Below are 124580 nucleotides of genomic sequence, written 5' to 3' on the forward strand. Positions count from 1 at the left end.
TGGATGCAGGTCCTAGGGTGTCAACAATTAGAAAAATAAGTAACTTTGAAGCTTCTGGGTATCTCATGATAATCTTGTGACTCATTACAGAAAGTCCTACAGGAAATCAAGAAAATTTCCTGTTCCCCAATTTTTGCATTTAATATTTAAACTGACCTCTGACCTCAGCTCTCTAGAGCTTAAGGTGGATTCGCTTTTATATTTCTCAGTTCATAGTGTGCTGCGCCCTGGTGGCGTAGTAGTTACACGGGCTGTGATCCTAAGTCAGCAGTTGGAAACCACCACCGCTCAGTGGGAGAAAGCCTGGCTTTCTACTTAAGCGGAACAGTTCTTTCTGTCCGACAGGGTCGCTACGAGTCGGCATCCACTTAAGGAGGTTAACAGTTCTTGTTGTATACACTTCCTGACTTCATTCCTGAGAGTATCGTAGCCTCTATCATCATTTTTGTTGCGTTCAATCGTTTCCTCTTACGATGAAATTGTCTTAAGTTAAAGATGCGTATTGGGTAAGAAATTAGGCAACAATTGCGAAGATGGTGCGTGTGCGACCTAGGGACATGCTTAGGGGTTAAAAGCCAGTACTCCAGAATTACATCACCTACTTTCAAATCCCGACTGTCTCTAAAATGTTGTGCTTAATGGGTTCATCAAGATATTTGTGACCTCTTTGCCACTCCGTTTCTGTGACTTTAAAATAGTGCCACTCGGCAAATTTGTGGTCGGAACGGATGGGATGTGCGGGGCGGCGCTTACCCAGCGTGTGGCACAGCCTTTCGTGACTACCACCCCGCCTCCTGGTCTCCCGACGCGGCTTGCAGCTCCAGGTGCGCGGCGCAGGGACAGACAGCGCAGCCCGCACGTGCAGACCCGGCGCGGCTTTGTGCGCGTGCTCCGTTCTCCAGGACCGAGTTCAAACGCCCGCCCCTTGCGCGGAGGGGCGGGGACCGCCGGGCTCCACTTCCGTTTCCGGGGTAGTGTAGCAGCTTCCTTCCGGCAGCGTGATCCGGGTGCGCTGGGTCCGAGGCTGCGGGGCTGGAATGATCGGCTGCGCAGCGGGTAACCGGGCGGCGGGTCTGCGCCCTCCGGCCTCGGGAGGCGGCAGGGGTGGGCTTGGGCGTCCCGGGCGGGGCGGGCTCTACCTCGCAGCCAGTTTTAGGGCCACAGCGTTGTTACGAAGTCCGGACGCCGGCCCTGGGCCACACCAAGTGTCTTGCGGGCCCTCTGGCTGCGCCCACGGCCATCACCCTTCCCCAGAGGTTGGGGCTGGGGGCGGAAGTCAGGAGACGGGTCCTATTCCATTCTGGCCGCTGATGCCTTTAAAAGGCACATCCTTTCCCTGTGCAGCTGCCTGATGGGAGGATGGAGATGGTAGTCACAGCAGCTCCGAGCGCCTTCAGCACAGCATCGGGTTTTATTCGTGATAAACATCGTGGCTTTTCCCGAGCACAAAACTGCACACGTAGGGCCGACTCTTCTGCCTAGGTTATTGCGCATCGCACTCTTGCAAATCTGGTGAGAGTTACCGATTACCCCCTCAAGGGTTCGGATACATTTAAGTTGACTTGCAGTTTCTGGGTAGTGGAGTGGGTAAACGTTTTGCTGGTAGGTCATTCATTTTTAAGTGCGTGAATCTCGCCCCATATCAGAGGACGAGCGATTCCACGTTCAAACTCTCTGCCAGCAAGTCGATGTCGACTCAGCAACCCCGTAGGAGGGAGTAGAACTGCCCCCTGCGGTTTTCCTGCACTGCACATCTTCCCGGGAGTAGAAAGCGAGACCTTTCTGGGAAGGAGGCTGGTGATTTGGAACTGCCGGCCTAGAGTTGCCCAACTCCCAGGGCTCCTATACCTCGGATAGTCTCGGTAACGTTTCCCAACCATGCCATTGGGGAGGTGTGACTTACTTCCCATTTTACAGTAAGGAACGTGAGGATTAGGAGAATTAACTTGATTTCAGTCATTCAACCCTTGTATGGTGGTGAAGAATTCAAATCCTCTATCTACGACAACTCAAAACCACCCTGTGTTCTTAAGGATAGACAAGAAGACTAGATGCAGAAATGTATGTGAATGTGCTTAATTAGCTTCTATATTTAGATTGTGAACTGTTGTAGTTATGAGTTTGTCGATTAACAACATACATGACCCGCAGTTAAACTTTGCATGCTGTGGGAATACTTTTGTTTATTTTCCCATGGTATCTTCAAGTTTAATAATATTATTGCATTATACCTTCCTCTCTGCCCATATTTCATTCAATCTTTTTACTACTGAGTGCTTCATCAGGCGTCTTGACTGAATAGGGCTACATCAGTTATGTTTCCTTGTTCTTCCTGCCCCTCAAAGCAAAGCAAGTGTACTGTCGTTGGTAGTATGGTCGTGAGGTGATATGATTGGGCTGTATTTTTTGTTACTGCCCTTCCAGGGGATATTAGAAGTACATCAGCATGTCTGACATTCAAGAAGACACTAACCAACTCTTGGATATAAATCCTCTTGAGAACCAGAGGTTTATACAAGTGGCAGAACGTCACCACAGAAATGAGACTGAGCACCTCCAAGTCACTATTGGAGCCACCGTACCAACTGGCTTTGAGCAAACAGCTGCAGATGAAGTGAGAGAGAAACTGAGGTCATCATGCAAAATAAGCAAAGACCGGGGCAAGATATATTTCGACATTTCAGTGGAAAGTCTGGCTCAGGTTTGCATGTAACTTGATTTTAATAATTTTCTAAGTGGGTCCAATTTCCAATTCCTTGCTAGTTACAGAGTCCTTTCGGATGCCTGTGCTTTTCATTGCGTCAAATCAGGCAACTTAAAAATGGCGATTTATTTCATTTTCTGTTAGACACTAGTTTATAAGTTTGGCTAGTACTGATTTGGAGATTTGCTCTAGTTTCAGAAAGAATTCTGGAATTTCCCTGAGGATGAATTCACTAGAATCTTCCTGTGTGACTTCAGAAGAAATTCCAACTATCTGCCACACAGTTTTCAGTTGCGTGCTCTAGATCATAGGTTCCCAAAATGACTTGGCCTACCACCCCCTTTTAAAAAAAATGGGAAGGGGTAAAAATGAGGTGATACCAAGGGCTCAAGTAGAAAGAAAATGTTTTTAAAATGATGGCAACATATCTACAAATGTGCTTGATACAACGGATGTATGTATAGATCCTGATAAGAGCTGTCAAAAACCCCAATAAAATGATGGGGGGGGGGGAAGTATTCACCACCCCCTGGCAATGAACTGCATTTGTGTTACAGCCCACAGTCCAGGATAAAGTGTAGGTATCTGCTTTTGTAGTTACCCTCCATCTCCCACTTGGAAAACATGTTCTAGATTTTGGTGATAAAGCACAGTAGGAGAGTTTTGTTGTTTTCCATTGGTGTCAGAGAAATTCCTGCACGGAAGTCATGAAGCACCAAAGGTGAGGTGAAGTTTAGCCAACTGCCGTCCCATAATGAAAGCTGAAGTATCTCATTACCACATTAGCAATATGAGGGTAAGGACTGTGGAGAGTTTTTTTGTTATATATTTTTCACTTTTTACTATCATAGCTCTAGCTAAGGTATAGCAAGCACCCAGTAAATATTTGACATACACTGGTAAACAGTATTTTTCATTATTTTGTTACAAGTCCTTACCAGACCTGTGGAGATAGGCACTAACGGTGTTGTTATTCTCCGTAATTACCAGGCTTTAGGAAGAAGGAGCAAACTGTCGCTCGCTAGTCAGAAAGCTGGCCCTCGGCCCTGTTCTCTGAACCACGGCCAAAGGCGGTGTGCTCCATAGGACTGGGAGGGAAGCACGATGAAGCCCCCCCCTGCAACCCTCCTTGCCCCTGTGTTCAAGCTCCTCCCTGGCCTCCCCCATTCTGTGGGGAAAGCAGTTGGGTAGTCAAAGAGATGCAGACTGGCAGGGTTTTGTTTAAGTATCTTTTAGCTGCCTTATAACGTACTTCATTTGTAGATTTAAATGTTGAAAGTTGGTGCTTCTCAAAACTCAGAAATTTGATTTTTTTTTTTTCCTTTCTCAGGTTCATTGCTTGAGATCAGTTGATAACTTATTTGTGGTTGTTCAGGAGTTTAAAGATTACCAGTTCAAAGAAACGAAGGTGAGCGATCCCAAACCTGTCATCTTTCCCCAAAGAGATGATTTCCAGTTTTTAAATTCTGTCGTCAGCATTGTCCCTGCTTTGTCAGGGTACACAGTGCTGGGAAGCACTTACCATAAGATGCAGAGATTTGCTGACAATCCGTTCCAAGAGACATTTTTACAGATCATATTGAAAATCATCAAAACTTACACTAACACAAACTGTTGGATTTACTTTATGAAAGATTTAAACTTTAGATTAAAACTCTGCTGACGTATATAGTTCCAAAATAGAATTTCTTCCAGACTGTGAACCAAAGAGCAAGTGACAGTTTATGTCACCTACATATCACACTTTCAGCATTCCGCTTTTACCCCGCTTTCTTTTCCAATTTCAGTTTTTGAAATAAAGCCAAAGTCATAACGCAATACTCCTTCAATTAGAATGACAGCTTTGTCCCCAGCTTGCACTTAGCTTCTGATTCCCAGATACTCAGCTGCTGCCTCAGCTGAAGATTTAAGATAAATTGCAGTAAGATCTTCCTATTTTTTCCACAGTGCTTTTTTTGGTCAGGTTTTTCAGAGTCAAATGCTTAAACATGTTTTTGTATCTATTATATGACCTATTTTGGAAGTCACCTCTTCTTAAAAATCATAATGTAGTACCTAATTCTCAGTTGTTATTTATAGCCAACAGGTGACTTTCCAACCAAAACATTCATCAATCAGTCAGATAAACTGATAAGAGCCCATAGTCTAGAAAAGTACAACCATACCTCAAAGAATTCAGACTGAAAATGATTAAGACTCTTACTAACTAGAATTGCAGCACAGAACCCTTCTGACTGGATATTGGTGGTGTGAAGGGGCCCTGGTGGCATAGCTATGCGACGGGCTGCTCACCGCAAGGTCAGTAGTTCGAAACCACAAGCCATTCTGTGGGAGAAAGACGGCTGTCACTCCTATACAGAGTTTTAGTCACGGAAACTCACGGGGGCAGGTCTACCCTGTCCTATTGGGTCACTACAAGTCAGCAGTGACTCCGTGACAGTGAGTTTGCTTTATTAGTTGTGTGTGTACCTGGTGTTACTCTTTGCTTTAAAGACCTATCTGTTTAGCTAAAATTGACCATAGGGATAAAGTAATATTCATGAGAATACTGTGTGTTCCAAAACTCAAACCAAGCTTGCTGTTCTTCAGTTGAATTTCACTCATAGTAACTCTACAGGTCAGAGTAGAACTGCTCAGTAGGGTTGCTGAGACCCTTTCTTTACAAAGGAAGCAGACTGCCTCATCTTCCAAGGAGCAGCTGGTGGGCTCAGACAAACTTCTCAACAGTGCTCAACCCACTGTGCCAGTCTGCAATCTTACGAGCTGCTTAAGGCAGATGTTCAAATCTGAGCAAGGGAAAATAATCTATAGTCTTACCATAAGGAATCATCTAAGCTATGTTGCAGGTGAGACTCACTGACAGGGCAGGGTGGAACTGCCCTGGGAGTTTCCAAGACTGACTCTACAAGAGGAGCAGCTGGTGGTTTCAAACTGCCAACCTTGCAATTAGCCCAGTGTGTAACCTCTGCCAGTGCCTCTAATGACTGGACTTTGGTTGAATTTTCATTTGAATGGCTGTTGTGGCTACCGACAACTCGATTGGACAGTGTAGCTCTGGACACTTAGTGGTAGACTACTCTCCTTTAGTAGTGATCAACACAAAAGCCTCTGCCATGCACTTACCTTCTGGGAGGAGACGAAGCAGGAAAACCTACTTCAGTACGTGCCGGTGAAGGTGGACAAGCTGCCCTCTGGTTTCCCTGTTGTCACAAGGTAGGGGTCAGGGTCAGATAAAGCCTCGATGGTCCATCCTTCTTTACCTATTCAGACACAATCTATTTCTCCCACACACCCATGCTGGCTTCAATAATATGTTACAGTGATCACCCAGAATGTGCAAATAGTGCTCACAATTAAGGAGGTTATTAGAGAGATTAATAGTTTAGCACAGGGTAGAATCAGCCAAAAGTAAGGGTATTGTTCTGAGTCAGCAGCCATGACTCTTCCGCCGTTCTTGGGCCAAGTGGTCTCTTGGCCTTAACCCTCGTGGGCCAGGAAGCCAGCCTGCCTGTCACTGTCCCAACATCCCATAGGCTTGGACTAGATAAGAAGGTACCGTATCATCTTGGCCCTGCTCCTCTGGGTTTCCATTGCAATGGTCTGATGCAACTGGTCTCAGTGGCCTCTGCCACTCCAGAGGTCTTGAACATTCTCTTCCAAGGCCCTCTGGGTTTCTCTCCTCGGCTGCTGATTCCAAGCTGGCTCGTCCTTTCAGCCAGGGGCAGGGGTGCTAGAAACTGACCCAGCCTTTCTATTAGTGTCACGCGTGCCTTGTTTGCATGGTTCCACCCAGTCATTTGAACTCAGTCATTTGGTGGGTGGGATTTCCAGAACCTGAGTAGACAGACATATTAAGATATCTCATTCCACCACACCTAACTTCAAATTCAGAACAAAGCAACCCCCACCCCACCCTGCAGCCAAGACTGCTGCAGTCCAGTTTATTCCCACTGATGGGGCACCCCTGTGTGCACAGAACTGTGTGGGATTTTCAAGGCTATGAGTTTGGGGAAATAGATGATTAGACTTTTCGTCCAAGGTGTTTCTCAGTGGATTTGAACTCCCAAGTTAGTAGTTGAGCGCCTAACCATTTGTGCCACCCAGGGACTGCCTAACTTCAGGTCATGCTCCAGCAATAAGGCTTAGGAAGCCGCCTTTCAAAAAGCAGATACTCAGAGGAAGAGGATATGCCCTTTAAAATGCAAGTAAATGATGAGATAGGAGTGAGCAGCACAGAAATACTAAGTAACAAATGTGTTTCCGAGCAGAGGAAGAGAATGGAGAAAGGAAATTAGAAAGACGCAAGATTTTGATTGTGTTGCTCTTTAAAGAATTTGGATTTCTGTGTGCAGTGAAAAGCTATTGGAAGCGGGGCGTGGGGATGGAGGGGGAAAATGAGGACCTGGTGACAAGGGCTTAAGTGAAGAGCAAATGTTTTGAGAATGACAAGGGCAATCAATGTACAGATGTCTTTACACAATTGATGTATGTATGGATTGTGATAGGAGTTGTATGAGCCCCTAATAAAATGATTTAAAAAAAAGAAAATATATTGATTTGTGAAAATAGAAATATTGGCATAGGTATATATATTTATCTAGCAATAAATTGAACAAGTGAAGGGGACAGGAAAGAAAAGCTACTTGAAGGTTTTAAGCCATGTAGGGGCATGGTTGGATATATATTTTTTTTAAATCACGATACTATTCAGAAATGGAATGAGTAGATTTGCTGATCCTTTATAACATTTTTAGTTTTAAATAACAGTTCATTTTATACTCAGCACAAAATTTCAAAAATACAAAAATAAACTTAGTCAGTGAGAAGTAAACCTTCATCCTCCATCCATCCATCATCTCCTTCCCACTCTGCTAATGGTTTCTTTCTGCTTGAATTTTTTTGGTCTGCCATTTTTAGGTCATCCTTTGGTCTACCATTCTGTTGGTTTTTCAGCGGCTTAATTTGTAATCCCCCCTTAATTGTGAGTCTTATTTGTGTGTTCTGTGTGGCCACTGTAACAAATTACTGTAGCTCCCTAATCTGTGTTTTGTCTTAATTAGTATTTTCTTCTTGATCTCTAGGTTCTAATATTCATTGGAATGGCTACACAGAACTCGGGGGTGGGGAGGAGGGAGTGATCCTTTAAAGCAGCAGTTCTCAACCTGTGGGTCGTGACCCTTTGTGGGGCGTCAAACTACCCTTACACAGGGGTTGCCCAATTCATAACAGTAGCAAAATTACAGTGATGAAGTAGCAACGAAAGTAATTTGACGGTTGAGGGGGTCACCACAACATGCAGAACTGTATGAAAGGGTCGCAGCATTAGGAAGGTTGAGAACCACTGCTTTAAAGGGTTTATTAAGGAAATTAACAGGTTATAATGCCATTGAGAAATGCGTAAAGTTGATTTGTTTCTCAGGACCTGTTACAGAGTTCTTACAGGTCCAGTAATAAATGCCCCAAAGGGCATATGACTCCACTGTGAAGCCCAGCCCTAAGTCGTCCAGCTCTGTTGGTCGGCAAACTCAGTGCCCTGCATGAAGTGCCCAGAGGCACCTCACTCCACAAGCCTCAGCCTGAAGCACTCGGCTCAACTTCCCCTATTAAGTGCCTAGAGACACCCCACTCCACAAGCCAGTCTCCTGCACAAAAGAACTCAATTTTACTTGCTCAGTGGGTTGGGAAACTCACCGCTCTTGCATGCTCCAGCTCCTGGCTCTGCTGCTCCTCGGATGGTAGAGCTGTCTCTGGACCCAGGAGGTTCGCTGCGCAGGGATCTAAGGTCCAGAGAACATGCTTCACTCCAGCTCTTTTTCCTAGTGATGAGATTTCTCCCTTCCTGCTTCTCTGAGGGCTCATCGTATGCACAGCAGGATGGCACGCCAAGGAATCCTGTTTGTAATCACGCACATGTGAATCCTATCAGTCTCTTCCCCCACTGTCAGACTCGACCCACGCAGGTAGAGGTCATTTAGGGAGCTTGAAGAGTGCCTAGAAAAACCAAGATCAATAATCCATTGCCCTTGTAAGTGAGGTCCTCAGTTCCTAGTGTGTAGGTGTTACGTCATTTACTCATTTGCGCTGCATTCTCACCACGCCCACCATGATGATTCTGTTCTTTATAGGAAGAAGTGCTAAAGGATTTTGAAGAATTGGCTCAGAACCTCCCATGGTCAGACCCCATGAAAGTATGGAAGATGAACACCAGTTTCAAGAAGAAAAAAACAAAGTGCAAAAAAATAAATCCAAATTCAAGTAAAGATAAGATTAATAAAGAACAAGGAGGAAAAAGAGCTGAGAGAGATGTTAAAAAAGAATTCATGAGTAATTCGTGGGATTCAAATATTTTAGACTATTATGAAAATCCAGCTATTAAGGAGGAGATATCAACATTAGTAGGTGACGATTTGGCATCTTCCAAAGAAGATGAGACTGAAGACAGCTGCAAAGGAGAAACTGACCTTCAGGTGCTCAAGTTTAGAGTCACGTGCAACAGGGCAGGGGAGAAACACTGCTTCACCTCGAATGAGGCTGCGAGAGACTTTGGAGGCGCTGTCCAAGAGTATTTTAAGTGGAAGGCTGACATGACCAAGTTCGATGTGGAGGTAGGTTCAGACTGCTGTGGTCTCAGCTGAAATGAGGTAAGGAATGCATTTACAATCTTTGGGACGCCACCTGGTATAGTAAAACCAGGGCGAGCTAGAGCCCACTGTACCTGGTGCCGGCTTTCTGGGTCAGTGGAGAACGTTTGTCCCTACTCTGGTTGGTTGTGTTGCACACAGCTGCTGGATTTCGATGGCTTTACAGTGGACGGAGGGGAGGCTATAAGGACTCAGTGTTCAAATGTTGAGCCTAGTCCCATTTACCGCATTGCAAGGACACTTACATTGTAAACTTGGAGATTTTTCAAAGTTACTTTGTAATTTTATGTTTTTGGTTGTAGAATGATAAAGTAGAGAATTTTAAAAATATACGTTGCCCTCAGGTCAGGACGTCAGTGCAGATGTTCCCGAGGCTAGCTGGCCCCTTCCTTCAGTGCTAGTTGATTTCAAAGCCCAGACTCTAGCTCCCAGTGCCCGATTCACGTGTTTACTCTCCTTGGTCTCAGCGCTATGCTCCACAGGTGATTCACCGATGGGCAGGATGAACCAGAATCTCCATCCCTGATAGAAGGCCCCTAGCAGATGGCATTTTGACCAAGAAGTGATTTTCTGTTGCTTTGAGGACTCTTGCATCTGGAGCAAGTCCCTTATTGGTGCCCCCCACACTGATACTAGCTTTTCTCATTGCTGCTGAGAGAATGAGCAGACTAACTGGGTAACTGGAATAGGGGCTTGGAGCACAGAGTCTGGAGCGGTCCTCCTGGTTCTGAGCCCAGCTGTCCCACATAAGACCTGTATGACACTGGATAATTGCTTCATCTACCCAGAGGGGATGATCAGAGGCCCTGGCTCCGAGGTGTGACTGAAATGAGGCCACAAATGCCGAGTGTGGAACAGATCCTGGCACTCGGGAAGACGTATCATCATCAGCTGCTGTGAGCATGAAGAGGAGGAAACGGAAGTGGTTTTATTTTAAATAGAAGATTGAGGAACATATTTGAACTCGAATAGCTTAAATTCAGTATTCTGTGCGTCGGGGGCTAAGAAACTCGGATTCCACAGGCTGGACGAGTGGAACAAAGCCACAGCGCAAGCGTGGCGCCGCGCTGGTGGATGTAGGAGCGCATCCTTGGAAGTTACTGTGCCGGTAGTGTCTGGCTGCAGTTTCCTATTTGAAATGCTTTCCGAGAGTGCATGTGAAACCCCAGCCTTTGCATTTGAAGATCTTTGAGAAAGCTAGTTACGGCTAACTTAAAAACAGTGAATGAAACATTCAAATCAATATCAGGGCTTGGGAGGTTGCAAATCTTTTAGTATAAACTGCGTGGATCATTTAGATCAATCAAGTTTGAAAAATGGCCAACCTAACTGATGGTACTATGACATTAATGATTACACGTGGGGTGGGGAGGCGTGACCGGGGAGGGCCATAGAAGGCCCTGAGTGGGTGTTTGGAATGTTCTTCAGTTTGGATGGTGGTTCCACAAGTACATATACTGTATGTACTCGAGTATCAGCCGACCCAAATATCAGCCGAGGCACCTAATTTTACCACGAAAATGGCATGAAAAATGTGCTGGAAAATGGCTTATACACGAGTACTTATGGGTGTGTGTGTGTGTGTGTGTGTGTCTGTGTAAACTTACCTAGGTGTACACTTAAGATTTGTATACATTTCTCTATGCAAAGTATAACCTCAATAAGTCAAAATATGAAGGGGTTTCAAAATTGGTGGGAAAACCCATCTTGTAATTCCATTTTTCCACAAACCTTTTGAAGCTCCCTCATAAACATGCCTCTCGTTTGAAAATGTTTAAGTGCTATTTGAATAACCCTGAAGTCATTTTTTGTCTGTCTTGTGTAACCCTATGGAAGGTCCTTTTGAATATTCACGATAATGAGGTTATTGTGGGCATTGCATTGACAGAAGAGAGTCTCCACCGAAGAAATATTACCCATTTTGGACCCACAACTCTTAGATCTACTCTTGCACATGGCATGCTCAGGTACGAAGATGGACTTGTCGCTCAGGTTGAACCGTGGCTTGAACATTCTCTTCAAGATGCGGGCTTTTTAATGAGGTTCCGTGTGGAAACTGGGGGCTCTGCTGGGGTAGTGGCTAGGCAAACGTGGCAGCACCTGAGTGCCTAAGCATTGCTCCTTACGTTCCATCATAAAGACTAAAACCCATGGCCATGAGTTGATTCCACAAATAGTCGTACAGCACCTCTGATCCTGGCTCTTAGTGTGTATTCATTCACGAGTCATTTCATGTTTTCTTCTCAGCTTCCTAACCTGTAAAAGAAGAATCTAAGCTCCCTATGTGGATTTAATTGTGTCTCCACAAATAAGTGGTTTAAGTACTAACCTCTATAACTGGGGTTAAGTCCTAACCCCTATAATTCTATTTGGGCATGGGTTTTCTTTATTTAATGAGACTATATTACTATATCTGGAGCCAGACTCTTGAAATATAAAAGAGATTAAACAATCAAGCAAAAAAAGCAAAAACTTGGCCAGAGACAGCAAGTCACAAGATCTCAAGGTAGAAGCTAACAGAAACAGACTTTCCTTTAGGGCAAAAGAGGGAGAGGGCCAGAGCCCTCGAACCAGCATCCTGGATTTAGACTAATAGCTTTCCAATTTGTGAGAAAATAAAAATTTGTTATTTAAAGACATGGACTGGTGGTAGTCCTGTGTAGGAGCACTAGGTGAGGTAAAACTCTCTCAGTAATAATTCCCACAAAGAGCGTAAATCAAGGCCAAGCAGATGCTAAGAAACTCCAGCAGTTACTATTAATACATGAAGAAGTTTATTTATTCTTGAAAAAGATTTTATTGAGGGCTCTTGCAACTCTTGTAACAATCCATACATCAATTGAATCAGGCATGTTTGTACATATGTTGCCATCATTATTTTCTAGATATTTACTTTCTATTGAGCCCTTGGTGTCAGTTTTTCCCCACCCCTCAAGAAATTTATTTTGAAAATTAATCATGGATACTTAATTGACAGTAAGCTTATATTGCTGTCTTATTTGCGGCACGTTTGAGCTTTCTCTTGTAACCAAACCAAACTGCCGTCAAGGCTTGTCCCTTAGCTGGGACCGTGTGGGGTAGAACTCCCCTAGTGGCTTTCTGAGACTGTCAGTTTCACAGGAGTGCAAAGCCTCGTACTTCTCCTGCGGCGTGGCCAGTGGTTTTGACTTTGTGGCTAGAAGCCCAGTGCTTAACCCACGGCACCACCAGGGCTCCCTCACTTTTCATGTAACAAACAATACAGGTTAATGTACAAGAAAAAACTGTTTTCTAAAGACATGTTTGTAAGTGCACTTTAAAAGGTCTAGAATAATGTAAGCTAAAATCCTATCTAGGGAGTGGGATTTCAGAACACGTCTGGAAGATACTGCTTTTGGTCATATGAGTGACTTTTTCCCCCCAAATACTAGAATATAGCATTAACAATCAGGTAGAAGTCCCTTAAAAATAAATGTAGATTTGGTTTCCTTCTTGCTAGCCTGAGAGGGCCTTGCTCTTGCTGCTGCAGGCTCGGTCTTCACACTGGCGCTGGCGCTCGGTCTTCACACTGTTCTTTCCTTCTCTCCCAGGCTCTGTGCTCCTCGGCCTGCTGATGTAGTAGTGGATCCAATGTGTGGGACAGGGGCAATACCAATAGAGGTAATAAGTGATCTTTGATTTTTAGATAGCAAGTGATGTATCAGGAACTGTCTAAATCTAATGTGCACATAAAGCATAATGAAATTACAAAGATTGAATCAATGACCCAAGAGTTTTGAAAAAATTAATAATAGTAAACGATAACATTCTGTAAACGAAGTAAATACTTATTATAAAATAGCCAAGTGGCAAAGAACTAGATTGTTAGTACTATCTATCTATTCATTAATAACAGAGGAGACAGAATTACAAAGTGGTGACTCCTTATCCATCACAAGCAAGCTGGTAGACTTACCTGGAAGGGAAACAGTTAAAGACATATGTATAAGCTGGAAGAAAGCCAATTCATAACATGAAATCATGCTTAATCCACTTAGATTCTTAGAGGAGTTAAGTAAAAAGGGAAAACCCCTAGACATTATGTAGTAGTAATACTATAGGGAAATCTAACAAAGTTACATACTAAATGCTCTTCAAAACTAACAGTGACATTGAAAGGACTCATAAAAGATGCCTAAACACAAAGCCAGAAAAGGAAAGACAGTTTCTAAGCTAAAAACATGTAGCACCTACCAGATGACAACATCTGTGCATTGATAAACGAGCTGGAAAAGGGGATCCCCAGTAAAAATTCCTTAAGTTTGTAAAAACGTGTTCAGTTCTCCCATATAATGTACTTAAAGCCATGGAAATAAATTGCAGAGAGATTCCGTAAGTGGATAGGAACTGGAAAGATGCAAGCCATGAAAGGGAAAGTAACCCGAAATGTGATTTGGCAACGACACCCATGATCCGGAGTTACCACCCAAGAAGGAAGTGATAGCAGACCGCAAGACTACTGGTCCCTGCTAAATCAGTTACTCTGGCTAAAGAAATCCACGTGTTGTGATAAAAAAGAATTATAAGATAAAAGCAGATTGTTTGTTTGTTCTATTCACAAAGGAAAAGCTCCAGTCCATCTTTTAATTTTTTTTAAAGTTCCTGACATTACAGAACTAGAATGAAATGTATTAATAGTGCACTCTTACATATCCATAACAAACAGGAAAAAAAAATTCATGAGCCAAAAAACAGGAGAAGCTTCTACAACTAAGTATGGGTTTCAGCATTAACAGCTGAATAGAGAAAGGAATTAAAATGCTTTAATTAAAATATCACAAGTGGATGATAAAGTATAGAAACTGAAAATTTACAGACTATTTAAAATCTGGAATTGCTGACTGTTGAGAAAGTACACAGATGGATCCTGGGTGGTGGATGAGTCTGCATGGTTCTAGCTGCTCCCCATGCCACCTGTCTCCAAGGAACGCCTGGCATTGATTAGACATTGAGTCAGGCTAATGCTGGCAGTAGATCCAGTGATGGTAGCCTGCCTATCAGTAGATCCTTCCACTGGGTGTGCAATTTTGATCTGCGCCCCAGACATCTGACGGATCTCATTGATTTTGTCGCCTTGATGCCCAATTTTGTAGCCATCAAATCATTTGGAATGGTGAGTGCATGAGAAGTTGCCTGAGCAGACGCATCCAAACCTGCCCAAAAACCTTTCTCCTCTGGAGAGCTGGATTCAATGCCACTGAATCCGGCGTTGCCAGGCGTCATAGGAAAGTCAGACTGTTGCATTGCCAACTGGTGCAGCTTGGTCAAATCTGGCTGGGGAATGGCATACTGTCCCCGAATGGTAAGACCTCTAGAGGTGGTCCCTCCAGGTCAGGGTTGAGGCACATGGACGGGATGGTGTGGGGAAAGCTCGCACTGTGCTGCCTGTGCTGTACCTGTCCTGACCACCTGCAAGGATGACTGGCCACCTGGATGGCTTGGGCCAGTACAGGATGATCACGACCTCCAGGGGCGACTCCAACATGACCACACACTCCATGATGGATGGCGGACAGCTAGCAATAGTGATGGCCTGCTCAGTTGAGTTGGGAAGCATATCTCCAGCCACCTGGACCTCAGTCCCTGAACTCTCAAATTTCTTCGATTTTGCAACCACCTTTCCCAATGAGAGCCACACTGACTAGCAGGGACCACCAGTCTCAGGGTGCCTGGGGAGTCCACTTTTCATAGAGTTGCTGATACCCTCCTTCTAGTTTGGCAATGATCACAGCAAAGGCTTTAAAGATGTCATTAGTGGGTACAGCCAAAGTGATAATTCTCTCAGGACAATTTTCTTTAGATGTTGATACGTGCACAACTCTTTGCGCATCTTAACCGATTCTCCTTTCCTTCTGATGATACTGCCACTTCCTTTCCATGTACAAGTAGCCAGATGATGAAAGTGACATTATGCACCTTCATTCACACCGGTCTCCATGTCGAGCAGTGTTCTGGGGAGCTGGACTTTGAGTGGTCACATCTTTGGTCACTGGTTGTGGTGAAAGCCAAAGACTGCAGGCGAGAGGCAACTGCAGATTATTTTCCTAGTCTAGCTTTGAACCATGTCTGAAATAGCAAATAATGACACGACCTGTCAAGAAAGACTCAACAGAGCTAGAATGAGGTCAGAAACAGGCTCCAGAAATGACAGTTTGAAACGGTTCCATATAAGGATAGGTATGAAGATGCCAATGTGGAAAACCCTAAGTGATGGATGATCAAAATGAGAGGTATTCAGAGTGCATATTACAAATTTGATCACCCAAGCATAAAATATATGATCTAGAATAGTCCCTTAAAATGTGGACATAGTTTAAAACTCATTACTTCCCAAGGCTGAAAATCAAGAACATGTTTTTTTTTTTTTAAAAGTTGGAAACTCAGTATCTCTTGAGAGGCTTTCATTAAATTCTTCCTCCCTTTTCCAGACCTCCTCTCCCTTAGTGCTGGATAATTCAACATCCCTTTTGTTTGAAAGTCACTTCTGTAAGATTATTAGTAAATACAAAGTACTGTATTCATAGATTAGCAGTGTGGTACTGTTTGCTGTTCACTACTTAGCCTGAAGCAGAAGCTGGAACCTTTTTCTGCTCTTTGTAAGAAACCTGTTAATCTGCTTAGAACATTGTTCTGGCCTAGGAAGCTATGTTACCCCACTTTGTGAGCAGTTGCCAAAACATTTTTAATTTAAAATTGCAAAATCCTATCAGGGATATGGTAATTAGCATTCCAGAGTTTATACAACTACCCAAAGTAAATTGCTTTTTATTTTAAAATTGTCCACGATTTCATATATCAGAATAAATACATTTGCTGATAACTTCAAAGGGTGTAGGTTTGGACGATTGGAGTTGATGTTTTTCCAAACCACACATATTCTGCAACTAAATGAATGTGCCAAACACGGCTGGGTGAGAGACTCAGTGGAACACACCAGCCTTGATTCCCCAGCCTTGCAAGAGGGCAGGAAAGCATGGAAAGAACAGATGCAGTAGTTGACATAGGAACAGGGAGCTTTGGGAGGGTAAATGGGAGAAGGCGTAAATAAGCATTTGGGGTTGATGTCAGAGGGTGTGATATTTGAGCTGGGCCTTAAAGGATGAATAAGAGTTTGGCAAGCAAATGACATTTCAAGAAATGTTCTGCCACTTCTGAAAGCATTGAATTATCTTGTCTATTGATAATTAACTGAAATGAACCACCCTTAATCATTGTTTGCAACTTTTGTTGTAATATGCACTTCTTATCTTTCAGGGAGCTACTGAGTGGTCTAACTGTCATCATATTGCTGGTGACAATAATCCATTGGCTGTGAATAGAACAGCAAATAACATCGAGTCTCTACTGAACAAAAACCAAATTCAAGAAAGGTAAAAATCTCAAGAGACTGGCCCATCTCTTAGAATCCCTTTTTTTTTTTTTACAGAATTCCTTTTAATGTTGAGTTTATCACTAGTGCCAAATGCACCGTGGCTTCTTTTTTAACCTAAATGAAAATATTAAGTTTCCACTTAAATTTTACACAGCTTAAACTTCCACTTATGAATTAGGTGCAGGTTTGTAGAGCAAATCGTTTTCCATTCAATGTTTCATACATTTTGTTTCATGTCATTGTTTATAGTCCCCATAACAGAATATCACTCCCACCTCCTCCCCTTCCTCTTTCCCATTTCTATCCCTTCTCCTTTCCCAACCCATCTGAATTTTTATCTTTGGATAAATGTCCCCCTTTTGATCTCAGAAGGTTCCTATTCAAAATGTGTATTCTGAAGAACGCGTGCCTCCCTGTCACTAATGGTCTTCTTAGAAATCTGGCATGGGGTGTAGCATTGGGCTGCTAACCACAGCTTGGCAGCTAGGCCAGGGGAGAAAGCTCAGGCTGTCTGCTCTGGCTAAGATTTACAGTCTTGGAAACCTTATGGAACAGTCTAGGATGGGTTAGAATTGGTAGGGGGGCGTTGGCCAGAACATCGAGCCTGGAAGATTGGTTCATATCCCAGCCTCCAGAGTGACTGGGACCATTGTCAGGGGCTTCCACCAGTCTGCACTTGCTTCAAGCCTTGTCCGTTTTATGTTGTTTTGCTCCACATTCTTAGATCTCTCCAGAACATGCTAATGGGATCCCTTTCAAAGGAGTTCTCACTTGTAGCCTGCCACCTTCTAGTTCTAATCGCTAGGGCCTTTGAGGCTAATGTTTGCCTAACTTCATTTTTTTTCCCCTATGACCTTGATTTCTTCATTCTTTTTCATCCAGTTACACTTTAGATGGCCACTCATGAGCTTTTGAGACTCCACTATCCATTACAGTAGGGTATGTAGATTGTCCTGTCACTTGACCTTGGTGTCCCAACTGGTCCTGGGCCCCAGGACTCATTCCCTCAAGGTGTCTGGTCATGTCTAAGAAGTCTTCATGCTTTGTAGCCTGTATGTTCCACTACATTCAGGAATCTATTTGCAGCAAAGGGAAATATACTTGTAGAAAGTCTTTCCGTGTACATTTTCAGCTTGTCCTCTCATACCTCCTGTTTCTGTCTGTGTGTGCTTTCTGAACACTGCTAAGAGGACCATGGGTGTGCAGTTTTACTCTTGTCAGGGCTTATTTTTTGAGGATACATACCAAGCAGGATTGCTGGGTCATGAGTTGATTTCCAATTGCTGGGTCATGAGTTGATTTCCAACTTTTGGAGGACGCACCATACACTTTCCACCTTGCTTGCATCAGTTCAGTCATGAGAGCTCCGATCTCTGTACCCTCACCAGGGCTTGCTGTTTTTCTCACCTTGACTTGATTCGTATCTCTAATGATTATTTTTGGTGGGGGTGGGGGGTGATGGGGGGGTTTCTAGGTTTGTTTGCTGCTTGCATGTCTTCCTTGGTGAAGTGTCTTATTTTTGGCTCTGCCCATGTTTAATTGGATGGTTTGTCTTTCTTGTTGGTGTGTTGAAATACATAACTTTTAGAGATTAGCCCCATTTTTTATGTCTGCCTTTGCTTTTTTTAAACTCCAGCTGTGGGCTATCATTTTGCTCTTTTTTGAAATCTTTTGATGAATTTCTAATTTTTGTAGGCGGTCTTAGTCATCTAGTTTGTCTTCTGCTGTTTTAAGGCCAGAGCTTAGACACCTGGAAACTCTGATAATGTGGGGTACCACCCCCCACAATCAAAGGGGTCCAAGGGACGGTTGTGTAATTGAGGGGTAAAATGAAAGAGACATCAGACAAGAATACAATTCCTTCCCTCTGGGATGGCCAAGTAGGTGCAGCTAGAGCAAAGAGCAAATATATTTCCATTCACGGCTTATGCACACTTAGGGACGTGAGATAGGAGGGGAATGAGCTAGAGGTGTACACGCAGTAGGTAGGGGAGGCACTAGGGGCATACATGTGACAAGATGAGTGGAGTGAAGATGGCGCCCTAACCTTGATTTTCCTTGACCTTGTCTTTGGACTCTCCAATCCACTATCCTTATCAAAAGGGAGTGGGTCCACCTAGGCTAGGACAGTCTGATTGCCCTAGATGGCTGATAACCCTCAGGCAGATAACCTTTAAACCCTTGACATCTAAGTGTACAGCCACTTACCTTGTATTAGCAAGCAGTGTTTTAGGTTTGGCCTGTTATATGGGGGATATCCTGGGAAATAACCTTTCTGTACCCCACGTCTTCTAATTCACTAGGTTGGGTTGGACCCAAGAAGGTATTTCTAGCAAGCTCCTAGGTGAGGCTTATGCTATGGGACTGTGGATCGCATACTGAGTGAGGGAATTCTTTTTTTAGACACAAGCGGTTGGAACGGTTTGGTTTGTAATTTTGTATTACACTGTGATGAAATGAATCTTTATAAGTTTTATTTACCTAAGCTGCTCTCTGAGGCTTATTATACGGTCTTTTTTCTTGTGTTCCCTTTGAAATTTGGTAAACATTTTTAGAGTATTTCATTTGTTCACAGCCTCTGTGAACCTTTTGTCTATTCAGCCTGTATTCAGTGAAAATTTCCTTTGAGTTTTGAACATTTTGTGGCTTACATAATTTGTTGTGTTGCAGTTATTGGTACTTAACAGTGGCAATGTTAATGTGTGCTTTTAAAAGCAACTGTAATGTTTAAGGAACTCTGTTCAGCACCTAGGGTGCCACCAGCATGTCGGAGGGGAAAGGTGAAACTTTCCGCTCCCACAAATATGTACAGCTTTGGAAACCTTTGGGAGCAATTCAGCCCTGTCCCACAGCGTCACCCTGAGTCAGAATCGACTCCATGGCAGTTGGTTGGTTTTGGTTTGGCCCTTTATTGCATCATCTGGATTCCTTATTAAATACGTACTTAACATTTAATTTCTGCGCCTTTTGTGTTCTAATCTCAAAATAAGTCCTCGTCTATTTGCTAGTTGTACATTTCTGTAGACTTGCTGCTTTCAAGTGTGTCATCTTGCAGTCTTCTCAGTGTTCATTCTTATTTGCCCCAAGAAGCTTTCACTGGTAATGTCTTACCTCTCAGAGATATAATTTACTGCTTCCTTTGGAGCCGATAATCTCATTTATCCAGCTGTGAAACCTACAGCCCTCTGGAGCAGTGGGGCTTGAACACAGATCTTGTGAGTCAGCAGTCCCACATTTATCCCACAGCACCACCAGGGCCCGTTTGAGCTTCAGGAATCCTATGCATTACAATTGACTCAGCAATAGCAGGGTTTATGTTGTTGCTGTGTTCATGTGTATTGTGAGACACGTCATTGATGAAAATCAATCTTCGCCTTTGTTTAAATGTGTCACTCTTAAAGTTTTCCCATGTCAGCCATTACCAGTTTTATCTTTTAGAATTGTTCCTATTCATGTTATTGAAGTTGTCACTGGTTTTTACTGTATAAATATCTTCAGGAAGCCCGCCCCCCCCCCCACCATTTCATACTCCTGAAGACACTGAAGCACTTTGCTCTGTTCCCACAGTAAACCATCCTGGGGTCTGCCCATAGATGCTCTTCAATGGGATGTTTGCAATCTGCCACTAAGAACGGGCTCTGTGGATATTATTGTAACTGACATGCCATTTGGAAAAAGGTAGTAATTGATTTTAAAACTAAGTTTTACTCTTAACTGTTATACCGATTTGTATTTTGAATCTCAACATTGTCATTTTTCAGACTTCTTTGGGCATGCTTTTCACTTATGAATTTAAACAGTATGATTCACCCATTTTGTTTCTTCTTTTCATAACTCACGAATATCTTATATAACTACATTTTAAGGATAACTAAGAGTTTCATTTTAAAATTATGAATCTGTAATTCACTTTCTAACCTTGGCTTAGTAAAATTTGCTTTTCATTCTAGTTCCCAAGATTAATGATTTTTGAGAATATGTTTATACAACTTGCATACATTCACTAAGAAAATGAGGTTGCAAACTATTATGGTTGTGGTTACATGTTGGGCTGCTAGTCAGCAGTTCAAAACCATCAGCTGCTCCTCAGAAGATGGAGCTTTCTACTTCCATGCAAGGTTACAAGATGGGGCTTTCTACTGCCATAGAAAATTAGTCTTGGAAACCCACAGGGGCAGTTCTATCCTGTCCTGTAGGGTCGCCATGAATTGTGCTCTTGATGGCATGATTTTTTTTAATCCGTAATTGAAAAATACCAAGCAATGTACGATCACTCAGTTCATTGACATGTAATCATCAAAACCTATAGCTTCTATAGCTATTTTCATGCCTCAGGATACATAAGATAACTTATTGCAATGAAAAAATTAATGAAAAAAATTATTGCAATGAAAAAATTAATTTCGTATTTCTCTTCAACAATTAAGTGCTGGAATCATGCCTTTTTATAGGATGGGCTCCAAGAGGAGAAACTGGAACCTTTATCCTGCTGGTCTACGAGAGATGGGCCGAGTGTGTAGACCTGGGACGGGACGAGCTGTACTACTCACTCAGGACAAGAAATGCTTCACGAAGGTGCTGTACAGTAGCTCAAGTTTAGCCAGTGGCAACTTCAGGTTGTTCCGAAGGAGAAATTGGGATCTTGGATTGCCGTTTCCTTTTCTATTAATGTTTCTTCAGGGGGCCCTGGGGGCATAGTGGTTACAAGTTGGGCTGCGAGAAAAAGAGGCTTTCTACTGTGGTAGTTTCGGGAACCCACGGGGGCAGGTCCACCCTGTCAAAGAGGATTTCTATGAGTTGGCATTGACTTGATGGCAGTGAATGAGAGGTTCTGCTGAATGTTTCTACCTGGTCGGTTTAATAGATTGTTACCCTAATTACCTTGTTCTTTTTGTGTGCACACAGGCCTTATCTGGACTGGGACACATGTGGCGCAAGGTGCATACTGTCTGGGTGAACATAGGGGGTCTTCATGCTGCAGTTTATCTTCTCAAGCGTACCCAGCAGGCTTTTGATCATCCTTCAGGACAAGATGAATAAAGGGAACCCCTTGGTAAAGCAAAGAGTAGAGATGACAAATGACACCCATCCTTCCCAACCCTGGAAACGGTGACAAGGGGCCAGGTGTGCGCGGGAGCAGTGACTAGTAGTAACAAATGCAGTTCATGATGAGGTTATTTCATTTAAAGCTCTTCGCCCTGCTTAGCAAAAATTACACGTGTAATGTGATAGAACTGGAAATAGTCTTAAGAGAAAGCAGAGCTTGTTTTTCAAAGAGTAGCTGAGCAATTAATGTTTTTTAAAGCCCAGTGAAAAGGCTTTGGGATTTGGATTTAGAACTGCACACACGCACATGCAGGATGGTGCTGCACCCTGTCTGTGTGTAATAAAGCTACTTTGGCTTACAGGCAGAGATCACGCCAGACAGGGTCATTGATATGGCTTTGCTTTTCACGGTTATCATTACATGAGCCTCAAACAATGAAATTGGTGACCAGTATTTCCCCTATGACAAGATCAACACTCAAGACTTTTAGGAACTTTTACCATCGGCCTTAAAAATTAAAATATGCATGATATTCATATCAATACATGGAACTGAAATATAGATTACCAAGGAAATTACAAAGATTGCTGAGTAGTTGAATAGAACAGTCCTTTTTGTACATAGAGGTGTGGGACCAACAAGCCAAATTTAAAATAAACTTTTTTTTCTGTACACAAAGGTGTTATTTCAAAGTATTTTTATCCGTTTCTTAAAAAGCACGAGAATAGATGTGCGTGATGAGAAGCCTAAATTTGGGGTCATGTACTGTTCACATTTGCTAGTCCTGGCACGGCCCAACCTGAAAGCCCTTGCTCAGTGTGGTGTGGAACATGCAATGACCTGTAATAGGGGCTCCCTGGGCTAACCGGTTGGGTTGGGTTTAGTTTCATGTATTGTCTGTGTTGAATTCTTTGGCATTCCATTTATTTTGGAGTTCTTGATTACAAAGCTTACATTCCATGTTGTGTTAGTAATTATAAAGTATTACTACTCACATTACCCTTTGATACCTTACATTTAGAATTTCCTTTAAAAGAAGATTCAGAAACCTAGGATAATCCATACACCCTAAAAAAATAATTTTTTTAAAAGAGTTCTCCTGGATAACTTAACCAGTAGGCGTGGCATGGTTTCTGGTACTACCATGCTTATACCGCGTATCCTGGACTGGAGCTTTCCTTTCGGACCACATGGCTACATTTATGGGCTAGACAAGAAACCTCATTTCTGGTGCAAAAACCTCAAACCTCGTGCCAAGGGCAGGGCATCCACGACTGTACAAAACAACAAAATGTGAGGATCACTCTCACACCCGTTTTACCAAGTACCTGCCAGAATGGGCATTTAAAAAAATATTTTTAAAGAAAGTATTTTTTCCCTATCAACTTATGGCCTCAAAAATTTAATTTAAATACTAAAGCAAAAAATATGACCAGACTAAATTCAGATGATGCGAGTATCAAAAGGGTACTGTCTTTAGTGTGACATGCGTTTTCCTAGTGTAGTGTTTTACAATCAGGAGACAGGAACAGAAAGAAAAGTAAATGGGCTGGTAGTAGAGTTCAGGGCTGCATACTAGCTCATAAGGAAGAGCAGGGCAAAGATAACAAATTGGAGAAGAACATTAAATCCAGAAGAGCTGGTGGTCGATCCATGTAAAGTGGTTTCCAGGAAGCAGCAGCAGCAGCAATGCCGTGTAGTAGTCTAGGAGTATCATCTAAGAAATCAAAAGATCAGGGAATGAGTTATATATATACTGCTACCTACTAGTTTTCAGACTTTGTACAGTCTCATGGTTTATGGATATGTGAAAAGATTGATAAAAAAATTAAGTAATCTGAACTGAGTTTAGAGACCAGGCATTGTTATTTGGAATAAGAGTCATATATAATCTCCATTATACGTAAACCGTTTTATTGACATAATTAATTCAAAATTCACTTAAAGTCAGTTATTTTTTAGAGGAAAAAAAAAAGAAAGATTGTATACATTTAATCATAAGTACTACCTTGATTTATGGTAAATTGCTAGCAGTCTTACCACCATTGCTTTTGAACTACCAGTGCAAATACAGATGCTTCTGGATAAACAATGACATTAAAACATTATTACGACATTCACTCTCTCACACTCACTCTCATTAATTCACTCACTCAACTCTAATTCACTCACCCACTCTGTCTCTCTCTCACTCACTCACTAATTCAACCTCTCTCTCTCTCTCTCACTAATTCACTCAAAAAAAAAAAAAAAAGAAGGGTATCTGTAAGGCTTTCTCCCGGTCCAGAAAAAAACCAAAACTATTATTACATACATTTGACTATTATAAGTGTACTTGTCCAAGGTATGTCTGATGACTAGATGCTGGTATCGATAAATACGAGTAAATCAGTTCAAGCACATTTGCAGATTCATCCACTTGTTTGGCATCAAATAGTTTGTTAATTTCATGTCTACACATGACAAATATATCATTAAAAAGTGACAGTGTTAGTGATACTGACTTTTCATCCATGCATGTCAACTATGACGGCTTCTTTACGTTTCCCAGGTATGTATTTCTCCAGTCAATGTAACACAACCATTTGCCCTTTAAGGCACTTAAGTTTTCATTTCCATTGAATATCTTTGTTGTTGTTTTTTAAGATTTGAAGGAGCATGTCACATTATTAAACACACAATTGATGTCAAATAATGCCACAATATAGCTTGCATCAAAACTACTCAAAATTAGTATCTTTCATTAAGACAATGAAGTAAAATTATTGCTGTCAAATACCTTTGAGTCAGTTCTGACTCATAATGATCCATTGCTCAACAAAACACTGCCCAGGCCTGTACCATCCTTCACTGCTGCCATGTTTGAGCTCCTGCCTGTATCAACCCATCTTGCTAACGGTCTTCTCCCTTTTGCTGACCATGATGATCTCCATTGAGTGGCCCCTCCTATTTACATGTACAAAGTATATAAAACAAAGCCTTGCCATCCTACTTTCTAAGCATCCTGGTTAGAAAGTACAAACCAACACAAAAATTCAAAAGCATCAATTCTTTCAGCTTTCATTAATTGACCAGCTTTCACACGTAAATGAAGCAACTGAAAATATCATGGCTTAGGTCAAGCACAAGTCTTCAAAGTAACATTTTTGCTGTTTCGTTCTTTCAAAAGACCTTTTGCATCTAGTTTGCCCAATTCAATAGGCCGTTTGATTTCACTATTTCCAAGGGCATTTAATTGTGGATCCAAGTAAAATGAAATCCTTGATAGCCTTGATCTTAGAGAAAAAAAGCTGACGGCCATCAAGCCGATGTTGGCTCAGCAGACTTCTAGGACAGGAAGGGAACTGCCCCTGTAGCATTCCGAGACCAATTCTTCAACAGGGCTAGAAAGATCTGCCTAGTGATTCCAAACTGCAGACTTTGAAGTTAGCAGCCCAACACATAAGCACGGTGCCACCAGAGCTCCTGTTATTAACGCTGCTTATTACGGTAATAATTATAATCTCAAAGGATATTTCCCAAAATTTTAAAGGTATAGTGTAAAACTGTAAAAACATTTGAATATACCATAAACCCACCATACTAGAAAATTCAGGACTATCCATCAGGATCCATTCGCATGGACATGGACCCTGGTGGCACACTGGTTAAGCTCCTGTGATTGGCTCCCATAAAGACTGCAGGATGGGGAATGCTGAGGTCTGCCTCACTAGCATGCACGGCAAACCGCATCCCTGTCACGTGCCACGCAGCCCCTGCACCTGAGAATGGGGGAAGACCAGGCAGTCTTATTACTACGATGAAAACAGCGCTGACCCAATGGACTCTGTTGAATAGTCATAAAAATGAAGTCTCTTGCCCTCAAGGAGCAATCTGAAAAAATATAGAGAAAATTACTCAATTACAATGGGAAGAAATGAGACATTCAGAATGTTAAAACAATGTTCAAGTGGTGGGCATCAGTTAAGGCTAGTGATTTTTCTAAAGTCCCCATCTGATTTATTGTGGATTGTGGTCGTGCATGTTAAAAGTCCCTTTTTAGCCTTCCTTTCTCCATCCAAGCCCTTGTTAACCACTGGTCCAGTTTTATCTTGATGGACTTGCCTAGTCCAGATGTCAAACGTGGTGGAATTGTGCAGTGGTGCTTTGAGAGGTACGTTCCTCTCAATGACCGACATTCTGTCAGTTGTAGAACCTTCTGATTGCAAACGCTTTGCTACTAATTGGTATAAAACTTTCTCAAGTGGTCTCGCTGCCTTCAAATTGCTCCTGTCCCTACAATCTGTAACATATATGCTGCAGCTACATCAAGTTTCTTAAGGAATTTTTCCATGAGAGAAGCACACTGATTTAGTAACACAACTAAGCACAGCAGACTGGAGTTTATGGAAAGTTGCTCGACCTCACTGAGTTTTACTTTCCTGTTTTATAAAACAGGTTTACAAATTAGGATCACACCAAACACTAGTGAAGAGGTAACTCACTACCTAGGTACACAATAGGCAGTCCATCATGATAGTTCACTTTTCTTATGCCCATGTTTCCATTAGCCTATTGTATATACTAGAATATATTGCTCTATTTATGACAGTAAACAATACCTTGAAGTCTTGGATGAGATTGTCACCAAAGGTTAAGATCGAAGAACTGGGCCAGCAGGGAGGGAGGGAAAAATGAGCTGATACCAAGGGCTCAGCTAGAAAGCAATGTTTTGAGAATGATGATGGCAACAAATGTGCTTGACATGATGGATGTATGGATTGTGGTAAGAGTTGTATGAGCCCCGAATAAAATGATTTGGAGAGGAAAAAAAAGATCCAAGAATTAAGATTGAAGGCAAACTCGATGGAATCCAGATCCTGGAAGTGGGATTATGTTACAAAGGAGATGAAGTGCCAGTATAATCTGAGTCAGAACTGACTGATAGCAGTGGGTTTGCTTTTGGTTTTAATCATGACTCTGCAAGTAAAATCAGAGGCATCAACAGCCTTCAGTCACAAAGATGTCATGCTCCATAGTAAGAGTTAAAATAACTCACCAGGCACAACCCTGGCCCCGTACAATAACCAGAATATCTGATTTTATACTTATGAAACAGTACTTTAATAGGGAGGCCTAGATAAAGGAAGGTAATAAAGGTTCCAGAGAAGCGTGTCCTCCCTCCAATATAAACTAGCAAACAATCAAGGAATCTTCTACTTGCAAAGCAGACTCCTGGGCTTGAGATCTCAGGCCTTACAAAATTAGCACAAGCTGGTCTATCCCTCAAGGCCGATCACTTTCTTATTCAGGATTAACAGCTGAAATAATCCACTATTTTCAAATTACCCCATGCAGGTACATACATGTTCAATATACTCAATACATTTGTGCCCTAGAAGCATAGAAAACCATCTAGCCCCCAGTGGTTCTCAACCTTCCTAATGCCGTGACCCTTTAAATACAGTTCCTCATGTTGTGGTGACCCCCAGCCATAAAATTATTTTGTTGCTATTTCAAAATTATAATTTTGCTACTTTTATGAATCGGGAGATCCTTGTGAAAGGATCGTTCAACCCCGAGGGGTTGCAACCCACAGGTTGAGACCGCTGATGTAGCCTATTTTACAAGGAGATAAGCAGCCGGTTCACTTCTAATGAAGCACAGGAGGGGTCACTGAAATGGCTGGAAGAGGAAATCCAAGGAAGGGCTCACTGGGAGGCAGCTGCTTTTGGAGACCACCAGGCATTGTGTTCCTTCCAGGGGTGATTCTACAGATCCTCTGTAAGGAGCCTTCAGCTATTAATTTTACTTAAATTGATATAAAATCGACATTAAAAATACCACTACTATTGTTGACCTTGTTGGGTTCCATGAGTCAGTTCCAACTCATTGGCTAACCTAAGTACAGCGGAATCAAACACTGTCTGGTCCTGTGCCATCTTCACAATTGTTCTTGTTAGAGCCCATTGTAGCCACTGCTAGTCTTGGAGGGAAAATTGAGAGACCAAGAGGAGACCTAAAAGCATCACTGAGAAGTATTTCTTTGAGACTATAACTTTAGAAATACTCTTTTGGTCTGCTAAGTATCTCCTCTACGCCCAACTTCACTGGATTCGGCATCTCCTGGTATGGGATCTAGCAATCTGCATTAAAGAACTTAACTCTGCACACTGAAGGTCTCTGTGCTACAACCAACAGCTTGCTAGCTCAAGCCTACCCACATGGGGCAAATGTGGAGCCACGCTGAGTCAGAACCAATTTGAAAGAAGTCAAATTTTTTAAATACAATTTACCCCTAACATGCCACCATGTGTATCATATAACCAAAATTTATTAAAATACTTTTAGCCATATCATCAAAACACTTGGCATTAAAATGTAAGGTATCAGTGTATATATATATATATATATACACATACATACACACACACACACACACACACACTCGAGTATAAGCCGAGTTTCCCTGCACATTTTAATGCAGTTTTTGTGGTAAAATTAGGGGCATTGGCTGATATTTGGGTCAGCTTATACTCGAGTATATGGTTTCTTACATTCAAATGATATTTACCCCAAAAATGAAAAATATGCAAAACTGAAACTTAGTGCTGGGTTTAATATTAGGTACAATCTTTTTACACATTAAACATGTCACCTTTCATTTATTCCACACTGTTCATCATAATGAAATCCCACATTCCAGAAACAGGTTTTTTCAAACCAAAATGTTCCAAACACTTGTTTTCTCAAAATACTGTTTTGGCACTTAGGTAATATGGACTCAATACTATAGAATGATAAATTGCTTTAAGGTTTGTAAGAGACACACACCCCCAATAAAATGATAAAAAATAAAAAGCCAGAATGCTCCTAAAAAGTAAAATAAATAAATTCAAGTTTAATCTAGATGCTATATATTTCAGGAGTGTCTCAAATGGTCTCATATGAATTGTAAATACAAAACTAAAATGATGGCAACTTTAACCATCTCTATTTATCTCTAGGAAAAAGGTTTCAGAAGGTAGTCTTGCTCCATAAAATCAGTCCCATCATCTTTATATTCCACAGTGATTCCAGCTCAGATCCACAATAACCAAAGAGAAATTGGGTTTGCTCTTAAAAGTCATTGATGCCTGTCAGAGACAAAAAGTTCGTACTCTAAGCACAAAATTTAACAGCAAACAGCGACTCACATGGGCTCACAAAGTGAAAGTATGTGGTGCCCTATCAATCTGGAAAAGGCAGTTTTTATACACAGTTCAGTATGACTAGTACCACATACGTTTATTAGCAATTCTTCGGATTAGTTAACATATATTCTGATGAACAGTTTGGGTAAACAGCTATCAATAACATTTTTGTTACATGGGGGTTTTTTGGTACACATTTAAAAACGTTTTGTTACATGCTGCTTCGTACATATTTCCTTCAAAGACCCACTTCCACATCCCCTCCAGTGTTTGCTCAAGAGTTCACGTACACCGTTTTTTAAAATAAGAACCTATTCCCAATACTTCCATGTTGGAATTTTTGCCAGTGCATTCCTCTTTTGATCAAACCCCCACTAGAGTGCAAATCAACAATGCAGGATGATTCCTTCCACTATGTTTGTCTTTTTTTTCAAAATCTTTAGTCAATAAAAATTATTTTCTTCACACTGCAGAGGTATTGCGACCTGTCTTTTAGGGTTATGGCAGCAGGCAGAGCCAAAGAGTGAGTCCAGAGTGAACTCAACAACAGAAGGTTAGCACACAACACCAAGGAAAATAAGGTGGGTCCCTCCAGATGTCACCACATTTACTTAGCCTACAGCCCCACTTTCTGAACGAGTGAATGAGTGAATACTACTCAACATGACTGCTCCCACTCCATCACTAGAGATCTACCATCTTTACATGTGCAATAGAAAGATGCTGTGACAAATTTGCATTTACATTTTGAACTACATGTTACAACACAGTAAAGAAAGGTAAATAAGCTTATCTTAAAGTGTTAAATTATATATATATATAATAAATGACTGCAATTAGCTATATGCAGTTGGTTTTCTTTGTTTAAAGATTTGTGACCACAATGAACCCACTTTCACTTAAGTATGATGAAGACAATGCAATTTAAAACTTCTGTGCTGTAGTTGGAGCTCAGCATCCAGGACAAACTATAGTTGCCTGCTTTTACATCAGACCTGTTGGTCGTGGTCTTTGTATTCAAATGTCAATTCCTAGGAGTGTTAGAAATAACTGATGGAAATATCAGTTTTACTTGCAATTGTGGAGATTCTTTGTGTTTTATACTAGAAAATGGCTACCCCCCCCCTCAGGTATCTTCATTAAGAGTATCTTCAAACTCCCAACTCCAGTCAAAATGATGAGGTATTGACAAAGGGAAAGTAAGCAAGTCTTTGTCATGTTTTCTTACTGCTGATAAATTTTGTTTATATATCAACATGTAAATAACAGTTTTCGTTTTGAATTTCAGTGCATCACCTTAGATTTATTTTATTACAATTAAACAAGCCTGCCAAATAAGCTGTCACTTTTAAAATCAAGTTACAGCTCACAATGCAGGAACTCTAGCACTAAGTTAAGGCACCTTCTACAAGCCAATGATCTTTTGTATACATTTTAACAAGCGACTAAATTCTTTGTTTTCAGTACAAAATTGTCCAATCTGTTAATGAATTGTTTCTGATTTTTTTGATTGCTTTAACAATATTTGCTGCTTTAGTTATTTTCTGCCTCAGCCTGTGTGCTGTACTACCTGTGAGTCAAGCCAGCCTGTGGAGCCTGTTGCTAGAGCATGAGGCTCCTTAGAAACCTGCTTCAAGTTACACAGCTTGAGCTTGAGGCTGATGGATCCTGTGGCTATGCTTGAATTCAAGATCCCATGAGGACCTGCTTCCCTAAGCTTCCCAGCAACAGACTGTAGTTGACTATTGCTGACCCACACTGCAGTCTGCTGCCTGAGGGCAAACGCTGCCTGCCTTGCCAGAGGGAAGACTTCACTGTATGCTTCCTTCACTGGATGCTCGGCAAGCAGCAGCCCATGTTGAAGGGCTTCCAGTATAGTAACTGTTCCAACAAAGTGAGTTGAACGGAAGCCTCTGTACTGTTTTCTGGACTAAATTAGCTGTTATATTCCTTCTTGCTGTATAAACCAATCTATCTAATATCATAAGTGTCCTGGTTTTGTTTCTCTAGAGAACCCTACCTAACACAGCATTTTGCCCCTTCTTTCATGAATTACACATTTACTAAATGTAAGCTTTCGTTGCCTGGCAAAGTTGACTTATCAAGCTGTGTAGAGAATCCAAGCTGTTTTAAAATACATAAACTTACATAATGAGTCTTCAAATCTTGAGTTATTGGAAATATATTGCTTGTAAGCAAATAAATAAGCCTGTAATTCAAATACTCAATACCATGTTGTCTAAATTTTTTTCTTAGGTTCAGCCACGAAATTATCTGTAAAAAATAAAATTTGTTTATTTACCAAAATACAACCATGGAACCAATTCACTGCCATCAAGTCACTGCTGATTCATAGTGACCGTAATGACAACAGAACTGTCACTGAGTTTCTGAACTTCGCATTCTTTAACAGAGTAAAAGAAAGCCCACTCTTTTTGCCATGGAGGGCCTTGTTTCAAACTGTGAGCACGGCAGTTATCGTAACCACTACATCAACAGGGTCCCTAAGAGTCACTTGAGTTTTTCTCTCTTTCTTTTGTGGGCCTTCAATTTGTTAGCCCTTTTTGTCCCTTTCAAATTCAAGAATCTGGGCAAATTTGTAAAACACATTAGTGAATTAAACAATGGGGGTGCTATTTTTGATTCAACAGAGCAAAGATGAGATCTTGGGTTCCAAGCTAGCCATGAAAACATCAGTAAAAGCTCCATATGTGCCAGTAACAGATAAGGTAAGACCAGAGTGTCTGGAAATCTTTTGAAGCAATCTGGTTTCATAATCACAAACAACCTCATCTTTATTCTATGTAAACGAACAAATTTTTGGTGAATTATTAAATAATAACAATCTATAATCTATCAAGGGGCCAAGAGGGATAAAGGTGTGGAGGGAAGGGGAAAAAAAGGGGATCTGATTCCAAGGACTCAATAGAAAGTAAATGTTTAAAAAAGAATGGCAATATATGTACAAGTATGTCTGACACAAGTGATGTATGGATTGTACAAGTTTTAAGAGCCCCTAACTAAATCTTTTATAAAAAAAATAAAATAAATTTTTGTTCAACCATTATTGGATGAAAGGCTTTGGGAACATCTTGAAGTAATCGATTGCCCATTGCTTGTGCATCCTTAGGCAGGCTGTCTTACTTATGTTTAAAGCTAAAGTATTTTGGGGACCATTCAAGTCTTCTTACTGCAGGGCAGTGACTTATTTAATGTGGCTCTTCTGCCCAAATCTCGTAACTCCCAGCAAACAACCTGGGTCTGGTAAGGTGAGGGAGATACTGATATGACTCACCTGTTAACTGAACAGGATTCCCTGATGCTATCCTGCTGCATAAAAGTGAGCTCTTTAGGAGGGATCTCATTACTAGCAAGAGCTGGAGTGGAACGTTCCTCTGGACCCATGATTTCTGCGCTATAGAATCCATAGCCAGAGAACGGAAGAGGTGTGTACTTCCCAATGAATGAAACAAGTACAGCCAAGTGCTTTCTCTGTAACTGGCTTGTACAGTGAAGTGCCTCTGGGTACTTAATTGGGGAAGTTGGGCTTATTGACTCACAGAAGTGAGTTACATGCCTTTCGGTTGAGGCTTAAAAGGTATGCCCCTTTGGGCGTTTATTAGCTGAACTGAAAGAACTTTGTAACAGGTCCTGATAAACAACTACCCTAGGCATTTCTCATGGGCATTGCAACCTGCCAACTTCCTTAATAAACCCATTAATTATGAATTTTGTCGGTGGGTTCTGTGTAGTTGCAATGGACTTTAGATCCTAAAAGAGTAAAATAGAGAACTCTAATCAAGCAACACTGCCTACAGCTGAGCCTCTCCAGGTTATAATAACAGAATCCATGGCCTAGGTCTGGGGTCAGCAAACCAACTCTCAAGTCATACAGGGCTCTTCTGGTATGTACTTGTGACTCTGAAGTAAAACTGAAACATTTTAAGTGATATTAAACAGATAATAGTGATTTCATTTGAAAATATATTTATGGCTCTCAAGTAATTTTTAAACTGTTGTGAGGGGCAGGATTGGCTCTTCCATTTCAAACATTTGCCAACTTATGGCCTAGTTGAAACAAATCTGGGAGCCTACCTAAGTTGTAAACTTCCAATAACAATTTAAACTTCCTTAACAAACTTAATAGGCTCTTCATGTAATTTTGGAAATTCTTCATACAATGAAGCTATGTAACTCAGAGAATAAAGGAATATTGGGAGACTCAGCAGTACCCACATGGTGCATCTTCCTGGGTAAAGTTTTGTGTTAGTTGGTTTCTCAGGCAAAAGAAGAATATGTAGAAACAGTAATATAAGAAGTGTAGAAGGGCAAAGGGTATAAAGAGACTGCCAGCAATGGATCAGAAGGAATTAGGTGCCAATCAAAATAGGCAGCCCCCCACCAAAACAAAAAAGGCCACTGCCATAGTTAATTTCAATTCACAGTTTTCTTTCTGTGACTGTTTATCTGTATAAAAGCAATCGCATTGCTTTCCTGTGTTGTAGCCAGAGGGTTTGAACCACTGACCTTGTGATTAGCAGTTATGACCCCACAAGCGTTCCTTCCAAAACCCATTTCCATGGAGCCAATAGGGGGTTTGAAATGACAGTACAATTAGCAGCTAAATGGGTAACCACTCACTACAGCACCAGAGGTACTTAGGCAATGACTAAAAAATAATAAACCCACTCTCATCAATTAAATTCACTACCACTGAGTGGATTCCAACTCAGTCGCCCAACAGGACAGAGAACTGCCCCTGTCGGTTTCCAAGACTGTAATTTGTTTGTTTTTTAAGTTTTCTTGACACATAATCTACATACCACACAATTCAATCATTCACTCACATCAAGGAACTGTTCATCTTTACAGCAGTAAAAAACTCCATCTTTCTCCTGAGGAGGAGCTGGTGGCTTCCAACTGCTAACCTTGAGGTTAGTAGTGGGACACATAATCTACTCTTATGAGGAGTTTCAGAAGCTGTAAATCTTGAATGGAGTAGGTAGCTTCATCTTTCTCCCAGAGTGGGTGGTGAATCTGAACTGCTGATTTGCTATTAGCAGTCCAAAGCTTACCTGACAGTGACTCTAGGGTTGTTTCACCCAGCAGCTTTTATTTTCTAATATAATGTGCAGAAAAACTAATTTGGATAATTGAATAAACCCACAAGATGGCCACAGATTTTCCAGATTGCATTGAATTAGGTTTTCCCAAGCAGGCAAAATTGTGCCCGCTGAAGGACCAAAGTGCATGTTCTTTGTGGGCAACGTCCCATACAGGACTGCAATTTTACCTGATTTTTCCATTCTAATTGCCAAGGACAGTAAAAGGTTACTAGCAAGCACAAAAACAACTCCTTAAAGAAAACTTAAAGAGCTAAAATGCAAAGAGGTAGAGTGGAGACTTGAGAGGTTATTTACCTTGAGACAGCTAGCCAGAGTGTGTAGAGGGGCCAGCCCATATGGCACAGCTGTTCCCAAAGCCCAAGTCCTTAGAAATTGTTAAGATGTGGAAGGTAGTACACTTCTAACAATAAATTAAAGAAAATGTTAAAATGTTAGTAACAAGAACCAAGAGTTTATCTTGAATAGGAACTGGAGTTGGACTACAAAGTGAGTATACAAAAGGCTGAGCATGACCAATAAAACAATTTTTAATTAAAAATTATAGAGGAAAAATACTGTACAATATAAAAAGAAATAGAGAACTGTGTGATAATAGTAAGGGATTACAACATTATATTTTCAATTACAGACACAACATCTCCGAAAGTCACTAAGAACACTGAGAAACAAAACCATAATAAGCTAATTGACTGTTATAAACTTATGCAGTAACAAAAAAGTTTGTGGAAATTATCCTTTGATCTCCACAAACTTTTTGAAGCCCCTTTATATAGAGAGCATTCTACCCAACCCCAGAAGACAGTCTTCTCCAGCAAATAAGGGTGACCTAAGAGTAGACAACCCAAGACACACAAACCACCAAATATTTAAGACTGAAACCATGAGAAGCTTCTTCTCTTTCTGTATTGTTACTAAGTAGCAACACAAGACAAATAATAAATATATACAAACTACAATATCATAATAAAAACTATTACTCATAGAAAAATCCCTAGAATCAACTGAAAATACAGCAAAACTTCTGGAACACAGCGAAAGAAATACACAGATGGATATTTAAAGTAAAGCCACTAGCTGGACAGATTTTAAAAAAGGGAAATGTCATATATACTCAAGTATAAGCCAAGTTTTTCAGCACATTACTAATACCATTTTTTGGTGGTAAAATTAAATGCCTCAGCTGATGGTTGGGTCGACTTATACTTGAGTATATACAGGAACTGAGAGGTAAAAACGGAGACATGGAACAAAGAATTCAGATAGGAATGTGAACATAAGAACTCCCGGGCAGATTCCACGACCAAAGGAGCTAGGTCAGGGAAGTCACACCTGGCAGGGAGGCGGTGGGACATATACAGGGTTTGAATCAATGATGTATGTGCTGATACGAGGGAGGGGGGGGTTAGTGTTACGGTTGCAGGGTCTGAATTAGGATGTAGCCTGTGAGAAATCATCTTGTTTTTCCGCAGACCTGCTTCCAGGAATACTGGGGGAAGGGGCTGCACAGACCAGCAAGTCATCCACCTTCCTAAGAGGCTTGGGGAAGGAGCTGCAGTCCAGACCTGACCCAAACATTCCAGATTCTTAGTGATAATGGGTATTGAGTTTTGTCTTTTACTACTACCTGCTGATGTGGGGCAACAAGGGGAGGAGTTAAGAGTTAGAAGGTTCAGGGCCTGTACCGGCCAGCAGTGAACAACAGGGATGAAGTAAAAGCAGGTTGATGGTCAGGTTGGAGATGTCTCGTATTTGTTTCTGCAAAAATTTAAACACACAGGGAGCTAGAATAATGTAGACTATTATCAGGGGGAGGGGCATATTTTGGGCCATGACAGGGTTTTGAAACCACGAGGTAGAGTTAATGCCTTTTAATTTCATCGGCCATGGTGTGGAGCACTTTGACATTTTGTTCAACTATGCCTGATTCATTATTATAGTAACAGCATTCTTGATTTAAGAACATAAATGTTCCTCCTTTATCTGCTCTAAGTCAAGGGCTAGGCGGTTTTGCAGGGTGACTTGTGCTAAGGACATTAGCTGTCATTGGAGGGAGGGGAATTAGAAGTGGAATCCATAATAAATTGTATTTTGTCAATAAAGGTCTGAGTTTGAAAAATAGATTGTCCCATTGTTAATCTAGGCATCCTGGGTGAAGCCAAGGAGGAAGCAAAGCTAAGTCCTACCAGCAATGGTAGTAATACTGCTCACTTGATTCAAGTGAGCTGGGGAACTACAGTGACTGGGAGGCAAGAGGAGTGGCTGGAGGCCTTGAGGCAGTTTGTCAGAGTTCCACTGCATCAGAAGGAGTTTCCTGGGAGAGCTTTAAAAGAGCCTGTAATCTTTTTTGGTGTAGTTGCAGGGTAGGTTCTGGCTTTGGGCTGTGGATGGTAAATAGCACAGGGGGTAGCAAACGGTAATGTTTCCTGGGACAAATAATGGCAATATTAGAAAAATGTTGCTGGCAGTACCAGAGAGGAGGAAATTTATTGGGGCAGACGCTAGCAATGGGCACTGGAGGGAGACACAGAAAGAACACAATGAGTTTTTTATCCCGAAGTATTGAGTTGCTGGTCAGCATTCTAGATCAGTTTTACCCACTGGAAAGGATGAGGACTGCTGTTCTTGTTATGTTAATTGGGTTAATAACTGAAGTTTATTTGTCCCATATTTCCTTAGCAACTTCACCTAGCTTCAGTGTCTTGGTCTTCCCAAGTGAAGGCAAAAAGAAACTGACAAGCAGCTTAAAGTGGAATTGTAATGGGTCTTTTAAATCAAGTCTAGAAAAATGGATCGTACTAAGTGAAATACAGGACAAAAGCGTGTAGGGGTTAGGGACTACAGTGTGGATGGGGGCTATGGCTTCACTGCTAAGACGCAAGTCCTGTACTAGACAATAGGAACCATCCGCTCTCTTGATGAGCAAAATAGGAGTGTTGCAGGGGAGTGGGCAGGCACAATAACCTAGTTAATTAGGAAGCATTGAATGACAGGTTTTAGACCTTTACGGTGTATGAGATTGGAAACTGGGGACAAGATGGGTAGGTGGAGGGATCTTTAAGGTAGATAAAAACAGGCAGATGATGCCTTGATACAACAGGTTGGGAAGTATTCCACACTTCCGGATTTACACAGTTCAGCAGTGGAGGAGTGGAGGAGGGTATAGATGGAGGTTCGGTGGCAGAAAGTGTTAACAAAAAGGAAGTTAGGGAAGGCAAAGTGGGTAGCACACAGTTCTACTGGAGACTAACTCCTAGCTTAAAAAGGAGATCTCTACCTAGTAACGGTAAAGGACACGAAGGCATTATTAAAAAGGAGTGAGGAAGAGGGGAGTTTTCTTTATCTTCTATATCTATATCTAGAAACTCCTGTATCTATCTAGAAACAAAGGTTTTGAGGGTTTACTGTCTATGCTCACAACCATGCCTAGGGAAAAAATTGGGCCCGAGCAAGGGAGGACCAAGAAGGTAGCTCCCATGCCTATCAAAAAAGGAGATTGGCTTACCCACTACCTTCATTGTTACCTGAGGCACAGCGAGCATCACCTGGGTTGTTAAGTCCAACACCTTTAGTCGTCAGTGGGCACACCCAATGGTGCCAATAGCAGGTCAGGATTTGGATGGATGATCCCTCCACGGCTTGGCACCAAGAGACAGTCGTTTCTCCAGGGACCTTGTAGACGGCACAACGGGAAAGGCTTACTGGGTGGCCAGGGCTGCAGGCAATGTTTAATCCAGTGGCCACATTTGAAGCAAAGTCCTAGGGCTGGACGGTTAAAGGTGTGGCTAGAGTTGTTACTACCTGAAGTCTCCTGACCCCATCCCTCCAGTCAGTCTCAGGGTAGCAACCAAAACTTGGGTTTGCAAACTCGCCTTTTGGCGGGCTTGGGATTTGTCCGCTGCCTCAGCAGCCTGTTCCTCTCATGCATTAAAAACTTTAAATGCCACGTTTACCAGATCATGGATGAGGGTCTGTGAGCCATCCTCAGGTTTTCTAAGTTTCTTTTTAATATCAGTGGTTGGGTTATAAAATGGGTGGCTAAAACAGTAGCTCCTGTCGGAGAGGCAGGGTCTAACTTAGTATACTGGGTCAAGGCTTGTTAGGCGCAAAAGAAAAGCTGCCGGGTTCTCACTCAGTGTTGGGTAATTTCTAGCAGCTTGTCAAAATGTACTGCCTCATGAGAAAATGGCTTGAGTCGGCCAGCAAGCATCGTTTCATGCGGTCTCAGTTAGCTCTACCTTTTCATTCAGCCTGGGCACTTGTCTGATTAAGTCTAAGCTGGCTCTTCTCTAGGAACTGCCTGAGGGGCTACGGGCATGGTGGCATCTGAGAGATGGACCTGGTCTGCATGCTTCTGGGCAGCTGTAAAAACTTGCTCTCACTAATCATGGGTGAGGGTAGAAGTGAGGACTATATAGACTACTCCAGGTTAAGTAATAAGCTTGGGTAAGGTATCGGAACTCTTTAATATAGGTAGTGGAGTCATTAGAAATGGTCCCTAAGCGTTTTCCTATCAGAGATCTGAGGGAGAATGGTGCATGTACCCTGACAGGGCCATCTGGCCCAGCTACTTCAGAGGGGACAAACGTGATGTGAACTGGTGTGGGAAGCAACAGGGGAAGGTAGGAGTAGAAGTGGGCCCAGAGGGTTGTGTTTGAGGAGGTTGGGAGCTGCCTGACTAGGTTCAGGGTTTGCAGGAGGTGGTATGGAGTACGGTAGAGGATGGGTAGGTGGGAAGGACATTTACAGGGAATTAGAAGGGGTGAGATCAGTTTGTGCAGCAGTAATATGTAACGGGAGTTTGGTAGGAGCCATAAAGGGTGATTGGGCAAACAGAACCTGGGCTGGGGGACGAGATCGGAGGGAAACAACCCTGAGCATACGGAACCTCAGACCATTTTTCAGTCTGGTTACAGAATTGTCAAGGTCACAGAGAATATTGAAAATGAAATTATCATATACTGGCCAGCATGACCTGTTGTCTAATTGGTATTGTGGCCACACTTGATTAAAGAAAAAGACTAGACACTCAGGACAAATGTCGAGCCTGGCCCAGCTTGATGAGTTTGGCCAAGAAGTACCCCAAAGAACTGTTATTAAGGGGATTAGACACAGTGATTCCCAGGGTGTCTCGAACTGCAGGAGGTATGAGCAGAGGAGGGTGTCTCCAAGTCCCCGTCCACACCTGTCAGTCAGGAGGTAGCTCCGTAACCCTGAGCAACATCCCAATCAGAATTAGGGACCCAGGAGTCCTGGACTTGGATCTTAGATCAGTGAGCCACTATGGGGAGCTAAGGAGAGGGAGTGGCCTGGCTTCCTGGACGGTAAAAATAGAGGGCAGTCAGAGGCTTTTAAGAATGAGAAAAAGAGGAAGTAGATTTTAGAGCAGTTCTGGGGGCAGGCACCATAGAGCTGCAAACACACAAACAGATAGAAAAAGCTCAGACACACTTTGTGTTCTAGTCCAGTCAGAAGGTGCAGTGACCGCTAAGCCCAGTGCTAGGAGTCCTGTTAATGGCAGGAGTCCTAGGAAGTAAACACAGTGACAAAAGGCTGGAGGCCACATGAGAGAAGATAAGACACCAAGAAAAGGATGGACACAAAAAACTCTCCGGATTTTAGCACCACCACCCCCTTTTCAGGAAAAGGCAGTTATTTCCAGCTCCTCTATGTTCCCATAGGTGCTTACTGGTCCTCAATGCCCAGAATGACAATCAAGACAGAACACACACAGAGAGATACTAACCAGCAGTCGCTTGTTCAGACAGGCTTCAAAGGTTGGGGAAGCAGAGGATGGGGCTGCACTCTGACCAGAGGGAGTTTGGGGCAGCACAGAGCCACTTTTCTGACCACTTCCGAGTTTGGGCACCAAGATGAGAGGTGAAAAACGGAGATGCAGAACGAAGATGGAATTCAGACAGGAATGTGAACTTAATGAAGGTTTTATTAAGGCATGGAAAGAAGTCCCAGGCAGATTCCACGACCTAACAAGCTAGGTCAGGGAAGTCGCTCCTGGCAGTGAGTATGTACTGATAAGAGGAAAAGGGGGATTTGGTGCTGCAGCTGCAAGGTCTGAGTCAGGATGTGGTCTGTAAGAAATCTTGTTTTTCCACAAACCTGCTTTCTGGAATGCTGGGGGAAGGGGCTGCACAGAGCTGACATGAAGAAATAAGCTCCTTGGAATGCTGGGGGCAGGGAGTGCAGTCCAGCCATGGCCCAAACTAACCAAATATAAAATGACATTGGCATTATTAAAACTGGCTCAACAAAGATCTTAGCTAAATACTATGAGAAACTACTCTAACCATATGAGAACATAAATGAAATTAACAAATCCCCAGAAACACTACCTACCCAAACTAACACAAAGACAGAAATTTAAACAGATACAATACCAAAGATGATACAGATGATGGCTTCCAAAATTTACCAACACAAAAAAGCCCAAGACAGAGCAACACTAGGGATTCTACCACATATTCAGATAAGAGGTGACACTAATTCTACTCAAGCTCTTTCCAAAATATAAGAGGAAAAAGGGAAAAATGGGGAATCGTCTACAATAATCGATGTAAAGCCCATCCCCCAGGGGACCGGAGAACGGAAACGTTGAAGAAGGGAGACAGTGGACAATGTAAAATATGAAAATAACAATTTATAACTTATCAGGGGTCCATGTGTGGCAGGGTGGGGGAGGGAGGGAAAAAAGGCGGAGTTTATTCCAAGGGCTCAACTACAAAGGAAATGTTTTGAAAATGACGATAGCAACATATGTACAAATGAGTTTGATACAACTTATGTATGGATTGTTACAAGAGCTGTTAGAGCCCCCAATAAAATGACATGAATTTTTAAAAAATCATTTAATTGGGGGCTCATACAACTCTGATCGCAATCCGTACATACATCAATTGTGTAAAGCACATTTGTACATTAGTTGCCCTCAACATCCTCAAAACATCTGCGCTTCACTTAAGGCCTTGGCATCAGCTCCTTTTCCCCTGCTCCCTTTCCGCCACCCATGAACCCTTGATAATTTTATTTTGTCATATATTACACTGTCCAAATGTCTCCCTTCACCCACATTTCTGTTGAAAATGACACTTTTTAAATACATGAGAAAAAACTATCCCAAGCCTTTATTATTATTCCTTTAGCTTTTAAAAGTGAGAACAGCCCCAATACCTAAAAACAAGGAAAATGCAAAACTAAAAAAGAAAATCAATGGCCAATATCCTTAAAAGAGAAAATCACTGGCCAAACATAAGCACTAATATTTTCCAACAAAATTCTAGTTAACACACTTCACAACCATAAAAAAAACACCCAAAAAACACTCCTCCACTGATACACAGCCCAAGTGAAATTTATGAGGATTACAAGAGTGGTTCAACATTAGAAAATCATTGCATATAATAATCCAGCACACAGATCACCTGAAGCAGAAAAAGCATGATAAAATATAATAAAACTAGAAATGAACATTTGTGACATAATTAAGGGCATATATGTAAAATCCAAGGTCAATACTGTATTCAACTGAAAAAGGCAGTGAACTATCCCTCTGAGAATTGGGGAAAAGACAAGAATGTACATTGTTGCCATTCTCATTGAACATTGTACTGGAAACCCTTAGCCAGAGCAGCAACAAAGAAATGTGGAGAGCACAGAGTACAGACATTTCTAGATTTTTTTTCCCTTTTCACTTCTAGATCTTCATGGGACAATGGCAGCATAGTGGTTACCCGTTGGGCTGCTAACCACAAGGTTGAACAGCTTGCCATTAAGTCATTTCCAAGCAGTTCAAAACCACCAACCACGCTTCCAGAGAAACATGAGGCCTTCCATTCCCACAAAGATTTGCAGTCTGGGAAACCTGCAGGGCAGTTCAAGTCTGTCCTAGAAGGTTGCTATGAATAGGTACGAACTTAATGGCAGTGAGTTTTAGAGACTAAAATTGGTAAGATGTACTGGTCTCATGAATTGGAAGACTTGATATAGTGAAAATGTCAATCCTAACTAAGCAATCTAAAGAAAGATTCAATTCAATCAACACATCCCACCAATTCCTTACTGAAATGGGAAAACTTACCGATCAACTTCATATGGGGAGAAAAAACCTGAATACTCAAAGCAAAGTTTCACAAGATCCAATATCAAAAAATGTAATCAAAACAGCTTGATATTAGTTCAATCATAAGCACATAGGTCAGAATTGAGAAGCCAGAATTAGACCCATCTATGGATGACTATTTTTGACAAAGAGTCTACCAGAGTCTAATAAATGGTGCCTGATACAACAGAAAATCTACTTTGAGAAAAATGAAACATTACCATCCTTCACAATGCACACAAAAGGTAACTCAGAAAAGAATGACAGGCCTAAATGTTAGCTCTAATACCTTAAAATTCCTGGAAGACACAAAGGAAGAAGTCTAAGCAATCTTATCTTTTGTAAAAAATTATTTACGTGACCTAAGTGGAAGGAGAATTTTGAGAATGACGAGGGCAACGAATGTATAAGGGTGCTTTACTCAATTGATGTGTGTATGGATTGTGATAAGAGTTGTATGGGCCCCAATAAAGATTTATTAAATTTTAAAAAATTATTTACCTGATAAGGGTCGTCTCTAAAATCCAGAAAAAAAAACACTGCAGTCACTCAAAAGGACAAGCCCATCCCAAAATAGGCAAAGCACTTTCCCAAACAAAACCTAAGGACACTAAGGACATCCAAGTAACTAGGAAAATATGGTCAAGATCATTCTTCATTAGATGCTAATTTAAAGGACAATGAAAGGGCACTGATAAGAAAATACAATTAGAACTACCTCATGATCCAGCAATCTCATGCCTAAGTGTGTATCCTAATAAACTAAAGCCTAACCCAGTCTTCAGGTCCATTCTAACACGCAGCAACACTGTAACAGAGCAGAACTTGCCAGAGACTTTCTAAAGCTCTCTTGCAAAAGCACACTACCATTTTTCTCTCTCAAAGAAAAGCTGGTGAGTTTAAAAAGCCAAATCAGTTAGCAGCTGAGCACTTAACCATGTAACCAGAGCAACTTGGTATACACCAAGCCCTACAAATGACACAAACAGGCCTAGCTACACCTATGTTCATTGCGCTTTATTCACAAAAGCAAATGAGTGGCAACGACCAAAGAGGTCCATGAGCGGTAGAATGGGGGGTGGGAGGACATGGTACATGCATTCAATAGTGTACTATGCAACTATAAAGAACAACTTAAGTCTGTATAACACACAACATGGATGGACCTAAAGAATATAATGCCAGGAAGGGCAAATATTGCATGCTTTCTCTTTCACAAGACTATTCATGCTCATTAGTGGTCACAAGAGACAGAGTGAGTAAAGTAGGCTTTTTATACAGTAGAAAATCATTATTTTCAGTGATGGGAAAAGTGGCACTGTGGATGTAATGAGAACAGCACAACCAAAGCAAAAAGCAGTGTTCAAGAACATGTGGATGAGTATAGAATTGGAATATGGGTAGGCACAGATGCATACATAGGTGGGAACAGACAACTGTCCACGGTTACATGCTAATTCTGATACTCCCCAGACATAAACAAAGACCTTTCAACATTGATTTTCTGGGTTTAAAGGCTGTCATATGGAACAATTCCAACCTCATCTAACTTGAGACTAGGAAGAAATACGATGGTGTCCAACCAACCAGTTGAGGTAGTACTGGGATCCCAACATTTAGTCTCAGGTCAAAAGGGAGAAAAATGTGGAAAATACTCATTCTTATTTTCAAAAATAAATATAAAAAATGAGAAGCTGATACCAAGAGCTTAAGTAGAAAGCAAATATTTTGAGGATGAGGGCAACAAATGCACAAATGTGCTTGACATACAATGGGTGTACGTATGGATTGTGATGACTTGTATGAGCCAATAAAATTATCTAAAATATCAAAATTGGAACAGTGAAAGATTGCCTTTGATTATCACAGTCCTTTAATACTAGAACCAAACCTATCTGGGGATAATCTATTAACCAAATATAGCAGGATTGCATATAAGAGGATATTATTCATAAAATCAATGCTCTACTTAAGAAAACATCAGCCTGAGACCAACAGGTTAACAATTTCTCAAACGCAATGCTTACAAAAGAGAACAAGGGAAACTAGTACTAGAAAATAAACAGAACACAAGAGAATGCTGGCACACTGAACTATGGTCGCTGAGCAATTGGTGTAGAAAGCATCAACGTACTGTGTAAACTATCACCAAATACTTAGAAACAAATTACACACCGATGAAGATTTTAAATACTAAAGCCCCGCTTCCCCGGCTCTCTTTTATTCCCAGAAGTTCTCCTAGGCTCCCTCTCGTTTGTCTAAGAGTGGTTCATGTTAACCTTTTATTGAGAGCCTGCTCAGAACACTTCTGTTGGAATTTTTGCTAGCTCAATCTGAGCAAAAGAATCACACCCACAATCCAGAAGGTGCAGCGCGACATGGAGTCGGCGATGAGATCATAAAAAGGGAGGGATTCTTCTAGGCCCGGGGCGGTCCTTAAGAGACAGGAAGCAGCAGAGAAGTCCCTTAAAGGGATTGCAGCACTCTCCTCCCCTACGGAGAAGGGTGTGGCCTTCTCCCCGCCTCTACTGCAGCTCCCTTAGGATTGCTGCCCCAGCCTACTTTTTGAGCACCTAAGCTTCCCACTCACGAACCAGCCAGACCGACCGTACACCCTCCCAACCTCCACAGTGCTAGTAGCAAATGGGACTGGTCTTGTCCTTCAGGAAGCGGACGCCCCGGGCTGAGCCCTGGTCGCCGCCCCCAGAAGCCTCGGCTCGCAGCCTACCCCCGCCCCCAGCGCGCGCTTCCTGCCACGTTGCGCAGGGGCGTCGGGCCAGACACTGCGGCGCAGGGCCTCCCGGACTATACCAATGACCGCGTCCACGCCACCCTGGGCACCCCCCTCCCCACCGTGTAGTGGTTTCACTCGTTTGGAGTCTGAGCCAATAGCAACGGACCGTTCCTCGAGTTTCGGCAGCCAATCAAATGCCGAGATCGAACAAGCGGCGGGTAAACCGACTCCCCCCCCCATAAAGGGGAGTGTGAGAACGCGCGCGCGCGGGAGTTACTTTCACTGCACGACACCCCCCACCACCGCCACCAGCCAAACCCCGGCCAACTCCCGCGGGAAGCCGACCGCGCCCGCACATCCAGCTCTCCTTCACCCCACCTACCTACCCACCCCACCCCGGGGGCAATGCGAAAGTCCTCCGGCGGCTGCGCTCTCCCGCTGCCGTAATTGACAGATGGCTTACTCCAACCAAAATACGCCATTTGTGTTTTCACACGGCGGGAGGAGAAGAAGCCAATCAGCGGCAAGACGTAAACCGGAAGCACTCCTCCCTTTGCAAGTGCAAAGGCTCCGTCCGGTTCCGAGCTTTCTCCGCACCCTTCACCCTCCCCCTCCGGTTGCGGCAGGGCGGGCCGCCCTCCCCACTGAGTCCGACCTCCCCTTTCCCGTCAGCTTAACAAATGTTATGCTCCCAGTTTCTCACGGGAGAAAGGGATCCCGAACTACCAAAAGGTCCACCTCAGCCACCCCATCCACCCCTAATCCCCCCCAACCGACCGGGCTTCCCTCCAACCAGAGCTCCGCTCCCCTACCTAGCCGAGGCTCTCTGAGGATCCGGAGCCCCAGAGCACAGCCTCTTCTCCAGGAGGCCCGGCAGCTTCCGCTGATTGGCGGCGAACTGGCCAATGGGTACGGGGCGGTGGGCGAGGAAGCCAATGGCGCAGCGGGAGGGGGCGTGTCCGGGTGCCCCTGGCGCCGGCCCTGGGAATCCCCGTGCGGTCAGTGGCGTTTCCGCTCGGGCAGCGGCTGAGTGAGCTGCCGCCGCCGCTGCCGCCTCTGCCGCCGCCGCCGCTGCCGCCGGGGGAGGGGCGGCCGCCGCCCGCCTGCGCTCAGACTCACGCAGCTCCAGTGCCGCCAGTCCGCCAACACAGTAGTGCCGTTCTTCCCTCCGCCCCTGGCCCTTCCCCCTCCCCGCTCTTGGCTCGCTCCGCCTTTTTGCCCCCACCCCCAACCTCACGGGCACGGGCCATTCCCGGCCAGGAAACGCCGTGGCGCCGCGCTGGGCCTAACTCGAGACCTGCTGCCTCCCGGGAGTGCTGTGCGCCGCAGCCCGGGCCCAGGCCCCGGCTGCGCCTGGGACAAGGTAAGGGTCTGTTACGAAGAGAGACCTAAGCTCCCGGCCTCGGGGGAGGGAAGGGTCACCTCCCTCGTCTCCGCTCGCTCACCCCGGGACATGGGCCTGTCCCTCCCTAGGCGCGCTCCGGACAGCAGGGTGCTGCCTCGCCGCCCCCCCAACACCGACGCACCCCTCCTTTTCTCAAGAGAGCGAGCGAGAGTCCCCCACCCATGGACCCCACTATCGTTTTCACGTCTTTCCTGAGTCAGGACGCTTCCCCTCCCCCCTCGCCTCTTCACTAACTGGGAACTGCCTACTCCACGTTTATCTTTCACTTGAGGTTCAGCCCCGCTGCCTTCCTCGCAGGATACACAGGCAGACCCCCCCCCCATCCCCGCCCCGGGGCCTCGCGGCCTGGTGGCAACGCGGATGGGTGGGGGGGCCCCCGAGCTCCCCTTCCTAAAGCTCCTCCCGGACGCCCGCCCTCTCCGCCCGCGATCCCATCTCCGATGGCCGCTTCCTTTCCCACCCCGGAGACATTGCCGTCGCCACCCCCACCTCACATTCTTGGGCTCCCGGCGGCGGCGTCCCCAGGCCCTCTGATAGGGCCCCATCGCATTTGTAGGGTTCGAGCCTGGAGAGGAGCCAGATTGTGTCGTTCCCCTGCTCTGGGCGTGGGGCGCAGTCGTTTGAGACGGCCTGTAAGAGGCCGAGGAATCGACCTTTTATGAGTCCTCTGCACCTCCGCGTGGAAGCCGAGGGTGTGCAGTCCCCGGGGCTGCGAACAGCCCCGGTTTAGGGAGGGAAAGTTGACCGGTGGGGAAAGCCCCTGTGTACTAACAGTTGATGCTGTCGCGCTTCTGTGCTGGTCTCGTTCCTCCGGCGTGTAAGCGGGCTCCCTTCCCCTCGGGTCGCGGGCTGCAGCCAGCCCTACCGGTCTGGGCCAGGGGTGCATGTGTGACCTGCATTTTCTGCTTTCTCATGTTACTTGTGCAATGTGTTCACCAGTAATTCGTGTCTCGCCCAGAGCTCTGGGTTCCTTGGGGCTTTGTCTCAACTTAAGTTCATCTCTCCAGTTGCTTCTCAGGCGATTTCCTTCGACGCTTGACTAGACAAGTTGTTTTCAGTGACATATTCGTGACCAAGGTCATACTTACCTTTCTTTGTTGGTACTGAGCTATACTTTGGAATGGGCAGGAGCCAGCTGAGTTTCCCAAGGGGCGGGGGAGGGGGCTTTTCCAGAAGTGCTTTCTGTAGTCGTTATTCAGGGAAAAAATATTTTTGGTAGATAATTTTATATCGCCAATGTTTTTAGGTCACACTGAGTGAATGGGAATTTAGATATGGTAATTTTAGATGTATGGAATATGAGCTAGGACTGAAGCAGAGAATACTCTGAATCAAAGGTTTCTAGGCCTCTTGGCAGACGCAGAACATTTTTCGTTGGATATTTTTTTCTTCAATTTTTATCAGGAGGATCATTGGTTTTGCTTCGGAGCCAAAAATTCTGGCCCACTATAGAGTATTTAAGGTTTACTCAGTCACTAAGTGTAGAAAAATGAATTATGTCCTTTTTGGTCGGATTTGACACAAGACTCTCTCTAGCAACAAATTTAAATTCCATTTTAGAGTGCCTGTGAAATTGTCCTTCTAAAGACTATAAAGCTTAATCTTAGTGCCTAAATTGCTGGATTCATCTAAGTGGATATTTGGGATTTGGTGAAGGTTATGTTTTTTATTGTTGGGTTTTTCCCCGAATAAAGGGCCTTAATTGCAAACTAAAAGGATGACCCTAGGGTTCGTTCTTTCCAAAAGCAGAATTCCAGTCTTTCTAGCATGGAGCACTGGCCACAAAAAGAGAGACTGTGTAAGGAGTGGGGGTGGGTAGAGAGAAGGTTGTTCCTTTGGGTTGGATCACAGGGTGAGTGTACAAGGCAGCAGCAGCTGCTGGCTCTGGAGCTCTGGTTGCTACGTGAGAAGCTTGAGTAGTGCTGGCTGCTGTCTCCAGGGAAGGACAGCAGTGCAGCGTCCATTAATGCTGTTGGCTGCAGGGAGCTGCACTTAGGCAATGGCTGCTTTAAGACTAAGAAGAAGCCTTGCTTTGGTAATTTTCACTGCCGAGCTGGTTTGTATGTTCTCAGGGGGAGATGGAAATTAGCAATTCATAACCTTCTACCCTTTTATGAATAGCAGCAACAGAAAACGGTATTGTACTTAAAGCCTTTTCCTTTTTTATTTTTCCTCTTTTTGTTTGGGACAGTGGTTTTTGTTTTTTTAATCTGGGTAGTTGTGTTTGGATGAAACCAAGTTCCACTGGAGTTTTCATTTTTGAGTCTATTTAAAACCAAAATAAAAAGAATTTTAGGATCTTCCTAAGCCAGGTGGGGAAATCAGCTGCTTTTCCTGCAGCTGGCAGGTTTTCTTCCATCTTTTCCTTAGTCAATTTTTATATTTTCTTGTGTGTCGCCTTCCTTTCTTCTTTCCATTCGTTAGGTCTTAATACCTTTGGAATAGATGTTTTACCAAACTCAAAATCCTAAAAGATTTAAATCTAAAGAGAGCTGCCATTTTGGAGTACTTTCTAAGTATAAATCTCAGAAATGCTTCAATTTTCATTTCTGTTAGTAATACACTGTTGGTTTATATTATTGCTTTGGAATTTTTACCTATAATACTGAGTCATTATATGTGTGTTTGATGTAGTACTCTGACATCACAAAGATAGCTCTTTGACCATAGTCCATCTGAAATGCAGGGTACATCAGAAAGACTATTCAGAAAACAAATGTGTAGCACAGGGTACTTGAGAAGACAGCCTCGAAAGCCCTTATATGGTCTTCATTCTCTCAGCTCCTGCACACAAGATGATCTCTGATGGAGCTGTTAAGTATTGAAGTATTTGAGGGGAACCACCACCCAAACATACCACCAATTACATGCACCACCTAATAAATGCATGTGTGTTACACTGTCCCTCTCCCCCCAGGTGCACCCCCCACCTCAAAAATCTTGCAACTCTCAGAATTTTTATTCCTTCAATTTTGTGTGAATATACTTTAATCCCACAAATATCTATAATGTGTAGTATGGCTCTGGCGTTTGTGGCAGGGAACCACAAGGAGTGGGAATGAGTTTTATCCTCACAAATGTGACCTGTATTGTCTTCCTAGTGATAAAAACACACCAATGGAACAGAACCTTCAATAGAGATTATTTTAGACGGTTCTAATTCTTATCAAATGTAACATGTCTGATAAGTATTCTTTCCCTCATATGGTTTGGCATATTTATAGTTTAGGATACAAATGTTTTCCATTTAAATTACTGGGTAACTTAAAAGTTACTGTATAAGTAATTGCTTTTTTGCTTGTTGCTTAGAACTCACTATTTTGATATAAATAATTTTCTGAAGGCTCTTAAAGCTCTTTCCAAACAAGGATTTATTTAACCAGCACATTTGAACATTTTTACGTTGTCTGATAATATTTTGTATCCCAAGACTACCTTCTGAAATTATTCTGGCATTTCTAGGGGAGTAGCTATTTATTTATTTTCTGCCTTTGGATGAAAAAATAATCTAGTGGAAAATGCAGATGTGAAGGTACCCCTTTTTTTATAGTCTCTTTGCATTGAAATAACTTATTAAGTAAATAGGCCATAGTTAACCACAGTCTGATTATTGGATATATTTATCAGAGAAATTGGATTATAACTTGAATAGAATTTTCTTGTAATACCTACCTACTTCAACGCTGGGAGTGTGTTTTGAGTTTAATTTGAAACTAGGAAGTCTAGCATTGTTTTATATTTAAAAACTAAAGTGTTATAACTAAACTTCTTGAGTAGGTGTTTTAAGGCATAAAATTTGCTGTGACTACAAAATATGTGAGATGGTAGATGTTTAGTAGTGCAGCTAGTGAGCCTGTGTCATGTGATGGATCTGTGATGGGGACTGATACCATTTCTTTCTGCTCCAAATCTCAAAATATGTGAAATGGTGGATGTTTAGTAGTGCAGTTAGTGAGCCTCTGTGTCGTGTGATAGATCTGTGATGGAGACTGAAACCATTTATTTCTGCTCCAAATCTCAAAATATGGTGAAATGTCATTTTAACTTTTCTGTTGTAATTCATGAAAATGGTATTTAGAAAAGTTGATAAAAAGTAGAGGGGATATCATCTATGTGCCAAATCAGTTTCTTATGAAAATTGCTTTACCATATATTCTCTTAAATTGAGTGAACCTAGCCAGTGACTCTTTGAGGGAGTTGTTTAAAAATTACCTTTAGAAAGGTCTCTTTTCTGGCAAATATATTCAAGCTCATAACATTTTATCAAGGAAATAATGACATATAATAGGGAAATAATGAAATAAGTCTCAGTCTACTTTACCCATTCTCATTTGAGCAAAGAATTTGTAATCCAATCCTGCCTCACTCAGTTTTTCCATCATATTGATTTTGTTTGCTGAATACCTGAGGGAACAATGTTGAGTCACATGAAGTATCTTTGATAATGAAAACAGGGAAAAGGAATCTTTGCCTATTGGAAAAATGTCTTAGTATTTTTCAAACCTCGAGATTGCCAGTTTTGCTCAAGGATTTTGCCATTGGCTTGGGCTGCCTCTGCTCTTCTCCCCTCGTGTGAATTTCTAAAGTGCTAATGGCAGATTGAAGCAATAGTTCCTTAACCCAAGAGCTTTGGGGGAGGGGGATTTGTGTGTGTTCGCCTGTGTCTGCCTATTATAGGAACCACAAAAAAGTCAGTGACTCTAGGAATTTTAAGAAAATAAGTTTCTAGCCAGGGAATAAAGGTTTTTTGTTTTCTGTGCTCCCTAATTGAGAGGGAAAAGGCCAAATTCATTTCTGTTTTGAAAAATAGATACAGGTAGCCGTATGGGAGGCATGAGAGACCTCTGCAGCAGGATTTGGTCTTAGAAAAAGATTTTGGTTTCAAATTGCCAGCTGCTAATGTCAGACTGACTCTTATTATGCCTCCAGTAGGCCTGTCAATATGGCCAAACAGCTAGATAAGTGCAGGGCAGGACAAAGGGCTCTTTGCACAGCAGGGAGGCAGTGTTGTTGGGGGGAGGGACAGAGGTAGGAAAGATGAGGGGGAGGAGGTTCTTTTCCTTTGGAGATTATTCCCTTTGGCAAAGAATTAAAGAAATCATTCGTAGTTCCCCACTAAAGCTTTGAATCTGTGCCAACCATATATTGTTAACCCCAATTTTAGTATATCCTAGAACATGTAATAGGATTCCAACCTCACCTTCTCTAAGGAAAAATATAAAACTAAAGCTTATATAAGTTGAAGTAAAATAGATTCCAAACTCTCCACCCACCTAAAGACAAGACACCTTTTAAGTAGACATGTTCTAGAGCATTTTGACAGCTGACTTCTCACTAGGAAATGAGAAAGACTATACTATCTGAATAAAACTTTTATTCTAAGGTATCCAATGTCCTTATTTTTTGATTCAGGTTGGGAACATATAGAATGATTTGTTTCCTTTTGACTTTTCATTTCATTTCGGTGAGATGGAAAGCTCCTTTTAATCTGTGTGTTGGTGTACCACTGTGAAAGACGTCAACTGGAGAAAACTACTCACTGTTTCGCCTCAACCCTGCTTCCTGCAGAACTTGCTATTCCCTGAAGATTGCTCCCTGCACTCTTGGTCAGATCCAACCTGTTTGATGCATTTATGTTCAGCTCCCATCTGAAGGTGGAGTGGCAATATCCAGTTGATGAGAATGAAAATGAGCCATAAGCTTGGAAGAGATCTGTTTGCTATCAAATCTTTGAACAAAATCATGTTGAAACATTTCAAATTTGAGGCCCTTCTTGAAGTTTCCAGTAAAATAGTAAAATATTAGTGCACTGAACAATATACTTTTTATTCACTTGTCTTCACAAGTTGTTGTGAGGGACCATTGAGTGGGTTCAGCCCCTGGTGACCTGTGCACAGCAGAATGAAATGCATGGTCCATTGTTGCAGCCAGTGTATCAGCCCATCCTGTCAAGGGCCTTCCTCTTCGCAAATTCATAAAGCAGAACAATTATTTGTATTACAAAAGGATTCTCCATTGTAAAGGAATATATGGTGAAGCTCTTAATTTTTAGAAATAATTGCTTTGAACTCAGTTTTCAAGGAGCACATCTGTTGCTTGAATTGGGATAGTTGTTTTGAAATGTTAAACTAGCCTTAAAGATTTCCCCCTCTAGCCAAACTTGCACCAGGAGCCCTGCTAAAATAGTGGTTACAGGTTGGGCTACTAACTGCTGCACAGTCATCTGTTTGAAACCACCGGCCAACTTTTTGGGAGGAAAGGTGAAGCTTTCTACTCCCATGAAGAGCTACTGTCTCAGAAAGTTATAGGGGCAGTTTTACCCTGCCTTATAGCGTCACCATGAGTCAGCATTGACTTGATAGCAGTGAGTATCCAAACTTGCAGAAGTCCTGTTGGTTCTGAGTTGGGCTGCTAACCACAAGGTCAGCAGTTTGAAATCACCAGCCTCCCCGAGGAAGAAGAAAAAAAGAGGCTTCCTACTCCCATAAAGAGTTCATCTTAAAAAGGCACTGGGGGCAGTTTTACCTTGTCTTATAGGGTCTCTCTGAGTCAGCATTAACTCAATGAGTTTTATCTGGTTTTTAATCCAAACTTGGGTGGGAAATTAGAAAGTGAGTCTGAATACTATTTTTTTGCTTGTAGATTTAAGGGCTTGGGGCTATTAGCAAGAGGTGTAGTAAACTAATTTTTAAATTTCCTGTAATACACATTGAACATAAGTGGACATGCCTTATTTTTGTCTTTCCTTGTTTTTTATCAGAAAATGGCAACAGCTGTAAATAACATGGATTTTAGTGAGTCATGTTTTATGTTATACCGAAATGTAGGGTTGTCATTTCTTAATAATTTGTGCATTAGATTTTCTCAGTAGCTCTGTGGTACTAAAATAAATGCCATGCAGTTCAGGGCCTCCATTCTAGATACTTTGCGTTTACTGAGACTGAGTAAGTTGCACTTGAGTCAGCATCTGGGAGAGGAAGAGCCTTTCTTCTGCTATTCCTGGTAATCTAAGCTTTGCCAGAAGAGCCTTAAAAAGTCCCAAGCAAAGGTATAAGCGTAGTAGGTGTACATCTTCATCACAAAGGATTTGAAAACAGCTATTCCTCCCCGAGGGACTAGTCTCAGTGTGAATAAGACCTGGCTAGCAATCGGCTGAAATGGAGGTGAGTTGTGGCACTGTACCTCGTCTTGTCTGCAGCTGCTCCACTGTAATTCCAGCTCTTATTCTCTTACAACGCTTCTCCTCAGCAAAAAAGAAACTAGAACAAAAGGGGAAAATTGGATGGGCTAATGTGATTTTCATTATGGTTAGGTTCGGAGTATGTTTATGTATACTGAATTACAAAGCTATTGTGTCTAGTCCTAGAGGTCTGTAGTGAAAGAGATTTTTATAACTTCGTTTTCCTTCACTTTCTTGCCTGGTAAAAAAGATGAAATCTTTCCAGATTTTAGCCTTACTGGGGTTTGTAAGGGTACTGAATTTTCATTGGTTGGTCACATTCATCACCACCACCACATGCTACTGTGATTATTATTTGCCTGAAGAAAGGTGACATTTCTTTCTATAGACAATAATCGAAATTTGTGTTGGGAATTAGTTATTTATATAACTCAGATTTATTACTAAAATAAGGTTTTAAAAAACCTAAGTCTGTTTACTACTTTACATTAAACCAGCCATTAAATCAAGCTGACTCATAGCAACCTATAAGATGCAATAAAGTTGCTCTATGGGGTTTTTGAGAGAAACTTTCCGGAAGCAGACAGCCTCATCTTTTTCCTGAGGAGAGGGCTGATAGGTTTTAACCGCTGACCTAGCAGTAACATCCAATGCTTAGCCAACTATACCAGGGATCAGCAAGCTTTTGAGACAGAAGAGCCAGGCCTGTCCCTCACACCAATTTAAAAATTATTCAAGAGCCATAAATAAAATTTTCTTTAAAATGGAAATCACCATTATCTGTATAATGCCCTTTAAATTTTTATCATTGAAAATATGGTAGTTTGATTTTCAATTTTACCTGAGTCAGATGTATATACTGAAAGAGCAACATATGCAAGCTGCAGTTCGAGGACCCCTGGGCCTCATGTGGTCTATCTACCCCTTTACTTGGGTAAAAGTAGTTCACTGTTTGCATGTGAATAATTTTATGGCCCGGTACCCTTCTCTAAGGTATGTAATTCACATTTTTCTAGCTTTATTACACAACACTCTCCAAAATTAAGAAATTGTACTTTTATTGTTGCTATCTGATGCTGTGATTTTTCCCCTCCCAACTCCTGAAATATGAAGACTCGAACCCAGGACTCTAAGAAAAGAGGCCCTCGTGGCATAATGGTTGAAGCACTTGACTGCAAATTGAAAGGTTGGTAGTTGGAACCCACCAACACAAGAGAGAAAGATGCAGCAGATTCCTTCCATGCAGATGGGTAACCCTGGGGGACGTTTCACCTCCATCCTAGAGTTGTGATGAATTGGCATTGACTACAATTGGTCAAGGAACCTTGGTGGCAAAGTGGCTACAAGTTGGGCTATGATCCACAAAGTTGGCAGCTTGAAAACACCTGCCACTCTGCAGAGCTAAGACTGGCTTTTGACTCCCATAAAGAGTAACAACCTCAGAAACTCAAAAGGGCAGCCTCTCCTCTGTCCTATAGGGTTGTTATGAGTCAGCATCAACTCCATGGCAGAGTTTGGTCGTGTGTGTGTGTGTGTGTGTGTGTGTGTTGTTTTGTTTTTCTACAATTAATGAGGTTTGTTAATTAATGCATGTACAGTGCTGAATAAGTCGATTCTAGTTCTTAGAAATAATGATCTGATTAGGGTGCTCATGTTAGCATATTTAAGAATGCTTACACGTTCGTATTAGTAGATACTTAGGTAGGTCTCATTGTTTCCCCACAGTCATCCTGTATCCATGGCTTTTATTCCCTATCCTGTTAACAAAGTTTGGCTGTGTTGAAAAAATCCTATTTTCTGCCACCAATTTCTGTGCACGCTATAAAATGTTACGCTTTTGTCACTTCTGTGAAAGTTGAGGATGATCTGAAGCTAATAATCAACTGCTTGGGCATCCTTGGTATCCAAGAAAGGTTTTATTTATAAGGAAGAACCTAAAAGGACTTGTTAGCAATTATACTCTTCTTCATTGATTTTTGTTACTATTTTCCTTAAAACAGATTGGTGGGAGTTGACTTGTTTTATAAGAGAAAACCACATACAAAGGCAAGGCCCATAGTGAAATAATTTTATTTTAAAATGAAATGTGTTTATTATAATAGGGTAGTACCTAAAAAACATGTTCAAAAACTTTTAGTTTTAAAGACAAAAGAATTTAACCTAAGAAAATAAAGAGATGGACTTTTGAGGCAGCATGATTGATTGCATGTTGAATATAGCCTTCAATTATTAAAGGTTTGCATAAATTTTTATTTTCTCTGTTTCTATGGTGCAAACTCAATAACTATAGAAGTTAAATAATTCTTTATACCATAACCTGGAAAAATATGAGATGAAATGCCTGTTTAAAGAAACAACCAAATCAGTAACAAGTCTAAATTTTTATAGTCACATTAAATTATATTCTTATACACTCTGGCACTCAAAAGTAAAATGTCATAGCTTTGCTGTTAAAACAAAATTAGGATGAAGATAAACACTTGAGAGCCTGCATACCAAATTATTACATGTTTTCATTTTTAGGCTACTGTGGCCTAGTGGTTACACATTGGGCTGCTATCCATAAGGTTAGTAGTTTGAAACCACCAGCTTCACCTTGGAGGAAAGACAAGGGCTTTCTTTTCCTGCAAAGCACTACAGTTTGGGAAATTCACAGAGGCAGTTCTACCATGTTCTGTGGAGTTGCTGTGAGTCTACATCTACTTGATAACAGTGAGTTTGGGTTTTACTTGAAAAAGCTTGCCCGTTATTTAAAAACCTAAGAAGTGGCATAACGTATTTGCTGATTATGAAGGCACAATCAACCTTATTGGTGGCTCTGGATTTGTGTAATGCTAACACCGGGTATTTAGTAAGTAACTAACAACCAAATAACCACATGAATATCATATACCCCAGTATTTCCCAAAGTAGGTGGTACCTCCCCATGGTGGGTGCTGGAGTGATCCAGGGGGCTGCAAATGCAGATGCGCACACCTAGTCCTGGAGTAGGGTTGAATAACTTTCTGAAAGGGGGTGTTAGGCTAAGTAAGTTTGGGAACCTATGATGCGCAAGTTTGTAGTCACAGCGCTTAGATCAGAGGTGCAGAGGGAAACACAACTGTCCCTTTGGGTTACTGAAACTTCAAATTTTTACGGAAGCACACTCTCCCAAGAAGGAAATAATGGTAGGTTTGTTGCCTAATGGTTAGCCCCTGAATGCATAGCCCACTACACCACAAGGCTCCTTTTATCAAGTAGGTAATAATGCTGATCCTAATGCTCTTGTGTTGAAGCTTAGGGTGGTAAATCTGACCCAGGGGTTTTTACTTCAGTCTTCCTAGTCCATAGGCCATTCCAATTGAGTTGCTAGGACTGTATTGAGAAAGGCGTTTAGTCCATGACAGACATGAATTAGAGAAGCCAGCCTCTGGGGAAGTAGTAGCTTTCCTCTCATGTAGCTCCACCAAAGCCATGGTCTAAAAAAGGAATGACAGGAGGCTTGCAGAATACACTGAGCCATCAAGGGGAAGAGGAGTAGACACATCACATTTTATGATAAAACCTTGTGCCTTTCAAGATAGAGAAGTAATTGCGTGCATATAGCGTGCCTTACTTTTGATCAGCTTTATAAAATCAGGAATATTTTTCTGTGGAAAATGGTTTACCAGAGAAATTAGATATTTTTTTGTGAAACTGATAGGAATTTTAACCTATAAAATAGATAGCAACATTGACACATAGTGACCATGTGGTTTCTGGCGCTGTAAATCTCTACAGGAGCAGACAGCCTTATCTTCTGCAGTTAGCTGGTAGGTTTCAGTTCTCTGCTTTGTGGTTAGCATTAGCAGCCTTCACACTTAGCTGACTACCACCAGGGCTCCTGTTACAGGTACATTGACCATAAATCTTGTCTTAATGCCTAATTAGTAATAACACCCATTCACTCTCAGAAATGTTGCAGTTTGGACTATAAATTATATGCTCATCCTAATTATAGAGGGCATTAGAACTTTTAGTTGCTGCCTAACTAACAGCCCAGTTTTCTTTATAGAGCTCTTGATTCTAGAGTGTTCCCTAACTAGGAACAATCAGCTCCCTTCCCAGTTCTAACTGAGCAGTTCTTGTAATGATTCATAGCATTTTTCTTTGGTCATTACATTAGGTGTTGGTAGGGGAAAAATGAATATAGGTTTATTTTTATTAAGAAAGTTCAAATAGAAGGAATAGAATAATTACTCCACTCATTAGATTTTATTTAAAAGATTTAATTTGATCAAGATAAGTCTATACTATACACTGCTTTTTTTAATGGGGGCTCTTACAGCTCTTATTCACAATCCATACATATATCCATTGTGTCAAGCATACCTGTATATATGTTGTCATTATCCTTTTCAAAACATTTTCTTTCTACTTGAGCCCTTGGTATCAGCTCCTCATTTTTTTTTCTTCCTCCCCCATGAACCCTGGGTCATTTACAAATTTTTTTTTTCATGTCTTAACACCAACCGCTGTCTCTCTTCACCCACTTTTATATCGTCTTGTCTCCCTGGGAGGGGGCCATACGTTGATCATTGTGATCAGTTCCCTACCCCCACCCATTAAAGAACTAAAGGTAAGTTGTGTGTTTTGTTGGTGCTATACTGCAGCCTGACTCATCTGTTCCCTTTGGCCCTTCTGACAGGATGTCCAATTGACTCCTGATGGGCTTTGGGTCTTCACTCTGCCCTCCCCCTCACATCAATGTGTTTGTTTGTTTGTTTTGGGTTTTTGATGCCTGATATCAGATCCCATCAACACCTCATGATCACACAGGCTGGTGTGCTGCTTCCATGTGGGCTTTGTTGCTTCTCAGCTAGATGGCCGCTTGTTTATCATCAAGCCTTTAAGACCCCAGACGCATTATCTTTTGATAGCCAGGCACCATCAGCTTTCTTCACCACATTTGCTTATGCACCCATTTTGTCTTCAGCGATCAATTATACTATGCTTGATTGATGTTTTTGAGTCTAAATGTATAGGTTCTCACTTTTTTTTTTTTAATTTTAACAATTTATTAGGGGCTCATACAATTCTTATCACAGTTCATACATATACATACATCAATTGTATAACGCACATCTGTACAGTCTTTGCCCTAATCATTTTTTTCTCCTCTTTTCTTTTTTTACATTTTATTAGGGACTCATACAATTCTTATCACCATCCATACATATACATACATCAATTGTATAAAGCACATCCATACATTCCCTGCCCCAATCATTCTCAAGGCATTTGCTCTCCACTTAAGCCCCTTGCATCAGGTCCTCTTTTTTTTTCCCCCTCCCTCTCCTTTCCCCCCTCCCTCATGTGCCCTTGGTAATTTATACCTCGTTATTTTGTCATATCTTGCCCTATCCGGAGTCTCCCTTCCCCCTTTCCAACCCACTCTCCCAGCATCGTCCCTCACACCCTTGGTCCTGAAGGTATCATCCACCCTGGATTCCCTAGGTTCTCACTTATTATAGAGAGTTTCTTAACTTTGAGATTTTGAAGATTTCTGTTTTCGTGGTTTAATTTAATCCACTGCTATCAAAATCTCCCTTCATTAAGGTAGTGAATTAGTGATTAGATTGATTGCAAATATACTTTTTGTGCTGTGTATTTCCATTAAGAGTTACGCAGTATCTACTTGTCATTGCTTAGATCATCCATTCTCAAACTTGAAGTTAAAAATCGAATACCCCAAAAGAGTTTTTGTTTACATGGATTTTATTTATATATATGTAGATATATATATATCCATCCATGTTATAAGTTAAGGTTAAGAAAGTTTTCAAGAAACTATTACTAGCTTTTAAAATAGAGCAATAAAATCCTAACATATAAAGCATGTGATTTTTAAAAAATCACTTTATTATGGGCTCATACAACTTATCACAATCCATACATACATCAATTGTGTCAAGCACATTTGCACATAGGTTGTCATCATCTTCAAAACACCTGCTTTCTACTTGAGCCCTTAATATCAGCTCCTCATTTTCCCTCCCTCCCCCCTGAACCCTTGATAATTTATAAATTATTACTATTTTGTCATATCTTACACCATCCAAAATCTCCCTCACCCACTTCTTCGCTGTCCATCCCCCACGGAGGTTATATGTAGACCTTGTAATCTGTTCCCCCTTTCTCCCTCACCTTCCCACCACCCTCCCAATATTGCCACTCTTACCACTGGTCTTAAGGGGTTCATCGGTCCTGGATTCCCTATATTTCCAGTTCCTGTCTGTACCAGTGTACATCCTCCGGTCCAGCTGGAATTGGGATCATGATAGTGAAGGGGGGCGGCATTCAAGAACTAGAGGGAAATTGTATATTTCATCGTTGCTACACTGCACCCTGACTGGCTCATCGCCTCCCTGCAGCCCTTCTGCAAAGGGTTGTCCCATTTCCCACAGGTGATGGGTCCTGGATCCCCATTCCACACTCCCCCTCACAATGCTATGATTTTATCTATCTACCTATTTGGCTTTAATGCCTGATACTTGAACCCTTCAACGCCTTGTGATCTCACAGGCTGGTGTGCTTCCTTCATGTGGGCTTTGTTGTTTCTCAGTTAGATGACCCCTTGTTTATCTTCAAACCTATAGGACCGCAGATTATATATATTTTGACAGCCAGGCACTGTCGGCTTTCTTCACTGCATTTGCCTATGCGCTCGCTTTGTCTTCAGCGTTTGTGTTGGGGTGGGTAGGCTGGTGTTATTCCTTGTGGGATTTGTTTCTTAGCTAGATAGCTGCCTGTTTATCTTCACGCTTTTAAGACCCCATACACTCTTATCATTTGATAGCCGTGCAAAGCATGTGATTTTTTTAAGGTGTTTTTTTTTTAATGGTGACAAAGTTGGCATGATTTTACATTTTTGCAAATCTCTTTTGTGTCAGACTTAATAGAGCAGCTGTTTTCTCTTAACTGCTTCTGCATTTAATTTATTATAATATCTTTTTTGTTTTTTTGGTTTTTTTTTATCTTTTATTCTTTTACATTTTATTAGGGACTCAAACAACTCTTACCACAATCCATACATATACATACATCAATTGTATAAAGCACATCCATACATTCCCTGCCCCAATCATTCTCAAGGCATTTGCTCTCCACTTAAGCCCCTTGCATCAGGTCCTCTTTTTTCCCCCCCTCCCTCCCCATTCCCCCCTCCCTCATATGCCCTTGGTAATTTATACCTCGTTATTTTGTCATATCTTGCCCTATCCGGAGTCTCCCTTCCCCCCCTTCTCTGCTGTCCCTCTCCCAGGGAAGAGGTCACATGTGGATCCTTGTCTTTTTTGTTTGTTTTGAAGATCACAAAGCAAATGTGGCCTCACCTAGATATGTATGTAGTTAGAAAAGAGCAGACCTCACATGCCCCCTTAAGGAATCTTAGGAACTCTAGGGATTTTCAAACCACACTTTTCAGAACCACTGCCTTGGCTCTATCATTTCCTTCATGCTGCACAGTGGCTGTATTTTATCACCTCATTTTTTTATTTGGGTACCCCAAAACAACTTTTAAGTGTGGAAACCAAAATGTGGTCTTGCTTTTTTTCCCCTTTTTTAAATTTAAATTTTTTGCTTTTTTTCCCCCTTTATCCAGCAGTTTTAAAAGTAATCAATTGGTTACCTTGCAGTCTCCAAAGACCAATAAAGTGGGTTGATCTTTGTTTCTAGACCTTTCCAATGGACAGGGTTAGGAAATCCTTTTTTCCTTTCTCCCTTTTAAAATATCAGTAGTTGGTACTAGATAACTTGCATTTCCGGTTCAGTAATGGTATGTATGTAAACTCAAATCAAGTTCTCTTTTCCCTATGCCTTGGGTTCCCATGTCCATTAAGTCCTTACACCCCAGGCTTTGTCCCACTGTGCACACCCCAAAATGATAGAATGAATCAAGCATTGATTATTTAAAAGGAGAGGTTGTTTTTTTGTTGTGGGGTGGCGTTGGTTGTTTGTTGTTGTTGTTGTTTTCATTTCCACCTCTTTTTTTGCCATTAAAGTTATATATAATTATCCAGATGGGAGAGAGAATAGAGGAGTTGATACCAGGGGTCCAAATAGAAAGTAAATGTTTAGAAAATAATGATGGTAACATAGGTACAAGCACTCTTGATAGAATTGATGTATGGATTGTTATAAAAGCTGTAATAGCCTCAATAAAGTCTTTTAAAATATATATATATATATAATTCTAATGATGTACAGTCATTGTGTAATATCTCCAACGTGATACAGTAAGGTAAATTTTTTGTAGTTTGCTTTAGGATTGTTCAAGGATTTGGCAGTTTCTTGCTTTGTCCATGCACTGTTTTTTAATTAGATGAAGTCAATTATTTAGCCAAATAGGAATAACACCTTATAAAGTTGTTATTGTGTGAGATAATGCAGGTGGTGTGATTATTAAAGACAGTGACTGATGTAAGCATTCAGCAAATGTTAGCTTTTATTTTGTGAAATTTAAATATATTAACCAGTATTTGAGAAGGAATCTATAAAGAATCAAGGCTTATTTCCAGGACACTAGAATTTGTATTCTTTGAAGTTGGCTTTAGGGTGTTCTGTGTACTTTGAAGTTTTAAAATAGAGCTGCTTTTTAATGGGGAAAATGTTTTGTTTTTAATACTTTGAGTTTGAAATGAGATGGAGTAGTGGTAAAGTGAATTCAGATTGGATGGTAATACTTTAGATAAAGGAATAGGGGTTATAGGAAAAGATAATTATGGACAATGCCCTCATAGTTTGCTTTTTTAAAACTATTTTTGTCATATACATACTGGAATATTTTTAAATGAAATCTGAGATTTACTTTAGTTATAAGGGGTGGGCATAAAAACAAGATTGAATTAGTCCTGATGGAACTGAATAATGATTAAGTAGGGATTCTTTGTACAGTTTTACTTTTATACTGGTTTTTAAATTAGCCTAAGTGTGTATTAGGACCCCCAAGGAGCCCTGGTCTTGCTGTGGATTAGGTGTTAGACTGTTAACTTGCAGGATTAGTGGGTACAAATCTACCCATTGTTTCACAGGACTGAGAGGCTAACTGTTTTGAAAATATTTGCAGCCTTCGAAATCAACTTAATGGCAGTGGTTAGTTAGGCTTTTGTTTTGGGTTATTGAAGCAGACTAGTGAACATACGCAGGTGTTTCAGTTGTTAGTTGCCCTTTGGGCTAGATTTCTCTTCTTACCATCTCATTTCTTATTCCAAGAAAAGATAGTGACTATATTGGACCAAAAAGCAAGTCACCAATACTTGCCTGGCAGGTGAGAGACCATGATCAGAAGGTGGTTTTCCCAGGGCTTTCCCAGGGCGAGGCTTCTCCATTGCCCTCCAGATGTGCTGACCCCTGTGATTTCCCCAAATGTGGGAGGCTCAACTGCATAATTTGTGGTGGTGGGGGACTGTGCTTGCACTCTCCACTGAAATAAAAATAAAAATTAATTTTTTTTAAAAGCAAGTCACCTGAGCAAGCATTTGTTTTTTTATCATGAAGTCATGGTCTGCTCATTCAGTTTTACTTTTGGAAATTCAAATAAGAGTGCTACTAGAGATCAAAGCCTTCTCCATCCCTTGTGTCCGTCCCCTTTGGCTCACTGGACAGGTCTGGGTAGGCTCAATTTTTCTTTTAAATATTTTCCAAAAGAAAATACTTCCAAGGTAATTTTGTCAAAGAAGATATTTTTAGCAGATCTAAAATTGCTCAGTCTCTGGGTGGTGGTGCAGAAGCTTGATTACAAGCCAACGGCAACAGTTTGAATCCACTGGGGTTCTTCAGGAAATTGACCTGAAAGGGCACAGCTTTAAAAACCCCTGTGGAGTAGTTCTACTTTGGTTCATGTGGGATCACCATCGTCAGAATTGGTTGATTCGGAGGCAACCAACAAGACAGGTATTGGGTTATACTTCCTTTTAAAAAATTGTCATTTTATATATTTGCCATAAATTATGGATCCCTTAAAATAAATTAAGACATATTGCCTGCATCATTTGGGCAGATCGCCAAAGCAGAACTAATAGGAATTCATATGATTTTTTATACATATTTGTGTGCAGAAAACTATTGTCATTATTCTATCGTTATTACCTTATACACTCAGGTATAAGGCGTTTTCCAGGCACATTTTTAATGCAGTTTTTATGGTAAAATTAGGTGCCTCGGCTGATGTTCGGGTCAGCTTATGCTTGAGTATATATATACAGTATTCTGGTTTGCTGTGGGGGGGCATGTGTCCCAATTGCAAAAGATCTAACATATTACCAAATATGTATGTTCTGTATAATGCTAGACATTTATGTTACGCAGGTAGACAATTTTACACTTTTAAAACCAAGTCTTTACCCCCAAAATATTGAGTACCGCCTCTCTAAAGTTATTAGTGCTGGTCCATAAGAGAATTCAATCAATTGAAGTTGTCTAGGATTTCATTTCACTCAGATAAAAGGCAAATCTGCAAAAGCATGTCTGTAATGTGTTGAAGAGCAAAAATGTCACTTTGAGGACCATAAAGTGTGCCTGGCCCAAGCCAGGATATTTTCAGCTGCCTTATATATATGTGAAAGCTGGACAATAAATAACAAAGACTGTGGAAGAATTATGAGCCCTGGTGGCACAGTGGTTATGAGTTGGGCACCTATCCTCTAGGTCAGCAGTTCAAAACTGCCGCCACTCCAAAGGAGAAAGAATGGGGCTTACTATTTCAGTTGAGTTACAGTCTTGGAAAGTCACAGGTATGGCTTTCAACCCTGTCCTTCTAGGGTCACTATACATTGGCATGATCTCAACGGTAGTGAGTGGAATAGAAGAATTGATGCACTTGAATTACAGTGCTGAAGAATATTCAAGATCCCATGGACTACCAGAAAAAACCTCTTTCTTGGAAGAAACATTGTTGAAATCATCCTTAGAGACTTAAAGCCAAGAATTCAAGACGTTGGCTAGTCCCTGGAAAGGGGCCGTATGTTTTAGTGAAGGCCATGGGAAAAGAGGAAGATCCTCAATGACATGAAGTCACACAGTGGTTTCAGCAGTGTCCTAAAATAAGGAAGTGTTGCTATGAGTCAGGAGTGGGGGATGCATAACAAGAGATACGCTTATTTTCTCTCATGTGTTTTATTTCCTGCTAGAATTCTAGATTTGCTTAGGCTTAACCATGTTGAGAGAGAACTCTAGGGGGGAAATAGGTAAGCAATAGAGATGGTTAAGGGAAAAAGTAAAAAACTGGAAGTGGTAGAATACTCACCTTTTTATGGAGTTCTGAGTTCATTTCCCAACTGATGCTCATCAGTGTAGGCCTGCATGTTGCTGTGATGCTACAGGTTCAGCAGCACTTTTTACACTCAGGTTGGCTAAACAAAGGCCTGGCAGTCCATAGTCAAAAATTTTCTCGTAGCAATAGTTAAAAGGATCCATCCAGCTTCCGTGGTACCATGGAGTCAGGAATGCATGGGAATTTGTATGAGAGATTTATGTAAGCAGCCTTAGCAGTTTAGAGGGAGGGGTGGGGGTTGATTATGTAAATATGGGGTAGTGTCTGACTTAGAGCATTTGCATTATGCTTCATTGTGCTTAGAGCCCTTTTTTGGGAGGTGGGGGTGGTGGTGATTTTGTGTACTGCATTCAGTGTTGCAGCATGCACTTTGCTAATGTTACTGTCAGTGCTCACTCAACGGGTGTTTATATGTAATGTTTCTGACCCCCAAATAGTTATATATTATAGATAATAAAACTTTTTTTCTTTTTTCCCTCCCCTCCCCAACTTTTTTTTTTTACAATTTTATTTACCCTACATCATGTGTTATACAATCCAGTGATTCAGTCGTATGAAGAACAGTTATTACCACAATCAATTTTAGCACATTTTCTTCTTCCTTGTACTCATTTGTTAATCATGTAATTTTTTAATTGTGGCAAAACTTTTTTTCTTTAAGACGTAATTAGGTTAGAATCAGTTTTAAATGAATTACAACACACCACTGTGTATGTAGCACACAGTTTATGCCAGTTTAACTTTTTATAAGTGCATGACCAACTGACAGCACTTATAATAACCAGCTGTGCAGCCCGCCCACCTCTAAACCTGTGCGATTTAAAATGTCAGTTCATAAACATAAACCCCTTATTTCTCCCTTTTTTATGCTCCTAGTAACAACTAATAAACCTTGTTCTTTGTGAGATCATGCAGTATTTGCCATTTTGTGAGTAACTTATTTACTCAGCATAATGTCTCCAGCTCCAAGATTTCTTTCTTCCACTGGCTGAGTGCTATTCCATTGGTGGGGGCATTTAGGTTGTTTCCACCTTTGGCTAATGTGAATAGGGCTACAGTGAACATTAGTGTACAAGTCTCCCAAGTCTCTGCTTTCAAGGGCCTTGGGGATTATACCTAGGAGTGGAATTGCTGGGTCATATGGAAGTTCTATTTTTAGGTTTTTTAATGCTGCCACACTATTTTCTTTCTCTTGTGTACTATTTTGCATTCCCACTAACAATTTGGGTTCTAATTTCCCCCATATCGTAGCCAACATTTGTTTTCTGGGGTTTGGTTTGGTTTTATCTTAGCATCCTAGTGTGTGTGGCATGATATTTTTGTTGTGATTTTTTATTTTACATCCCCAGTGGCTAATGACACTGGGTAGTATTTCACGCTTGGTGACCATTTACCTGTCTTCTTCGGTGAAATGTCTATTCAAGACCTTTGCTCATTTTATGATGGGATTGTTCTTTTTGCTGTTTTGTTGTGGTTATGTTTAGCAAGTTTTATTCATTAACTAAAAAGTACTGTTTTGTTAGAGCTTTGGGACTAATTATTGTATATATTAATTAATGTCATAATGTTGGCCCAAATATGCAGATGAGTTGACTGAGACTGAATCAAAGATGAGCAACTGTGTCAAGGCTTTAAAATCATTTTTCATGTGTGCGTTCCTCATATTTTTGTGTTTTGGGTAGTAAGAATTGTTGAGTACCTCTCATAAACACTAGCTGGTCCACTGATGCTAGTTCTCATCGGCTTCTAGGAAAATAACCCATGTAGCATTCCCAAGATTTTATTTGTCTCTGAGTAAATAAATATGGGTTATTGAGTAGAACTTATTAATGTATATCTGAGTCATTTTATTCTAGAATGTGAAGGAATGTATATTTGCATTGGTAATTATTTGGGCCTATATTCCAGTAATTGGACTTTAAAATAAGTATGCGGAGGGAGGAGGAAAAAAAAAAGAGGACTTGATGCAGAGGGCTTAAGTGGATTAAGAGGAGAGCAAATGCTTTGAAAGTGATTAGGGCAAAGAATGTACGGATGTGCTTTATACAATTGATGTATGTATATGTGTGGATTGTGATAAGAGTTGTATGAGCCCCTAATAAAATGTAAAAAAAGAAAAGAATAAAATGATTAGGGCAAAGAATGTACAGATGTGCTTTATACAATTGATGTACGTATATGCATGGATTGTGATAAGAGTTGTATGAGCCCCTAATAAAATGTTTTTTAAAAAATAAGTGTGCATTATAGTTCAGCTAGAATCGATCCTCCATACTCATCCCAGATGTTTGTGTTCAGTGACAGTTCCTGTTACTACTGAGTTGTTTTCCCCAGGGAAAATGGGCCTCTGGAGAAAGATTGTTCTCCTAGTACTCTGAGACTACTCACTAAAAATAAGGAGAGTAGCTGGTCACTGGCCTGAGTTATGAGCCATCATGTGTGATGCGTGATAAGCCCTTTAATATACAGACATAAGGAAGATCACTCATTTTACCTGCATTGATAAGTTGTATCCATTTTTGTGGTGACATACAGAATATATAGGAATGCTATATGTCAGCAATTCGCTCTGCTATGAGAAGTTTGCATTCCCAAGAACACTGTAAAGTTTATAAAAAAGTTGTCATAAGATTATTGTTTTAAAATTGTTTCCCTAAATAAGACAGTTGAATAACTATTGTGTGTAGTTGTAAAACGTGGACATTACTCAGCAAATAATAATAGTAGTTGATGGATTATATTTAGTATTTTATCCATTTTTGTAAAACAATGGCCTTTCTGTCATCACCACTTTGTAACCATGGTAAGCACAATCTCTTACTTTTATCGCCTGTTGTTAGGGAAAGCAAAGGACCACTCTACAGCATATTAGTATTAACAGTGTGAACCAAATTTTGAAGGCATGGAGACAGGCTAATAATTAACAAATTCGTATTCCATTCAGGCTGGGGAGTTTGAACTAACCCAGCCCAAAGCTTAGTGAAATAACATTTTAGAGGGTAATTCTGCTGAGTCGTTGATTCCCACTTATAACAACCCTCTGTAGAAGGGTGCCATTGGCCCCATAGGGTTTCCAAGCCTGTGAATCATTATCAAAGTGAAGGGCCACGTCTTTCTCCCAGGGAGCAGCTGGTGGAGTTTGAACCTGAGACTGTCAGGTGCACCACTAGTGCTCCCTATTAGAAGTTAACTTTGATTTTAAGTATTTTGTTCTGTTTTAAGACATGAAAGAAATTTTAACCTGTCATAAGCTTGAATGTGTCCATATGTAAAATGGTTGTAACTTTATGGAGGGTGGGCTGCCATCCACAACAGCTACGCTTATACTGTTCTCACAGTTGTTTCTAGGAGTTTGTCCTAAGGAAATGTTTTCACGTGTGTAAAGACAGACAGACTGTTCCACACAGCATAGCTTATGGGAAGTTAGCATTGTCCAAACTTGGACCTGCAGAGCATTGATTTAAATTAGAGTGATAGAATGACATTTCAACAAATGTGCTTGACACAATGGATGGATGGGTGGGTGGATGAATTGTGATAAGAGTTTACGAGCCCCCAGTAAAATTATTTTAAAATATCGTGCCATAAATTAAGAAGTGGTAAATTTGTAGATACTCATTTAGAGATATTCAGAATCTACTGCCAAATGGGAAAAAGCAGGTTATGGAACAAGAGGATTTTCACTTTTATCTTTGTCTTCAAATTTGGTGCAAGGAAGTATGGGAGGGGAGCTTTATTGTGGATTATTAAATGTTAAATTTTTTACTGCCTTATATTTAGTCACCTGGTTTACCAAGTGATCCATCACAGAACAAACAGCATCTTGTTGGGTTCTTTTCTGTGTTGCAGGGCTCTCACAGTCTTGTTGGCCTACCATAAGATTTTCCAAGTGACTGATAAACTTTGTCCACAGTGAGTTAGGCATTGGAGGGATGGGGGAGTAAATAGTGTATAGTAAATAGTTGGAGAATTAAAAGGTCAGTCATTCAAACCCACCAGGCATTCCGTGAGATTGTCTGCTGTCCTAAGGAATTACAGTGTCAGAAACCCCATACAAAATAGCTGTGAGTAGGAATCCCCTCAAAGCAAGTGGGTGGCTTAGGTAAATTGTTCCAGGGTCTTATAAAAGAACCTATTTTATAGACGTCTCTTCTGAGGTGCTGGCATTCTAGAGTGGCTTGAGTTTGTTTTCCCTTGGGAGGAATTGGACTTACTTGTGAAAGCTTACTTTAGGAACTCTTTTTTTCCTTTTATTTTATGGTTGTGAAAATGGAGCGCTTGGGATGTAAATATACCTAAAAAGTTTGTAAATCATCTGCTCTCCTACTTTGATTAAGAGAAACATCTTAAAAATAGCATTTAACATAGTATTTATAATAGTAGGTATTCAATTCATGTTTGTTGGAATGAATGAAGAAGAGGAAAGTAGCAAATCTAGGTACTGTAAATCCCCAGTCATGAATGTTAATCTGCCCTTGTTTGTTTAACATAAAAACCAATAATTAGAAGTATATAGTTATAATTCAGATTATTTTCTAAGTAATTATTTCTTGAATAAATAGGGAGTTTATGTTACAAACTCTGAATTTCACTTCTGTGTGTGTAACTTTTTACATGTCACTTAGGCATTTTGTGGCTTATTTCTTTATCTGTAAAATAATGAATTAAAATCTAAACCCTAAAACTGAAGTTCTGATCAGCTGGAGAAATTGTGTCTAAGTTTATGCCTCATCAGTGTGCATAACACTTCTGAGTAAGTACCCATGCCCAGCCCACCGCCCTCTAGGCAATTCCAAAGTGATCTGTAAAGGATGCTTAGACTGTAGATCTCTCTAGAAACAGGTCGCCACATCTAGCTCCCACGCAAAGGCTAGTGGTTTTGAACTGCTCACTGTGGGATTAGCAGCCCAGTGCTTAATCCATAGGGCCACCCAGGTCTTTGGAGTAAGTGGAGGTAGTTAAGTCCTGTTTTGGGATTTGATAGTAAAAAGAGGTATGAAAGGTCTTTTCCTTTGCAGTGTGGTTGATTTAAATAACAGTTAAAAAAAACACAAACAACTCTAGGGCATACTCTGAGCCTCAAAATGTAACGGCACGAAAGCTTCCAAGAGTCTGAGAGAGTAACCATTTACAAGAGAATTGTAGTCTAAGTTCTTTGAAAGCTTTATCTTTACTTGATACTTAAAAATTTTTAATGTTCTTGATTCTTATTAAAAATACGGAGTGTGCTTTCTTGGTTGGTTTAATTATAAATATGTGCATATTACAATTTAATGGGTTATAATTAAAATGTTTCCTTTTATTCAATGTCAATTTATGTAATTTAGAGATACACTGAAGGCAAGTTTATGTACAGCAAAATGAAACATTTCCCAGTCTTGTGTCCTCATCTTTAGGGTCTCCCTTACAGACCCTTCAAAAAACATGATGTCTTGTTCCATTGATTGAGCCCTTTTGATGGCATCTCCAAAGGAGGCTAGTCAGACAGTAATCATTAGGCTGTTGTGATCCATGAGGTTCTCATTGGCTACTTTTGGGGAGTTGATCATCTGGTCTTCCTCATCTTTGTCTGGAAATTCCACTGAAGCCTGCCCACCATTGTTGACCCTGCTGGTATTTGAAATCCCAGTGACATAACTCAGCACCCCAGCCTCACAAAAGTCAGCACAATACAACAAACTAACAGGTGGGAAGTGGCAGACTAACTTAAAAATCATAGTATTTAATGTTAATATTTATGTCATATAATCTTATCCTTCTCCCTCATCCCCAACTATGTCTAAGAAAACTGTCACAGCCACTGGTGGGCTTCTAACACTAACCTTGAGATTTAGTAGACCAACCCATAATCCAGTACACAACAGTTCTCATCAAGCCCTGAAAAGAAGAATAACTTCAAACTCACTGCGATTGAGTCAGTGCTGACTCATAGGGACCCTATGTGACAAGGTGTAACTGCCCCTGCAAGTTTCCAAGACTAACTCTGCTGTAGAAAGTCTCGTCTTTCTCCTCGAGAGCAGTTGGTGGTTTCAAACTGCTGACCTTTGGTAAAGCAGCCCGTAGAATAACCACTATGCTGCCAGGGCTCTTCAAACAGCCCTAAAGAAAATATAAATTAGGAGCCAGGGGATAAAACAGTGCTGCCAGAGATGAGGATGGGGGAGTAAAGGAAGACTCTTTAATTTTTACTCTATAAAGTTTCTTAAGCTCTTAATGACTCCTAGATTCTTTGCTTAGAAGTACTTGCTTTAGTTTGTAAATGTAGATTTACCCTATTTCAGTAACATTAATTTTTGATTTCTGCAATTCTTTTTCTAGAATTCATCTTTCCAATGTTCTCATGTGTTTCTTCCAATATTTAACGCTTACCTCTCCTGTATTGTTTCCTCTATGCCTCCTACATTATCTTACTCTCTCACATTTAAAATGCATGCTTATAAAGAAGAATGAAAGTAAAATTTAGCCACGGTTAGCTTAATAGCAATGACTCTTTTTCTCCAGTATACTTCAAGGTACTGGGGATTCATTTATACACTTAATTTGCTACAAAAACAGGCATCTCTGAGCAGTAGGGCAGGTATTATTGTCTCTGCTGAACAGATGAGAAATGAAGAAGACTTAAAGGCTGTAATGCCCAAACCAGTTATTTATTGTTTGTTACAGATTCAAGAAATTTGGAGCACAGAAAAACCAATGCACATTTTACTTTGAGAAATTTAAAGTTCATATATGTAATTTTTATCAAGCCATCAAACTTACTGAAAGAATAGAATGAACGTTTCTTAACTCTTAATGTAGTACTTTAACATACTTTCTCTTCTCTCAAGAGAAAAACCAGGTACATATGCAATAGTTTAAAATTAAAATATTTCCATTTGAGTTGGAGATGAAATCTAGCTTCCATTTGAGTTGTCAAACAAATGCAATGTTAGTAAAATGCATTTAGAATATTTATTGCATTTTGAACTGATTTAAAATTTTTAAGTTGAAGGGTAGTGATCGGCTTAGGGAAAAAACAACCTAATACTCTTCCCCCACTCTCATTTTATTACTTTGCAAAATCATTAAAAATAACGACATTTTACAAATAAATTCAACCTATGAGTATAACAAATTTTTTAATAATCAGGATCTGAAATGAAGTCTTAAAATTAATGACCCCTATCTTTTAAACTCATTGAAAACGTCAATAAAAAAATGTTCAGCGAAGTTAAATTTATTCATTTATTGATCTATTTAAAGATCTTGTGAGTGCTTCAGAATTATTCTACATGTTAATCTTCAGTGTTTAATACTATGATTATGGGAAGCATAGCATGAATCTGTAGATCTCGGTCTATCTCAGATACTTATGTTTTTAGTGAAACACCCCACCCTATCTTCTCTTCCCCCCCCCCTCCCGTTTCAGAGTTCTTCCAGAAGAAAATATCTCAACAGCTTGATAACTTCAGCTCTAGGCTAAGGGGAGAGAGTGAGAAAGTCTATAGCATGAGGGGCCTAGCAAAGTTTTTTAAATCGAGGATAGGAGAACAACCATTGGCTCTGTTGAAAGTGTGAAGTAGTGTTGAGTGTTGCCCTTGAGAAAGGTGGACTTTATAAGTAATGTATTTGTTGATAATTTTTTGATCTACGTTTTACATCACCTGAACAATTGTAGAATTTCTTTAATACATGCCTATATTTAATGTATTGAAAATGCAATAAAAATTGTATTTTTTTATTCAAACAAGCATGCTCTCAGTGTATCTTTTTAAAATTGAATGATGGGTTATAGGTTCTGAAAGCCAAAAGAGGGGAAAGTTTGGGGGAGGTGGCTAGTTCTTGTAAATCTAAATATTGGGGTGTGTTTTGTCAGACGAGAACTGAGGAAGAGAGAAATTGAGAGTTCTACTGGTTTATGGAGAGAGTTAATCAGAGTGTGCCTTGGCTGAGTTGCTGTCTGCAGAGGCTGTTAACAATTGTTTCTCTGGCAGCAGATCTTGTTCATCAGGATTGCATCATTTCTGGGAGACTGGCCAAGGTCCACAGCCTCAGTACAAAGACTGTCTGAAGCATATGAGGCCTGTTCTCTCTCTGAAACGGCACTCCTCTTCCTGCCAGTCCTCTTCACAGGATTACTGAAGCAGACTTGTTCTGAATTTCTTTCATTAGATTGGCTGTTTATTAGACTCTTGTCTCCCAGCTGCTTCCGGCTCACCTGGCTGATGCAATTTCTTTCTCTGAAATCTCTGTTGAAATTGTTTTTAAAATACTTTTTGTTTGTCTTCTCTGAGAATCACCAGGCCAAAATCACATGGGTTTGTGCTTTCCACAAATCAAAGATTTCTGAGGCTATCAGAATTACAAATTCAGAAACTAGTAAGCCATTTCTGAGCCCAATTACAAAAACGGGACAATTATAAATCATTCCCCGCATGTTCTCTGTACAATCTTACCCCTAGAAACTATGTGATTGTTAAGCCCTCAAAAAAAGTAGCAGGAAGATTGACCATTTCTGTTTCTGAGTTCTAGAATTTTTTAAAGTTTCTGTGGATTCTGTTGGAACCATTTGAAATGAAATTGTTAAAAAATGGTAATTTTCCTGAATTAAATTACCCCTACTATACATACACCTACATATTTTTATATAATAAATGAGCGTTCTCATTTTAAATTGCTTCTGAAGGAACAGTTCATTCACCAATTTTTTTAATCGTTTTATTAGGGGCTCATACAACTCTGACCACAATCTATATATACATCAATTGTGTAAAGCACTTTTGCATTCACCAATTTTTTAAAAAGCTAATTCATAAACCAGCATAATTAAGTGTTAATGACTACTGTTAAATGTGACCTTTTGGAGAAAATACTGAAAACTTTCAGGGAAATTGACCATTTTCCTTTAAGTCCAGGGTACCTGTTTCCTGTTTGAATAGAGAAAGGAAAGTTAGACATCATTTTCAGCATGGCTTCATTAGTATAGAGTTGAACACAAATAGAACTGACCTCTTGTCACTTTCCGTTGTGGGACAAGAAAGGTGACTGGCATGGAATAAGGAGAAAGAAAGGAATAATCTGAACTTGAACATTGATAGTAAGCCTTCATCAGGCTGAATGTATATTTGATACTCTAATAGTCTCTGGATGCACAAAAAGATGTCATTGGGACAAGAACAAAAGGGGACATTCCTGAGGAAATTGGAGAAAATTCCCGTTTAGTTGGAGGGGGTAGTGGATTTGCCAGTGGCTTGTTAGTGGCAGTCAAAACAATGCCAACTCAAGGTGACCCCTTGAGTTACAGAGTGGATTTATTCCAGAGGGTTTGTTTGGGAGTGGAGGCACCTGAGAATAGGAAATACAATAAGGCAGTGTTTAAAACCAAAAAAATTAAATGTATAATATTTCTCTAAAATTTCAGTCTCTTGTGTCTGTCAGTGTTCTTTCAATACTAATTTGTTTCTTCACTTTTTCTAGGTGGGCAGAGCTACTGACAGATATTTGGGACTTCATATTCAGAGGTCTATAAAAAGGTGACTTGAATCAGAATCATTTTAGTCATTGGACTTTAATGAATAGTAAAATTATATGTTGAGATAATGGTGATCATACATTGCACAACACATATTTCTTGAACATTCATTATATGTCAACCTCTGTTCTGGGTTTTGAGACTATCATGAAAGGTCTTCAAAAAGTTCATGGAAATATTTCATTACCTGAACATTCCATTTTTCCATGAACTTTCTGAAGCCCCATACTAAAAGCTTGTTGTTTTGGTTTATAAAACGTATAGTAATTAGAATATGATCATACTGGATATTGTTGCTCTGTCAAGATTTTAAAGTTAGCATTTTAATAGCTAGAATTTCTATAGGAAATTATTTTGAAGACGTAACTGTTCTCAATTGTATGGGAAATTTTATTTTGTTACCAGAATTTGAATTACGGATCTGCATGATTATAAAAGCAATATTTAGAATGAGATGGCTAGACTAGCCTGTTAGAGTAGCGTGGAAAACTAGACAAAAGGGAAAAAAGAGGAGGAATTCATGAAAGAGAATTTTATAGTTAACTTCTTTTAATGTTTCTTTACTTACCCAGAATGACTGAAGGAAATTTCGATTGGGGAATGCAAAAATCACCATTGAGATGTATTGCCTTTCCTTTAGTTTAACTTTTTATTCTTAATAGTTTTATTGATATTTTACATATTACGCAATTTAATAGTTCGATAATAATAAAAAGAATTGAATAATCACAATCTAACATTTTTGTTTTGATACATGATCACACAAAAAATTTAATTTCTGTTTTAATTATATTTATATATATATTCAGTGAAACCCTGGTGGCAGTAGTGGGTTAGTAGTTTGGCTGCTAACCCCAAGGTCAGCAGTTTGAAACCACCAGCCATTCCAAAGGAGAAAGATGAGGCTTCCTTATAAGATCCTGTCCTATAGGAACTTTATGAGTCTAAACCCAACTCATTGGGTTTGGATTTAGCTGTGCATTACATATTCAGTAATACTGAGTTACATGTGTTTCACAATATGATGTTGGCACTCTATCAATTCTGTTTCCATTGATAATAGCTTCTTTGCAAATGCTGTGTCATGCACCTCACCTGTACCGTCTTATCTTGCTTTATAGTAAGTGGTGATTGTTAATGTCTTCTCACTGCCACCAAGTCAATTCTGACTCATAGAGATATTTGTTTTATGAACTAATCTGTTACTTGTCTGAAAGGTAACCTCTGAACACGTGGTCAGATCAAAGTTTATAGGGCAATAGTAATAGTCTTAGGTGATTCTAGGTCTGTACCACTCCAATAAGTCTTGCTTTTTTTCTTTTTGGAAAGAACTTGAGACTTAGGCTTCATTTTCCTCAGTGTACGCAGGAGTAGTTGTTACCGTGTATCACTGCTTAAAGCCATTGGTGGGGGTAGCTAGTTCTTCTGGTTTCTTCTTTGAGTCCTAGTTCACTGTCCCTCACACAATTGGAGGGCCAGACTATAGTTTAAAAAAAAAACAACAAGTTCCTGTGCATACTGCAGGTACCTTATTTTGAAGTAAAAAAAACAAAACTAGGCAAAAACACACACCGGGCCAGATAAATGTCCTCCACGGATAAATGTCCTCCACGGGCCATAGTTTGAGGCCGCCTGTCGTAGACAGGACTCAACCAAACTAGGATGTAGGATGATACTTTGCTGAACTTTGTTATGCCAGATGACTGTTTTCTGCCAAGGTTATGATCCTTGACTAGAGAGCTACTTTTTCATGGATATATAATAGTTTGGGGGTTTTAATAAGGGGGGTGGGGAGGGGCTTATACTGGATAGAGGAAGAATGATCCTTATTAGATTTTGTTAGATTAGTTGGTCAGTTTATGCCCCACCCCCCTTTTAAATTACACAATGAAAACTAAAATTAGGGTTATAACCAAACATGCCTTTGTGGCTTTTTGATAAGTATTTTCTATTAAATTTAGTAGCCCTGGTGGCACAGTGGTTAAAATGCAGCTGTCAACCAGAGAGGATCGGTAGTTGGCACCTCCTCGCTGTTCCGTGGAATAAAGCTCTGGCAATTTGCTTCTATTAAGATTACAACTTTGGAAACCCTAGACGGCAGTTTTACTGTGTACTAGCGTTGCTACTTCAAGTAGGGTTGCCATGTATTGGATTCAACTGGAATGGGTTTGGATTTGGGGTTCCATCAAGTTTTATTTTCGGGATTTTTTTGTTTGATTTAACGTTTCTCAGATGCTTAGATGATTAACTGCGTAAATGTCCTTTTAGTTATATTGTTAAGAAAAGGAAGTATCTATTTTCCGAAAATAATGCACACTATATACATTTTCGTATATTGCTGTCTTCAGTCTCTTTATTCCTATCCAGTGGATCTAATGATAAATTTTCTTCTTGGTGCCTATTGGTTCTCACCAGCGTGCTTTTCCCAGCCGACCCTCGGTTTTCTAAAGCAGCCCCTCTCCCAGCAGGGTTCCTTCCTTGCTCTACAAATGGCTGTCTCTGAGGCCGCTCTGGCTGGTGTGCCACAGCTTAGCACATCCCACCCCACCATCCATCCATCTAGAGGCTCAAGAGCAGCATACTTGGGTAAAATGAACTCGACTGCTCTAGGGCTGGAGAGCGAATTGCCCACAGCAAATACAGTTTCAATTCTCTATTTTCTGATTACCAAACCTGATCCATGACTTTTTGACTGAAGTAACATTTAGTACTACTGATTGGGGCTGAGTGACTCCAGAATTCACTTTTGTAAGTATTAGGAGAACTTTATAACATAAATTTGTCATTTCCTTGAATTACATGTGTGTGGAGTTTACATGTATTATTTTATGTGAGCTCCTCTATTTGCACTATATATAATGTGTATTATCCCAAAGTGAGAAGGTTGAATCAGTCGCTGCTTTGTTATGTGCATGAGGAAGTCATAGATAACATTTTATCTCCTTTGCATGCAGTCCCCACAAGTGTAACATTTGTTTGTCACCTGTAGGCGTTTAGGAATTGCATTGCCACACTCAGGTTTGAAGAGTCCTAGATTCACTTCAGTGATAGAGCATATAAACAACAAAGCATTCACCAATTCAATAGTTTGTACATATATAATTTACTGGCATTGTTTATATTCTCCAAGTTATAAGACCTTTGTCATCCATCTCGGCCAAGTTGTGTCATAAACTGGCTGTCCTTTGAGGCTTTGATGTAATCTCTGGAGTTGCTCTTTTCTATTTTATTCCATATAGATCTTGAAAAAAATCAGTTTGGCCTTTTCTCTCTTTTTTTTTTTAACTAGGTGGTCCAAAACAATTTTTTGTATTAAAACTGCAGGGGTAATTTTGATTTAAAGTCTTAAGATCATCTCAGGACAGTAGTTTCAAGGGTTCATCCAACCTTCATTGGTTCAGGATGTCTGGATTCCAGGAGAAATTGGATTTTGTTCTGCATTTTCCACTTTTTGATCAGGATTCTTCTATGGAATCTTTGATCAAAATACTCAGTAATGGTAGCAGAGCAGCAACCAGATTTTCTTGTCGCGTGGCAAAGGAGGCAGCTGTTGATGGATGCAGTCAATTGTCCAGGTGGTCTGTATCCTGCTGATTTCTCGTTATTCTTAACAACAAAACCACTCGGGTAGATTTACACAAAGTATGGTTTTTCCTCTTCTCTTTGTATCACTCTCCTAAATTACTGAATGTACCCTGTTTTATAATTCAGAAACTTCCTAGTTTGTCTGTTTACAAATTCTGCTGACCTATGATCATCACATCATCGTATCTTACAGCCTTTGCATTATAAATCCTTAACTTTTTGTCTTGAAACTGTGCTTTGTGATTTTTGTTTTTATCTGGCAAGAAATATTACCTGGAGTTGTAATTTTTAGGGTAATTTAATGGCAACTTCCCCAAAATGAAAGTTTAAAATTAAAATGTTTTCTGATAAAAGTAAAAACAAACCACTATTTCAATCATATATAAATAACAAACTGATCTTATGTCATATTAAGTTTGGGATAGCATTACTGCTTGCTATTAAAACTGCATTTACTTGGGCCCAGTTAAGATGTTTAAATGAATACAGAAATTCTGTAAACTAGGCTATTTGATGGCCATTCCATATATAATGTTAATTTGTTTTATCCCAGTCTCCAGAATATTTTGTTAGATGGACAGTGGTAGAATGGGGGAAATAGACATTCAAATAAGACAGGTATACTACTAATTTCCTTTAACTGGAAACTTTAAAATTAAAATAGAAATTGAAAAAAATTAAAATAGAAATTGAACGGCATAATTTTGCATCATATTTTGTTGAACGTGAGTGTAGTACCTAGGAAACACAGAACAATATGTAGTACATCTTGTGCTTACTTGGATTATAGTTAGTCTTTAAATGCATTTCTTTACAAAATAAAAGATATAGTAGCATTTACTATAAATTTTAACTAATTACTGGATATTTTCATTTTCTGTGGCAGGATTCCTCATGTCCATAACATGTTGGCTGAGGCTCTGCAGCTCACCCCCAATCTCAGCGTGGTCCGTCTCCATTAAGTGGACCCCGTGATTTCCACTCTCTGCTGTTGTGGACGTCATGAGCATTGCAATCCCTCTGGGAGTCACTACACCAGATACTTCCTACTCAGATATGGCTGCTGGATCAGAGTAAGTGCTTACGTCCTAGATAGTAGGTATTATATCCGTTTGTTTGGAGGCAACTTATTTATGGGTATCTGATAATAACTGTGTAGTAACCAAAGCCTATTCCACTGAAAATTGTAAATGATATTAGGCCTCTCCCTTTCCCCCCTCATAGAAGCTGGAGGAAAAAAAGGAATTGGGGTGCGGGGGGGTGTTCTGAGTAGTGAATGATTAATAGAATTAAATTTATAAAGTAATGGTTTTTTGCTTTTGAAGGGTGGGGAACCTTATAATGGGTGACACTGCCTGCTTTTGTAGAGTTCATAAGTCTGATGGAAGGAGATTAGGAGGTGTGTTCTCTCCAACTGATTGTCCTTGAAGGCCTCTTCCTATGTACTTCCATTGTCGTAGCATAAAGGGGCGGAGACTGGATGTGGGCAGGTTTACTTAGACCTTCTAACATTTGGGGTAGAGAATATGGAGAGCAGTGTCATGTGTTCTTTTATAATATTCCTTGCCTAGAAAGAGGACCTTCAGAATCAGTGGTACCAAACTTTCCGGCTGAAAGCAGCTTTAGGAATTCAGAGTTTGTCGAAAAGCCCAATCCCTAAGATAGACTCAATTCTTGAAGAATTTAAATGCCAAATGAAGGTAGGCCTTCATTATGCAACTATTTATATTCACAGTTTTAAAACTTTTAGCCTTGTATCCCTTCTCTTTGAAGTTGTCCGAGATTGCCCCTGCTTACAGATTCCCCTCTTGTCCTTTTACCTCCCTTGTACCCAATCTTCCTTGCTTACAGAAAGGAAGTGGAAGCCCCCTACCTTTCAAGACGAAGTGGCACTACACCAGGATGTGAAAGTCCAGCGAAAGAGACCCAAGGGGCCTAGGGGGCAGCACACCCCCAGAAGCCAAGTCTATTCCAGGCAGTACCAGGGATTAGGGTCTGGGCTGGAAAAATCCTGGTGTTTTGAATATGTTCAGGTCCAGTTCAGACTCTTGATCCCACAGCCACTTCTTGAGTGAGGTGGGTGTTGCTCTAATTCCCCTGTTTCTCTTGCCAATTTCACAGCCCCTGCGGGGATTCTTCTCCCTTCAGCAAAGCAACTATACTAGAACTCTGGGTTCAACTGCATCCCTGATTAATAGTGGTTTTCTTCCTTCAAATTGAGAATATTATTAAAGAGCATGTGTATTTCTTCACAAAGCCAACTAAGAGAAGTTACCTGTTTACGAAGTATCTTGAAGAAGATTTTAAAATAAAGCTACCCTAAAGAAGTAGTATATTCTGGGGTAGTTAAGAATTGAAAGCAGTTCTTTGGGTCTTAATCACATATAAAAAAGGAAAGAAGGCGGGTGAGGGGTGGAGATTGATGGGTTCTGTTCTTTCCAGAGTTAGGTTTGGTTTTTTTCGGGGTTTGGTTTTTTGGGGGCTCTTTTTGCATGCCAAAGAGATTTCATTCCGCCACAATAAGTCCTTGAACCATTTCTCAAATAAAGTACTTTAAAATCTTCCTATATTCGGTAGGCCCTGAGTACTGTTCCATAGATTTTTTTAATGGATTGACAAACTATATATATATATATAGGCAGACAACATTAATATTTATGAGAAATCAGCAAAATTGCCAGACCAGTGCATTTTAGCTGAGTAGATTAAAAAAAAACTCAATGGGCTTTTAAAAACCAGTATTTTCCCAGGTTATAGAGATAACTACCCATAAATAATGCTATGGGGACCAGAAATAAATCTTCTCCCCAAATTTAGCTGAAATACTTACACAGGCATATCCTAGGATTTCTTAAAACGTTTTCATCAATAATCTCCAGTCAGATTGCTGTTACTGTTCAGCATTTAGTATTTCTACAAAGCAGTAGAAATACCCAGAATTCTATGTAACTGAGATTTGTTAATGCTTCATTATGCAATATGCCACATGTTAGGTCCTCTTAAAATTAAACCTGGTATTAAGGAGGGCCTGCTTAACTAAGTTAAAGACCTTACCTCGTGGGACTTTAAATCTGATGTCAGTATTCTACAATACATTTCTTGTAAATATATTTATGCGATCTAACAGTGGAAGCAAAAATTCTTCTGAATTCACAATTCTGACATAACAGAATCTCAGACATTTTCTAAGATGTGGCATTATACCAGCAGCCTGCATATTGTGTGTTGAACACAATTTATGAGTGTATCTGTTCTAAGCATGGCTTCTATTTATTAATCCAGCTATCACAGTAATTCAAACATAGAAGAAAGGCTATTATTACATTTGCATATAATGGTTGACTAGTGGAGAGGTGTAATCTTTTCACTCCCAAGTTTTTAATCTGTATTTTAAAATACAGTTAAGAGCTAATTTGTCCTGTGGGGGGTTGGGGGAAGAGCTAATTTGTATGTAATGGAATATTGTAGTACATTCTATAGTTGCATGTTAATGTCTAGCTGCTATGTTTGATCAATGATCAGTATGGAAATTTCCAAAGTCATTAAATAAAAAAAACACTAAAAGTTTTAACATTTGACATACATGGCTATATATATATATATGTACGTATGTGTATATATATATTAAATGCTGTGCTTGACTAGAAAGGATTGTGCAATGGGATGGCCTGTTAACCTCCACAGTACACATTTTATTTTTATTTCCTAGACTTGCACGTGATGTGCATTTGTTCATATTTGCCCAGTTGTGGAGATGGGTAAGATACAATCAGCTACATCTCCATGGCCACCTTTAATTTCATGCAGTTTTCTGTCCTGCCCCCATCCCAGATAAAAAACATTTTAATAATAGCTGTCATGTTTTACCCCATGTGTTCAGCGGTACCAAAACTCCCATATAGACTATGTACTTATATGTGATATAATACTTATATGCGATAAATTACAGTATGTAAAATTACTTCCTCTTAACTGTCCATCCTACAAACTAAATTATGCTTCATTTTGTTAATGCTTGTCTGCCTTTGGTTTCATATTGAAAGCCCCACGTGTTTCCTAATACTCAGAACTGTTTGCCTCTCAGTGAACCATGTTCAAATCATCTGTATCTCAAGAATACTGACCTGCATTCTTGATGTATCTCACCCCTGGCCTGCCCACCACCACCTGCCCAGTTGCCATCTCGCAAACACTCTTGAGTAATAAAATGCATGCACTTCACTAACAGAGAATACTTTCCTGTGTCTAAAGTTCTTCTTCACCTAGAAATTACCTTTGCTGTTATTAATAAGACCCCTTCTCACAGTTTTGGAGCATATAACTGGGTGAGTTGGATACTTATCTTAGAACTTTCTTTTATCCCTCACTTCTCAACCAGCATTGCACCACATTTAACTGCCCACTTTATTCTTACCAGGTGTCGTGTATATTCTATATCCCCAAGCAAACTGCATATTTGACTCCGGGGGGGGGGGGGGCATCAAGTTATGCAAGTCCTTGAAGTTTCTGATTTTTCCATCTGTCCTGGTTAATTTAAATATTACTTATTTCTGCAAAGTTTTGCATAGTTTCATTAACTCAAGATATAACAAGACACTAATCAGAATTAAAACGGATTTTTCTCTAATTTGTCCTTTGCCACCTCAGCCTTTATTTTCTAGTAAAGACTATTATATACCGTCAATTTCTAAATTTGGAGGTGTTTGCAATCTTTTTAAACTGATGACTTATTTGGACAATGTATTTTCCCCCTCGGTGAAGGTCTGAAGCTACTAAACTGAGTTTCTCATGAATCCTGGTGAGTTAAATCTCATGAGGCCCTTTAGGTTCACGTTGGACCAAGAGCACAGATTTTGGAATCGGATAAATATGACTTCAAATAATGGCTCTTTCAGTGCGTGGCTTTGGGAGAGTCGGCCTCAAAGCCTTGGTTTCCCACCATAATGAATAGTGCTTGCTATATTTAGTAGCTGCAGAGACTAAATTATTTCATAGATACACTGCACCTAGCAAGTAGCCGGTGATACAAAGTGGTAACTGTCACTGCTTTTATTTGCCACCGGACCAAGTTGAGTTTCAATTCTTTTGAAGTATGGTGACATTGCTATGCAGCTGTTAGATAATTGTGTCATTAATATGCTTGCATGTCATTTGGTGGCGGCAAAATTAATTCTCAATTTTTGAAAGCTATTTGTGGGTTCATCAAGATAAGAGGTATGATAAATATAAGATGCCATTGTTTTTACCTGTACTTTCTTCAGGGTTTCCTGTCTTGGTAGTGAATGGAAGAGGGCCTGGTCCCTGGGGCAGTACAGAAGGCACTTTCATCATCTCACTCACTGCAAATGTCATGTGAGGTTTCATGGAAGTATTAAGAGATCCAATTAAGAAGAATAGTTCTGAGTCTAAACCAGCCCAGAGTGGCTTCTCTAGGGGAAGCTCCCCGCTCAGCTGGTACGTTTGTGTTTGTCATTAGGGACACCGTGTATGCCAGGTGCCTGCCTTGAGACCTCTGCCTGTACTGACTTCATGTCACACACAAATTCACATTGAATAACACTCCCACTGTTATTTATAGGCATACTTATGGTCATCAGATTGTTCCACTGAGTTTCTCCTTTGATTCTAGAGGCTGGTGGTTGTGGAAAGAGGAGGGGATTAAAATGGGAAATGAAGTATTAGTTTAAGGAAAAAATAGGTGTTATGCTATCATGCATTGCTTTTCGCCTTTGTGCAGCCCGGAATCTGTGGAGGCTAGTCCAGCAGTTAATGAGAAGAGCGTGTATTCCACTCATAATTATGGGACCACTCAGAGACATGGGTGTCGAGGACTGCCTTATGCTGTGAGTATGCATTTCTTTTCTTTCCAGAGCAGTGATCTTCCCGGAGTGCAATCCATTCTTATGCATTGTGACTTTCTTGAAATGTTTATATGCAGCATGACGAAGTTGCCCCTTTTGCACTTCCCTGCCTCCAGCGGACGTCTAGCCCTGCATCATTGTTCTTGTTTTTATGTCCCAAGTGACCTTGGCATTTTGTTTTATCACTTTCCTGGTTGAAGCCAAAAAACGAAGGGTACTACTTTCTTCTTTCTTTCCATATGTACCATACTTTAGGGGAGAGAGGGGCCAGTGTTTGGACACTGTTGATTTAAAAAATCTTATTTTCAGGATCATAATTACGGAGCCCCTCCTCCTCCGACACCTCCTGCTTCTCCCCCTGTCCAGACGATCATCCCTCGTTCTGACCTGAATGGCCTGCCGTCACCCGTAGAGGAACGCTGTGGAGACAGCCCGAACTCTGAAGGAGAGACTGTTCCTACCTGGTGTCCCTGTGGTCTTTCTCAGGATGGCTTCCTCCTCAACTGTGACAAGTGCAGGTAAGATCATGTTCCATCCAAATTCAAGCCTGGGTTGCTGGGATTAGGGTGTCTTATTAGTGGGGAAAAGCTCAAAGTATTCTTTCTTGTGTTTGTTAATGTAGATGATTCCTTAGTGCTCCTTGGCTCGAATTCTCTGCACTAGGTGAGAATTACTGACAACAAGGAATGAGAGGTTGATGTTAAAGCTATTGAATTTTATATAAACTTTAATGTCCTGGAAGCATTTGGTAGGTGGGAGGGAGGGGGTAGGACATGCAGAGCCACTTCTCCCGTGTGTGCTGTGGTGTGCAGCATGCTGTCGGAAGGACAACTTTCAGTTTATTTTCCCTCTTTAGGGGAATGAGCAGGGGGAAGGTTATTAGACTTCATCGGCGGAAGCAGGACAACATATCAGGTGAGTGGAAAGTGGGTTAAACCCATATTTTGACATAGACGTTATCTCGTGATGTAAATGCTTGCTTGTACAACTCCCTTTTGTAAGTCCCCGTGGTCCTCGGCTCATTTGGTGGAAAGAGATTGAAGTCTTTAGAGGGAAATTGCTATGAATCAGTGTGTCCAGAAGGAGCATCTGAGTGAACCCTCTAGCAAGCAGAGTATTCCTTGTGAGTGCAGCCGTCTTCAAGGTTATGTATACAAAGGGGGAGAGCCGTATGACATAGCCAAGACTCCAACCAAACCCACTCTCCTAGCAACCCTGGATGCCAGAGTAGAATTTTTCTGCAGCATCTGCAATGCTGTCAATCTATACAGAAGCAGACTACCACATCTTTCTCTTGTGTGACTGTTGGGTTGGAATTGGTGACCTTGTGGTTAAGCTGTGTCACCACTGTACCCCCAAGGCTCCTTGTGTACCACAGGAAGGACAGGGCCTCTATGCTTACTGCTAATAACAAGAAGGGAAGGTTATTTTTACAGATAGGAATGTCTATGTTATACAGATGATAGAGCTGACAGGTGAAATAAGGTCCTAGTCACTGGGGACAAGTCAGAGTGAATATGTGGCTTTTAATGCATTTTTGTGGCTGCTACTCTAACATTGCTATGAAGTAACTTTTTTTTTTTCCAGGTGGGGATAGCAGTGCAACGGAAAGCTGGGATGAGGAGCTCTCTCCTTCCACTGTGTTGTATACAGCAACACAGCACACGCCTACAAGCATCACCTTAACTGTCAATCGAGTTCGAAGAACCAAACCCAAGAAACGGAAAAAGAGTCCAGAAAAGGGGCGTGCCGCACCAAAGACAAAGAAAATCAAGGTGTGGAGGTTAAGCGTATCTTAAATATATCTGAAGTAGCTAAAATTTTCCAGAAGCAGTGCACTGAAGGTTTTTTACGGTGTTTGTACCAGATGTTTGACCACTTTTGCTCTAGTTGCAAAAATTGGTTAATCGTTAATATGTACACATGTCATCGCCCCCCACACAGACAATGCTACTCTAATAACCCCCATCTCAGGTATAAAGTCATAGCCCTTCTTGGCAGAAACCCATATGAGCTGCTGCTTAGGCTTCTACTACCCTGAGCCATTTCTGTGTCCGTCCCTCAGCCCCAGAGCACACCATAAAATTCTTGTCCTGGTTGCACACCCACATCGTGTCATTGAAGCAATTGGTTTGGGTTTGTTTGTTTTTTTCCTTCTATCAAAAAAATCAGGAGCCGTCTCTTGAGTAGTGGTATCAGCTTCCTCAGTGTTGTGATCACTTTTCTTAGACTCTCAACCTGAAACTCCAGGAGGAACCTCTTGTGTTTTGTGTTCTTTCTTCCCCATCACAGCAACTTTGTTGCTCCTAGGTGACTTGTCCACCCCTTGCTGAGGGGATTGGTCTATTTCCTTCTTAAATTTCAAAAACTGATAAATCATTGACCAGACTTAAGTGTCGTGTTTACTTTTTCTTCTAGTGTTAGAGTCGCATGTAGGATTGAAGTGATGCATGCTCTTCCCTGTTATTTACATAGCTCCGTAATAGAAAATGCTAGAATTAGTCTCAGAGCTCATTGTCCTGGAGCTGCCCCTATTCTTGCCAATAGTTTGGGGAATCCCATTATATTTGCTACCTAGAGAGGACAGACTATTTCTTGCCTTAGTTTTAGTCTCAGGTATGACTGTCATTCTTGGTACCAAGTTTTGTTTTGTTCTACTTGTTTTCCTCTTTGGGATAGGCATTTCGAGAGGGATCCCGGAAGTCCTTGCGGATGAAGGTAAGGGGTAATATTCCCTGATGCTGTGTTTTACTTCCCTGTGATCTTGTATTTTGGTCAGCTTCTTCCCTGACAAGGATGGTCTGGGATTCTTGGGCTCTGCTCTTGTTAGTTTTTGTAATTGGTGCCATTCCGTTTTCATAGACCCTTTTTTCAAAGTAGATTTTGTTGACATTTTGAGAAATATTTTCTTTTTCTGCAATGGGCCTTCATTTAATGGTTTTTCGTTAGCCGCTTTTTGGGGGTGATAGGAGATACTTTGCTAAACAAAAGGAGGCTTAGAGGGTTCTGTCACGAACCCAGGATGGAGGTTTATCTGATGGGGCAGTAGGGTACTCTATACACCTGCTCTATGGGCTTCAGTCACCAGGTGGAAGGATACATGTACCAACAAGAAAGCACTATAATTGATAGGAACTTCTTTTAATGCACTTAATTGCTATGAGTGTTTTTTTTTTGCTCTTGTGTCTATTTGGGTTAGACGACTTGTGAAGTTTGGTGTTTTCTTCGGTTATCAAAAAAGGGATATAGAAGTCATATTTTGGAGAAGTTGAATAGCGAAATGAAATGTTTTCATAGACTTTTTTTTTTAAGTACTGAATGATAAAAACACCTTTTGCCTAAATCAGCAGGTTCTCAACCTGTGGGTCGCCACCCCTTTGGGGGGGGAGAGACAACATTTTCACAGGGGTCGCCTAAGACCATCGGAAAAACCACATATTTCTGACGGTGTTTGGAACCGAGACACCGCTCTATCCGTCTCGTCGGTCTGCCCGCATGCAGATATGCCCACAATTGAGTACCGGTGCGAAGACTATTTATGTGCTACACACCATGCTTCAAGACAAAGTCTCATTCATTTGTCATTAGAAATCATTCACAATATATAATTACATATTGTTTTTGTGGTTAATCACTATGCTTTAACTATGTGCAATTTGTAACAATGAAAATACATCCTGCATATCAGATATTACAGTTAAGAAGTAGCAACGAAAATAATTTTATGGTTGGGGTCACCTTAACAGGAAGAACTGAATTAAAAGGTTGCGGCATTAGGAACATTATAAACTGCTGATCCGAATATCAGCCGAGACACCAAATTTTACCACAAAAGCTGCATTAAAAATATGCTGCCAAACACAGCTTATCCACGAGTATCTTCCTTTGTATGCACGATATACTGATAAATGGCAGTGGTCTGGAGAGAGGCAACATGCCTCCCAAGTAATTACTTAAAGCAGTTAATTAGGATGAAGCATAATATAATCCTATACAAATACTATCGCCAATGTAGCTAATTATAAAAAACTGTAAGTGGCATTTAATGTAAGAAGTTTGCTGAGCTCATCCTGTATGTACTTGCGAAATACCTGCGGGAAAAAGGCTGACGACTCTGTAAGTCAGTGTACTCGGAGCCCTGGAATCTCGTTGAACACAGTGATTATTTCTTTGCTAGATTCGGGTCCTGTAAGGGGCCAAACTTGCTTTCACTACTCATTTATTTTTGTCTCATTTGCATAGAGGGAGCCTTTACTATACGTAGGGGCAGGCCTAACCTATCTAAATTTTACATACAATTCAAGGAGGTTGGCAGAGATTCCCTTTAGGTGTGTTAAAATTTAGACAAGTTTGTGATTTCAGAATTTTAAGTTGAGTGATGAACTTTCCAAAAGTGTGAGCCATCAGGAGGGACTAGCATAAGATACTTCCTACACCTTCCTTTGTACACATGCTCTATGGGCCTCAATCATGAGGTGGAAGGATGCATGTATCAGCAAGAAAGCACCATTAATGAAAGGAACTTCTTTTATTGGACTTAATTACTATGAATGTTTTTTGCTGTCATGTCTATTTGGTTTAGAAGACCTGGTACTGTTTTCTGGTCAACGAATTCTTTATTGTGCAGGCTGCCCTGTACATTAAAGGGGATTCACATTTCTAGTCATGGTAGTAATCAGTAATGTGTGTGTACTCCTACCCCCACGTTGTGACAATCAGCAATGTCTTTAGATATTGTACCACATTTCCTCTGAGGTCAGGACTCACCCTGCCTGAGAACCACTGCTCTCAAACCACTGGTGTGGATGGGATGACAAAGTAGATTTAATGAGAAAGCGTCTTCTAAAATAATAGTACTTAGCAAGTCATCAGTTTATTGATTCTGTAAAGCTATGAATATTGTTTAGGGCTTCTGAAAGCCAGTCTTTAAAAAAACAACAACACACACACACACACACACCCTCAAATCTCATGTTTTGCACTATTACTTGGTTTAACTGGTACTAACACCATTAGCAGGTGATACTCATTTCTCACAGTCTGTTGGCCTTAGGTGTTTCATTGACCTTTGTTTATTGGACTCTAGTTAGAGATGCAGAAGATAGTGTGTTGACTGCTCCCTCTCTCTCTTTCCCTATAATAGATAGTAATCAATCAGGCTGTATTGATGCCAGCGTGGCCAGGAAAAGTCATTGTTCTGTATGATTCATGGGAATATATTAGTTTTATTATATCTGGGTGGCAGGGAAGGTCAGGGAGTTGTTTTTGTGTTGAGTGCAGTGTCTGTGAGTGTTCTCTAGGTGGCTCTGGTATCTTTTACTTCTGCTCAGCACTAGCATGGTGTCATCACTGTCACGGTTTAATTTGCTTTCTGATGGCACCTGGTGTGCTCAGTGCCATGGAGGAGAGCAGGTTTTGGTGTGGGGTGGTGGTGCTGAAATCCACGGAAAGGAAGGAAGGGCCGTGGGGTAGCAGAGGCCTCTCAGCAGCCATTCTCTGCAGTCTACCCTGCCCCGCCCACACATGCTGCACCTAGACATCAAAAGCCATGCTGCAAAGGTAGATTAAAACTGTTAACTTTTTGTGTGTACGATGAGATTTGAGGTTATTTATTCATTTTTATGGAGAGCGTGTATTTAGTGTATAAACTTAATCACTGCCATCAAGTCGATGCCAACTCACAGCAACCCTGTGAGTCCCCCATCTTTCTCCCATTCGTTGTTTGGTAAAAGTGAGGTGTAGGCCCAAAAGAATGGACTGTGAGTAATAGCAGCTAAATAGTATGTTTTGAGGTCTTTACTGCTTTCTTCCTAAGGATTTCTTATAGGTTTAATGACAAGCCTTCTGCTAAGAGCAATATAATTTTTAATCACTTCAAAGTGGTCATAAGAGCACTGGTCGAATGGAACTATTATCCAGGATTATTTCTCACTTTATAAATGGGAAAATGTACTTCTAAATCATTGTCCAAAGTTCAACAGCACTTTAGTAACAAGAACAATGATCAGAACCAAAACACCAACTGCCTACTGTGAGCAGTTTTTACTCTGGAAATTTAGTCAGAGTGTTTTCTCCCTATTTTTATGCGTGCACCCTCCTAACCTACTTGACTTTTGTTCTCCACAGAATTCTCCCTCTGAAGCACAGAATTTAGATGAGAATACAACTGAGGGCTGGGAAAATCGGATAAGACTATGGACTGATCAATATGAAGAAGCGTTTTCTAATCAGTACAGTGCAGATGTACAAAACGCCCTGGAACAACATCTACATTCTAGCAAGGAATTTGTGGGCAAACCTACCATTTTAGACACTATTAATAAGACAGAATTGGCCTGTAACCATACAGTTATTGGTTCCCAAATGCAGGTAAGGATTTAATGGTTGGCTCCTGACTGCTTTCATATGGTAAAGACATTAAGAAACAAGAAGTTGAACTTGGAATTACTGTCCCTTTCAAATGTGTAAATCCTTCAAATGCAGAACACCTCATTGCCACCAAGTCAATTCCAAGTCATACTGACCCTATAGGACAGAGTCGAACTACCCCTTTGGGTTTCCAAGACTGTAATTCTTCACAGGAGTAGACAGCCTCGTTTTCTCCTATGGAGTGACTGGTGGGTTCAAACCACTAACCTTGTAGTTGCTTGTAGGGCTCCTCCATGTAATTCCTTAGAAAAACAAATGAGCCTATTACTGTTCATCTTAATCAAAAGTCGGCTATGTGTTAACTATAATAGAGAAACTGGGCTTTTTCTTCTTCAGTTGCATTAATTGAAATATATATAAATTACCATAGGAAATGTTTGTGTAGCCTAAAGAGTTAATAAAAGATTACATAATAGATAAACTTTTCTGTTTTATCGTTCTTTGTTGTTACTGCTATTATTGTTAGGTGCCAAGAGTCAACCCTGTTGGCCAATCCCACGCACAACAGAATTGGACCATTGTGATCCATAGGATTTCATTGGCTGATTATCAGAAGTAGATCACCAGGCCATCCTTCCTAGCTTGCTATAGTACGGAAGCGCTGCTGAAATCTGTTTAGCATCATAACAGCATGTGAGCCTTCACTTACACGCTGTGCTGGAGGTGCATTGCCCCAGAGTTAAACCCCAAGTTCACAAGGAAGGCGAGAATTCTACCACTGACTCACCCCAGCCCTCTGCCCCTTAGCATTGTTTAATAATTGGAATCCTTTTAAGTGGGAGTTATATGGAATCTGAAGCCACTAAAATCTCAAGCATATATATCTCTGGTCCACTCCCCTCCTGTAGGGATATCAGATTCACTAGCTATCACTTCTTAAATGTGAGGGGAAAATGGGGGGCTAACATCGGTGGTTCAGGTGGGTAGAGAGAGAATACTTTGAAAATGATGATGACGACATGTGTGCAAATCTACTTGACCTACTGGATGAATGTATGGATTTGTGTAAGATGTAAAAGCCCCCCAATAAAAGTTTTTTTTAATGAAATTATATGGAATTCAGAATTTCTGATCAATGAACTAAATAACATCAACAGATGAACCCTAAGGTTTTTCTTGACCTCAATTAGGAGACCACTTTAACTGTCTTGTCTACTGCACTGCTGTTTTTAATGTTAATGAACTGGTTTTTGCAGCTACAGCTGGGAAGAGTCACTCGTGTTCAAAAGCATCGAAAGATCCTGAGGGCTGCAAGAGATTTAGCTCTGGACACGCTTATAATAGAGTATCGAGGGAAAGTCATGTTACGGCAGCAGTTCGAAGTCAACGGGCATTTCTTCAAAAAGTAAGAACATCATTGAGGCAAGGGTGCCTCGTGTGGATCTGGCTGGCCGTTAACTGCTGTAAAAATCATCCTAATGCATAAACTTAACATAAGCTCGTGCCTGTCTGCTATTTGTAGAGAAATTAAAATAAATGTGCAAAGTGTTGAATGTATAAAGTGGTGATGACTCCCTTCTGAGTCAAGCATTTTGTGTGTGTGCTTGTTCTGTAATCAAAAGCAGACAAGCATGTGATGTTTTCCAAGTTTAGGCATTACAGAGGACTGCTGTTTCTTGTGTCTGCATATGCTTCATATTTGTAGTCATGGGGCGGCCTATTTATTTGTATTGAGAATTAAAGGAATTTTAATTCTATCCCTAGACCATATCCCTTTGTGCTCTTCTACTCAAAATTTAATGGTGTAGAGATGTGTGTGGATGCCAGAACTTTCGGGAATGATGCTCGATTCATCAGAAGATCGTGTACACCAAATGCAGAGGTAAGATTATTGTAGCAGCTTCTTTTTTATGTAGCCACTAAAGAAAGAGCTAACTGAGTAAGTGTCTGAAAACTTCACCCAGATAAAGGTTAATTGCTTTATCTGTTAATTGCTACCAAGTATTCCTTCATTGTGAGTTGGAAACCAATAGCTAGTGAGTAAATGGGTTACTGTTAGAAAGGGATACGCTGAAAAGGCTTGTTAACATTTGCTAGGAGAAAGAGCTAGACTGGCCATGTCATTAAGGTATTAAAGAAATTGCCAAGTGGTGGAAGATGTGATTAGACCAAAACTAAAAGCCATTGAGTTCTAGAGGGTTTGTCCTTTTTTTGATAAATGAGAATAGAGATTGTAAACAAGTCTTGCCAGAATGTGTCAGTAACATAGTCAGCATGGCCACATGAAATAAAACAAGATAATTCACAGGGCTTCTCCTAGAAGTTAAGGACTTTCAATTCCCTGGTGGAACTAGAGGAGCACTGTTGGCCTAGTGGCTACTAGTTAGCTGCTAACCTCAGGGTCAGCAAGTCAAAACCACCAGCCACTCCGCAGGAGAAAGATGAGGCTTTCTACTCCCACAGAGAATCACAATCTGAGAAACCCTCAAGGACAGTCCTACTCTGTCCCCTGGAGGTGCCATTTGTCAGAATTGCTTCCACTGCAGTGGGTTTGGTTTCATTTGGTGATGCTGGAAATCATTTTTAAGATTTAGAGCATTTATTTCCATACCCTAAATTTGATATTCCAGGGTAGTCCCGTTTATTTCAAGAAACACACTATCTGATTTTCAAACATTTATCTAAATAATGACTACATCATGGTATCATAGGAAAATGTTTCGATAAAGAAGTGTTGTGGTTTGGTTTGAGAGTTGGTGGGTTTTGTTTGGTTTTTTTTGTACCCTTTTATGTAACGCTTCTGGTGTTTATGCTAATCACCAACTATAAGACTTGTTCACATAGGTACGACACATGATTGCAGATGGAATGATTCACCTGTGTATCTACGCAGTGTCTGCCATCACCAAGGATGCTGAAGTCACCATAGCTTTTGACTATGAGTACAGTAACTGGTAAGACTCAGAAGCCTTTCTGAACATGACTGGCTTTGTCTTGCATATAAAGTGATCCAGTTCTACCAAGCCTGCTTTGCTCGTTGCTCTTTCCGTTTTGTTTACTGCTTTCATGGGGACTGCTTTTTCTGCCTAGAACCAGGAGACAACATTTGTTAGAGCCACAACTCTGTAGGAAACTGCTAAAAAGTTGCTTAACAAAGATATTTTTGCTGAATGTCTTTAGCAACAGAAAGAGTATATATGTGATAACCCTAGATACTGCAACAGGAGCCATACATACTAAGAGTTTAAAGATTCAGATCATGTAGTATAACTGTCAGATAGATGACAGGTCACATGAATTTGTGGTAAATTGTTTAAAATAAATGCTTTCTTCCTTGGTTGTTTAGGGCTAAAAGAGGCTAAGTGGTAAAGTGATTTGGGGCTTAGATAAACAAACAAAAGGCATTCATAAATAGGGAGTCAGTTGGTAAAAATATGGAAATGGTGAAAGTGAACCCAAAATAAATAAGGCACTTGAGATTCCATCAATGATGGAATATACCTACCAAAAAGCATAAAAGTCTTTTAAAGACTTAAATTTATTAGTTTCTTAGCTGTCCACTGGCCATGAGTTAGCGTTAGAATATTGAAGCATTTGTAGGAAGAATGGCTCAGTTCAATTTATTCACAGATAATAATTCCAGAGGGAATTGCTAACATTTCAAAAGAATGAGTGTATAATATAAAATGGTTGTCCAAAGCACTAAGACCAGCACTCTTGGTTGTTTGTTTGGAGCAGTAATTACAAAGTGGACTGTGCCTGTCACAAGGGAAATCGGAATTGCCCGATACAGAAGAGGACTCCCAGTGCTGCCGAGCCGCCATTCCCACCCCCTCCAAGCCTACCCACTGTTGGAGCCGAGACCAGGCGTAGAAAGGCACGACGGAAAGAGCTGGAAATGGAGCAACAGAATGAGGCTCCAGAGGAAAATAGTGACCAGCAACCAGAAGTTCCAGAAAAAGGAAATGTGTCCAGTGATCCTGAGGTAATCACACTGGTCAAATGACTCTCTCCGGGTTGCCCCCCCTACGCACACACACACGCACACGCGCGCTGTTCTGTGTACAGACATTTGTCACACGGGCGGGCAGATTCTTGTTGCTCATTCCCTTTTGGCTCCCAGGTCTCAGCCCAGAGAATAGACATTATTTGTTTTTGTTTAAAGCGCTAGAAATTGTTTCTAAAGCATTTTACTACCCATTTTATCTTTTAATTCAAATTGCTGGTTCATTAGAGTGTAAGAATGCAGCTAAATATTATCTCTACTTTAAAGGAAATAGACAATCCAGAAGAACAAGCAGAAGAAGAGAAAGAAGAGGTTCTTGAGGACCAGGAGAATCCAGCTCTTAGGAGGGTAGGTACCTCCTCAGCTTCTGGCGCACTAGTTACTCACTCTGCTGCTGACCAAGGGGCCAGTGTGTTCTGTAAAGATGTGCAGCGCAAATAGCCTGTGTGACAGTTCTCCTCTGATGTTGAATCAACTCAGTGGTAATGAGGGCGGCAGCATGTGAAGCCCCTCTTATTCTCCAGAGATGTGTCATCTCATTTCTGTAATGAAATGCTGTCCGCCTGTGGCTTTTTTTGAGAAAATCGAATTCATTATATTGTCTTGTTTTTCCATACATATAGACAGTAATTGTCTACTGCTTATTATCTAATCATAATCTTAATGAGAAATCCCATAAGAATCCTACATACATAGCGATCTGATTTCCAAAAAGACTATTAAACAGTATTTAATTTAATTTCCTTTGATTTAGGAAATTTGCTTTGTGACAATTTTTGCATATTTAAAATTCTGTGATGCTGAAACCAATCATGTTTATTTTTGTCCTTGAAGAAACATTTTAGGAAGAAGTTCAAGGAAAATCTACTTGGCTGTTTTTTTAACTTTGAAAATGTAGTGGAAATTTTTGTTTTGATGACTGCTTTTATTTTAAATGTTTTTAAATAGCTGGCTCATTTTGAAAAATTGAGTTTTAACCTTACTGCCCTTTATGGTCTATTTAAAATGAAATACTTTTCATAAGTTTTCTAGGACATAAGTGTCATCCATATGTTTTCATTGCTTATACTTAAAAAAAGTGGTCCTCATCTCTCCCAGTTGCGACTTCCTTGTGTCCACGTTAGTCTTTCTCTGGGCTGGTGCCATTGAATCAGAATAGGTCTGCCCCTCAGTCTTGTCCTGGGGAGCCACTGCATGGATTGGAACCACAGACCTTTTCGGTTAGCATCTGAGTCTATAAATGCCTCATCAAAGCTCCTTGAGGAGGTCCATAGCTCATACTATTTCTTTCTAGACACGGGAAGATAGGAAGGTTGAAGCCATCATGCATGCTTTTGAAAACCTAGAGAAAAGAAAGAAACGGCGGGATCAGCCTTTGGAGCAAAGCACCTGTGATATAGAGATTACTACCACCACCACAGAGACTCCTGTGATAGAGGAGACAAAAGTGGAAACCCCTGAACCTGAAGTTAGCAACCCTATTTCAAATGTTACCATCACAAGCACCCCACAGAGTGTTGGTGTGAACACTCGGAGATCTTCCCAAGCAGGCGTAAGTGATGAAAAGGCTTAGATATCCTTTTTTTTTTTCCTGCTAATGTTAATTTCCTACTTTCGAGAATGGTTAATGTGAGTATTTTAAGCCCTGTCTCTTAGCACATTAAGTAGAGTCTTGTAAATTAAAGCCATTCCGTCTAATGATTTGAAGGGAGTCAGGTGAGTAACTTAGATTTCATTGACTAGAAACTTTTAGATTAGAATGGAACTAACTTGATACTGTTTCTTATGAATAAACTGTATTGGTGGTGAGGGCATAGAAACCGTTTGCTTTCTCCATTGGACCTTCTGTGTAGCCGTTAACTGCCTAGTTTTTCATAGGGTTCACCAAATGTGTTGAGATCATCTCTGTATTTCACACTGGCCATGAATGCGAGCCCTGCTCAGACTCTAGGAAGGGAGGACAAATCAACTCCTGTCTTGGGTTCTCTCTCTTGCTGGAACCCTACAGTTAGATGGCTGCCTGCAGCTGACAGGCCAGTTTTATGAATGTTTATTAGAAGCAGACAAAAGTAACCCGGGCATCTTCCTAAGCCTTTTATCTAGTTTATTGTATGAGTTTCTGTTTTTAAGGAATACATTTTAAATAAGTGTTTCCAAATCCCCACTCTTTTTACCTATAGTCACTTTAGAGTGCTTATAGTGAATAATGCGTAGAATGTTTACTAGTAAGAAGTTTCTGGTAAGCTCTTAATCCTCCTACTATTATTACAGGATGTTGCTGCAGAAAAGCCAGTCCCTAAACCACCTGCAGCAAAGCCTTCCAGGCCCCGACCGAAGAGTCGGATTTCTCGGTACAGGACCAGTTCAGCCCAAAGACTGAAGCGCCAGAAGCAGGCCATTGCACAGCAGGCAGAGTTGTCCCAAAATGCCCTGGAAGACGGAGGAAGTAATAGCTTGGTAACTCCTACTGAGGTTGGGAGTGTAGACAATTTTGGAGAGAATCGACAATTACTGGGGTCTGACCCAGTAGTGGTATCAGTTCCTGGATCCCATGTCAACCGTGCAGCATCCAAGTACCCTAAAACCAAAAAGGTAAGTCAGGTTTTCATAAGGCTGGTCTGAGAGAATGTGAGGACCCATGATCCCGAAATTCTAGACCAAACGCCCTGATGCAGAGGGCTAAAGCCACCCTCCCTACATTTTCTGTTACTTTTAAAGAAGACAGTATCACTGATAGCTAAAGTCTTTCTCTCTGAATGGGGATGGAGTGAAGGGGGCAGATATCTTTGTGTTCTGGTGAAGTTTTTCTCTGTGAGCTCTGTTGCTACCTCTGGCTTCTACATCTGCATTGACTAACGATACCTTTTTGACTGTAGTATCTAGTTACAGAATGGCTGAATGACAAAGCAGAGAAGCAAGAATGCCCTGTTGAGTGCCCTTTACGTATTACCACGGACCCAACTGTACTGGCAACAACTCTGAACATGTTACCTGGTCTGATCCATTCCCCGTTAATTTGCACCACTCCCAAACACTACATTCGCTTTGGTTCACCCTTTAACCCTGAGAGGCGCCGGCGGCCCCTTCTGCCTGATGGCACATTCAGCTCCTGTAAGAAGGTATGTGTGTGTTTGTGTTTTTTTCACTCAGGATGCCCATAATCCTGACCTGTCTAACACAATCTCTAGCTAACCACTGCCTGGCTGTGTGAGTTAACCATAAGTAAGGCAGTTATTTGACCAGTGTCAAGGAGTCAGTGGGTGTCAGGTGGACTGTGTGTGCATTCTAGGTGCTCAGTTCTATGAGTGTGCGTAGTCGTGTTTTCGGAATGCCCCTGAGGTTACTGAGTGAGTGTGCACAGTTGGGAGCTGGGTAGGGTAGTCTGTGTGTGCTCTTGTGGTGTTGGTTTAAATGTCTGCTTTTTACTATTCCATGAGATTGGGCCCCAGGTACTCGAGCAGTCTTGCATGTATTTAAAATGACTGGGTTGTGTTTTGAATTAATCCGTATTACTTGAAGTAGATTTGAGGAAGAATCTAATTGTAATTTACACAATTTTGGTTCCCTTGATCAGATGACATGTGTTGGATTCTTTAGTCCATAGTGAATATGGAGCATGCTGTAAAAGGCTCTCTTTGCCTCTCTTCTCTCTAGTTAACATATTGGTTTGGTTTTGGACCTAGTTGCAGTAGTGTTTGGTGGTTGTTTACCGAATGCTCTTTGTTAGTTCCCAAAAGCTGTGCATATTTTCCAAAGGTGTCTCAGGAGTGTGTAACGCCCTTAGCCATGTCGCGTCGTTCCCTTGTCAACTTTTCACTGGGTCTCCCCTGAGGTAGGGTCTGTCCCCTAGAACACCCTCTTCTCTTATCCTCAGATCTGGACAGAGGCTGCCTAACTGACAGCACATCTTACCTAACTAAGGATCTGGGTCACTTACTTGGTTTGTTTGGGGGATCCTTCCCAAAGGGTGTGTATAGAGAAGTCATGGAAATGGGAACCATGACCCAGTTTCTTCAGAAGGGTAAGAATACTACAAAGTTTCTCAAAGGCTATTTTCTATCAGAAATTTGCTTCAGGGTTAGGTTTGGGGGCATGCTTTGTTCTATCAAGTTAGTTAAACTCTCTGGGATTTTTTTAATATAACAAGCTCTCTGGGATCTTAAGATATTATCTGGGAGGAAGAAACGGTAGTCTGACTTTTCAGCGATATCATTAATCATAGTATGCACTGTGATTAACCTTCATTAGTAAGAATGAGCTTTACTAACTGGTGTGGCATTTTAAACTCAGGACTACTAGTTTTAGCATTGTTCTGTTCTGTCTCTTTAAGAGTTAACAGAAATCATATTTTCACTATTGTGCAGATGATAAGGAAGAATTAGGATAGGATACAATCGAGTGTAAAGGAGGAGGAGCAAGCTGAAAAGGGGTCTCATAGACGTTTATAGGAAAGAAGCCTTTTCCTTTTGTCTTTGGCTAGATAGAGAGCTAGATTTTTAAGGTCTTAAGTATCTGGGCCTTGTAAGAAGGGTAAACAGTTATTTCATACAGAGTAGTGAAGTCAGTGATCTCTACAGACTAGCCTCTTAAAATGCTTTCATTGATAGTTCTGATACGGCAGCACAATATTTTTGTTACCATCTTTACTTGGAAATCCCAAAAATGCATTTATTCCATTTGAATGTGATGGAAAATCCCTTTCTTACAGCCCTTGTTACCTGGCTGTGAACTTGAGTGTATCTACAGCTTATCTGTATGTCTCTACTGGCAACAGATAGCAATCCCATTTAGCTCAAAACTTGTTAGATTCTCTAAATGTGTAATGACACTTTTAAGGGAGAGTTCAAGTTACATAAACAATGTACTTTGTGTAGCAAGATCATTAAATTTTTTTTTAACGTTTAGACCTGATTTAAGTTTAAATCACTGCTTTAATATTTGCAATAAACATTAAGCAATTACGTAATGAGAGGCAAAATTAATGAAATTTGGTCTTTTCGCTGGAAATTAAGCCAAAAGTATTAAACAGGTTTACATTGGGTAGGTGGGTTTTATTTTATTTGGTTTTGGTTGTTTTTTTTTTAACATTGATTCAAAGTCAAAGGTATGCATGTATGTAGTACGACCTAGGAATTCTCTTGATTGAACAAATCCTGAAAACCCCTCAGAATATAAATTCTATAGCTAGATGAGAAAAGCACCTTCTTGGGATTATTTAGAGCAGTTACAGCATTCCCAATCAGCCCACCGATTCTTACCTGATTAATGGATGTAAAAGACCTCATAAATGTAAACCATACATGGAAAATTAAGGTTGGCTCTGGAGTTGTACCCCAAGGTAATATGTAAGCAGAATCATAAAACAACTGGAAAGAAATTTGATTTACAAGAGATTTCACAATTTTCACAGAAAGAAGTCTCAGTTGTGTCCCACCTTGTCCTAAATTCACCTTGTAGACATATTAGTGTGGGGGACATTTGATCTCCTAGATTACTTAGAAAACCAATCTGCCCAATGCAGAAACACTGCATTGTGTCCCATTGTATATACTGGTGAGCTATTCATATGTGTATCTATCTCCCTTCATGTCCATTGACATTCCTTTAAGTCCTTATTGGACATTTACTGTGTGACTAGTAGTGTGCTACAAGTTTTCTTTATAGATGGTGCCTCGTTTAACTTTCATGACCACTCTGAAGTGATTATGGGTATTGATAAGGTCAGGAAACTTGTTAAATTGAGACATCTGCAAAGTAACACAGCCAGGTTGGATTTTAAAATAAAGCATGCTTGCCTTTTTTATCCTCATAACAATGAGACCCTTAAAGATATTTCTCTCACCCTCTGAGCCTCCTAAAAACTCTTGCGCTTGATACAGAACTTCATAGGGCCGAGAAATGTTTTCATGACTTTAACAACAGTAGGCAGGAATTGGGGGCAACATAGATGAGGTTAGGGGTGGGGCCCGAAGTTCATAGTTGTGATTGGAACATGCCAAATACACACAAGGGTTCATGGGTATTTTTTTGTTGTTGTTTTTATGAGCCATGGAATATTGTGGAAACATTGCAGGGCCATGGTGAGTGGGTTTAACATTCTTTATGCTGTGTTAGACCTTACCAGCTAGCCATAGAAGTGCCTTATTCCTTGGAATGCCTCTCTCCTAGTGTTGTGTTCCCTTTTTGTAGTCATCAGATCCCGAATATAAATATAACACTGGAAATAAAGAAACTCACTTCTCTCGGAGCACAGTGCAAAGATCCCAAGGGAGCCCTGTCATGTGCTTTGGAAAGAAAAATTTGTACCAGCAGTATCTCAAAAAGGGGCTTTCATTCTTCCTAGATCTATTTTATCCCATCTATAAAATGAGTGCTTTGTAAAGGTGGCCTTCAAGGTTGTGAGGATCTGTGATTCTAATAATTCATAGTCACATCAATATTTGGTACATAAGAGTGTTCTTGTTTTAACTTTTCAGACACTTGGTCATATCCTAAAACATTGGGGTTGTTGGGATGATGCTCTATAGCTCTCATCTATTGGTTCATTCTCATGGCCCAAGTTCCCCCTCCCCTGCCCAGCCCTCACCCCTTTTGTTTGAGAGATCACAATGTCATTTACATGGTGTGAAATGTTTCCTTGTTTATTGTTTCTTTACTGTAAATTACACTTGTTAAGAAATATGCACAGATTCAACAGTAATGTGTAGTTTAGTGCTAGTGACCATATTCTTCGAGCTGCCCAACCATTCTCACTTGCCCTTTCTGAGTTGTTCCTTCACCTAAATGATTTCATTCATAAGGTTTCTAAGGGAAAATCTGATGCAAATGCTCTTTGGTGAGGAAAAGACTTGCTTACCTGTAATGCGTATTCTCTAAAGATGTAAATTATCATAATTACCCTTTGCTCTTCCTATTTGGGGGAGGGTCTGACTCAGAAATTGATGTTTATCAAAATTCGATCTGTCTTATGTCAGGGCAGGAGAACCACAGAGTGGTGAGAACCTACAACTGTGTATGTATCTTAAGAGAACACAATTACAGGTAAGACATTTTCTCTCTTCCACAGGATACGTAATTTTATTATGATCTTTGAAGTCTTACTCTCTGATCTAAGTTTATTTCTCATCGACGTAGGTTTCAATATTCACTACAGAAATACGCAATTAGTTGGAGCACTTCTTTTTTACTTTGCCCTTTTGATTTCTGCAGAAGGTCCTTCTGGTGGTCTGTATTATGCGCGCATGTTTTAACTCAGTCATTTCATGAGGGTAACAGTTCCACAGACTATTTCATTTGCAACCAGACTTTGTAGCAACATTTTGGTTCTATAGTGAAAAGCTACTTATTCTCATCGGAATCTTTTCTGTTATACGTTCAGGAATCCCTAGCACAGGCAGACAGTGCTTAAAAGGCGTTTCCCTTCCTTCCAGGCATTTGCCGTCTTTATCAGCCGCATCACCCGCATGATCAGACTCTGTCTTCCTCATCTCTTCCCATCTTAAGTTACATGGAACGTTGAACAGTCACCACGCTCTACTGGTTTGGGCCTTTTGGTGGCTCTCATTGTGGGGGATCCAGATCTTCTGGATTTCGCCCAGTATTAGTAGTTGATAGGGCAGGATTCAAATATGCTGAACGGCTGGCATAAAACATTTGATTGTGGGACTGAATGAGCGTTGGGTTGCATCTCTCACCTGTTGACGGTTAATGCATTTAAAGTAGGTATAGTAAACAATTTCCATCGTTATTGATCATTCCTTGTTTCTTTTCCCATATAGCGCTGGATGAAGCAAGCGTTGGAAGAAGGAATGACTCAAACTGCATCTGTACCCCAAGAGACAAGGACACAGCAGCTATACCACAGTAGCGAGGACAGTAGCTCTGCAAGCATCTGCAAAGACAGTGCAGGTACGCATGTAAGACCTTTCTGGATTCGTGAACAGCGATGCTTTTAAGACGTAAAATTTTCCATATGAATACTTAAAAGTCTGAAACCAAAAAGAAATGGTATTGTTCTCTAAATAGCTACTTTACATCTGTCTTTACAGAGGAGGAGATCTCAAGTCAGGGATCAGTTTTCCCAGGACGACAAAGAAGGAACTAGACAGTGTACAGATAACAGCAGAAATGGTTATGAACAGGTTAGATACATTTAAAGTAGTAAGTTAGGAAATCTATGTCCATATTTATAAGAGAAAAGGGGCAACAAAGTGCTGGAACTCTTAATACCCAGAGGAGAATCCTACAATTGTAGGTGATTGAGGTGGTGAGGGCTTGGTTGAAGGGGCCATGAATGAATGAATACAGTAAAGAATTGTATTACCAAGTGATTTTCTGTTTTTGTTTGCTCAAAAGGGCTTTACACAAGTAGTGTGAGTTTCTTAGAAGGTGTAGCTGTAATCCAATTTACAATTTTCATGGCCTTAAAAGCTCACTGGTCTATTGCTCTGACGGTGAATCTAGCAGACACTTTCGTTTGATTGTGATTGATGGCACCCCGCATTAACTTCTGATACCAACTTATTTTGATTAAAAAAATTTTTTTTAATAGAGCCATCTTTGCAACTGAAACTGCCAAAATAAATTAGAAACTAAAGCTCATGTAAGGCAACAGCGTGGTGTTTCTGAGTCTCATAAATCCTACCTCATTGTTGCTATTCATTGGTTTGTCAAGTGAATGCGTCTTGTATTTACATTACTTTCTGGATTATATGTAATTAAGTACATGTATATTAGTCATATTTCTTTTTTCATTTTATTTAGTCTCATTTATATTAAATTTTGTGTACTTTTTTTGCCCTTTAATGTGGGCTACTACCATTTTTTTAAATTATTAACATATTCTTTTATCTCTGTATTGGATTATATCTCAAACTGTCACATGTGTAACTGCACAATAATGTAATCCCAGTACAGACTGTAAATGGTAACATGTATTTAAAATTGGCAAGGGGATTTCTGTGTGTTAATCAGATTTCAGTACTTCCCTCTAGTCTTAGGTAAAGTACCTAAGTACAAGATTTTCCAACTTTTTAGTAACCCTACAGGACAGAGTAGAACTGCCCCTGTTGGTTTCCAAGACTGTAAGTCTTTACAGAAGAGACAGTCTCCTCTTTTTCCCTTAGAGCGGCTGGTGACTCCAGACCACTCACCTTGTCGTTAGCCTGCTCAGTGCATAGCCCGTGATGCTGCCATTGGAACCACTGGCTGAGTTCAAGCTGCCAACCTTTTAGTTCATAATGTAGTGCTGAACTACTTAAGAAACTAAAAATGTATATCAACTAATCAATGTATTCAACGTACTATCAGACTCACAATAAGAATTACTACTGTGTTGTTCTACAGGAAATTCTCTTGCCAAATGTGCCTGAAACATTAATAGATACTAGTCACATATTAGAAAACATTAAAAGCTGTAATTTTCCAAAACGCTAGTTGTGTAGAAACTAAAGTTACTAAATATGAAGGTGGGGAGAGGAGGTTCGGAAGAATAACATTTGTGATTTTTAAATGATCTGGACGAATCCCTAGGATAGTGTAAGTTGTCATCTGGACAACTTCCAGTGATGAGAGTTGAGTACAATTTAGAATGACTGGGTAGAATTACAGCACCTACAGCTAAGCAGATGAAAGAATCTGCTTAGTTTCCTTTGTGGAGGAACATGTACATCAGACTATTACCGAGAAGTATTCTTCAAGTTTCAAAGGAAGAAAGATCCCGTATTTCCTATGAAAAATCATGCCTTTACATGTGTGTGGTATAGGCGTATGTCTTGGTTGTCATACTGCTTTCTTCATCCATAATCTTGATTTTCAAAGTTGATCAGAGCATTTGTAAATTAAAATAATGGGCATCAAAAGGTAAGAAAAGAATGGAAAACACTCGTGGTAATAACATACTTATCTAGATCTATAAGCTCAATTTCTAGTATGAAGTTAGTAATTATATTGTGTAGTATTAAGGCAAGACCGATTTTTTTTTTTTAAGAGCTAAGTGGGGAAGTATTGCTGATAACGGCTCTAGTTCAAACGCACAGAGCCTTATTCCAAATAAAACATGTGTAAACATGTCTCTGGTATCATTGGATCACTACAGGCACATTCTTTTCAGTAATGCACCTGAGAAACTTCAGGATTATATATATATAATTTTTGTATACTGTATATGTTTATATATGATATATATATATATATATTTCAATTATATCGAACAGTTGCTTCTCCAAGGATCTGTCGGGCCAGTTAAATTTCAAAACAGTGAGGTCAGCTCAGAAGGTTACAACAAATAATCTTAATAGGTCTTTTAAAGATCTCGGACAGTCAATCACAAGCTTGGTGTGAGAAAGGTTTTTTTGTTTTTGTTTTTTTGTTTTTAACAAAATTGAAAACTTTGTAGTGAGAATAAGGGCATGGAGTTTGGGCTGAGGAGCGTTTCCACCTGAACAGTGTGCATGTTCATTCTTCTACGGCAGCAGGCTTGTCAGAGAGGACTTTGTATGCCATGCACCTTCCATCGCCTTTCAGACTCTGAGGAAGATTATTTGAGGCCTTCCGGTACCCAAGTGCTATTTCGATGTGCTCTAAACCCATGAGTGCAGAATGCCTCAGATGGAGAATTCGTCAAGAAGAAAACAGCATCTTCTAGTTTTGGTTTTTTGGTAGCAATACTGGTTGGCTTAGCCCTTTATGAAAGGAGGACTATGTCCTACTCAGAGTAGTAAACCCATTTGAGAAAAGTAAAGACTAAACCCAATTTGAAAAGTGACTCTTGGGGGAAGATGGGTATAAATGAAGATCGAATGATTATTCTCAGATTACTCATTAATTAAATGCATCCCCAATGAAAAATCCTAACAGTTATTTCTGATAGTGGCGGGTGATTCTGTTCCTTGAAAAGAAAAAGGATGCTCGAATAACCAAAGTATTGGGGGAAGAGAAAATAACTGGAACTACCCTGAACCGTTTTACTAAAAAGTACACTATATTTATGCTACATTAGGCAAGTAAGTGGACAAAATCCACACCCCCGAATAGATCTAGTTCAAGTAAGAATCACTTAGGGTAAGTGTGATATTTTAAATCAGTGAGGAAATGACAATTATTGTGTAATTTTTAAATGTGCTGGGGAGAGGTTGCTTTCTGAGATAGGAGGAATATATTAGTCCTTGCTGTACACTATGGCATGTTCTGTCTTAATGTCACATATGAAAGCATGTAGTTGGAAAATACGGTTGTATTATACATATTGTTGGCTATGGTTACAAAGGCTATAGCAAGCATACAAATGAAAGATTTGTGTTATGACCGAAAATAAAGGAAATTATTTACATTCCTTTATCAAACTTACCACACTAGTTAGACTAATATTAAAATGGCCCCCAAAATTAATATTTTTTACAAAGGGACCAGTATCCTTTCTATACAGCAACGGTTCTCACCCTGTGGGTCGCAACCCCTTTGGAGGGGGACGTGTCAAATGACCCTTTCACAGGTGTCACCTAAGACCATCGGAAAACATTTCCAGTGGTCTTAGGAACAGAGACACCGCTCCTCTATCCGTCTCCAGGCAGGTCCGCCCACATGCAGATATGCCCACCTATGAGTACCTGGCATGAAGACTGTTACCCATGTTACACTATGCCTTAAGATGAAATTTCATTCATTTGTAATTAGAAATAAATATTTCACAATATATGATTACATATTGTTTTTGTGATTAATCACTATGCTTTAATTATGTTCTGTGTGCAATGAACATACAATTAAAATACATCCTGCATATCAAATATTTACATGATGATTCATATCAGCAAAATCAGTTATGAAGTAACAAAAATAATTTTATGGTTGGGATTACTACAACATGAACTGTCTGAAAGGGTCACGACCTTAGGAAGGTTGAGAACCCCTGCTGAAGAGACGTCACACAATCAAAAAGAAAGAATAATAGCACCTAGAGTATGATCTGAGTATAAAATGGGTAATAAATATAAAACCCATAAACCTGTGAGAACATTTCTTTGAATTGATCTACATCTCGCTAGTTATTTGTCAAGAAAAACAAGCCAAAAATATGGGAATGTTTTTTTTAATTATTGGTGTTTGAGGTATGCTGTGCTTATAGTAGCAAACAATTGAAAATATGTAAATTGATTAAATTTTGGCAATATGAATAATGTGTAGTGTCTATATATTGGAATTGTCACTAAAAAATAAATTTCTATTGTTAGCCAAGATTTCTGCCATGTGTTTCTGAGTAAAAGTAGTAGGTTATTGGGCGGTATGGTTAAGATGTTCGTCAATAATCGTGTCAGGATCAGATTAGAATGGAAATACACCAGAATGTTAGCCGTGGTTCTATTTGTGGCTTATTTCTTAATGTAGTTTGCTGTTGCCATAACTGATTCCACAGATCAGCAGTTGGAATCCAACCTCCCAATTGCTCCATAGTAAAAATAAAGCATAAGACTTTCTACTTTCTTTCTTTTTTTTTTTTTAAACGTTTTATTAGGGGCTCATACAACTCTTATCACAGTCCATACGTATACATACATCAATTGTATAAAGCACATCTGTACATTCTTTGCCCTCATCATTTTCTTTTTTTTCCTTTTCTTTTTTTACATTTTATTAGGGGCTCATACAACTCTTACCACAATCCATACATATACAGACATCAATTGTATAAAGCACATCCATACATTCCCCGCCCCAATCATTCTCAAAGCGTTTGCTCTCCACTTAAGCCATTTGCATCAGGCCCTCTTTTTTTTCCCCTCCCTCCCCGCTCCCCCCTCCCTCATGTGCCCTTGGTAATTTATACATCGTTATTTTGTCGTATCTTGCTCTATCCGGAGTCTCCCTGACTTTCTGCCTTCATAAAGATTTTACAGCCCCCAAAAGCACCAAGGGCATTTCATCTCTGTCCTCACCAAGCTTGCTCTGAGTTGGAATCAGCTCAGTAACAGTGAGATTTTGTTTTTATCTTTGCACACACCTCTTGATAATCATTATTCAAAATAAGCCTGGTTGCATGGTGGTTCTACCTTGGGCTGCTGTCTCCTGTCCAAAAAATAAAGGGTGGGATGGAGCTTTCTACTACTGTGTGTGTGAAGACTGACCCTCCCCTTGAGCCCTGCAGCTGGACTCCAGGACCTCAGAGATGAGTGGGCACCCCAGGCCGCTACTGTTGGAGGTAGTCAGAGCCATGTAATGTCAGCCACATGGCTTGCGGGGAGGGGGGGGGGGAAGGTGTTTGGGAACACAACGCAAAGAAATGGCCAAAGGGAGAGTGACCAGACTGCTTCTGCGTCCCTGTTCATGAAAGGGCTAGAGTAAATGTGAGACCTCCTTTGCCTACAGTGCCCAGTGTGAGGGAGCTGGGTGGGAGCTGCCTGTGCTATACATGCAGCAAGGACAGGCTGGCCGAGATCCTCTTGAAGATTGGAAAGGTCATCGACTGGGGGTGGGGGGACGCGGCTATGCAGGAACTATGCATCTGCAGTGTCCCGTCAGTCCCCAGGAGCCCATTTACCTGACAGGAGGAGTGGTAGGACTGGGGCATGGCCACCCTCAGTGCCACCACCAGTCAGCCCATCTCCCCACCGGTGTTGATGAAATAGCTCAGTGCAGTGGAAGGAAGGGCTGGTTGTACTCTCCTTAAAGTTGATTTTCATAAAGGCTTTATTATTCTCGGGGGCCCGACTTTGCTGTTGGGTCCATATCCCTGACTGCGCAAATTACACTTCGTAAGCTCCTTGTTTTCGATGCCCCTTCATTTTTTTCATTCCAAGAACCTTGCTCTTAACTAAGAACTTTTATTTTGATCACTCGGGATATGGATATGAAAATGATGTGTAACTTTTAGCTAAATCTTCGCAGAAACTGCTGTTGAAAAGTGGCAGAAGTATATAAATGAGTAAAAGGAATATGGATTTAGCATCTCTAGCTTGAGTTAGTGACATGGTAGTAGATTAAGGGTGATTCTCACACTGGAAGAGATGTAAAATTAGTTGATTAAGCCATAAGAATCCGCCATTAGAAGTGTCAGTTCATCTAACATTTTTACTAAGAGATGCAGTGTTTTAAGTATCAAGTGTAGTAAATTCAAAGTTCCTGCGATCTTTGGGTTGATTGGAAGAGATAACTTAATGGGATGAGGCATAAGAAGAATTCAGGGTCGTTATCTATTAGAAATGGGTGGCTTTACTACACAGCCTCCATGAAGCTGTGGTTTCAGACTCTAATCCAGGCTTGTATTTCACAGACTTGTTGAGCCCGTTAAAGAAATGGAAGTCTCGCTATCTGATGGAGCAGAATGTCACCAAGTTACTGCAGCCTCTATCTCCAGTCACACCACCCCCTCCCAATTCAGGATCAAAGAGTCCCCAGCTGACCGCACCTGGTCCATCTCATCCAGAAGAGGATTGTCGAAATGGATACAGCCTCATGTTCTCACCAATCACGTCTCTTACTACTGCTAGTCGCTGTAATACTCCTCTGCAGTTTGAGGTGATTTGGGTTTGGTTGTTGGGGGTGCTGGATTGTGAACATTACGTGCACCTCATTTCAAATACAACGTCATATGGAATGTTTCTTTCCTGTGTTCCTTTACTGTCCTGACAAAATAATGGGAAACTTCAGGGTCAGTGTGACCTATTACCTGGTAGCCTCTCATCTTGGCAGCCACCCTCCCTTTCCCTTATTGGGAACACAGATCACATTCATCTCTTGCATGTAGCCCATGAACCTCCAGGACTTTCAAGTAATACTAAGCATGCTGGATCTCCATCTTCATCTTTACTGTGTTCTTTGGTTTAAATAGGCCTCTAACTGCCTGCAGTAACCATGATGATACCTGCCTGGGAGTTCAGCTAATACTGATTGATTGTGTCTCTGCTTCTAGGCCTTTAGTCAGTAAAGCGTCTTTTCCCTGTCATTTTGTATTGTCATCATAGCCTAAGCGTACAAAGATTGAGAAAGCATTGGGGTATGGCTTACGGTACATGAGCTAGTGGTTTGTGTTCTGTTTTCTTCTCTCTCTAGGCTACTGCCCTTGTTAAACTGTATTAGGAATGAGAGGTAGACAAAGGGGTAGCACCATGCATTTGTCAGACACAAATTTTTGACATTCTTTGGATTAAGTAAGAAAAGTGCGTCTCTGGCATTGCAAAAGTTTTTAATCACGTTTGCTAACAATTTATATGTGCAACGTATTCGTGCGATGTATATCATTAAGTGGACACTTTTCTTCTCAGAAACATTTATTCTGACTGATGAACACAATTAGTCCCTACCTTGTATTTCTCCAGATGTGTTCTCTGATAACGGTGAATATTGTAACCAATGACATCGTTCCTGCCCAACTTTGAGGAGAACATGAGGATTAAAAAATTGAATTTTAAATGGCTTAACTCAGAAAGGGTAGTAGCAAATTTGGGGAAATGACTGCACTCTGACCCTAGGCCCTTTGGGACCACCCCTGTTGAGAGTGGCCCGGGCTCCTGGTGAGCAGTTGGTGTTGTCCTCTGTCTGGGGGGAGCTGCCCTAAACCATGTTCACCTTGGGTCATACGCCCTATGTCACTCTGATTAGCCAGATGAAAGCAGTGCAAACTTCCTAGAGTGTAATATATTACAGGGACTGAGGTTCATCCCTTTATTTTACCAGTGCATGTGTCAGTGTTCGTGGAGGTGAAAATAGAAGACTGCTTTCCAAAGCAGCCATGTTTCGCATGAAGCGCACTCCCTGTCCTTTGGAGCAGTATGTAGGGTTAGGCAGCACCCTGCGAATCCAAGGTGTTTTTACTTGTTTAAAAGAGGTCAAAGATCAAGTTAGTGCTTTATGGTTCGAGCATAATGTTGGAATACCAAGAGGGAAAGTAAATATTTTTGTATAATATTTTAGTGGGTCTTCCCTTCAACTAAGGAATTTAGCTTTCTCATCCGTGATAGGCAAACTTCCCAATCCTGACTCATCCTCCTCACCGTTCGAAGTGCCATACATCTGCTTCATGCTCTTACACAGACATAGGGAGCATGTTTCTCATCTGGAACAGAGAGCCAAGGGCTGCAGCGAAGCTCCATTTTAGACATTGGACACAGGAAAATATCCCAGGTAGTAACCAGCTTAGTTTGGTGGCGAGTATTTTTGAAAGGAGAAAAGGGATAAGGTGGCATTTCAGAGGAATGAGGAAAGCTCTCCATGCGGAAGGGTAGGAGGCGTGCAATGGAAGAGGAAGCTTGAGAAAGGGGCATTGGAGGATGAGTGGAAGCATTGTCGGGAGAGCAGTTCATTTGACATCCCCCTTCCACTGAAATCCTTCTGCCTTCTTTTCCTCCTCGGAGATCCAGACCCCCATTGTCTGTCGTACACATACATGTACGGTATGTACATAATACCACCCACCTGCCGGCTTGGCAGGAAAAAAATGGGCACCTGACAACCTGGTCTGGTGCAGCAGCCATGATTTGCCTTCCACAGTATATGGCAGGCCTGCCACCTAGTCCTCAGTGGTCCAGAGCCCCTCCCCTTGTCCAGGCCCTGGCACCCAGTGGCATCTACAATGTACAATTTTCTGGTGCACAAGTGTTACGGCCGTGCTGCCTCGTTTGAAACACCAAGGAGAACCCTGTCTAGGACACACACTCTTGAGTCTCTGTAGGCTTTTGGGGGGGCTGTGTTCCCCAAAATGTGGTGATTTTTAACATTAGAAAGCATTGATAGTAGCTCTCAAGCTTAATTTGACTGTATCAAGAACCAAACCTGTGAACTGAAGAGTCCAGGTCTGTCAGTTAAGTGTCTCAGATGTGGTAGAGCCTCTCCTGTAATAGCTATTCTGAAAGAGCGCCATCTCCCTCGCCCTGGCAGCCCCCGCCTGCTAAACAAGCCCCCAGCATGGAAGTGGTGCAGCATATAAAAAATATGGAAATGGGAAGATAAAAAGGGACTTATGAGAATAAGGAGGATCCTATAACAATAACCCAGCTGAAGTACAAAATAATGTACCACCAACTTTCACCAGTTTAATTCCTTCCTGATAGCAGCTTGGGGTGTTTGATCATAACATGACACATTAGATCCTATTTACACATAAATGCTTCGAGACAAAAGAACGCATTTCAACAAGGCATTCTTTCCATTGAGATGGGTTCTGCAATTAAATATTTCCCCTGTACATTTCTGCTTTCCCAACCCATTCCCTCCCCACCCCACCCAAAAAAGGTATGGCTAACATCTATGCTTGCTTTTTTTTTAGTTTGGTTTTTTTGTTTTGTTTTGTTTTGCTTTGCTTCTTGACTTGGAGTAGATGAATAACAAGATGCTTTTCCCTCCTCTAGAACATATCCTCCCCCGAGAGTTCCCCTGCGCATAGGCCCGAGTCCCTGTCACCCGAGGTAGTTATCGCACCCATCTCAATCCCACGGGGAGGCTGCGAGTGAGTGCCTGGATGTGTGGGGCGGGGTGGGGAGTCGGAGTGAATGGGGTGTTGGGCTGGAGGGCGGCTGATCTGTCACAGTAAGCTGAGTGACTCTCCCATGTGTGACTGTCTCAGGATGGTTAATGTAGATTGAGGAAAATAAAATAGCTGGGGGGTGGTTTTTATTTGGGGTGGGAGGGGATGGCTGAAGAATTTGTTAAAGATGGAATGTAAAAGTTTAAAGGAAACCTGAGATGTGATAGAACTTTGTTTTGTTAAAGCCTAAGTAACAAATAAGGTCCGTTAAGGAGCATTGAATCAAAAGTTTTTGGCATTTATTATTTGAGGCTCGTAGAGGCTTTCAGTGAGGCAAGTCCCCGAGACCTCGTTCCGTTATCCGGCAGGTCTCTGTAGCCTGGTGGTTGGGCTGTGGTTGATAGATTGGACTGCTTTTGTGGAAATGGAAAATAATTTTTTCTCTAAGCTCCTCTGTTCTTTTTCTCTCTTCTTGACTGCGTGTATACAAAGGAGCTGCTAGGCCCGTCTGTGACTTCTGTGTCATAGACCTTCAGTCCTGCCACATTGGCTGCACCAGATAGGGTCTCCGTTAAATGTCTCAATAATGGTAGTTGAATGCTTTTCTCAGAAAAAAAATTCTAAAGATGTTCAATTTGGATTTTAGTGCTAGAATTAACTGTTACCAATCTTTGAACAAATCAGGTCATGATTAACTCCACAAATTTACGAGGAGCCTTTTCCTCTTGAAGTAAAAATGATAGTCTTTCTTTCATAATCTTTCAGCAATTAAAGTGTCTACTCCCATAGCCTAAAATTGGGACTGAATTCAATGACAGTTGATCAAGTTTGGAGACAGACTGTTTTAAATCAGAGTGGAATTGAAAGGTGCTATGTTCTAATGTGGTGCATGTTTTCTCTCAGTGTTACAGGGAACGTAACACTCTTCCCAGTGGTTGTTCTCAGATAGCGTTGTTTGGAAATTGACATGATGTGTTATCTGGGTTTTTCGGACCATTCTTTGCTTAGAGTTTGCTATAATTGACCCAGTGGTGGAAAATGTTGGTTTAAAGAATGGTAATGATCTCTGTAGGGTTATCTCGACCTGTGGTGGGAAAATCTTCCTGTTAGCAAGTGATGTTAACCACATCCCAGCCAGGTGGTTATTTGTGCAGGACATGGTTTCAGGTGCTCAGCTGTGGTGGGTCTTGGTGGCCTTATGAGTGGTTGAGGTAGATGAGAAGAATTGAGTCCTACACCTGCTTGATAGTGAAAGTGAATGCGGCACTGGCTGGTTGACGTCTGAACCCCATCCTCCTGTACTAAACCAGGAACTTGCTTATACTTTCTGCTTTCCTTCACCTTTCTTCCCCACCCTGCCTTCCATCACTCTTAATGTAGGAATGAATAACACCAGTCTCACCTCTGTAGTGTGCATGGGACTCTGAGAACTCCCAAGTCCCTTAGTGTAACAAACCTGATGAAAGGCTAAGCAGGCAAAATAGTCACATTTGGCCAATTATCTAATTCTGACTTACCCTGATGCTCTACGGAAAGACTTGAAAGCAGGTTGGGAGAGGCCAGGGTTCTTTAGCAATCTGGCCTCTGTGCACTATTGCTGCTTGGGACTTGTACAGGTGTTAACGGCTTTCTCTTCTGTACTTCCCTCTTTCCTTGTTTATCTGTGTCCTTTCGCACTTCCCTTCCTTCCTGCCCATTGACATGTCCCTTTCTCCCCACCCCATGTCTCCATGGATTTATATTCTTGCAGCTTTGTCACCGAAAAGACATCGATTTGACAAAAGTCGGATACCTTGACTCCAACCCTAACACCTGTGCTGACAGGCCCTCTCAGCCCAACGCGGCCCATTCTGACCTGGCTCCTCATCCCTCTGTCGGGCCCACATCTGAGTCTGGCTTTCCAAGCAGGAGTGGAGATGGACATCAGACCCTTGTAAGAAACTCAGACCAGGCATTTCGGACAGAGTTTAACTTAATGTATGCCTACTCCCCTTTGAACGCTATGCCTCGAGCAGATGGACTATATCGAGGTTCTCCCCTGGTTGGGGATAGGAAACCTTTCCTCTTGGATGGGGGATACTGTTCCCCTGCAGAAGGGTTTCCCAGCAGATATGAACATGGATTTATGAAAGACCTTTCTCGTGGACCCCTGTCACCTGGCGGTGAGAGGACCTGTGAAGGACTCCCATCTGTCCCGCAGAACCCACCACAGAGGAAGAAGGTGAGTGCCCCCTCCCAATGATGTGAACCCCTGTGAAGAAGGCACTGTGGGGCTGCAGACAATGATTTGTTGCTGGAGCTTCTGTGGAAGGCTTGGAGGATCCAGGAGAAGGTGGAGAGTAGACAGGCAGGAGGAGCCAGGCCCTGAAGAGCTTGCTCACAAGTCAGGACCTTACTTGCAAGTAATGCCTGTTGTAGAAATCTCAAGCATGGGTTGTGGCTGCCTGCTGTGTGTTCACATGGTTCCGTGTTAGGAAATTAAAGACAGTAAAACACAATCCCTGCCCATGTTGAATAAAAAACACAGTTTTAATACAGTTTGGTGAGTGCTTAAGTATGCAGCAAATTTAAATGCTTGCTCTGTGCAATGTACTAATAGGCAATTCAAAGGGTGCAGCAGTTTTAAAGAACAACAGCTTACGTTGTTTTCTCAGTCTCAAGTTCTAGCTAGGCACGGGTAACCCCCACACTAAAATGGGTAATTTTCTACTTGCAAATGCTGAGATTATAGCTCATTTGATCAAGATCACGTGAGCGAGTGGAGTGCGTTTTGAGTGGGGAGGTTTGGAAATGAACTGGAGTACTTTGGGCTGTCGCGGTGACTTCCACTTTAATAGTGCGGAGGATGAGGCTGCAATGTTTGCATTACAGTAAGACACGTTACTAGAATTGTATCCATTCCCTTCTGAGATTAGTGTTTTTAAAATTGCTCAAAACTTTGTTTTCCCACTTTTGTTATGTTTTGATACGGACTCCAGAGTGACAAAAGGTAAATCAGGGTGGCCTAGGTGGTCATGGGTCTGGAAAATGTTGCATTAACACCATCGACTATTGGGAACAATGAAATGGCAAACTTTTTTTTTTTAAGATCATTTTATTGGGGGCTCTTACAATCCGTATAACAATCCATACTTCAATTGTGTTGAGCATAGTTGTACATCTGTTGTCATCGTTCTTTTCTAGACAGTTACTTTCTATTGAGCCCTTGGTATCAGCTCCTCTTCCCCCACCCTTGTGACCCGCTGATAAATTATAAATTATTATCTTCATATCTTACACTGACCACTGTCTCCCTTCCCCCATGGTTTCTGTCATTCATCCTCTGTCAATCATCGGTTTCCCCTTAACTCTCCAGCAAACATTTTTATAGTTCTGATTTTATTTAATTACTTGGTGCAGAAGTGACTAGAGTTGTTTATTGGTTTGCTTTTAGAATTACTATTTGCTATTTCTGAAACTTTTGCATACCTACTACATACCAGGCTCTATGCTGGACTTTGAAAATAAGGAGCCAAATGGACTTCATAAACAGTGTTTACCCTCACAGAACTAACAGGAGCAGGCAAGACTCTGGTAGATCGACACCAGTGTAAAGAGTTGGGGTGGAGGGGTGAGGAATGAGCTGATAGCAAGGGCTCAAGTAGAAAGAAAATGTTATGAAAATGATGATGGCAACAAGTGTACAATTGTGCTTGACACGATAGATGGATGGTGATAAGAGATCTAAAAGCCCCCAATAAAATGACACACACCCCAGCAAAAAAAAAAAAAAAGCCTATTCTCCAACAACAGAGGAGACCTGCAAGGCTGTGGTTGGATAAAGGAGATCTATCTTTCATAACAAAAGCTTTTTTTCGGGTCAGGTAGATGATGTGGGAGCTGAGATGTTTCCAAGTACACGTTTTCTGCACTCATCTTGCTGAAGTATAAACTGGATCTCATTTCTTCTCCTTTGTCCTACTTCAGGGTTTCAATGTGTAAACCAGAATCAGTAATAAAACCCTAGATATATCTTGAAAAAATTGGAACATTGTTTTCTTTCCTTCCTCTTGTTTCAAGCATAAAACAAAACTGCTAACTCTCAGAGGCTCCTCAGGAGGGGAAAGAATTATTAGCATCGCCTGGGAGGTCTCATCCACTTGGGCAAGCTTCCCACCGTGCAGCCTCCTTTTTCGGGCCGCTCCCAGAGCTGCCCCTCATTGTGAGAGTACGATCACGATGGGAAGGGCCTGGCGTGGTCACGCAGGTTTCCCAGGCAGAAAGGAAGTTGATGCCTGCCGTTACATGGCCTTCAGAAGGATCTTCTCCTGGTGTAGTCTCTGCTCCTTAAAGGCTCTGTCACACCTGGAAAACCAGCCAGAGTTTGTTGCAGCCTGCTTTGTTTGTGTGACTTAGGGTTTGCAAGGATCCCACCTGCTCTCCTCTTCCTGTTGTTGGTTAGTTGTTAACGGCCAAAGCCCTGTTTCTTTTCTAGGTGTCCCTGCTAGAGTACCGAAAACGGAAACAAGAAGCCAAGGAGTCTGCCAGTGGGGGAACGGACTCCATACAGAGCAAAAGCAAGTCTGCAGGAGCTGGGCAAAGCAGCAGTAATGCAGTGTCTGACAGTGGCATCCACGGTGTACAGGGATCCTCAGCCCGAGCCCCATCTTCTCCTCACAAAAAATTCTCTCCATCTCATTCCTCTGTGTCCCATTTGGAGGCGGTAAGCCCATCAGACTCCAGGGGCACGTCGTCAACTCACTGCAGGCCTCAAGAGAATATCAGCAGTAGATGGTAAGCTTACACTTGATGCTGCACTAGGATCATTCCTAAACTTACCCTGTATACATGGGAAGTCGTAGCTGAGAAAAATGGCAGGCAATGCTATCTGTCATATTCGACCTACTTAATAATACCAGCCACAGCCCCCGAGTATGACAGAGGCAAAGAAAAAGCCACCAAGTCTGCAGAGAAACCTTTTGGACATCATGTACTCGTGAACACACAGATGAGCTGTGTTCTTGGTGGGCAGAGGTAAGTCGGGGGTCCAGCCAGTGTATAGCTCTGCTCCATGGGGCTGGAGTCAGTCTATTCAGAGGAGCTTGCACAGACTTCCAGAAGAACCTGTCGGGTTTGGGGGGAAACCAGGAGTGAAGGGATTGATAGTGCTTGTGGCAAGTCATGAAGTGTACCACAAGAGTGTGCACCTAGAGTGCAGCTTGGGTGTTCAGGGGTCCGAGCTGAAGACACTGAGAAAGGAACCGCTCAGCAGAGCAGCAGTCCAGTCACCTGTGAAACACTTACTACGGTTACTGTGTGCCACGTGCACCTCTTACCGGTGAACATAAGCATTTCAAAACGAAGGTTAATAGAAGCTGTTGGGTTTCGTTTTCCTTAGAATGGTTTTTTCTTTTGCATTTTTGACTTGGTTTGAGGCGGTGGAAACAATCTTGTTGGGAATTGATTCTGAAGAAAACTGTGAGAGACTACATTGAGAGAATATTGTACCAGCCTCTGTCGAGGCGTCATTTGTTCCTGACACCGGGTTCTAAAGTTCTCTGTCCCTTAACCTTTTCCCAGGATGGTTCCCACATCAGTAGAACGGCTTCGAGAAGGAGGGAGCATCCCAAAGGTCCTCCGGAGCAGTGTGCGAGTGGCCCAGAAAGGAGAGCCCTCTCCCACATGGGAGAGTAACACCGCTGAGAAAGACCCAGGTGAGCCGTGGCCTTCTGCCATTGGTCAGGTTCCGGCCTCAGGAGCCTGGCTCCACACAGTTGCGTTTCATTCCTGGGCTAAGTTCTAACTCAAGCTTGGGTCTGCTCTTTGGAATGCCACTGTTGGTGAGGCCTAGTGTTGCTTGCTCTCTGTCTGCTCTTTTCCCAAAGGGATGCCTTTCTGTAACTCATCTCCAAAGGCCTGGGAGTCCACCTTGACGAAGGATGAGAGAAAACACAAGGGCGACAGAAATCACATCAGGCACTTTAACAATCACCCATAATTAGCCTCCCTGTGTGCTCTTCTGCCATGTGTACTCACCCAGTTTTCACAAAGAATGGATTTTTCACAGTAGTGGGTGTTTCTCTCATATTCTAAGATGCCAGTGTGTTTTTCTGTTGCCTTCCAGACCCTACCGATGCCGAAGGCCCAGAGGCACTGAGCTCGGCACTCTCTAAAGGGGCCACTGTTTACAGCCCATCCAGGTACAGCTATCAGGTAAGACAGATTGCTGCTCTCTGGGCACTGGAGCATGTTCCAGGTTCCACGTGTTTGGGGGACCCGGCCTCCTTTGTGGTTGAGATGCCTTTATGTGAAGAGGCTTTTCATACCGTCTCAGCCGCCTGTTGCTTACGGGTAGTAGAAGGTCGAATAAATATGGTGGCCAGAGAGTGCCATTTTGCTGTCTGTGGTACCCCAGAAAAAGAGCCTGTGGTTTGAAAGAAAAGGGGAGGAGTTACTGTGAATGTTCACAAGCTGTTTAACAGGTTTGTTCACCTCTTTATATTTTTCCTTTCAATACCTTGTAGCTCCTGCAGTGTGACAGTCCACGGACAGAATCCCAAAGCCTCCTTCGGCAGAGCCCCTCCCCTTTCAGAGGACAGCCTGCGCAGTCTCCAGGGTGCAGTTACCGAGCTGCGGCTCTGAGGCCTGGACCTCCTCCCTCCCACGGCTCTTCAGAGTCATCCCTCTCCAGCCCCGCCCACCCTGCATCCGCAGACTCCCTGGCCCCGTTCTCGGGGACAGCAGGGTATTACAGCAGCCAGCCACAGTCCGGAAACGGCCCTGGGAGCAGTCTCCCGAGGAGGAACTGCCCTTCGAGTGCTGCTAGCCCTCCCCCGCAGGGCCCCTCTGACTCACCAACCCCAGACTCGGTTTCGCAGTCCAGCACAGGAACTCTGAGTTCCACCTCCTTTCCTCAGAACTCTCGGTCATCGTTGCCATCAGACTTACGGACTATCAGTCTGCCCAGTGCTGGGCAGTCAGCTGCCTACCAGGCCTCCAGGGTATCCGCGGTTTCCAATTCACAGCACTACCCACACCGTGGGAGTGGGGGTGTGCCCCAGTATCGACTCCAGCCGCTGCAAGGGTCAGGGGTCAAGACTCAGACAGGACTTTCCTAGGGCTTCTGGATTTGGGCATACAGACGGAATGAGCCCATAGCTGCTTCCTTCCAGCTGCCTCTGGATCCTAGGCCGAGCATCCTGCTGGGGAAGGGGGGTACAGGTGCCAGAGGATTGGGGTCTGGTCAGCAAGAAACAAGACTTGTGGTCCCGACTGGCCTCTGGCCTTGGAGAAAGATGTAAATCTTGTCTGAAGCAGAGACTATAAAGAAGTTTCTCCCTGCTGTTAAAGGGTACATTGTTGATAGGCAAATGGTGTTTTGGTTAGTAATGGTTCTAAGTGCAATGAGTTGTGTTGAAGCCTCATCTCCCAACCTTGCCCGTAGCCTATAGTCACTTGTGCAGTGAGGACATCCTTTAATTTTTTTCTTTAATTCAAAGGAAAAAAAAGTTAAAAGAGCCGATCTTAAAGCCCCAAGCCATCTGAGTAGCGTAAGGGTTTAATGCACAAAGGACAAAAAGGTAGGTATGTAAATGTTCACCTTGAAACATAGTCAAAAGGAAGTGATCTGGCCGAGGTAACGTCCACCAAAAACATTCTCGAGGCTTTGCCGTAAAACCACCAAGAAATCGTTCGTAAGGCGCGGAGCAGACTCTGGTTGAGGAGTGCCTGGGTTTCTGAGGATGAGCTCCTGGGCGGTCAGCTCTTCATAGGCCAGGAGCAGGTTGTCTTGGTGGATGAGATTCTCTGCGCCTCCAGCTCCTGGTCCCACTCTACAAGCGATTCCAGGGCTCAGAGATCCGTGAAGCATGTAGGCAAAAGAAACGGTGAATGGTGCATGACAATGACCAGCTAGATGGCTTCTTGTTCGCCTTGGGCAGTAAATTTGATTGGGATTTGGTTCCCAAGCAGTTTGGGAATTGTTTAAGGATGTTTGTTTTGTTTTGTTTCTGCTCCCAATCAATCGGGAGTTGAGGGTCCCATGGGTCGGACCCCCCTCCGTGGCTGGGGGCATGCACTCATGGCTGCAGGGTAAGAATGGGGAGCACTGGTGGAGTGGCCAGGACTGTGACTGTGGGTTCCTTTGGGTTGGGGGATTGCTCTTGCTAGAGAGTGGGAAGGTGAGTTAGAAAGCCACCCCCAACCGCACGCTGTGCTGTGCTGAGTGAGCAATGAGAGCAGATTGGCTTCTCCCCATCAGTGCATTGTGCCTGCTGTACACCCCTGGAGCCAGTCCAGGCGGGGTACACAATCTTTTTAAATTCCATACGGTTGCCAGCTTCTTTCACTTGTTGACTGTAATATCCGTGTTTTTATTTATCTAATTTTGTATTCAGTTGTAACCACGGTAGGGGTAGTGAATGTCTGACAGGTGTACACCCTGGTGCTGCAGTGGACCTTCTTTTCTTTGGGACAAGATAATACTGTGAGTCTCCCTCCTTCCTTCCCTCTTCATTGTTTCTCCGCCTCCTCCTCCTCTTCTGCCCAGCCTCTTGCATCCCCAGTCTCTCACCTTCTCCTACAACTATCATATGCACAGTCTTCTCTCTCTGTGTGTGACTGTTACAAAATTTCACTTTTTCAAAATTGAAATCAGGTGTTTGCTCAAATGAGGGGAGATTTTTAAATTTTTTTTTATGCTGAAAACTTCAGCAGAGTACTTCTCTTTGTTGTTTCCCCCACAACCCCATCCGTCTGCGAGAGCGTAGGGAGTGGAAATCAAGCTGCCTGGGATGCTGGTTTCTCTGTATATTATATAAAACGTATGTAAGTGTCTCTCCATTTGGGCTGGGGTTCGCATTCTCCCTCTGGCTGATAACCAGGGGGAGAGGCCAGCGGGCAGGCGGCCCTCACCCTGCCTGGCACGCGCAGAGCCCCCAGCCACTCTGTGTGGGCAGGGTGCTGTCAAGACCAGACCTCTTGGGGGGGGTGGGGGCGGGCGGGTGGGGGGACTCTTGGAAGAGAAGAAGTATCGCTTCTTTCTCAAGTGGAGTGTTTACACCTTGCTGTAACATTTGAACTTTCACAAGAGATGTAATAATTTTGATAATAAAATTCTTAACCATAATACGAAGTTGAGGGCTTCTTTGTCTTCCTGTGACTTTAGCTTGCCAGGATTTCCGGGTGCTTTCCTCACTTGGAGAGGTCACGGTGGACCCACACTGGGGAGAATGCCTTGGCTCCTAAATTTGATGCTGGTTAATGGAGAAGTGGTGGCGTGGGTGACGGGTTCCTGCTCCCGTGGAGCTTGTATTCTGGATGTCGAGATTCTCCATCAGTGCACATTTGAAATGGCTATTACCATGCCATTGCTTCACAGCCAGCACGGACCTGGGGAGGCTGAAGGGGGCGGGCGGTGGGGCTTTTGTAGTTCATGGTGGGCAGGCTCAGAACTGGACCTTTAGCTGATGGAGTGGTAGTTATGGGACGGTGTGAGCTTAGGGCATTTCCTAGGCTGTCACAACAGCAAATGCAAACATAGATGGGTGGAAAGGGCTTGATTAGGGAATAGTGCATGAATGTGGGGTTAAAGTGAGTGGTTGAAATTCTACTGGAGGCAAGTGGAGATCAGATCTTAGAGCAGAGATCAGCAAACATTACAAGTGAAAGGCCAGCTAGTAGGTAACTTGATCATGGCTGTTGCTGTAGTGGGTTTCAAGTTGGGCTGTTAAGTGCCCTGTTCAAACCCTCAATCTCTGCCCTGGGGGAGGATGAGGCTGCCTGCTCCCAGAGGACTCAGGACCTCAGATCCCTAGAGAGCAGTCCTCCTATGTCCTTCAGGGTCACTGTGCATCAGGAGCAACTTCATGGTAGAGGGTTTGGGTTTGGTTAAAACTATTCAACTCTGTCACCGTCATACAAAGGCAGTACGTGGCTACGTATTTAAAGAATTTGAATTCTAAGTGCACCGTGGGAACCGTTTGAAGATGAGCAGAGAAGTTGGTGGGTGTCACCGCATCAGTTTCAGCCCATAGTCACCGGATGCACAGCAGAACAAAGCACAGGCCGGGCCCGTACCGACACTGTCCTCACAGGTACTCCTGTGCCGGCGCCCATTGCTGCGGTTGAGTGGCTTGGTCTAATTTGTGGCCGATTGGTTAAAGAAGTACACCAGTTTTGAACCTGTTGGGAAGAGGAGGGGTTAGAAGCTGTTGCCTGAACATTTCGGAAGTTGCTCAGACAGGCAACTTTTGTGGCTCATCTTAATAAAGGGGATCCAGAGAAATAGTTGGGATCAGGATATGTTTTCCAAATCCACAGCAGGACTTGCTGGCGGGACGTGATTGGCAGTGTCGAGGATTTTACTTGCCAGATATTTAACTCTTAACGGATTTTTCTAGGCACATAAGGGGTTCCTAGGGAGAGGTAATATTCTTTAAGAATTTCTAAATTGACCGACTGACTGAAAACAAATGTCTGCCTTCATGAAGGACCCTTTGAAGTCATGGGGATGCCTAGATGGTCTGCCACCAGCCACACCTGGTGGCATGGAGCAGAAAGCTAACACAGATTAGAGAAAATGAGGCCTAGTCTAAGTGTCCGAACTCTCCGAAAGGCAAAAAGTACGTCTCCCTGGTTTCTGCCACAGGTACAAAGTTTCATTTCTTAGTCCTTTACTGTCCACTTGGTCGGTGCTAGGCTGTATGTGAGGTGTTGAGAATATAGGGGTAAGCCAATAAACTGCTTTAAGAATCAATGATTAGACTTGTTAACAATTACCTAATCTGTCACTGGGTGCCTTGGTATGGTATAAAAAGCTGAATGGTATTAAGTAAACCAGTGAAGCGGTGACACCTTATATATCACTAAGGTTCACACATGCTTCCATTTATGTCACTAGCTACCTTGTTCAATCAATATTTAAGGTAGGTGTTATACATGCTTATTTATAAAAAATAAAAAGTTTGAGAGGAAAGCTCTCCCTAGATGTCTCTAGTAAGTAGCCAGACCCAAACCAACAGTTAGGGAAAGTTAGCGGTAACCCTGGCAATACACAGAGCCACCTAGGATGCTATACCGGGAAAGACTTACCTAAGTGGGGGAGGGGGAGGGGGAGGATACTCTTCACTAGTCTAACCTAAAGACCTCCGTTTGAGAGGGAAACTCCACAATGACCTGACCTGAATGAAATAAGCCACTTGCTTTTAAGCTACACCAATTGCCAATTCTTCAATGGGGCTTCAAAGGGTAAAAGAAACTGCCCGAGTTTACAAAGTAAACAGTTGGAGACAGGGAGAGAAGCAGAGTGACTCAGCAAAGTGGTGCCCCCTCATTCTTGCTGCTCCTGCAGTCAGAAGATGCCCTAAGAAAAGAGTCTAAAAACCATGGTTTTTCATGTTTCCAAAATTCCCCCAGAAAGCCCCAAATGTGATAGTGAAGCCACAAGCCTTGAACCACTCTGCTACCAAGCCAGATGGAAAGGTGTCCTTGTGGCCCTCCAAACAGAAATAGGCAGTGCCGGTAGCCCAGTCCTGCAGGACACCACCTGCCCCTGGAAGAAGCAGTGGGGTGCCCAGTGTCAGAACCTCAACAGTACAGTCTCCGGAGCAAAGCCATCGGAGAGCCGTGGGAAACGAGGTGCAGAGGGACCTTGGTCAGGACTAAAGCGACTAGAGCCGGCGAGGCCCTAAGAATCTTCATTCTAACCAACAGTTCCATGCAAAACAAAATGACACTGAAGAAACCCAGCAACCGAATCCAAATTGAACAGGTTCATGAAAATAGAGATGGGGGGGGGGGCGGAATCAAGTAAACTTTGGAGAAGGAATAAGTGATGTAACATTAGGATTGCCCCACAAAACCCAGCGTGGTGACCTTGAAGGAGCTGTGAGGACTGAGCACCGCAGCTTCTGTTCAACTCTGCCATAAAGTAGGCGCACGTTCTGTTCTACTCTGTACTGAATTTAAACTGTGAGGTATGTTACCCAAAATGGGTGCTCTGAAACTAGAGAAACTATAATCATGCCTATTCTTAAAAGACTGTAAGGAAATATGCAACAGAAAAGGTTCAAATTAAATATCCCCAAGAATTGTAAGAAGAAAAAATATCATCCCTATTGGCATTAAAAGTATGCCAGACATGCAGGTTTATAACCTAAATGTTCTGAATGGGCTAAAATTTACCAAAACTATGAGGAAATGTGCATTGCACTAGTGCTCCGATCTCCTAAAAACGGCGTTTGAGGAGATACACACGAAAGGCAAGTCAAGAAGAGACAACATCGTGTACAAACTGAGGGAAGGCAGGTGAACAGAACCAGTGCCACCAACAGATTCAAGACAGCGCTTCTGAAAGACTTGAAGCTGCTTGTGTTAGAGCATGTCGCGTACCCAGTCAACTCGGAGTGCCCAGTAGCGAGACCGGGAGCACTGGTGAGCTTCCGCAAGCATGGGCGTCCGGTCATCTCCCTGCTCTCCTTGAGAAGGTGAGGTGGTACTGGACATTCTGACAGCCAGGCATGTTGGTTCTTCAGCAAGTTAGAAACGACCAGCACAGTGAGAGTCAGAAACCCAGGTGTTCCTGGGTCTTGTGAGTTCACCTCTGGCCACTTTTCTCTCACTGTTGAGTGGGAATTCATTTTCCTGCTCTGACGGGTTTCTGCCCCACAGAGGTTACGGACAGCTTTCACTCTGTACACTACTCAAAAGGCAACCAGAAACGTTAACACCAGCCGGGCTCTGAGTAGCAGCAGCGCACTGTCGTCATGCTGGAACTCGGAGGCCTGTCCTGCGATAAATACTTGGTCTGGGAGCTCTGAGCAAAGTGAGCAGCGGACAGCCAAGCCAACCCATAGTCTGGTACCAGTCCTTAGCCAGGAGGGGCTTTGGAAAGTTTGTGGGTCAGTGGAATTAAATGATACGGTTTGTTTTTCCCATTGATCTTTTTTGAGCCCCCGCTTATAGTTAAAAGGCAATACGGAATGGTACATTTGCAGTCTTCCCAAAGGGTAATGTT

At 41.5% G+C, this 124580-nt stretch overlaps 2 protein-coding genes, 1 long non-coding RNA gene and 2 pseudogenes across 20 annotated transcripts; 3 read left to right on the forward strand and 2 right to left on the reverse strand.

Moving 5' to 3' along the window:
- The first annotated feature begins 968 nt into the window (after positions 1–968).
- Positions 969–22678, forward strand: THUMPD3 (THUMP domain 3 tRNA guanosine methyltransferase). The gene is made up of 10 exons (XM_075550413.1): positions 969–1056; positions 2425–2701; positions 4035–4112; positions 8830–9309; positions 11182–11312; positions 12915–12984; positions 16618–16733; positions 20303–20413; positions 21187–21310; positions 21641–22678. The coding sequence occupies exons 2-10, from the start codon at positions 2447–2449 to the stop codon at positions 21773–21775; spliced, it is 1500 nt and encodes a 499-aa protein (XP_075406528.1). The 5' UTR covers positions 969–1056; positions 2425–2446; the 3' UTR covers positions 21776–22678.
- LOC142448438 (poly(rC)-binding protein 2 pseudogene) lies at positions 12219–20220 on the reverse strand (annotated as a pseudogene).
- A 555-nt stretch (positions 22679–23233) lies between the features above and the next one.
- LOC142448439 (uncharacterized) lies at positions 23234–46072 on the reverse strand. The gene is made up of 2 exons (XR_012784525.1): positions 45737–46072; positions 23234–37749 (listed from the first exon to the last, which is right to left on the reverse strand). It is a non-coding gene; the product is annotated as an uncharacterized LOC142448439 (long non-coding RNA).
- Positions 45955–118914, forward strand: SETD5 (SET domain containing 5). Of its 18 annotated transcripts, XM_075550394.1 has the most exons (28): positions 45957–46287; positions 74256–74311; positions 78782–78968; positions 79467–79595; positions 79747–79971; positions 83157–83349; positions 83633–83738; positions 84066–84274; positions 84613–84671; positions 85344–85531; positions 86436–86474; positions 89883–90125; positions 91382–91530; positions 91890–92007; positions 92970–93079; positions 93864–94110; positions 94399–94479; positions 95426–95683; positions 96403–96723; positions 97008–97250; positions 101910–102039; positions 108398–108642; positions 111471–111527; positions 113337–113807; positions 116061–116359; positions 117146–117279; positions 117690–117778; positions 118090–118914. In XM_075550394.1, the coding sequence occupies exons 6-28, from the start codon at positions 83258–83260 to the stop codon at positions 118681–118683; spliced, it is 4482 nt and encodes a 1493-aa protein (XP_075406509.1). In that variant the 5' UTR covers positions 45957–46287; positions 74256–74311; positions 78782–78968; positions 79467–79595; positions 79747–79971; positions 83157–83257; the 3' UTR covers positions 118684–118914. The 18 variants fall into 18 exon arrangements, with proteins under 18 accessions (XP_075406511.1, XP_075406512.1, XP_075406519.1 ...); XM_075550393.1 differs by lacking the exon at positions 79467–79595; XM_075550400.1 differs by lacking the exon at positions 79467–79595 and having other exon boundaries at positions 84123–84274.
- LOC142449377 (U1 spliceosomal RNA) lies at positions 62781–62954 on the forward strand (annotated as a pseudogene).
- Positions 118915–124580: the final 5666 nt, after the last annotated feature.

This window comes from Tenrec ecaudatus, chromosome 5 (assembly GCF_050624435.1).
Source record: "Tenrec ecaudatus isolate mTenEca1 chromosome 5, mTenEca1.hap1, whole genome shotgun sequence".
Taxonomy (NCBI): domain Eukaryota; kingdom Metazoa; phylum Chordata; class Mammalia; order Afrosoricida; family Tenrecidae; genus Tenrec; species Tenrec ecaudatus.

Excerpts from the sequence above, each read along its gene's own strand:
- THUMPD3 (XM_075550413.1), top strand. The coding sequence starts at position 2,447 with ATGTCTGACATTCAAGAAGACACTAACCAACTCTTGGATATAAATCCT. Across the intron at positions 2,702-4,034 it reads CAGTGGAAAGTCTGGCTCAG|GTTCATTGCTTGAGATCAGT; the intron begins GTTTGCATGTAA and ends TTCCTTTCTCAG. Across the intron at positions 9,310-11,181 it reads TGACCAAGTTCGATGTGGAG|GTCCTTTTGAATATTCACGA; the intron begins GTAGGTTCAGAC and ends ACCCTATGGAAG.
- SETD5 (XM_075550394.1), top strand. The coding sequence starts at position 83,258 with ATGGAAGTATTAAGAGATCCAATTAAGAAGAATAGTTCTGAGTCTAAA. Across the intron at positions 84,275-84,612 it reads CTCAACTGTGACAAGTGCAG|GGGAATGAGCAGGGGGAAGG; the intron begins GTAAGATCATGT and ends TTCCCTCTTTAG. Across the intron at positions 117,280-117,689 it reads CACCGCTGAGAAAGACCCAG|ACCCTACCGATGCCGAAGGC; the intron begins GTGAGCCGTGGC and ends GTTGCCTTCCAG.